The sequence below is a fragment of the Conger conger genome, chromosome 5, assembly GCF_963514075.1.
Source record: "Conger conger chromosome 5, fConCon1.1, whole genome shotgun sequence".
Taxonomy (NCBI): Eukaryota; Metazoa; Chordata; class Actinopteri; order Anguilliformes; family Congridae; genus Conger; species Conger conger.
Genome location: NC_083764.1, coordinates 45,375,354 through 45,497,249, shown reverse-complemented (window position 1 = coordinate 45,497,249; position 121,896 = coordinate 45,375,354). Strand labels below are relative to the sequence as shown.

General features: G+C 44.5%; 1 protein-coding gene across 12 annotated transcripts; it reads left to right on the top strand.

Annotated features, from left to right (window-relative positions):
• Positions 1-4,154: 4,154 nt before the first annotated feature.
• Positions 4,155-77,637, top strand: rasal2 (RAS protein activator like 2). 12 transcript variants are annotated; one of them, XM_061241206.1, is made up of 19 exons: positions 4,155-4,457; positions 5,396-5,587; positions 34,230-34,357; positions 34,606-34,732; positions 47,132-47,238; positions 53,517-53,629; positions 59,168-59,321; positions 60,014-60,112; positions 60,560-61,132; positions 62,316-62,460; positions 62,991-63,135; positions 64,333-64,569; positions 65,304-65,505; positions 66,885-67,084; positions 67,177-67,882; positions 68,980-69,105; positions 69,963-70,165; positions 70,944-71,031; positions 76,669-77,637. In XM_061241206.1, the coding sequence occupies exons 2-19, from the start codon at positions 5,398-5,400 to the stop codon at positions 76,834-76,836; spliced, it is 3,711 nt and encodes a 1,236-aa protein (XP_061097190.1). In that variant the 5' UTR covers positions 4,155-4,457; positions 5,396-5,397; the 3' UTR covers positions 76,837-77,637. The 12 variants fall into 12 exon arrangements, 11 of the variants coding, with proteins under 11 accessions (XP_061097190.1, XP_061097188.1, XP_061097184.1 ...); XR_009708698.1 differs by lacking the exons at positions 4,155-4,457; positions 5,396-5,587 and adding an exon at positions 21,756-22,991 and having other exon boundaries at positions 76,669-76,935; positions 76,973-77,637; XM_061241204.1 differs by lacking the exons at positions 4,155-4,457; positions 5,396-5,587 and adding exons at positions 21,756-22,991; positions 75,061-75,091.
• Positions 77,638-121,896: the final 44,259 nt, after the last annotated feature.

Sequence of the window (121,896 nt, the reverse complement as noted above, 5' to 3'; positions counted from 1 at the left end):
CTACATAAAATTTATTTTTGAGAAGCTCGGTAGTCCAGTCGGGAGGGAACCAGCGATTGGACCAAAAGCTGGGTGGAGTAGGTAGTGAGGAGGGAGTGGATCCTCTTGATGTTGTGAAGGAAGACTGCACTGCACCATCTCCCGTGGGTCTTGGCAGAGGAGGAAGAGGGTAGTATGGTATCGCCCGGGGTGAAATCAGGATGTGGCTGGATCTCAGTATTTGCTAGGTTGAGCTTTAGATGGTATTTTCCCATCTAGCTTTGGATATCATTCATGCAAAGATAGATAACTGATATGCATCTCCTAGATCACATGGTTTGGTAGTGTTTGTCTATCAAAAAAATACAAATCATCCATAAGCTGTCGATGTCAGAAATGTTTTAATTAGTTTTCCCATTTACACTGATTTGTTGGATGTTTTTTTTTTTTTTTTTTTTTTTTAAGTGAACACATTCATGAAAGCAAAATGTTCTCATTCACTGTTTATCAGATTTGCATTAAATTATCTGCCACACATGTGGACTGGATAATACTAGATTTGCTAATATAAAAATACTGGGCGAAAAAAGAAAATGTAAATCCAGACTAGAAGTACATGATAGAACAGGATGGACTCGTCCCAAATATATGGACTAGTCCCAAAGTAGTAGTAAATCTGTTTAAATATGTAGATTAAGTGCTACATTAGGCATTTATATAGTTCTGTGATTTACTGATCTGGTCTATTGAGGTGACCAACTGTAATGAATTCCAATCACTGGCTTTTAGTAGTAAGGGATGAATTGTCTACACAGGAATGGGTTCTGTAGTGTACAAGTACTCATCTCAGTCCAGTTCCTTCAGTTGGCTCTATGTTGGCTACTGATTGGCTGAATGTTGAATTAAATGCACTTATTCTTGTTTAATCTAAAATATACAAAATACTTTTTTCAGGCGACTTACATTTTCAGACATCCTTCAGAAGGCAATTGCTGTCATTTTAGCTACTGCCATCTAGTGGCACAATACTGCACCTTACATTTGCTTAGACGTTAGACAGTACTGTTAACAGCTGTTAACTCATAGCACATATGGAGATGGTACTTTGCACTGCATACATCACTAGCTATTAATCTATACACAAGGTCTAGTTGCTTGTGCACACTCAATAACACAAGAGTTGTCTGTTTTTAGTGCACATGAGCAGCCAGTGTTCTTTCTTGTCTCCCTGTAAAGAGCCTCTGTGATTCAGCTGGCAGGAGCTCTGGTGGAAATGACACTCTGAAAGCTTGCGGGTTCATGCCAGCCAGTGCAATAGCAAGAAACATTCTTTGTACATAACCTTCTGTCACACGGGGACTGGCCGAAAACAAAGAGAGGCGTTTCTCAGAGGAAGGTGCTAGAAAATACCCCATTGTCTCAAGTCGATAGTTGGCACTATCTAGTTGGGAAGTGGTTTGGACATCAGCATTCTCTATTATGCCATAGCAATCTTTAAAGGGGCAGTTCACCCGAAAATGAAATTAAAGCATGTTTCCACTTACCCAGAGTACCATCTATCCACCACATTGTTTTGCAGAGATGTGACAAATTTCTCATTTAAAATGTGCATTTTTTGAGCTGTTGATGTTCGCAAATAACTGTGGCATTATATTTGGAATGAGTTGAGTTTTTTTAATGTAAATGTTTGGTAGTCATTACCAGAAACAAAAATGTCCGTAGAGGTCCATTTTATCACTGCAAACTGCGTCTAAAAAAGTCCTCATAACTTTTATGGCTTTTAAGTTTCCCATGGCAACACAATTCATGTTTCTTTACCACCAAAACGCCAAGGCTGGAAGGCTGGCTCTGTTCAAATGGAATATAAATAGTTGATTATGAAATTAAATGTATATACACCTACTTGAATAAGAGTTGCTCTATTATGTTGTTGCTGTAGCATTTACAGAAAATGTTGTAATGTATGCTACTGTTCTGATATTGTTTTGGTTCCCTGTGAACCACAGTTTAAATATCAAACTTGAACTGAAGTTTGAACCTTCATTTTAATAATCCTATTGCACAATGTGTACAAGTCGATGATGGTGAACATGGTAGGTAGGCTATTTCTAAGAAGTACTACTTCTAGGTGCTATATAAATGCAGACCATTTACAATTTACCATTTAGGAAAGCACAAAAAGACTCTGTGTTCTGTTACTAATATTTGTGATAGGATGATAGTATAATAATGAAAATATTTAAAATCTATTTTGAAATGTCCAGCCATCTAATTTCCATTCAGTGCAGTAATGTAGTTGTAACATAGGCAACATATTCTCTTAACAGTAAAGGGGCTGTTTTACTATGTAATTGTTTGTCATTATCATGACTATTGTTGTTTTTTGCTGTCAGTAAAAATCTTCAGATGAAATAATTCTGGGTCTGGGTCTTTCTTGATGTCTGTGTGCTCCTCGGTGTGACACAAATTCAGTTACGCGAGTGATGGGTGACTATTGCATATTTAATTATGCAATAGACTATATCACTGTTTGTTTGTCTGCAGTCCCTTGCTTTGTTGTATGTTGTAAGATGTTGTAAGTACATATTGTGGATTTCATTTTGAATTGCTATTTTTCCTGTTGTTCCCCACAAGAGGGAAGTCATCACCCACAGCATTTCAAGAAAGAGCTCATCACCCACAACATTTCTGTAAACCGCTGTGGTTGCAAATCTTGGGTGAAAGGCAATGAAGATATATGACCTTTTTTTGCCCCACCCTAGACATGTATTTTAGTGATTTCAATATGTACTTCTAAACTGTTTGTTCCTCAGCTACACGACTGAATGCAGTCTACACCAGAGCTGCCAAACTCTGTTCCTGGTGATCAACAGTACTGTAGGATTTAATTTCAACCCTAATTTGACAGATCAGATTTGACTAATTACTGTAGCAGCTCAAGCAATTTCTGGCTGTTGAATGAGGTGTGTTTTGTTCGAGTTGGAGCGAAAACCTACAGCATAGTAGATCAACAGGCTTTGTAACACAATAAACACAAGGGGGCAGCAGAAAACACATTTTGAACATTTGTGCAGTGAGTCTCAAACTTGATCCTGGGGTACCACTGTACATGCTGGTTTTCTTTCCAATGGCAACTGCAATCTTAGAATTTTAATAACATGTTAATTTTTCTTGATTAGGTTTTGTTGTTAGGGATTTACCTATATATATATACCTCTATGCAATTGTTTCCAATATAGCAAAGTGTAGATATGGGACTTTTTTTTTCTTCATGGCATGCGTAACTATTTCTGATAGAATGTGGCTTAAGAAGGTAAATAATCCCTCTAAAAGTGAATAATTAAAACTTTGTAAAAATTCTGGGATGGCAGCTGTTGTTGGAACAGAAACTAGCACACAGTGCTACTTCAGGAGTTTAAGAGACATTACATCAGTGGAATGTGAAATATTTTAACATGATCTGTCAGCAAACAACTGAGTGTGTCAGTATACTCCTTTTATCGTATTTCTTATTTACTCCCACCCGGGAGTTTTCTCACCACCGTTTCATATATTATTTGTTTTTTAGTCTCACTGGTTTTTAGCTGGTTCCTACTTTCTTGTAAAATGCCTTTGTCAAAGTGGCTGGAATTCAACCAACACTTTTCTTTAACTTTGACTTACAATTAAGTGGTGACTTCTGTGGTGCTTTGAACAATATGCAGCGGTAAAGAAAAAAAAAAAAACAAGTGTAACTGTCCAGAGGGTGAAAAATGGTCTTGGAAAAAAAGGCCAAAATAGGCTTGTAGAATGGGCTTTGGATGTTCAACTGCTCTGGGCCATTCTATACTGAGCCTGACTTAACTCTTCATTCAATGAAGGCAATTGTTCAACATGGAACCCAACAGTAAAATTGAGAATAAAAACAGCCTTAATTTTATTTTGTGTGCAAGTTCAAATAAAAAGATGTGTGCACTGATAATTGAATGTGAATAGTACAATAATAATATGATATGATGCTTTCCCGTAGATATAAACAAAACAAGCTATACCGTCCTGTAGCTTACCTAACGTTACAGTAAACCGAGATCGATCACAGCTCTAGGAGCTTGATTGCTCTGCCTGCATAGACCGGACTTTTCCGTTTATTGGCTCACACGACTCTGTGCTCGGCATGTCTTGCCTGTGTCCGTGGATCCTACTGTTGGGAGACGAGATTGAAGAGGAAAGCTGCTCTAGATTTCCAGACGTGCACACGGCTTTTTGTCTCCTTTTAGCAGCAGAGCAAAGGCAGGGACACACTTTTGGGATGAGCAGGCACTGCACTGAAACTGGCCATGGATAGTGTTAATGTAGTCGGAAAATACACCACTGGACACGTTGATATTTAAACTTTGTTTGTGGATTGGAGTAACGGAGGACCGCCAATCCCACAGCACGGTCCATTGTGCTGCTGTATTCGACTGCTGGCTGCTACTGGTTAGCTCGCTAACTTTGCTGTATCTTTTGTGTGGACGTGGGAGCTGTAGACTGCTAATGTAGCTAGCGCAAATAGAGGGAAAAACACAACTTCGGTCATGGTACATGTCAAGCTGGCTAAATATTTAAAGAGATATAAAGCTTGTTAGTTTGTAGCTACTAAATTAAAATACATTTTCTGTATTGGACCATCATGTGAAGCGACTTGACTTAGTTTACATTCGCTAGCTAACAGTTCTAGCTAACAGAAATAATGTTTAAGATCTAAAAAAAAAAAGTATAATTTATCAAACTAGTTTATAATTAATGAACTGTACAGCATCACCAAAGTGTTTGGTTCAATTAAGAGAGAGAGAGAGAGATTAATAGGACTGCCGAGTAGCTCGCTTGCTAACGTTAACGGTAATTGATTTTGATGTCATTCCTTTTGGAATACCCCTAGCTTGCTGGCTACCGGTCGCGTGTGGACAGCACATTACTGCTGTTAGCGTGCTTCCAGTTGAGCATACTTCGCTAGTGACAGTAGCTTGCCACTTTCCACACTGACACCGCGCAAAATGTTAATCCAATAAGCTCATTTGGACTAGTAATCATGAGCAAGAATCTGGAATGGCTGAATTATAGATGGGTAGCTTGATGTAACGTTAACTTAACATTAATAGCAATAAACGATATAAGGAAGCAAGCTTGATATAACAGTGCGAAGTTAACTAGCTGTTAGGTCAATTATCACAGTTAGCTACTAATGTTAACTAAAACTGTATAGGTATTAGCTAAGTTAATTGGCTAGCAAACAAGCGTTAACATAAAAGAACAAGGTCAGCCACTTGGCTACGTTAGGTATCTAGCTAAATTAGCTGGCTCGCTTGTTCTAGCCAGCGATCTCAGTGACAGCCCAGGGTGTGTTCAAACCCACACAATATCTGGTGCACGTTTTCATTTAACTTCCATTTCAAAGCCATGGACTTGAGTGGAGTGGATTCATTACCGGTATCTGGGATGTATCACGGAGGTGTGTCCGGAATGGAAACTGACTCTATTGCCGACGATGTGGACTCTTTTCACGGGGGACTAATGTCCTTGGATCCGCTGGTGGATAGGATCCTTGCGGACTCCGTATGCCAACAGCAAGGATGGGTACGCGTGTATGGTAAGAAACGCTATTCTGCTTTCCGTGCTTCCTTTTGGTTGCCTTAAGGCAAACTTTGGTCGTTTATTCTGAGCACAGAAACACAACGCGTCAACAGCCTTTTACAGTGGGCAAAAACAGACAATATACACCTAAAAAATATCTTTTTTTATATCTGATAAATAGCTACTAATCAAATCGCTCAAATTAATGTTACAATCGTCGCGGGACTGAGCCATTTCACATAGAGAGCTTTCTTACTAATAATGTCATTGCTAAATGTATATGTTCATGTAAATGTTGTTTACGTATATCAGCAAGCTTTTTTTAACGAACAAAATCAAAACCATACCGCCACGAATTATCTGGCGAACGTGTCATGTGACTGCAGAAATGAGTGACAACACCCCCTTCGTTTGGTTATCCAAGCGAAAGCAGCTCCTATACAAAGCAAGCGTTTTATTGCTTCAGTCTATTGCATGATCCGAGTTATTTTCCTTAGTTAGAATCTCGCGGTTACTATTGATTCAGGTTCATGTTGTACGGTACGTTGGTACATTGGTTGGTTTCTCTGATTATATGGCAGACTTTGGCCCGTAAGTTGTGCAAGCACTCTTTCATGCGTTAACACATGCAGGTGTGGATCTTTTCTTTCGGTCAACATGTGAACATGTGATATTTGTCTTGCATACGTGGTTCCTTATCCTGTATTAATCCCACATCACATCCCACATTTAATTGTCTGATGCCGTCAACCGTCAATCATGTCAACCACCTTGGTCGCACAGACCTGGTTCGGCGGTGGGTCCTACGTGTTGTTGTAACAGAGATCAGATGCCTGTGTAAATACAAACAAGTGCTGTCTAATGAATGAATGGAATGCCTATTTTACTGTAGTTTGTGTGCAAAGCCCAAGACAGGTGGCACTATCAGCTGTTCTGTCTATGGCAGGGATCTTGGAAGGCCAAGAGAAAGAAGTGCATTTCTAAGGCATTCATTTTCTTCTGTATTCTTCTTCTAGTGAACCTGTAACCTTATAGTATTAGTATGAACTTGATATCTCAAGGCCTTTTCATTTAACATTTGAAAGGGGCTAGCCACCAGTCATTTTGGTCATCGGGCAGGGTCATACACCCTTTGAAGCCCTCTTCTAAATCCCTGTGAAAGTTTCCATCCAGTTGTCATGCTCTTGTTTTATCCCCCTTACAGTGTGGGTAGAGGATATTTGGTCTGTGTGTTGTCGGTATGGTTAGAGGATGTTTGGTTGTGTTGTCAATGTGTGGTCAGAGGATTTTGCTGTGTGTTGTCACAGTGTGCTTATTAGTGTGCATTTTTGGTGTTGATCGTGGATGTATTAGTGTCGTCTTGTCAGCGTTGTTAGGATGCCTCGGTGTCTTGTACGGCTTTTTTTCTTCTTTTTCTCATATCTAGCAAAAACAGTCGAAGAGTTGGAGAGCTTCACTTCCCTCAGATGGACTGTCGAATGCGAAGTATCCCTCCCCCGCATAGCCAGCTAATTTTAAATCAGCGGCCTCACAGTTGATGGGACAGTCCCCCAGGGGAGGGGTGGGGGGCGTCAGCCCCCATTTTAGAACGTGGGAAAACAAAAAGTGGGGCCATAGTACTGGTTCACTCTGTTCTGAGCGTCGAGGGCTTTCATAATGGCTCCAGTTTCCGAGCTCTCTGCTGAACAGCCATTCGGCTCATGGAAACTGCTCCTCACAGCATGCCACAGTCCTGGGCAGCAGTCCTATCTGTAGTTGCATGGTTAAGCTCCATGTAACTGGGATCAGCTGATTGTGCTTGGACAGAGCGCTGCTGATGGGAAGAATGCCCTTATGAAGCGACTGTGAGGTCATCCAGTTTCCACGGTTACACATTCTTGGTTCCTTTCAAAGAAATTATTAGACTATAAATTAACAGATCTGGAGATGACTAGAATTCTGCTACTGTAATTTTCACGGGAAGCAGTTGTCAAGGAAAGCCCTTCCAAACTTTTTAGCAATTCATGATGAACATTACAGATCTTTTAATATCATGTCCATTCAAGCTTGGCAGGTCTTCCTGTCGACTTACTTTTGAATGAATTGAAATTTTAAAATAAAAAGAGCAATGTTCCAGTAACATTGCTGTGGTATGTGACTGCCCTTGACTGCTGGTTGAATGTGAGCTTAGCGGTTGTGTTCCTGACTTTATGCTCTGATGCTGTTAAGCACCGCAGCACTGGATTTATGTGCTGGGTGTCAGTAAAAGTGTGTGAATGAATAGGTGGGCTAAGTGCCTTGTTATGAATGCACAGGGTCTTGTGTTGTGAAGGACAGGGCCAGGGCCTGCAGGGTGCTATGAAAGGTGGGATTGTGCCTTATGCAGCAATGATGCACACAGACACAGACCAACAGACACACACACACACACACACACACCACAGACGCATACAGGCATTCACACACACACACACACACACACAACGCAGACGCATACAGGCATTCACACACAAACACACACCACAGACACACACACACACACACACACACACCGCCGACCCATACAGGCATTCACACACACATTCACACACACACACACACACACACACACACACACACACACACACACACACACACCGCCGACCCATACAGGCATTCACACACACACACACACACACACACACACACACACACACACACCCACACCGCAGACCCATACAGGCATTCACACACAAACACACACATGCGCACACACACACACACACACAGCAGATGCATACAGGCATTCACACACACACACACACACACACACACACACACACACACCGCAAACGTATACAGGCATTCACACACACACACACACACACACACACACACACACACACACACACACACACACACACACACACACACATGCACACAGTGGAATACAGAGCTCATTGTTGCATCAGGTATTAATGAGCTGTATGTTCCCACACTGAAGTATATAGCTATTCTCGCATGATTTCCCTGATATGGTTGCACAGCGATCACTGCCCTATTCTTGCAGTTAATGTCCTCTAATCCATCCAGTAATTACCTCCGTACCAGCACAGAAATCCATCATGCGGGCTGTGGAGTGATAACTGCCGTATTTCTACACGCATTGAAATTCCTGTAATCTACCCTGCAATTGTCACCGTGTTCCTGCACTTCCTGAAATTCCTCTTTTTGGAAAACCGTTTTCACGCTCGGCCACCTTCGGCTCCCAGGCCTCGGAGTACGAGCACCCAGGCACAAGGCCTATTTCACATCTCCGCTGCAACCTCCCGGCATCCCTCCAGCGCCTCTTCGGTTTCTTTTCGGTGCGGAATGAATTTCAAGGTGAAATCGGACTGGCTCGGTCATACGGTATTTTAATGCCTATTGGAGTCTTGTGTTTGTCATGTTCCCAGACGGTGAAGGGAATGTGGTGACTCACAGAGCGGTCTTTCTTTCTCGCTGCTTAAGAGCCGCGCGCCACGGGGAGAGACCCGCTGAGATCAACGTGGTCCCAGTCTCAGCGTGAAGGTCTGAAAGCCCGGAGCCCTAACCAACCCTCAGGTCTTCTGTAAGGGGTCACTGGACACTTTGAGGAGTGTTTAGTGTCCGGCTTCAGTGTGTAGTTACTGAAAGCCAAGAGACGTGTACAGTCCCCGTCTTCAGTGTGGGGTTACCGAGCGCTACTTGTAGCCTACAGTGTCGGGAGAATCGGAGAACGAGGGGTCGTTGGGTTTCTGCTTCGGCTGGTTGGAGGCCGTGTGGGAGAAGGCCGGCGGTTTTCTGCGCCGTGGAGAGGGAGAGGTCAGGGCGATAGGCTGGGGGTCATCCGAGACGCTCATTAAAATTTGATGGAGATTGCGCGCCGTTGTCATGGACACTCTCCGGCCGGGGCTGAACGCGCGTCGCTCCCCCCCGCCGCCTGTTTGAAATCATTAGCGGCAGGGGGATTAGCAATAGGCTGCTTAAAGTGGGGCTTTCGGTGTCCTCTTTTTAAAAAAAAAATACTGTGAGAATATGTGACTGTCTGGATTAACATCCCTCCCTTGGTACAGTCCTGGTGACTCATCTTGGTTGGGGGTTGGGGGGCTGCTGGCCTTCAGTTGGCGGTGGGGGTGGGTGGGTCCATGTTTTATACCCAATGAAAGGGGATTGGGGCTAAGCTCATTAACAGATGACTGGGATGTGGGAAACATGAAGTGTTTAAGTGGCTTATCTAGGCGTGCCCCCCTGCTGTGAGTGATCGAAGTAGAGGAAGAGGCTGGAGGGAGGGGCTTTATGGGGGAGTATCTCTTCAGAACTCACTGTGGCTCTCTGGAGTACTGTATCTCTTGTAGTTTTATTACACGGAGCAATAAAACTGTCTCTGCTTTACAGCTGCGGTTTTCAGCCCTTTCTGATCCACGGACCCCCACCCAGGTATGCAGGGGACCCCGTCATAAGTTATGTTTTTAAAAAGACTATATTTTGAAATATTTTTCCCAAATCCCAGCCTACTTACGGTCATTGAATATTAAAGGCCCACACATCTCGGCGTTCTCTTCCTGGTTTTAGTACCGCAAAATGCTCACAGTGAGCAGTGATGTAGGTTTTCGGTAAAATCCCTAACCCCTCCTCCCCCGCCTCTTGTGGCCAGCTCTCTGTGTTATATATGTGTTAAATAACGAACAAATTTAGAATATCAACAGGGTTCTCCAAAGGTGGCCTTTTGGCTCGGTCTCAAAGAGGCAGTTAACATGGGCTCAGAGGTTTATATTTAGCACTGTCATCCAATAATTATGTGAAAACATACGTCATGTTGCGTGGAAAATTGTTTTACAAACAGTGGTGTTAAGCCTGGTCTGTGCCCGGCTACGTGCATCCGGACCACGTTCTCTCCCTTTCAGAAATCACAGCCACTATTGACTTGGTGAGCCATAAGCATGCTCTCGCATGCAGGAATTATCGGGAGAATATGGGCAGGGCCAAATGTACTCTGCAGCAGGCCAGTACCTGAAGCTTCAGCTGCACCCTTCCTCTGTGACCTCAGTTTTGGTTGACTGTGGTCAGGTCTGGTCCTGCTGGGCGGCCTGTAGCATAGTGGTTAAGACTGGGACACGTGAGGGCAGTGGTTCAATCCCCGGTTTAGCCACAATAAGATCCGCACAGCCATTGGACCCTTAAGCAAGGCCCTTAACCCTGCATTGCTCCAGTGGAGGATTGTCTCCTGCTTAGTCTAATCAACTGTACATCGCTCTGGATAAGAGCGTGTGCCAAATGCCATCAATGTAATGTAATGTAATGAAACTGGGGAGGCCTGCATGAAGCTCACAAGTGTCTGTCCCTCGTAGGGACTCCGTGGTTTGTTATTGAACCAGCACTGTGCCAGTGCCTGCAGTCGTCCAGCATACACTGCCCTTGAAGTCTCCTCCTCTGACACAGTGTCCCCGTAGATACTGCAGCTGAAACCAAGCAGGAGACCGCACGCTCTGCACTCTCCATAACTGCGAGAGGTCGCTATGACAGGCCTGGCTCATAATTCCTAGGGCCTAAAACGCTGCTCCCCTTGTCCCGTTCACCGTTAGCGAAGTGACGCGCTGGTTAGATTCGCCGTACAAACTTTCGGGACACCGTTGCTTCGATGGCGGTTCCGTGTCCTGGACTGCGAGAGAGAGGCCAGGTGTGGGCTTGCGGCAGGCTGCTAATGTAAAGAAGCAGTGTGCCGTGTTGAAGATGTTGAAGACCAGGGCCGCTGTTGCTTAGGAAAGTGTGAAATGTGCCTTAGATTCCCGTCTCTATGGGCTCCCTGTTATAAATAGCCCGCCTGGCTGAAGTGGACAGATTGGTTTTCACCAGCACTGTTCCAATTAAACTAACTGTTAGTTGTTTATAATCAAATTATTTGCTCATAGTAGAAATGACATTTCAGACGGCTGCTATTAACTGTTAGACTGCTATTTCCTTTCAATAATGAAGCTGGGTTCTTGCACATGGGAGTAATGCAGCATTTAGTCTGGAAAAGCCACTGGTATGCACACAGTGCCAGTGCATCAGTCTGTGTTGGCTGTGATTTCTGTGGAGTTTGTGTCAATGTGCCCCACAGCCATTTCTGACACATTTAGTTCCACTGAGTACGCAGTGGTCACACAAGCTTCCCTGCAGGGAATGCTACCTCTTTGGAAGGTAGGGCCTTTTAAAATATGGGTTTTACATTAGTTCACTTGCGTTCTGATAAAAGTAACTATTCTGGCCGTAGTATGCCAGCTCACAATAATGGCACAATTCATGCGAGCCCTTCATAATTTTGTTATGACACATGGAAGGGGACGTGGAAGGAAGAAGCTAATGTTTTGGCATTCTGATCAAAACAAATGTTTGCTGAACAGGCCAAAAAAAAACTAACCCTGGGAGCGATTTATGTTTTATTTACTCATGTTGCGCAAGCTACAGTGGCGTAGGCAGAAATGCATTTTTTGGCAGGCCTGCGAAGAAATGGGTAAGCCAACTCCCTGTAATGTTTTTTTGGAATTCTTTACACAAACTATGCCCACTGCAGCGCTCCTTGGAGCTAATCCTATGACACTGCTTCCTAACAGCAATGCGATCATCATCATAACTATTCCAACTCAACAAGCAAAACTATAAGTACACAACAAGGCTTCACATAAACCCAAAACGACAATGCAACACCCCTCCCCATCAAATGTGTGTCTGCTCATCCCGGGCGCTACTTATTAGTCTCGAGGAAATTAGGACCTCACTCTTTGAACATTAGTGTTCACTACAGCAAAGTGACCCCTCACTCTATGAACATTAGTGTTCACTACAGCAAAGTGACCCCTCACTCTATGAACATTAGTGTTCACTACAGCAAAGTGACCCCTCACTCTATGAACATTAGTGTTCACTACAGCAAAGTGACCCCTCACTCTATGAACATTAGTGTTTACTACAGCAAAGTGACCCCTCACTCTATGAACATTAGTGTTCACTACAGCAAAGTGACCCCTCACTCTGAACATTAGTGTTCACGTCAGAAAATTGACTCCTCACTCTATGAACATTAGTGTTCACTACAGCAAATTGACCCCTCACTCTGACCTACGAATCTGAGAGTTCTCTTCAGATGAGTCCCCCCTCACTCTGTCCTTTAGTGGAGCGAGCAGTCACTTGCCTGGACATTAGCGTTCAGTACAGCTTATCGACTCCTCGGTCTGTCTGGTGTGTCAGGTGCTTTCATGCTTACTCGCTGCGGTATATTGGCTTGTTTGAAAAGACCTGGGTTCTGGTGTTGCCGCAACATGTTTAAATAGAAATGAAAGCCCTGAAATAAGCCATTTTGATAAGTGTTTGGGGTTGCTGAGGTCCCTTGGAGAGATACTATCTTGGGTGTGGATTCTTTGGGAGTGCAGGTGTTTTGGAGAGCAGTCATCAAAGGCTGCTTTTCAGCAGTGGAGGTAACTTTTGTGGAACATCAGCGTGTAACCTCTTTGACCTTCAATAGGACACATTCCCACCACCAGCTTTCATTAAAACAAAGTGTGTTTAAAAACAAACAAACCAAGCTGAACGTACAGGGTCCATTTTGCTGTAGTCTGCATCTTTCACTTGCTGACTAAAGAAAGATCCTGACAAGGCCTGCATGTGACTTGCAGATTTAATTAGTGTGAATCTGACTGGAGACATGTAGGCCATCTTGGAGTATCTATTTATCTGTCTGTCTATCTATCTATCTCTCTCTCTTCCCTCCAACTCCCCGTCCTCCCTTCCTCTCTCTCCCACCCTTTCTCTTCCTCTCTCTCCCTCCCTCTCCCTCCCTTCTTCCTTCTTCTCGCTCCTGTCTCTCTCTCTCTCTCTCTGTCTCTCTCTCTCTGTCTCTCTCTCTCTGTCTCTCTCTCTCTGTCTCTCTCTCTCTGTCTCTCTCACTCTCTCTCTCTCTGTCTCTCTCTCTCTCTGTCTCTGTGTCTCTCTCTGTCTATTCCTCACTTGCGTACTGTTTTTCTTTGCTCCTTTTACAATTTCTTTCCATTTCATGTAATTCCCCTCCTGCAGACCACTGCCGTCTCTGCCCCCCATCTCTATGTTCCAGCAAGTGAATCACCCACTGCCCCCCCCCTCCCACATGCAGTCATGCGACCCAGGGCTGTTGGTCATGGAGCCCAGGCATGTGGGGTGGGTGCTGTACTCCGTTAGCCTCTCAGACACGAGGTTAATCTATCTGCACAAACCCAGTAGTACACCCTCAGGATCCAGAACACCCATCTGTTTTCTCTCTGTTTTATAGTTCTCATAAAAGTCACATTCATTTTTGTTTGCTGCGTTCATTTTATTAATTCATTGGCACTGAGCTTCTATTTTGAAATTTCCCACACCACCCAGTATGCTGACACATCCTTAATAGGGCACTGGCTGCAGCTGACTGTATTGGAGAGAACAGTGACTCCTCTGGCCTGTAGCTCTGTGTGAGGATATGCTGGCCCGCAGCCTGGAGATAAGGGCAGGTAGCTGTGCTGGTAGTGGGAGGGCGGTATCTCTGTGAACCGCCGGCTCCTCATAAGGGCAGGTAGCCTCTCACTCCTCCCTTTCCTCCCGCCTGCAGACTAATTGGCTGGAGGACAACAAGTCCACATTCCAGGCGTTACCTGAAAACACAGGAAGTCTCCATCCTGTTTTGGACCACGTCCCTGATCTTCTGTAAAATAAATATTTTTTTCCTGGTCGTGGGCTTGTCAGACCCTTGTCTCCGGCGGCGAGACGTCGGTTCAGCCTCTCGCTCCGCGGCCTTGTCCGTTACCCGCTGGAAAAGCTGCGCTGACGGATCCGGCCTTCATCGGAGGGAGAGAACACCTCTCGTCTCAGAGGGGAGAGAGGTGGATTGTGGGAAGGGAGAGAGGGACCGCGAGGGACGGGGAGCCCCGCGGGGTCGGCCGGCGGTCAGCGGTGTCGCCTCCTCTCCCCGGCGGACATTATTTTCCTCACGGCGGCCAGCTGGGCTTAAACCCGACGCCGGCTGCTCCGAGCGCGTTGCCTGTGCTGCTCTTATCAACAGTCAGCGGCCGGTGGAACGGTTACGGTTACGGTCGGGTTACAGTCGGGTGACGGTCGGGTGACGGTCGGGTGGCGGTCGGGTGGCGGTCGGACACGGCGTTGGAAGGCGGTTCTGAGCCACCGCCGCCCGCACTCCTTCGTGCGGATTTATCGCTGCCACGCTGGCCCCTGGCCCCCTTTTACCCATTTTCATAAGGAAATGCGAACAAGCGAAAAGGGACTGGAAAAGAGGCCGAGATAAGACGGCGAGTGAATTCAATGCCTCTTGACAGAATAGCGTCCCCCCTACAGAGAGGTCTTGTATTGGGCCCACCCAAACATCATAACATAGCAGGGCTCGACAAGTGCTCCCATTTTATAAATTTGTGCTAATTGGGAAAGACACTCAAATGTAAATATGAGTACGTCTACTAATTGTGCTCCTAATTTTTTTCGGCTCAGGAGCGCACAAGCTCCGCACAGAGATGTCTTGCTCTAATGAGCTGTGTGTGGGCCTAATTCCTCGCGACTGGAACAAACCCTGATTGAAACTCAGTGAGAGGCCTTGTGTTTCTTGCTTCTCCTGCTGGTGGTGAGACCTAACAGACTGGTAGTGTGGTGCCTGGCATAGGTGGTGTTGATCGCTAGTGTTGGCTATCATACTGACTTGGCCTCTGCGGTTTGGGAGATTATGTGTTAGCCCTGTCCCGTTGCTAGGGACGACAACCCATTAACACCCTGTAACACTACGTAGCACGGTCTGTAGAGTTAGCTGGGTATCACCTGAACCTGAACTGGCCAATAGGAATTGTTGGGATCCACGATAATGCCTGGCGTGTATCTGCATTGGCAGATGATAGCTTATAAATACCTTATTATTGCATGAATAACTCATGCTCTATGCTTAATCATAAAAGAATAAAGTTTTTTGTTATTTTGCTATACAAATAAAATGAGTACAATTTTTCCTTTATTTACTTATTCATGAGTTTATTTGTCGGGGACAATGCAGAGAACATTGTAACAGGTGCTAGGGAAAAATGCCCTTTTTAACATTTCACAGGTGAGCATCGTCTGATGAAACTGATCCCTTACACAGGTTACAATAACATGAAACTGATGTGTTGCATATAGGATTTCTAGCCAAGTCTAATTTGCCATCCCTGTCCCTGGGATTGACCCAGGTTCTCATTGTGGAAAGTTGGTTCCAGTTGGCATTTGTGTTTACGTTATAATGAACAGGGAGGTGTTGGTATCAGTATTGGCCAATCAGGCCGGTGGTATACTGCTTGTTGACCGTGGGCCCCAGCGTTTCCACATGCTTGGAATGCTTTTCGAAGGCAAACGCTCTGGATTCAGCGAACCCCTCCTGCTCTACAAGGAGCTTCTACTACCCGTCTCCTGTCTCACGTCTTTTTAGTCTTAACCCTGCATCCTTTCATTCTAATCCTTTCATTCTACACCGAGCGTTCTTGCGGGCGAAAACAACACCACACTCGTCACAGCTCGGTCTGTTTCAGTATGAGCGTATGCCCTTTGGCTGTGGCTGGCATATGGCTATTTGTGAGCAGAGGAAGTTTTGATTGCTTGACTGAAGGTCGGAGGCTTTGCCTGCGCCCACTGCAGTGTATAGACAGACTGATACAAGAACAGACAGTTTTTTTTTTAGTGAAGTGAGAGTGCCAAGATCAACCGAAGTTTAATAGTTTTAGTTTTGTTTCTGATCTTGTTTTTACATTTACAGGAAATTGCTTGTCATTTACTACCGAACAGCCGATCCATATCTCTATGAATGGGGTAGATCAGGCAGAAATGTCAGAGTAAAATGCCAAATTTATCAGTGGAACTTCCTGTGTTTTTAGGTCAAGAGCACAGACACAACACACACACACACACACACACACACACACACACACCCTCACACTCGCAGCTTATTTGTAATGTCTGTGGCGGTCTGTGTGATGTCTTGGGGGAGGTGTCATGGTGCAGCAGAGATGTGTTATTACAGGGTGTACTCTGAAGGGGGCTAAATGTTGGCCACACGAAAGAGCGACTTCACTTTTTATCAGCGCGATGGAGAAATTCAGAAAGGCAGCACTCGCAATAAGCCTTCTGGCCTAGATACGCATGATCAGATGATGAATCGGTCTGGCAAACCTGTGCCAATGATAAATGGCAAATCAAGTTTTAGAGTTAAATACATTCACCCAAACGTGAATGCACGGTTGAGCCGGCTTAACCTGTTGAGGCAGAAAGAAAATCACTGACAGCACAATATATATATATATATATATATATATATATATATATATATATATATATATATTTTGTTTTACTTTCTTTGGTAATGATGATAATGATGCTGTGTTCCTCTTAATTATCTCACAGCAGTTGTGATATATAGTACGAGTGTTTCAGAAAAGAGGAAATGCCGGGATCAGCAGATTCGGTGCGTAACAGGCTCGTGTTCGCTTTATGAGACGCTGCTGCCTGTTGGCCGTGTTAGCATGGGGGCTGGGCGGAAGCACAGCTGCGTGTCAGGGATTGTGTTCATGTGTATAGGGGCTGTGTGTGTTTATGCGCAGGGGTAGAGGCTGTGTCAGGGTCTGTGGTTGCGTGTGTAGGGGGTTTTGGGGGCGTATTGGGGAGGGGGAGGCAGGAGGAAGTGGAAAGTTAGCCCCGCTCCTCCGTGTTCTGGGCCTGGCTGTCGTCAGGGGGAGGAGAGGATTTCCCCTCTGACCTGCAGTCTAAGAATAAGCCATTATCTATTTCAGGGCTCTGTCCAGCGCAGTGGAAAAACACAATACAGGATGCAGAGCGTATGTATGCTGGGGGGGAGTTAAAATGCACGTATCCGTCCTGTGGCCTGCCCTCCAAAACCACTGCTTTAACTTCCGCCCAGTTCCAAACCCTCTCTTCTTGTAAACACTCATAAGCTCCGTTCCCCTCCCTTTAGAAACACCCATTCCCCACTCGTGTGCTTACAAACACCCAACTCCATTCCCCTACGTCTGTGAGGTCCTCCGAAAAGCACCAAGTTCAGTTCTTCTCCTTTTGAAAACACCCAACTCCATTCCCCTACGTCTGTAAACTCCAACGAAAAGCACCACGTTGCTCCGAAAAGCACCAAGTTCAGTTCTTCTCCTTTTGAAAACTCCAACCTCCTCCTGTTTATAAACTTCCAGCTAAATTCCCCTCCTTTTCAAAATACCCAGTCCCACACATGCTACTTTCTTTTTTCTTTTTTATAAACACCCACTTGCTTTCCCCTCCTTTGGTAAACACCGACTCCGTTCCCCTCCTGAAAACACCTGGCTCCATTCCTCTCCTCTTGAAAGAACCCTGTTCAAAACCTTCTCCTTTTATTAATATCCATCTCCGAGCTCCTTTATTTTCATGGTGATTCATTGTATGAAGCTTTTTATAGTGAGGCTATTATTAGGAATGGGTGTGTGTGTGTGTGTGGGGACAGTGATGAACGGAAGCCATTAGAAAGGGCTTTATAACAAGTCATTCCCCCGTGTGGAGCGGTGACCGTGTGCTAACGGTGACAGGCAGACTGGCTGTCTCCCTGAGGTCCTGCAGGTATTTGCGACGGTTCCCAGTAGCCGCTCAGCAGGAAAACAAGGCCCCTCCTGCGACCGGCCGCCGCTCTCTGTCCTTCATGAGTCAGAACCGGTGTTCCGCTAATGAGCTTCATTTAGCACTCTGTCTGCACACTTATAAGTCAGTGCTGCTGTTCTGCTAATGAGCTGTTATTAGCGCATTAGCGTTATTAGCCTGTCGCGCGTCGAGCGACCGGGAGCCCGGCACTCGCTCGGCACCGTGGTCGCTGCCTTCGCTTTGGCTGCCTCTTTGTGCTTTTCTCACGTCAAGCCGAACGCCAGTTGGGGAAGTGGGGAGGAGGGCTATTTTATTTTATGCTGCGCTAACAATGTTAATTTGTGGTGTCGTTTAGACCTGCTGTGTGACTCCTCGTCTTAGGCTGCCGGGAGTTTTAATTGGCTCTAATGAGGTGGTTATTAAACGCTCTGCTTGGTTTTTCAAGGACAGCAGCAGGCTGGGTCTTATGTGTTCCTGTAGACCAGCTGTGGTTCTGAACTCCTGAGTACGACTAAACTTCTCAATATTCATGCAGACCAGCTGGGTTGGTATCTAAACTCCCTGGTACAGCTTGACCCCCTGTTTAAAGTCCGTGAGGAAGTGGCTGTCATTTGAGGAAGGTGCAGTTGTGGAACTGTGAAACTCATTACCCCTTAAAAAGACAGTGTGAACAGGAAGCACTGTTGGGGATGTGGTGCTGGTTTACCCTAAACGAGCAGTGTAAACAGGAAGCAGCGCTGATCCCAATTTATTTCCCCATAAAAACAAAGCAAAGCTGAAGCAGAGCTGCAACCGGAGCTCATTTCCTCGGTGTGAATGTGAAGCAGTGGCAATGCGGGGGACTCGTTTTCTGTTAGAAACGGTGCAAATGGGAAACAGTACTGAGACGTCCCCCTGGGATGAGCTCACAAGTTGCTACTGCATCATAAATCTTCACGCCTCATCCGGAAATACAAATGGATAAAAAAAACATAATAAAAATATGGCGTAAGACGGTGCTGGTGTTAATCGCTGTTATAGCGGCTCTCCCCTGGAGGGGCGGCGCAGAGGGACGAGAGTCTGAGAGTCGGCATTAAAGTTTCGGATGAAAGCGCTGGCAGACGGCCTTCGTTCCGTGAGTCATGTGCCGTTCCGTATCTTCTGGCTTGCGCGTCCAAGCTCATCTCACGTCTTATGTTTATGAATTTACAGGATGTTGGTCCAACACGTTAGTCCCTGAACAGAGGGAAAGCAGAAGGTGCTAATCCACAACATGCAGTCGTCATGGGAACCACAGCTCCGAGCTCTCCCGACGGCCTGCCGCATTGTCCGTGCCGTCTTCGCCGTTGTTCGGGCGAGGCTTCGGCGCTGAGACATAAGGGGTTCAGCGTGACACGGTCGAAGTCGGGCCGCGAGGCCGACTCCGGCGGGCAGACCTTCCGGGCACGAGCAGCAGCCGAACGCCAAGAGCTTCCTGCGTCATTTAGAAATGTCTGTGACGCACACAGCCAAGAATGACAAACACACGCCCTGCCACGCAGTATGAGCGGGAATGGACCAAAAATGGACAAACGGGAGGATTTCTCCATTTTGGGCTGGATAAATAGGCCCACGTACCTTTGCTCTACTAGAGGAACATTTCAGAACAGGGTCATGCAAATGTTGGTTTTGCTCTGAATGGGCCCCCGGTACTTGCCCGAAGCAGGTTCTCGCTAATCACGAAGATTGAAATGGGAGTGCTGGGACTATACGATGGCAGACGGGTGGCGGAGGAGAAACTGGAGTCGGCTTGAGGCTGTTTCCTGCTTTCAGGAGACTGTGCTGACGAGAAATCCCACCATTTCCTCTGGGCTGGTTGGCCGGGGGGGGGGGGGCTCGGTCACTCCGTCACTCTGTGGGACACGGCCCTCTGGTCTCCTCTGGTCTGTGTCCCTCGTTGTCACGGAGACCGCTTCACGGGGGTGCGCTCATAACTACTGGCAGTCTGTAGCATAGTGGTTAAGGTAAATGACTGGGACCCGCAAGGTCGGCGGTTCGATCCCCGTTGTAGCCACAATAAGATCCGCACAGCCGTTGGGCCCTTGAGCAAAACCCTTAACCCTGCGTTGGTCCAGGGGAGGATTGTCTCCTGTTGTACTTCACGTCGTTCTGGATAAGAGCTTCTGCCAAATGCCATTAATGTACTGTAAGCCGCAGGAAGCTGCAGGTTTTCCTTTTTGAGCTGAATATTCAGCCTGTAAGCTGTAAAGGCTGATTCGGTGAGCTCCGACACTGTGCGTGTGATGATGGGATAATGAATCAGCACTTAACGCGCTGAAAGAGTGGGTGTGGGAAGCTCTCCAGACCCTGACCCGCCCCGCCATTGTAATGCCTGTCCTCTTGTGTGTCATTCAGTCAACCATTGCCATTGAGAGGCTTATTAAACCATAATGAGATCACCTTTGAACGGGTGTTTTATTGTGCGTAATATAAGGGGGTGTAGATGTCGGTTTGTTTAGACGGTCCTCGCCGTGGTGAGGGTGGGTTGGTAACGGAGCTGATGTGTGGAATATTTTCAGCGTACAGATCCAGCGTCTCCTGCTTCTCCCGGATGGAGGGTATAGCAGAATGGGGGACGCACCTCCTCCTACCAACACATTGACACGACTGCAGAAAGTCCCAATTCTATTCCCATGCCTTCATCCACAGACGGGAAGGTCAACGTCCTTGCTTCTAAGAAGTGTAACCAATTACTGAATTTGCAAGTTGGGGGGGGGGGGGGGGGGGTTATGCTTTGGAGGGATAATATCTTTCCTCCTTTGATTTTCGAGCTACGTTCCTTCGTTTCAGTGCCAAAATGGTGGAAAAAATGAAGCTATGCTCTGTTTTTTCTCTCCTGTCTGCAATACTAAAGCCTAAGGCCAGCTTGTTTCCAGATGATTCCACAGTTGAGGGCAGTGGAATTTCTTTCCTGTGTGAATGAACCTCTCAGTCCTCTGGCTCCGGGTGGCTTCATAGCCTCAGTCACATGGACCAAAAATATTTGGTTCTGTCAAGTGTTGAATGGATACAATGTGCAATGTGATATTTAAGAAGTCTTCTCTGCCCTCTGCAGTAGAGCGAAATTAGCTGTACACATCTCTGGACGTTTTCCATTTGGTTAGGCCCTTTTAATTATTATCCTTCAACTTATGGAAAGAATAAAGTCTGCTTTGGCATCTAAATGTCATAAATAATGCACCGGTTTAACTTTAACTAAGTTATTTTGTTTATATGAGAAGCAAAGGACCTTAGCTGAGGGAACATTATGACTACTATTATTATTATGCCACTGCTGCGGTGTTTCAAAGTTTCAAAATCAACTGGAAAATCAGCGTTTTTATCTCTGTCGCACTTGCCCTTGTAAGCCAACTGCTCTTTTGGAGTGAAATCTTTTCTGACTAAGCTTGGTTAAGCTTGGTTTTTCTTTTTAGAACAGAAAGCGGTAGTGCGCACAGAAAACCACAACCTGAGGCCTCGCTGCAGAGCCTCGTTCTGATTGGCTGCCTGTAGCCGTCTGGGGTGATGAGCATCGACCGCCCACTTCCTTCCAGGAACGTGTACCTCAGCCTGAAAGCAGGAAGTACAGGCTGAAGCTCAGGGGACGCATAGCACCGGAGAACCTCCGTGCTTCACAGACGGCTGTCTTTGGATGTCTTCGGATGTTGAGGTAGATTTGCTGAAGTCCCACGGTGCGGGCCTCTCTTACGACACGCTTCGCAGACCGGCGAAGCCCAGGAAGTCGTCAGTCTTCCTATGAGCGCTGGTGGAGTTGAAACTGAAGACATCAGACATGGCCGACTCTGGGGCTCCCCCTGACAGCGACTGTTTAGACTCTTACCACTGGCGGCGGCACAGCCGGCCGTGGGTGCAACATCGATCGCTCTCCGTCCAAAATTGCCCGCTGGACGGTTACAAGTGGAGGAGCCCCACCAAGCTAGCTCTGAAGATGCCCAAGCTGACGGAGGGGGGGGCGACTCACGGCGGCAGGGGCTGGGGCCTCCGTCGAAGGGATGGTGGCACCAATGCTCTGATGGACAGTCCATCCCCGCTCCGCACCCTCGTCCCCTTCCACAGATCTGTCTCGGAGCCTGGGGGCACCCCCGTCGTCCAGAAGCTGAAGCTCAGATATGTGTGCTCTGACTCGCAGCAGGGCATTGTGGGACAGCAGAGCTTGGACTCTGAGCAGGGAATTGTGGGACAGCAAGGCTTGGACTCTGAGCAGGGTATTGTGGGACAGCGGAGCTTGGACACTGAGCAGTGCATTGTGGGACAGCAGAGCTTGGACATTGAACAGTGCATTGTGAGACAGCAGAGCTTAGACCCTGAGCAGTGCATTGTGGGACAGCAGATCTTGGACACTGCGCAGGGCATTGTGGGACAGCACAGCTTGGACATTAAGCAGGGCATTGTGGTACAGGTGGGCTTGGTCACTGAGTGGTGCATTTTGAGACAGCAGAGCTTGGACACTGAGCAGGGCATTGTGAGACAGCACAGCTTGGACACTGAGCAGGGCATTGTGAGACAGCACAGCTTGGACACTGAGCAGGGCATTGTGAGACAGCACAGCTTGGACACTGAGCAGGGCATTGTGGGACAGCACAGTTTGGACGCCGATCGGGGCAGTATGGGACAGGTGGGCTTGGATGCTGAGCGGGGCATTGTGGGACACGAATCTCTGCATGGTATTGTGGGCCAGGTGTGTACAGACTCTGAGCAGAGACGCTCCTTTCAGGACTTATTGTCTTCAATGTCCAAGAGGATGAGCTGGATTCTGAGGCCCAAGGAAAACTGCGGGGCTGAAGCCAGAGCAGACGGTAGGATTCAGGAGGGGGCGTGGTCCAGCTGTGGACACAACTCCTGCATTTATTCATACTTTTGAACAGACATTTTCATAAAGTGTCTGACTTAAAAAAATATATAATAGTAAACATCTTGTAGCCTAGCTTCTTGCGAGGAATGACAGCATTAACATTTTAAATTGGTTTAAAATGAAAAGAGCTGCTTTTGTTCTTTAAAAAAATGTTTGGGTGTTTAAGTATGTTTCTGAAACGGCTTTAACAAATAGTTTTTCCCCCTGAAATTCATTAGTTGACAGATGATGTCACGGTGTCACGAGACAAACTGTACTGTACATTTCTAATAAGCTGTGTGGAAAAACATATTCTGCGAACTTGGAATTTGTGATAGCGTTCATTTGACTTGTTTGTTCATTTTGGTTTAACCTACCAAAACATTAACAGTTTTATAATAACCAAGTCCGTAGGCCGTAGGTGCGAAGATTCAGCATAATCATAAGACCCTATTCTCAGTTTGTGGCTTTTATCATATGTGCTAAACTGTTCGTGTGATTTTGTTAGACGGAAGCTGTCTCCTCATTTGACCGCATTCTCACCACAGAGTTCACTGCAGAGAACGATAGCACTGCGTTGAATTAATAACCATTATGTTAATACGTGACTTTGGGGGGGGGGAAAAACTTTTTGCATTTCGGTCTATTTTCTAAAACTCTTCCAGATGGTGAAGAGGGCGGTTGTATAAAATAATTGGATGCGTGGAGAAAACAAACCTGAGGAAAAAGTTGGTAATAAAAGGACAGAATTCTATTCATAGCATCATTTTCAGTCCAGCCCTGCATTTGTGGGTTCCTACTGTTATTTCAACAGTGCATCAAGCAGTATCGGGTCAGGAGCATGTACCTGATTGTGCCTGCTAATATCTGCAGAACAAGGTTTACAGCAGAACTGGAATCTGTTGACACAGTCAACAAACAAAGGCTATGACTTCCTCTAGATTAACTCAATTTTACTTCTGGAATCTGATCCAAACTATTTGCCAGCTGATGGCTCTGTGTGCATGGGAGATTTTGGGTCCGTTCGGTAATTATATGCGTTTGAAATCCTGTGTGTTGAATTTTGAAGAAATGTCTCCGGAATATGAAGAAAACACTAAATAATGCATGTAGGACAGCATTAGGCCAATTAGCATGCTGTGTCCATGGTTTCCCAGCCTCCTTCTGTCATCCATAAGCCGCACAGGAAGAGCCGCTGTCTGTGACACGTGCAATTTGGAATTTAATTGGAATGTGGGTCTCTAAGCAACACACGCTTATTACTGAGTTCTCTAAAACTAGCATACCTGTTGTATCTTCAGTGCAGCCTGCAGTCTGGATAGAGCAGTTTACTGAATTTTGACCAGCATGTCAAGTGTTTTTGTGAAGAGGTTTTTGATTTTAAGGAAGTGTGTCCAGCTGTTTCAGCAAAAAAAAAAAATCTATAAAAAAAAACAATGAATCACAGATCCTTTTTTCTCCTAACAGTGTTTTCAGCCGACAGTAAACCACACTGTGCTTCATTCGATTGTTCCACCTCTCTGTATCACGTTGAACTTCTGCACTTCCTCGCCAATTCTGTGAGAGGCTTCGTCACAACCGTTTTATATTCAGTGGCAACGACTTTCTGTCGTTAGTTAGTGCCTTCTGCTCAATCTAAACTTTCCGGAAAAAGCCTAGGGCAGAATGTGAATCGTCAGTGCGTTTCTGCTGTGTGTTGTGGCATACAGGGAGCAGTCCTCAAATGCATAGTGTTCAAATGCATTGTGGGACTCGAGCATGTTATCCAAATTGTGAGGATCACATAAGAGCAGTGCATTATGCATCATGTTATCCAACCAGTGAGGCGAGTATTTGTCACGGAAACATTGGCTAAAGTCACAGAGCTGTCACGGCAAAGTTGTTGGAAATCACAGAAATCCAGAAAAAAAGTGAAAGAAATCACAGTTAAAGTTTATTTATTAAATTAATTAATAGATCTCATGCGCGGCAGTGGGAAATGATTGGAACATGTGCAGCTACTAACAGCAATAACAAGTGCTTGAAGTTTCAAAAGATTGATAGCCAGTGACCAGCAGCTAGGAACAAATAGCCTACAGGTAAAATACATAGCTAAGTATGCTTCATTTGGTCTATTACAAAAGGTCTTTTTCCTTTCCTTTAACAGAACGTTGTTAGAAATCGAGCATGCACAAATCGAAAAAGTTGTGCACTGATAAAAATAAATAAAAAACAGTTTTTATTTGTTTCTAAATGTGTTGACCAACACATTTGATTGCAACAAATGACAAAGACAGGAATCTTGATCCCTGTGCATTCCAGAATCTGTATACATTGTTGAATTTTTCTGTCCCAGCAATACTCTTAGAAATGTGTATTCCTGTATGTATAACAATGTAGGCTATGTTAAGGTTGAGCTACAGTAATGTGAAAGTAATGACCCCCCCTGAAATTGATCAGATTTGCCTGAATTGTAAATAATATCTACACATATCTTTCCTGTCAGTATTTTTATTGCAAACTTGTATTCTATAACAGTACATTTTCAAAGACAAAATCAATTATTTATCAGCATTGGTTTTTAAAATAAGAATAAACGAACAAAATCTGATCCATTTCTGTTGCAAACCGCTGTATCATCTAAAAGTGCTGAGAAATCATGGAAAGCACTAGAAACGGAGGAAACTGCCTCAATGGCAAACAATGGGGAATGCCAAAAAATGGCCTGTGACTAACACCCAGCCTTAATTATAGGTCATTCTATCCACAGAGTGAGGATCATTGATCATGTTATCCATAGAATCAGGATCCCATAAGAGCAGCACATTATGGATCATGTTATCCATGGAATGAGGATCAGATGAGAGCAGCACATTATGGATCATGTTATCCATGGAATGAGGATCCCATAAGAGCAGTGTATTATGTTATCCACAGAGTGAGGATCACACTAGAGCAGTGTGTTGTGTTATCCACCGAGTGAGGATCACACTAGAGCAGTGTGTTGTGTTATCCACAGAGTGAGGATCACACTAGAGCAGTGTGTTGTGTTATCCACAGAGTGAGGATCACATAAGAGCAGAGTGTTATGTTATCCACAGAGTGAGGATGGCAGGGGAGCAGTGTGTTATGTTATCCACAGCGTGAGGATCACTTAAGAGCAGAGTGTTATGTTATCCACAGAGTGTGGAAGGCAGGAGAGCAGAGTGTTATGTTATCCACAGTGCGGATGGCAGGAGAGCAGCGTGTTATGTTATCCACAGAGTGAGGATCACGTTAGAGCAGCGTGTTATGTTATCCACAGAGTGCAGATGGCAAGAGAGCAGCGTGTTATGTTATCCACAGAATGCAGATGGCAGGAGAGCTGAGGCAGTGTGGGAACATGTTGTAAACAGTGGAGTGTTGTGTGAATGTGTACCCTGGAGGATAATAATGAGCTCATTGTTTGTCTGGCGGAGCTGAAACCAGTCCTACGCGCTCGTCCTGCCTCACTGTGTCGCAACCCAGGAACGCCCCGAGACCGCGTCCCTGCGCACACTGTAGAGAGGCGACACTGCCCTGCCAGCTCCTCCCCGCAGTGACACTCGGGTGAGATTACATCATCCTCTCACCTGGGGCTCAGATTTCCCCTTTGTTTCCACGGAAACCTATGATGTGCGGACAGAAGCGGCGTGAAATATTTAAAGTTCGCCACTGCGCCGAAAGCGCTTAAGCTCCGGCTCGGCTTTCCGCTCTCTGTCACCATAACGCAGCCCTAGATTACGACCCATTAAATCTACAGGACCGTAGAGCCTTAACTCAGCTCATGAGTGTGACCCGTTGCATTTTTATGACTTCATTTTATGACTTGAAAATGTGAAATGTAGCCCACAGCTTTGATCTTTGCAATCTTTACCAAAAAAAAAAAAAGATTGTTGCCAAGAAAAGATTTGCGACGTTAAGTCAGCCAATGAATATGCCTCTGAAATATTCAACTTTGAACGTTAACTCCGGTCTTGAATATGACGCATTAAATCTTTAAGAATAGGCTGTAAAGGGTAATGTGACAGTGGTGTGTAAGAGCGAACATGTCAGTGGGTACAAAGGCTAGTACGCAGAATGATAAATAAAACTGGCTTTTTATAATCTCATATTTCTCAGGCTTTGCTGTAGTTTCTGAGTCTCGTATGTGCCTGATATATTGTTCTGGGTGGGACATTAAGGAATGATAAAGCAGATCCCTGTGTGTGCTCTACAGGTCTGCTGGTTTCACCACCACACGCAGGAAGATTGATGCGCCCTGTTTTATCAGTCTTATTCAAGCGTACGGGAAGGTTATTCAGTTGGAAATATCTCTGTGATGTTACACGCCCTTGACTGATGATTCTCCGGTCTGGAGTGTACGGTAAAAGACGGTGTTTGCCTGGGCTAATGGAAAGTGCACTCCCAGAGAGGGAACGGTCCCGAGAGGAGGAAACCCGAGACAGGAAACGGACCCAGATCACACAATGAGAGGAGTGGCCAAGTTTTTATTTTTAATGGCTGGTTCTGAAGGCCACGTTGAGCAGAGATGTTCTAAACTGCAGAACCACGGGCGGCATGTGAGCTCCAGTTCCAAACAGTGAGCAGTTTGGCTGCGTGCTAATTCTAAAAGACGAAGCTGTTCTGAACAGCAGCACATCAGACCGCATGCAAATACTAACAAAGGAGCTGTTCCAGAAGGAATAACTTCAAACAACAGCAGGGCCGTTCCAGCCTACCTCAGGCAAAATTCTAATGCTAACGACTTAGCCGTTCCAAACTACAAAGAGCTCCGGTGGCATGCTAATGCTAACAGCAGAGCCGGTTCAAACTGCAATGCATCAGGCAGAATGCAGAATGCAGATGCTAATAACAGCCGAGTCATCCCTTAAGATAGAATATGAGGCAGCACGATGATGCAGACAGCCGAGCTGTTCCAGGCTACGGGACCTGAGGCACCATGCTAATGCTAAACACAGAGCTGTTTCAGGGAACAGCTGTCACCCTGGTCTCGGTATAATCATATTCATCGGCATGCCTGCTCGCCACATGCAATTTGATAAAGACAGGGCTGCAATTACAATTAGGGCCCGAATTGCACGTTACGCTAATTTGACGGCGTCTCGATCCTCCTCTGCCCCGCTCCCCGCATACACTCTCGTACAACGCCGTTAATTATCCTTCGCTCTGGGGAGTCTTAACACTAAGTGTAATTTAGAGGAAGCATTCTTAATCTTAATCAACAGCGTGTCTACATCGGACCTTTCTCCACAAGGTTATTGATTATGTAAAATGTTATTTTGGGCCCTTTGGCCAGTGCGTGTCGGCCTCGCCTACGCACTGCAGTTTCTCTTAATGGACAGCATCCAGCCCATTTGCGCAGGTTGTCATATTAGACTCTATCGGCCCCACCTCTCCAGATTCCTATTGTATCTGAGGCTGTATCTTCCCCATCTGTGGTTTTCCCATTAGACCTTGCCTGCACAGGTTCTCTCAGTTGCGTCAGTGCTTGGCGCCTCTGCTTTTTTTTGGTTGTTTTTTTTGTTGGGGATGGGATCAGATTAGCAGCGACGCGGTGCTTTTTTCCTTTGGCTCAGGCGAGAGACAGTCGACAGAGTGGTATCAGCCATCCCCCTCCCAGTACCCCACCCTCACCCCCACCTCTTGGCCGGTAAACGGGATGATGTCAGGGTATTGTCACGCCCGGGGGCTGATTGTGTTTGCGGGTTGCCATGGGGACGGCGGCCCTGTTTACGTGCGTGTGCCTACCGCCGCACAAAGCACCTCCTGTGCACCACAGGGCTGCCCGGCGGGTGTGGCCGTAGCTCGCTGTTAATTCCCCTTTATAAACACACTAACATAACACCTTTCATTCAGGGACTGTTCGATTTGTTTTCACACGCAATCAGGCTGTCATTTGCTGAAAGCCCGTGTTGTTTAATCACAGGATGTGATGGACAGGCACAGGGAACTGAAGTGGTGGAGTACCGCTGTCTGATTGGCACAGCTCCCCTGTGTGGATGAGTCCCTTTGTGTGAAAACATCCCCTTTTTCTTTTTTTTTTTTTAAAACTTCCTCACAGACCAGCGTTTCCCCATTCCTGACACCACGCACCGCAAAACTCCCTTTATTTCACAGCAGGAACTGCTCTGTTTGTTTTAAAGTTTGTGGTTTCGGTAGTGAGAGCTTTAGTCGGCCGGCTGTGTTAGTAAAATAAGCAGGTTTGTGTCGTGAAAGATTCAGTAGATAAATCGTGTTCATACAAGGAGCTGGTTTGAGCAGTGAGAGTTTTGGTGGAGATACCGTTTTTGTTTAAGGAGCTGATTTGAGTAGTGAATTTCAGTGGAATAGCCCTGTTTCTTAAAAGAGCTGATTTGAGTAGTGAATTTCAGTGGAATAACCATGTTGGTAAAAGGAGCTAGTTTGAGTGGTGAGAGAGACTGTGTTTGTAATAGCAGGTGGTTTGAGTATTGAGAGAGTTTCAGTAGAGAGACTGTAATAGCAACTTTGAGTGGTGAATTTCAGTGGAATAGCTCTGTTTGTTAAAGGAGCTGGTTTGAGTAGTGTGAGAGGCTGCTGTTCCACACTGTATACACAGAGAGGGCGAGGTCCTGGTGGCTGACCCCACTCTGTGGGGTTTCGTGTGTCCTGTAGCAGGTCCTGAAACCCCATGCCAGACAGGTGCTGGGACCTCGCCCCATTCCGTCCCCCTCTACAGCAGATCACCGATCACGTGCACATAGGTGCAGAAACGCATGGAGACGCGCATACATGCACCACACATGTGTACACATGCACACACACGCACCATACATGTGCACACATGCATACAAGCACACACACGCACACACACACACACATGCACACGTACACACACACACACACACACACATACACTCTTGCTTGCACTCATGCACGTGCACATGTAACATGTATGCAAAAGCATTGCATACCTGATTTTAGAGCAGAAAAGGGCTGGAACAGGAATATTCACCAGCAGTAATACTGGTACTGCTACCAGGCATTGAAAAGCAGGAGTTTGCCTGGCCAAGCTGCCTGGACCTTCGGTATGCAGAGCAGGAAGGGGCGATAGTGAATCTCACATGATGATCTATCTCTTAACACCCTCATAACAACAAGCAAATAATGTGTGAAACTCATTTATATTAGCTTAGGGCGAGCTGGTTTGTAGTCTTTTGAAGTAGTGCTTTGTAGTTTCTAACACTACTAGGCTGAGCATAAATTCATGCATTTGCTAGGGGGTTAAATTCCATGGGCTCTGTTTACCAAGCTCGGGTCACATGACCTGTGGGTGGCAGACAGTTTCTCACACAGAGGCCTGGTCTTTTACAGCCTGTTTTTACAGTCCTACACTGCCTGTAACATTGCACCACCCACAGGAACATACTGCCCCATTTACAGACACAACCTGCACCAACATACTGCCCCATTTACAGACACAACCTGCACCACCCACAGCAACATACTGCCCCATTTACAGACACAACCTGCACCAAGATACTGCCCCATTTACAGACACAACCAGCACCACCAGCAGCAACATACTGCCCCATTTACAGACGCAACCTGCACCACCTGCAGCAACATACTGCCCCATTTACAGATGCAACCTTCACCACCCGTAGCAACATACTGCCCCATCTACAGAAATGTACTGTCGTTGTATTTACCTACCAGTGGCAGAACATTGCAGTGTTCGGGCTCATGGTAATTGGGCTCTAAACTCAGCAATAATTAAAGTGGTTTTGTTAAAGAGACTCAGTGTGCGTGCAAAGGTTTCCTCCATGGTGCCTTTGTGCTTTTGGGCTGAATTGAGTTTGAAATGCGGAATGGTGCCTGTGGCAGGGCGTATCACCTGTATGTGGGGTGCTGCTGGGTGCCTATTGTTGTATTAAATGTGTATTGTTCGATTACCTGTTGTCGCCGCCAGCAACTTCGCAGAGTGCGTGCATCGTGAGAACGGCATCCTGGCCCCAGCTGAAGGACGCTTTGCATCTGTGAGCGTGCTCAGTGCGGAGTGGAGCGTAGGGTCTCTGAGCGCGCTCACTGTGGAGTGGAGCGTAGGGTCTCTGAGCGCGCTCACTGTGGAGTGGAGCGTAGGGTCTCTGAGCGCGCTCACTGTGGAGTGGAGCGTAGGGTCTCTGAGCGCGCTCACTGTGGAGTGGAGCGTAGGGTCTCTGAGCGCGCTCAGTGCGGAGTGGAGCGTAGGGTCTCTGAGCGTGCTCACTGTGGAGTGGAGTGTTGGGTCTCTGAGCGCGCTCACTGTGGAGTGGAGTGTTGGGTCTCTGAGCGCGCTCACTGTGGAGTGGAGTGTTGGGTCTCTGAGTGCGCTCACTGTGGAGTGGAGTGTTGGGTCTCTGAGCGCGCTCACTGTGGAGTGGAGCGTAGGATCTGAGCGTGCTCACTGTGGAGCAGAGGGTTTCTGAGCGCGCTCAGAACAGCATAGCTGCCATCCTCAGCTGCCTTGGGATAGTATTGGCCATGACCGGCATTCTCAGCTGTTTTGAGGGAATATTGGCAGTAACTGAGATGCTCAGCTGTTTTGGCGAATGCTTTGCACTGTAGGGTCCTGACGGGGGATTGGGGTGGTATTTTCCGTGAGCTGTCGTGATGTAAACTCAGTAATGACACAATGTAGTCCTTCTTCAGTGGAACATAGAGCTGCTCCTCCTACACCAGCAGAGAGCTCCTCTGTTGCACAGGTGAAAGTCTAGCCGACATGGCTGCTTATCAGGCCTGAGTGTTCATGGCTTTTCTTTCCTTGTTTGTGCGTATGGAAATAAAGACCGAGCGCTCCACAGCTGTCTCTCTCTCTCGCTCGCTCTCTCTCTCTCTCTCTCTCTCTCGCTCTCTCGCTCTCTTGCTTTCTCGCTCTCTCGCTCACTCTCACTCGCTCTCGCTCTCTCGTTCTCTCGCTCTCTCGCTCGCTCTCTCTCTCTGTCTCTCTCTCGCTCTCTCTCTCTCTCTCTCTCTGTGTGCTGCGCTCCAGGCTTTGCATATCAGTGGGTGTGGCATGCTCTCTGGCATGCACTGAGGATTGGAATACCCTCCTGTTTTCCTCAGACTGACTGAATGCCAGCTGCTACCTTGACCTGCAGCCAAGACGTCCAGGAAGCTGAGCCTACTTCTTTCAACTAAGCCTACAGTAGTTACAGATATCAAGCTAATCTGGGTCTGCATCCAGATACTCTCTCAGCTAAGCCTGCCTACCAATACCTACTGAGCTAACCTGGGTCTACATCTAGAAACTCTCAACAAAGCCTAGCTACCAAAACCTACTGAGCTTACTTGGGTCTACTTCCAGATACTCTCTCGACTAAGCCTAGCTGCAGATACCTGCTGAGCAAAGCTATGCTCACCAAACTCAGCTGAGCCTACCAACAGATACTTACACAGGGCCTGCATGCTTAAAAATACTTAATCGGCTGTGCCGGGCCCCCGAGATGCTGTCACTGCACTACTGTCTGTCTGGCTGTCCCCAAGCGGCTGTGTCTGTCCTGCTGTCTCTGTCCTGTCCCTGTACCTCCACCTCCCTCCACCGGGGACGTATTAATCTCTCCCACGTGCGGCGGTGGAGGCTGGTGTTGTGCAAACCGGTAAATTCCCGTTTGAAACGCACCAGACGTTGCGTAAGGGGGTTGGCTGGGCAGGGCTGGGCTGGGTACTGGCCTAAGTCAGCGTGCAGTCCGGGGTCTCGTCATGCTTCATTACGTCATGCTGTAAGGCGACGGAATGTGATTAGAGGGTGGAGGGTGTCTGCGGGTTAGCAGGACAGACGGAGTGCTGGAATCACTTTGGGCCTGTGGCTCAGTCATCCACGGATCACTCATTTCTCTCCCTTGTAAATGATTTAAACGAGGGCGACATGGCTCAGGCAGTAAGAGCAGTCGTCTGGCGGTCGGAGGGTTGCCGGTTCGATCTCCCGCCCGGGCTGTGTCGAAGTGTCCTTGAGCAAGACACCTAACCCCCAAATGCTCCTGACGAGCTGGTCGGCGCCTTGCATGGCAAGTGTGTGTGAATGGGTGAATGAGAAGCATCAATTGTACAGCGCTTTGGATAAAGGCGCTATATAAATTCCAACCATTTACCATTTAATACGGGCTACTTTAAACCTTAAGTTAGTAGAATTTATGGGAAGTTCTGTAAGGTATTAAGTGTGTAAGCTGGAAAATGCGTCACTTGGACACACATTTCCAGCTGCCGTTATTTGCCTTATTACTCACTGAGAGGAGTAGTTCCTATTCCTGTTTGTTATTTTAAGAAGGTCCCATGTCGTTCTTTGGTGGAGGCTGCATTCCAAGTCCATACAACCGACAGTCTTACTGTGGGATGGGATAGACTGACACTGCCCTCTAGTGGCACACGACGTTCCGTGCTCTTTCACACAATGTCTTCACTGTCCCAGCTGTGATAGATGTTAGATATAATAATGTTTCCCACAGAGAGCTGTACCTCTCGGTCACATTAGCGACACAGTGCATCTGTGTCTTCCCGCATCTATTTTGAGACGAACTGCTGATGTTTATGAAAGCACATGGAGAAAAGGGGCATTATCCAGACCAGAGAGATATTGGAGAAATCAGGAGGAATGAGATTTCACATTGAACATCTCTCACACAAACTATATTGGGAGCAGTGTGCTGTGGTGAATTGTGTTAGTGTCTGGGGTCCTGTGCTTTGGTAAACATTTCACGCCTGCAGGCTATACTGTGGTGAACCGCTGGTGCTGGTGATTCTGTGTTGTGGGGGGGCGACATGGCTCAGGCAGTAAGAGCAGTCGTCTGGCAGTCGGAGGGTTGCCGGTTCGATCCCCCGCCCGGGCTGTGTCGAAGCGTCCCTGAGCAAGACACCTAACCCCCAAATGCTCCTGACGAGCTGGTCGGGGCCTTGCATGGCAGCCAATCACCGTCGGTGTGTGAGTGTGTGTATGAATGGGTGAATGGAGAAGCATCAATTGTACAGCGCTTTGGATAAAGGCGCTATATAAATGCCTGCCATTTACCATTTGGCAAGCTGTGTTCCTGCCTGCGCTGTTGTGCTTTGGTGAACTGTGTTTGTACCCCTGCTGACGGTATCTGTGTTTGTGTCCCTGCTGACGGTATCTGTGTTTGTACCCCTGCTGACGGTATCTGTGTTTGTGTCCCTGCTGACGGTATCTGTGTTTGTACCCCTGCTGACGGTATCTGTGTTTGTGTCCCTGCAGATGTGAAGGGGCCATCCACCCACTGCCTCTCCTGCGGACAGTCTCCGTACGTAGACCACAGCATGTGGAGCAGGAAGTACTGCATTCTGACTGACAGCCAGCTCATCCTGCTGAACAAAGAGGAGGAGGTGAGTGCCACCTGATACCTTTAAGTGTGTGTGTGTGTCTGTGTGTGTCCGCGGGCGGGGTGCTGCAGTGTAAGCAGGTTTCGATCAGTGTATAGCTGTGAGTGGTATGCAAGGCAGGTTTGTGTTAAGGTTGAGAAATATACAGGTTTTCACACCATTACTGACCTTGGACATAAGTGTAGAGTGTTGTAAGTAATGTGTGCTACACAGTGTGTGCCCTTTGACCCCTGACCTCTCCCCTCTCACAGGTGCCAGTGGAGGTCACGCACGAGAGCCCCTCGGAGTCTTCCAAGGGCAGGAGCCTCCGCAGGACTGTCAGCGTGCCGTCCGAGGGGCAGTTCCCTGACTTCCAGACAGATGCCGCCACCAAGCTGGGTAAGCCAAGCCACCGTGCCCTGCTTATCTGAACCCAGTGAGCCATATGCACTGGTTTAAGAGTCCAGAGCGCAAGGTGGCTACAGTAACTCTGAAGCCAGCAGCCATACTATCATGCACCCAGCTCCTGCCAAATGGCTAAAGCTAAGCAGGTGTGGTCTTGTTTAGTACTCAGATGGGAGACTTCCTGGGAAAATTAAGTTGCTTCTGGAAGTGGTGTTGGTGGGCCAGTAGGGGGCAATCTCCCCTCTGGTCCAATTATCCCCAATGCCCCAGTGCACTGTGCTGTAAAGACAGCATCTTTCGAATGAGACATTAGTCCAAGGTCCTGACTCACTGTGGAAAACATTGTTCTCTCCCTCTCCACCTCAGCTGGTGTGGTGAGTGTTCTGGCGTAAAATGGCAGCTGCCCGGTTGGTGGTTGATGCATGTTTCCTCCTCGTCACTGGAAGCGTTTTGAGTGTCTAGAAAAACACTATATAAATGTAATCCTCTATCTATCTGAAGTTTTGGCACCTGGCTTCATCCAGCCATGCTGAAATGGAGGTGCTGGCAGAGAGGTTTGGTTAAAGGGGGAGGCGCATGGAGAGAGGGGTTGCGGGGTAACAGGAAGGAGGTCAGTGAGGAGGTGCAGTCAGGAATGTTGTGTCTCAGTCCAGGGGATTTTACAGAGGGGGCCTGGCAGGACTGTGAGCAGGTCACATTTGGAGGCTGAAAGCGTTGTCTGTCTGCTTTTCAGAGAGGGCAGAGAGTGAGGGCGTAGGGGCAGGGGGAGAGGGCGTGAGGGTGTGGGCTTTCAGCTGCTCTATTGTCTGCAGACATACAGAGATGGACAGGGCCCGTGACTGGGGGGTGTGACCTTGTTAATCTGGTCAGCATTCAGCCTCCTCATTCGCATGATAATGTCTGCTTTCTATAGCCGATGCTGCCGTTAGTCTCCTGCAAGCTGACTTGTGATGGACGTGTAGAAGTATGGAACTATCTCAGACTAACAGATGCAGTGATTGTGTTTGGAAAATATGAGCATGCCTGGACAAGCTAAATAAAAGATACGCTATTAGAAATAAAACAGGAAGACAAATTAGAAATGCCTCTAGAAAAAAAATACCAATGTAGGTCATTGGAGGACACATGTTCAGCATGTTCTGTGGTTTTGTTAGGAAAAAGCCAGTATGGGTAGATGCTGGTGGTAGTCCACCATGGAAAAAAGAATAAGCAAAAAGACAAAAACATTATTGGTGATAACAGATTTCCGGTCATTTGGAGGTCTTATGATTGCAGTGCTTGCTGGTGGAACACAACAGGTTAACGCCATCTGTGTGCCTGTATGTACAAAATAGGAGTGAATGAGCCGAGATTAATATCGTACATTGTGTGCTGCCGGAAACAGGATTAAATAGTTAGTGTGGGCAATGAGAGAGTGCAAGCATAAAATTAAACTCTGCATTGCCAAACTTCATTATGTTTTTATTTTTCTTTATCATAATTTTGATATGTCTTCTAGAGCAATGTTTTTTTTTCTTTCTAGTGTTTTCACCTTTTGTTTGATAATTGGCGCTTTGCATGTGTTATCTTGGCGCAGCGTCCACCAACTGCCTATGCAGGGTGGGCGGTCCTGTTTACATGCTTCCATTAACGTCCAATTATTGTCGGAATATGCTGCCTTGGTTTGTTACAAAACAGCACACACGTGCGGGCGCTTATTTGAAGTTGAAAAATTAGATAGGACTTATGAATTATCACCACTCTCTAGTTAGGCTACGGTTACGTTTTGTCACCGAATTCGACCCTAGTTGATTTTTAAGTTGTTGTTGCCTTCTTACAAATCACTAAGAAGAAGAAAAAACATGTCGTCGTGCATAAATATGTTGACGTTCGAAATAAACTGATGGGGTTTCAACTCTTTGACGATGATGTATGCTGCCTGCCGGATACACATCGCACATTTGTGTGTCTAAGCATACAGTTTCTGCGCATCTTTCAAAAACGGACGACACAAAAACAGCATTTGGCCAAAGTAACAGTGGGAGGGCGACCTCCTGTAGATCGGTGCTCGCCTCATTTTGAATAGCTCGGCGACTGTTACAGGGCTGCGTGTGCGCGGGCGCGCGGGCGTGGGGATGCACTCAGATAGAAGGACTGCTATTGTTGTGTTCTTTTCAATGGAGCAATAGAGAGAAAAGCCGAGTGGGTTTGACTGGCTTGGGCTCCGGCTTTTCTGCATTCCTAAGAGTCCAGACTGAAGAGAGCGAGATCAGTGCGAGCATGTAAGGGACACACTGCGAGTTCAATTGCGTGCTGTATTTGTGGAAGTAATGTGGATGTCTGATTTACGATCATGGAATTTATAGGTAAAATTTTTGTTTTTTATTTATCCAAGCAATTACAATGTATTTCGTACCAAATAATAACTACTTTTTCTACATTTGTCGTCGTATCCCGCCTTACTCCAGATTAAGACGTTTGTTCCCATTATTAGGCTCATGCATGGAGCGACTGCCCAGGGCTTTAATATTTGGCCCTGGGCAGTTAACGAACTTATATTTGAATGATGAAAGTCGTGTTGAAGCGCAGGTTAATGACCGAGTGACACTTAGTTCTGACATTTAATATTTTATCCAGCACTTTTCTTGACATATTCGACTGACATCGCTAGGAATCAAAACTCGCACCGGGCGTTCGATTGCTCGTATCATACAGTGCGACTTGCGTTTGGGGATGTGGTGCGATAATTTTTAAAATTCCCAAAGACTCATTCATCAACTGGGCAAGCAAATAGAGTTCGAAAACATGTAGCGAACACAGCTGGGCACGGCTGCCGTTGTACTGTTATCCCGCATTGTGAATGCTTCCGACGAGTATTGGCAGCAATCTGTTCAATATGTCTCTTAACAATAACAATAACTTACGCGTGGCTTGTATTTCTGTTGGCCCCTACCAGCTGTCATTTTAAACTGTCAGTTTAATCACATAAATAATTAGAAGGAAACATACAGTAATTCATTGTCTTTTTGGTCTTCCACAGTTCGTTTCATTCGAAGTGAAAACTTCTTATTCGAGTTTTATATGAAATGATATTTGGTCTACGTATAGTTTGTGATGAATGTTGTCAGGATACATGTTTGCTGTAAAGATTAATTATTCACCTGCAGACTTTAACCTGGCCACGTGAACTGGATAAGAGCGTCTGCCAAATGCCAATAATGTAATTTCACACTGATTTTCAAATGTTGATCGTTATCTTGAATTAATCTCGTGTTGAATTAAGCCTGATTGAAATTTATTTTTGTTTTATGTCAGAAATGTATGTGAGGGCTGAGGCTAAATTAAATTACAAGACTTCTAGCACAGTTTTTCTTTTCTTTTTGGTGCCAAAGTAGGTGTGTGTCCTTGAGTAGTATCCTGAGGTGATGACAAGGGGAGGTGGTGTCAGACCAGCAGGGCGCGTTTAGTGAGTTCAACATCCAAACAAAACCGGTTCTCTCACGTGACTCCCAATTCCAGAAATAGGTTTTATTCTGGGCTTATCTGCTGGTAAATGGAAGTGTCTGAATTCCTTTATGTCTGCAAATAGAAGCCAGTTTTTAGGTGTCCTAGTGTGGATCTGAATGGATTGTATTGGAAGGGGAAGGGGGGGGGCTTACAGTGTTCATTAACAGGAACTGAGGATGTGAAGAGGTTTAACTTCCCACAAGAGGGCTCATTGAGCAATTACATCTGTCCTCATTTTCTCAGAAACTCAGATTGAAACAAAGCTGGCCTTCCTCTGCATTTTCATTGAATTACGTACACTACACGTTTTCTCATGAATTTTCACTGGAGTGCCGTGGAAGGGGATTATTTATTTAGAAAACGTCTCCACTGGCCACTCATTAAAGTGCGTTACAACACATTTCTTTTTATTTAAATGTTTTACCTTGGAGATTTGGGGCTGTTAAAATATGGGTTCTAGTTGGCTGTCTCTGCCTTGTTTTGGAATGTTTGCTCAATTGGAGGCATCATTGCTCAGGGAATTAATAGTCCAAAGCCCTCTTTTCTGTCAACATTTCATACTGGCTCCAGCATTAGCCTGCTGCTTCATATTTCTGAAATGTCATTATATGAATAGTTCAATTGTAGATTATTTTGTCGTTAGTTTCACCTTGGAAGTAACACCCTCATCATACTTCACAAGCAGAAAGTTGGTAGAATTGGCTACATTTAGCTTTCAGTGCAGAAACGCTGCTATCATGCCTGGACAAGCAGAGATTGTTTTGGTAACTTCACGTCAAGGACAGAGCCCGGTCATTCAAATCTTTTCATTTTCTCAAAATATGATTCAGGAAGAATAGGCCTACTCATCAGTTACTCATTCTACCTTCTCTTTTTGGCACGTCTCAGATTCAGTTGTTATGGAAAGGCTTCACTTAAAGACAGAATAACAAAGGACATGTTCAGCACTGATTTGAAGAGATAGACTTGAATATAATGATGTTTTTTATGCTGTGTGAATACTCAGAAATTAAACGACGACAGATAAGAAATTGGAGTAAAGCCAAGATTTCTCAAAATGGCAGTGGAAGCTAATAAAACAAAACTAATTGGGGAAAACCCTTGAGTGGTGAAGAAATAAATGCATTGGGCTTAAACTAAAGTGAATAAGTAGCCCTTGGAGCAAAATAGTTTAATGACGCCTCAACGCTTTTCGAGACTCAACACTTCATATTCTCTTCCTCAGGCACTTTGTGCTGTTTCAGCCTAATACATTTATTCTCAATGGTTTTCCAGTTTTTTTTTTTTGTATTCATGCAAAAACTCCAGCCATGAGTTGGTCTCAAATTTGGTAAACTGGCATTACAAAGGAGTGGCCATAATTCAGAGACGTGGTCTCGTGCCATACGGAGCGACGGGCTTATTCTTTTGTACGCAATCTCTGATCTGGGTTCAAAACCTGCACACAACACTGTCGGAGCTTATATCAGGCTTAGTCATCGTGCAGATGTAGAAACACAGCGTTGCTGTTGGTAACCCATTAAACATCCCGATTCTTTAATGCTTGAAAGCACTGGAGTGGGCATTTTTCCTTTCTGTTGGCTTCCAGTCTCAGAGGATATTTTTTTTCCCCCCACCTTAACTGACCCTCCACTGGTAATGGAGATATGTGAGATGAAGTTTGGAGGGTGTGGATTAATTATTCATGTGCAGCAGGATGCTATTAACGGAGCCGAGCTGGACCCGGACTGCTAAGAGACGCGACATCCCAGTTATTACTGAATGAATGCGTGGCTACATCACAGGGTGGGGGTGAAAGCCGTCTATTCAAAGAAGCAGCTAAAGCGGCGTGATGGTGCAATAATAAGTTGTCAAACTTAACTATAAGGCTTCATGGATTGGCATTAACTAAATTAGTTGTTTACATTAATTAATTGATGTACAAATATATGAATTATGCATGAATTCAAGTTTCATTTTTAAAATAAGTTATTAGTTCACGTATTAGTTACAGGAATACTTATGAACATAATTACTTGGCCATTAACAAATGTATTAACAGTTTTTTTTTTTTTCATTCAAATATGAATTGCCATTAACTAATGTAGTTAATATTAATTAAGGATGTACAAATTAACCAAAACTCTCCAGATGAACTACTCAGTAGTTAAACAACTACATTCATTAAAGCCAATTAATATAAACTTATTTTAAAGTGTTACCGGAACTTGTATCAGCTTAGTGAAGAAAATTGCAGTTGTACTTGGTTCAGAATTCATACTTCCCAAATTGCTCCACTTCTTATTTTTTACCCTGTCAGGTATGGACAATATTATACTTCCCGTGTGACATGCAGAGTACTGCACTTCCTGTGAGATGTGCAGATTTCATCCTGATTGATGTGTGCCGTCAGTGTACTTCCTAAGTGACATGCAGAGTACTGAACAGAGATGTGCACGTTACTTCCTGATAGATGTGTGCCGTCAGTGTACTTCCTATGTAACATGCAGAGTACTGAACAGAGATGTGCACGTTACTTCCTGATAGATGTGTGCCGTCAGTGTACTTCCTATGTAACATGCAGAGTACTGAACAGAGATGTGCACGTTACTTCCTGATAGATGTGTGCCGTCAGTGTACTTCCTATGTAACATGCACGGTGCATTCCTCCAATTTCCGTTTCCCTTGTACTGTCCTGTACGGCCCTGCGACCCTGTTCAGGATAAGCAGGTTAGGATAATGAATGACTGAATGAATGAATGTCCTGTACGGTCAGGTTTTCCCCTGGACACACTGAAAGGCTGCATACTGCCCTCTGCTGTTTCATTAGCTCGAACGGAGGAACGGCTGGCTTGTTGCCCTGCTAGAATCTCTGAAGAAATACCAAAGCAACCACAGCAAGAATGACCAACGAATAGCACGCAGATGAGCTGTTGAATTTGGCGTGGGCTGCGTGAACATGACCAAATAAATGTGCAGTTCTCTTTAAATAGGGTTTCCTGGCATCCTGTCAGCCTGTGTGCTTAGCATTGTGGGCTTGTGAGCTCAGGTGGAGCTGGAGCACAGGCCCTTATTGGTAATCTGAGCAGAGCTGTGGTATAGGCGCTACATACGTTTCTATGCCTTCTGAAGAGAGCTGCAGGACGGCGTCTTATTCTGACGCCCGCTGTGGAGAACTGTAGCGTGCTGTAGTGCGCCCCTCGTACGTGCGGCGCTTATTTAACAGACTCCGGGATGACATAGAGCCGTCATTTATACACGCTGAGAAATACTGCAGCCCAGGGGTTATATATGGGTGCACTGAGCAGTGCAGCTTAGGAGATATTGCCCTGTCACGTCCAGTGTTGTGACGTAGCGGATAACCGCGTGGCGTGCCTGCGTTTGTACTGCGAGCGTTAGCATCGTGCCCAGTTGTGTGTGCACACTAGTGTGTAATCTGTCTGTGTGTCTGTCAGTGTGTGAGTATGGTGTATATTGGGTATTGTGGGTGCGCATATGTGTGAGTATGGTGTGTGTGTGTGTGTGTGTGTGTGTGGGGGGGGAGTATAGTGTGTGTGAGAGTGTGTATGTCTGTGTGTGTGTGTGTGTGGAGTATAGTGTATGTCTGTGTGTGTGTGTGTGTGTGAGTATCGTGTGTGTGTGTGTGTGTGTGTGTGTGTGAGTATCGTGTGTGTGAGAGAGTATCGTGTGTGTGTGAGTGTAGTGTGTGTGTGTGTGTGTGTGTGAGAGAGTATCGTGTGTGTGTGTGTGTGTGTGTGTGTGTGTGTGTGTGTGTGTGTGTGAGAGAGAGTATCGTGTGTGTGTGTGTGTGTGAGAGAGTATCGTGTGTGTGTGAGTGTAGTGAGTGCGTGTTGCTGCTGAGTGGGCTCTGGGCTCTGCAGTAGACTCTGGGCAGTGTGGGATCATGTTACAAAGCTTTTAACAAGGTAAGCTAGCCAGGCTGGAGGGCACTGCAGATAAAGCCAACCTAGTCTTTCTTTCTGTCTTTCTTTTCGCATTCCTTCTTGGGCACACGTGCATTTTGTTTGTAGCGCTGCCTGCCGTTTGCGTGCAGCCATTTCCCTGCAGTTTACTCCGGGTTTTGACCCGCTATCCTGCTCGTGTTACTCTCGCATATATGCTTGGCACCGTCATCACAGACGAGGTCCTTAACAAGTCTACTTCCACCCACTTTAGATATGATTGTGTCGGAGCTGCTCTGCGAGTGTACAGAGCTCACGGGAGAAGGGTGACTCAGATGTAATTGAATGCCGGTCCTGGGGAAGGTGGGTCGATGCGGATCGATGGTGGAGTGGCGGACTGCTAATTTTGGAAAGACCTGATCCCTGGATCCCGATGGTAGTGCGATGCGGATGACTGTGATGTCTGGATTCAGTAGCCCCCGACTGACTTGAAACCTCCTGGAGCTTTGGTGAACCGTGTTCTTATCAGCAGCTGAACAGCTTTAAGCACTGTTGTTGGATTTTATTTTGTTTCACCATACACTAGAAAGTTACACTGATGCTTTGAAAGATGTTTCAAGCTACCCGACTCATTCTTTTATGTAAAGTTGTGAAGTGTGTCTTGTAATATACAGAGCATGAACGTGACAATTAAATGTACAAAGTAAAGAGTGAAGTCATGTCTGAAGTTGGTTAATGAGGTATTTGTTCTGGTAAAGATATGCAGATGGATATGTATTATCTCTCGTGCTTCTGAAGATATAAAGCTTGGCTACATTTAGTTTTTTGAACGATGCTCACACATGAACAAACGTGCACACATACACTCTCACACACACACACACACACACTCACACACACACTTCCACACGCACACCCACACTCTCTCACACACACACACACACACACACACACACACCTACACTCTCACACAACTCCAAACTCTCTCTCACACACACACTCTCACACACCCCACACTCTCACACACACTCTCACACAACCCCACACTCTCACTCACATACATACATACATACACACACACTTCCACACACACACACACACACGCACTCACACACTCTCACTCTCTCTCTCTCACACACACACACGCACTCACACACACACAGCCCTCCCAGGTGGGAGGAGATCTCCGTCAGTCAGGACTGACCTGCGCTAGCTTCAGACAGCTCTCTGGCTCAGGACTCAGCTGTAAATTTCCCGCCCGTTCCGTAGCTGCTGCAGCAAACTGCACCTCTCAGCTGCAGGCAGACAGACGCAGACGCACGCAGCCACATCCACGTCAGAGAGAGAGGGAGGGAGGGAGGGAGAGAGAGAGGAGGAGAGAGAGACGGAGACGGGCAGAGAGAGAGAGAGGAGGAAAGAGAGCGGACAGAGAGAGAGGCAGAGGAGCAGAGAGGGAGAGAGGAGAGAGGGAGAGGAAGCGTTCGTCATCAGGCTGAGAGTAATGGAGGAGTGCTGTTACAGCCATTGATTGAATAACTGCGGTAAAATCTCTTCCGCCGGCCAGCCAGAAAGCTCAGATTCTGATGAAGTGAAGGTTAGGACTGCTGAAGAGAGAGAGAGAGAGAGAGAGGGGGGAGGAGAGAGAGACCCGGGTAGGGGGATGGAGAGTTGGATTGCCTGCCAGGAGGAGCGGAGGAAATGAAACCAGTTGCAGTTTAACTCATCAGCGGGATAACGGCTTGTGAGACTTATGAGAGCCGCCGGAGAGAGACCATCGCTGATTGGCTGAGGATGGTGGTCTGCGTTCGGCCAATCCCGCGGTGACCCTGTGCGACCGTCCTCAGATGATGGGGAACACCTGTGACCGAGGTACTCCCCAAACCCCAGCCTTTCACCCCCGCCTGCTGATATCGCATAGCCGTAGATCGCAACCCAACCTGCTGCTGGCTACGTAGCCTGTTTTTTTTTTGGTTGTGACTTTTTGAACATATTGTGCAAGGTAAGGTCCCTGAGGGAGTTTACCCAGTTTGTCCGCGAGTTGAGGGTGACTGAGAGCAGTACGGGAGGTGAACGTGGCGAACGCGTCCGAATTCGCGATGCGTTCGGCGTGCAGCACGAGGGCGGCAATGGCAGCGGTACGTTAGCGGTAAGCGGCGATGCAGAGCAGCCGTTAGATACTGCTGACGGACGCCAGGCGTCTCTCCGGAGCTGCCGTTATTCGCTCCGAGAGGTCCTCCTTCCGGAAAGTGCCGAGCCGACAGAAAGTTGGGCGTGCGTTTCAGCCCGCGCCCCCGTCCCGGGCCCCGGAGTCGGTTAAACTGGAGCGCCGGGGCGCCTCTTTCCTGCTGTAATGAAAATGGTGCAGCGACGTTGCCGAGGGTATCGCTCTCCCGCTTTAAAATAGACGGAGGAGCGGCTCGGCGAAGCGGCTAAATTTAGCGCGGAATCGATGTTGCTCTGGGTTTGAGGCGGAGTCGGGGGCTGACGAGCGGTTTGGGATTTCCGCTCTGACGGCAGGTGGCACGGCGGCGCCTGGTTAGCATGCAGCGGAGGCGCGGGCGTGGAGGTCAGGGGAGAGGAGAAATGAAAGGTGTTTGTGGGTGAAGGGGGGTTCCCGCTGCGGCTCCTGACCCGCTCTGGGCTCTCCTCCAGGGCTGAAAGTTGTCACTCTGCTGCCCAGGCCTGCCAGGCCTCTCCCCTGAGCCCTGCACTCAGATAAATACTCTGTTGTCTTGACTGAGTGCTCTGAGATCAGTATTGTCTCAATGCTTTGGTATCTGTACTGACTCAGTGTGCTGATATCTCAGGACTGTGATATTACTACTGACTTAGGGTTGGGATATAGGTACTGACTCAGGGCTGTGATATTAGTACTGACTACTGGCTGTGATCTTAGTACTCACTCAGGGCTGTGATATAGGTACTGACTCAGGGCTGTGATTTCAGTACTGACATCTGTACTGACTCAGGGCTGGAATATCAGTACTGACTCAGGGTTGTGATATCGGTACTGACTCAGGGCTGGGATATCAGCACTGACTTCAGTACTGACTCAGGGCTGTGATTTCAGTACTGACATCTGTACTGACTCAGGGCTGGAATATCAGTACTGACTCAGGGTTGTGATATCGGTACTGACTCAGGGCTGGGATATTAATACTGACTCAGTGACCTGATATCAATACTGGCTCAGTGTTTAGATATCAGCACTGACTTGAAATCAGCAATTTCCTTATATTAGCAGTGACTTTGTCAGCCATGACCCAGTAACCAGACATTAGTAATGAGCACTTTTTTTCCTCTGATATCCGCAATTGCTTGTTGAACTGTTATCAGTAATGAGTCATTGTCATAAAAGCAGTGCCCACGCTGCAGACTGATCGGTAATGATCGGTTGTGCTAATATCAGTAATGGTCTCAGTTAACTGATGGTGGAAATATTTATGCAGCTTCCATCGCTCTGCTGGGCAAACCGCTTTAATCCTCGGAGTGAGATGGGCTGTTTGGATCAGGACCAAGGGTAAACCTGAAAGGAGCTCTTAAAGAAAATGAAATCTTTATTGTACTTTAAAACTTCTACAGCAGCGAGTGATTAAGTGGCGGTTGTAGTGCAAACCTAATGCTGTAGAATTCACATTGAAATATTACACATTTGGTAGGGAATATTTTGGAGTATTTCAGAAAAGTTTTGGATAAGACTGAGATTTTCCCTTTTATCAGTGCAATACGCAGTGCAGTATGAATGATATATAAATCCTTTGCATATTTAAATGTGAATATGTGCTTGTGTGTGAGGATTTCCAGAAGCATCCTTATGGTTTTGACGCTCATAATGGTTAAACCACCTTAAAGCTGCACAAAACAGAGACAAGTCTGTTGTGACATTGGGGCCTTGTGGGATCTGACAGCCTCTCCTGCTCTTTGGGCCTGATCTGTTATACCTGACTCTTACCATGACTCTCGCCTGAATACAGGTCATCTTACTTCAACACTCGCCTGAATACAGGTCATCTTACCTCAACACTCACCTGAATACAGGGCATCTTACTTCAACACTCACCTGAATACAGGGCATCTTACTTCAACACTCACCTGAATACAGGGCCTCTTACCTCAACACTCACCTGAATACAGGGCATCTTACCTCAACACTCACCTGAATACAGGGCATCTTACTTCAACACTCACCTGAATACAGGGCCTCTTACCTCAACACTCACCTGAATACAGGGCATCTTACTTCAACACTCGCCTGAATACAGGTCATCTTACCTCAACACTCACCTGAATACCGGGCCTCTTACCTCAACACTCGCCTGAATACAGGTCATCTTACCTCAACACTTGCATAGACACAGGGCATTTAGCCTCAACACTCACTTGAATACAGGTCATCTTACCTCAACACTTGCATAGACACAGGACATTTTACCTCTCCTGTATCCGAGGCATCTTACTTATCTCTTTCAAGTGATTGAGATGATACACTTATTTGTATTGGTTTGATTTTTCTACTCCAATGGAGATTGAGTCGGTACATTTTCCAAACGCATTTAGTTTGATATTTATCAGAAAACAATGGCCTTTTGCCATTTCATACGGCATTTCATACCAAAGGTCAGAATGTCCCAAAAGGACATAAAGAATGGTGCAACATGTGCTTCCTCTCGGTGAAGTCTGCATCCCATTGGCTGCTTGCGGCCATCTCTGGCATTAGCACAATAGAGCAATATCAATGTCCGTGTGTATTTCTGTTATGACAGTGACTGTGAACAGCTATAGCTCTGTTGTTGTCGTTGAAGGAAGGAGTTATACAATGTCCTTCAAATTCAATCACAGAGTTAGAACTGCATACTGTGTATAAGAGCTGGTCCCATTTCTCTCTCTCTCTCTCTCTCTCTCTCTCTCTCTCTCTCTCTCTCTCTCTCTCTCTCTCTCTCTCTCTCTCTCTCTCTCTCTCTCTCTCTCTCTCTCTCTCTCTCTCTCTCTCTCTCTCTCTCCCTCTCTCTCTCTCCACTTTATACAGAAGTGTCGTCCGAGAGGTCTCCGAGGAGGCGGAGCATATCAGGACTGGGGAGTGCAGAGAAGAACATGTCTGTCGATGGACCAAACTCCTCCCCCTTCAAAGTGCCGGTGAGTCCCGCCCTGTCCTCTGTAACCCCTCCCTCTTTGTCAAGTCCTTGCCCTTTAACTCCTCCCCCTATAAGCTGTGTGGACCAAAACTCCTCCCCCTGCAATTCCTCTGCCTGCGGCTAGTGGTTCGAGCGGTGCTACACTGAACCTGGAGCTACACAAAGCAGCACATAAGTAGCACGTCAGAAGCAATTCAGTTCAATTCAGTCTTATTGTACAGGCTTTTTACAGAGGACTGTCACAAAGACGATTTACAGAGTAACAGAAGGGCAAAAAAGAAAAGGGCAAGCCCCGAAATAGCAAGTACACGAGGTAAAAAATAAAATCTCCCCTGTGGGGAGAAAAACCCTCAAACTGTGACGAGAAAAAACTCCCCAATGGGAAGTAATCTTGGGAGGAACCCGGCTACAGAGAGGGAGCCCATCCATCGCTGGCTGGCCAGAAATCTAGTACAGCGATTCAAATGGGTTGAACCAGTTACAATTAAGGCTGAAAACTAGCTAGAAAAGTGTGCAGGGAGTCCAAATGAGGGACATAGTATAGTGAGCAGAATATAACCGGCACAGGAAGCTGCTCGTGTGCCGGATAAAGGCTCTACATAAATGCATTCGTATTCGGTTGCATTCTGTTTCAGTCTACAGTGGGCCATAACTTGTGTACATAACTTCTGAAACAATGACTAACTGCATTGTGGATATCGATTATTATATTTATAGTTTAACGCACATAATTACAAGATGCTTCGGGAACTATCGATCCGCTGCACGCGGAAGCGGCGTTACTGCCGCGTATTTAAAAACGGCCCCGGGCCCAAACACCATTATCAGTTCAGCAAACAGATTGCTGCCCTTTAACTGCTTCTCAGAATTCGATGAAAAATGAATGCCCGGTTGGCCTTTCATAAAAGTATGCGCAATTCAGTGAAATGTGCACACGTAGTTTGGAAAAGGTAAACAAGATCTGGATCGGTTTCCCCACTTTGTGATTGGACATTGTGGAGCTATTGGCTGGGCTCACACAGGGTGCATTGGCAGCAGAAGCTCATGAATTTGAATTGGCTGTGGATGTAATCATGGGCCCATGTTGCCCCCAGCCCATTTGTTTTGTTTGCTTGATAAGCAAATGTGCCAGATTGCTGAATAATCTGCGGCTTTGTTTATAACGATCCTTTGTCAAGTGCGTGAATGGGTTTTAGCCGTTGAAAATTCCCTTTTTGTCCCACCTGGTTATGTGTTCTCTCAGTCACAACAAATAATTTGAAATGATTAGTTTGATTTGCAGAAATCGGTTTAATATCGCAAACACTGTTTTAACTTGAAGGTTTTAATTACCCCGTTTACATCGCAAGCTTTGAGCTACAGGTAGAGGAGAGCCTAGAGCGAAATTGAATTCAAATAATACAGTATGTATTTTAATCATAAATCAAATATAGCTGTTTTCATGCTGTTCAGTTTATCCTGAAATTGCAAACGAGTCCAATTGCAATGCTGTGTTGTCTTCTATATTTCCAGCACACAAACTTTGGATTAATTCTCTTCTGCCTCATTTCTTCAGCGTTACTGTTGTTTTTATTCATGTTTTTTTTCCCCTCCTCCTCTTTTCCTCATATAGAATGCACAGTCTTGCTTACCCTGCAAAGCTCATTGCAGCCTCCCCTGTCAGCCGGCACTTGTCATCAGGCTGCAGTTAGCCAGTCGTAGACTTGAGTCATAGAGCTCTTTCCAGTCCCTTATTTGTACCTCCTCGCGTTCTTTCCTCACCCCAAGCCCCACCCATCGGAGGAGGCAAGGAAAGGAGGTGAGGAAAGGGCCCGAGGTCGTAGGAATCGAGGAAAAGTGCGTCAGGCGAATGGAATACCCATGCTCTTTCGAGCGTCAGTTTTAAGCCGCGTCAGTTACAGACGTGGCAGATGGGGAGAGGTAGATCCACAGGCTAATAAGTTATACGTCACCCAGCAGAGGTACACCCCTAGTGCGCGTTCCGAAAAAATACTCCTATTGGGGAATCGCTTGTGTTTCCTTGCTCAAAAATCTTTTGGGAGCCTTCTATCTCCTCGTCCTAGCTCGTTCCAGGAGAATTTAACGGGTTGAAATGTCCTTAAAAATGGTGCACCTTGATCGATTTCCGCATCAGTTGAGGAACAAGGAGGCAAGGCAGGATGAAAGATGTGTTTTCAAATGAGCCCATTGAAAATCGCGTCATGTGCAACTCAGTCGATGAACCTTGGGGTACCCAAGCGACCTCAGGGGGGTCGCTGGTGCGTGATGCGCCCCCGTTGCACACGTCAGCCGCAACCCTCCCGTCAGTCAGCAACACTAGAACCCCCAAATCACAGGGAACCTTTTTGAGGGTTTACCTTTCTGCCGGAACAATATTAAATTGCCAAAGCTTCTTCCTCAGTATTATTAGATGCTTATTAAAATATCTGCTGGGCTAGTGCAGGGGGGACTTGGGACACATGCAGAAGCGTAATTAAACCGTATAAATCAGACCCTGTATACCCGGTTTTTTACAGCAGTATTGAGTGTACAGTCAGGGTTGCTAAAGCCAGAAAATAAAAGGGTAGAGAACAACTGTGTTTCAATTTCCTTGCACTGCCGCATTTGGTCCATGCTGCGTTCACGTCTGGTGTCTGCAAACTCGCCCACCGCCACCTCAATAACAGTACTTTTAGCTCCACTTCACTGACGGATATGATAAGCTGGCTGTTTGGGCCTGTGATGTGTGTTGCATAGACCCAGCTCCACTCTGCTGGCATTGATAAGTAAGCAGCATCCCTGTGGTTAAGCGTGACATCACATTATATGACTGGCCTGGGAAATATTACTCATTAAATCCAAATGTGTTTTCTTTAAAAAGTCCATGAAAGTGTTTGTACTTTCATATTTTCATGCTACCTAAATCATGTTTCTGTTTTCACTGGGTGGTCTTTCAAGCAAATAGTGTCACAAAGAATCTTATCAGCACCATACCCAGTCCTTCATAGTGTCAAGTTTTTTTTTTTTTTTAATATATATATATAAATGAAGCGGGGGGGGGGGGGGGGGGGGGGGGGTGATTTTGGAAGAAAGAGCAAACTTAACTTCAAATAGGCGGTTATAATGCTTGGTCGGCATGACTTGTTGCCGTTTAGATACATCTGCAAATTAATTTAAGTGGTGCTTTTAATTACCTGATGGATTCTGAGATGCAGATTCTTGTTTTGAAAGATTTGTGTTGGGGCGTTGTTTATAATTCTCCTTGGCATTTTTGTCTTGGCTGGACTCAAAGTGTATTTATGTGGTTGGGTGTAGGTGGTGGTACATTTTTTTAAGACCAATCGTTTTTCAGTTTTTGGCCATTATACTCAGACCATTTAGTGTTGTATTTGGGAATCGAATGTTCATTGCAGTGTGGAACTGGCTAACATTGTAAAGGGTGAAGCTTGTGTGGCTGAATGGACCACAAGAATGCACCAAATTAGCTACCGTTCTCAAATCTCAAATCCAGCAGGCATAGCAAGGTGGCTATGCATCTGTGTAGAATTTCAGTGGCTACGCATTTCAGTGTGAAATTATTATTTTGTGCCAACAAATGATTTGTGGAACGCTGAAGTTAGATGATGCGTGAATAATAGCACACTGTCCTTTGTGTGCGAACATTTGGTCATGAATATTTTAACACAGGATTTAAATGTCTTGTGTTCCTTTTTTGCCAGTGTCTTTGTAAAGTTGGTTCATTTCATCTCATTTGCAGGTGTCTGTGTGAGTATGAGAGAAATTGAGAACCGGTGGCTGTGTTTGAGAGCAGTTAGCAAGCTGTGCTACTTTTAGCTTTGATGACATTAGCTGGCAATAAACTTTTTTTATTTTTTTTATCTGCTTTCAGAGTACTGCAAATGAAAAGCGCTAAAAGCTAAAAGTGCCCTGAAAGAGCACGAGGGCTCGGGTGCGGGTTTGTTGGAGGATGTGCTGAAATGGGAGCAGCTGAAAAGAGGTCTCTGTAGTGCTGTGGATATTTCACTGCATCATCATCATCTTCATCACAGACCGCATGTCCAGCTGCTGCGTTCTGTCCCTCCGAGGGATTTAAGGTCACGTCACGGCTCAAGCCCAGCTAGCACGAAACGTTCTCGAAAGCGCCAAAGGCAATGTTAGAACACCGACAGAACATTTCGGTCACGTTGCGAGAACATTTTGCGTTCGCCGGAAAGGTTAACGAATGAACGTATTGGCGAGCGTTTCCGTATTTCCGGGTCTCAGCCGAGCATGGCGCTCACTGCTGGCTTTATGCGCGAGCTCAGCAGACTTCAGTGGCTTGTATGGAGCTGATTGATTTTATTGCGTCTCCCAGGAGAGAGCACAGTGTGCTCGAAGCCAGCGGGTCGTGTTCTGAGGTGGCAGCCGTCGGCTCGCCTGTTCATTTTTTTTTTTTTCTATAGCGTCAACCCTTGTCCTGCCGTCTCTGAGCTGGAGGGAAGCCACAGGCTTGTAGCCATAAATACAGTGGATCCTGTTTACCGCTAGCCTGCGCTATGCTGATTCATTACGTCCCGTCCCATAAACCGTGTGCTGTAGCATAGGAGCCGGGCGCTAGGCTAGCACGTCCACCAATGTAGGACTTTCACAGTGGTCTCGTCTCACTCGCTTGATCTCCTAATGTTTTGTTTTACGGCTTTTTGCTGCTTCCTTTACTGGTTTCATTCGGGCGGTTTCGTTAACGGCGAAGCTTTAGCCCTGGTGTATGGGTGACAGAACACTGTCGCCGTCTGTAAATCAGTTTCAACCACCCTGTTACGACCACCCTGGTTCTCTTTCTGGAATGTGTCCATATTGCTATACCCGGTTTGACTCTCCATGACTCATACGTTGTAACAAGGCGCCGCAACCTCATGGACATGTGAACATCAGAGTCACGGACCTGCCAAACAGGTCATCTGAACTGGTATGGAACCGGACGAGGCACAAGCAAGTCCTCTTTACGGCATTTCATAAGAAAAGCCTGATAAATGGAAAAATAGATGCAGTTTGATAAAATAATGCTTTCAAAATTAGACAAAGGGTCATGTTTTCCTGGAGGGTTGGGAAAGCACCTGACAAGATAAATTTAAGGTACAGAACAAAATGAAGGTTTGCTGAATAGGCCAGAGGTGGTGAGTCACTAAAAAGAGGTTCCTTCCAGAAAGCTGTCACAGAAGAAAATTAAGCCGTTCTTACAAGATCTTGGTGATTAATTATTGTTGGTTTATTAACTTAAACCATGTTTTGCACTAATGAGAGTACCCTGTTGAGAAAGCAAGGATGCAGTGATTTATGTTATAATCCTTAGCTATGAAGGATTACAGATTCAGATTCCTATGTGGGATGTATTACTGATTTCAGAACGTTGTTGGATTCTGATTGTCCTCCATTTTGTGCTCATCTCAGAGGTTTTTCTCAGAAGACGGCTCCGTTAGCATTGTGAGCTATGTGAACAGTCATAACTTAACTACATGCTGTAGCGTAGCCATGATATGAATATGCAAATAGCAGTTTAGCTCCTAGGAGCATCCTGCCATCCACGTGCGGCTGCAAGTAATATTAATGATAAAGCATTATTTAAAGTCAGCTGACAGGTCTGGCTGTGAGCATTTAACACAGGGATTGCCCCATGCATGTGAAGGTGGGCCTGTCTAATTGGGTTCATTTCCTGAGTGCCCTAAGGTTTGCCATGAAGAACAAAAGCATCTGCGTTAAATACTAATAATGTTAATATTATTAATATCACGGGTGTCACCAGGGACGCGACAAGTCAAATGTGCCTGATGGTTCGTCGCCCCGGGCACTTCCTACATAATCAAGCCAGACAGATCGCTTTCTCATTAATCAGCACGTTGGCTTGGTGTAGTGTAGAAGGGCTTACTACAACACTCTAGTGCATCTCATTCCTCAGAGCTCAGTGGCGTCTTTTCACGTGCACGTGGGCATGCATCAGTTTATGTTCTCACTACGTTACCGGAATGTTGTGCCGATATTATAACGTTGCCGCTACGCGTCCTCAACATTGTGTGTCAACGGGGGTAGGGCCTGTCTGTGTTGGCAAGGCTGCCAAGTGGTGCTTTTGCATGGTCACTATGGTGACCGTGTGAGCTAGCAGCGCCTCTGTACAGTCAGTCTGTGGGCCAGGCGAGCGAGCGCCGTTCTGTCTGCTCTCTGTAATGGCCTGGCAAACGAGCCGTGCTTCTCGATAGCATCTCTGATAGCCACGTGAGTGAACGATGCTTTGAGCGGTGGTGACAGTCTCCTTCTGCTGTTTCACAGGGCTTTTTCAGCAAGCGGCTGAAAGGGTCTATCAAGAGGACGAAGAGCCAGACCAAACTGGATCGCAACACCAGCTTCCGACTCCCTTCCCTACGGCCCGCTGATGCTGACAGGTAGGCCTTCCCTAAATCTCAGTGACAGTCAGAGGTGGGTCTCCTCTTAATCTCAGTGACAGAGGTGGGTCTCCTCTTAATCTCAGTGACAGAGGTGGGTCTCCTCTTAATCTCTGTGACAGTCAGAGGTGGGTCTTCTCTTAATCTCAGTGACAGAGGTGGGTCTCCTCTTAATCTCTGTGACAGTCAGTGGTGGGTCTCCTCTTAATCTCAGTGACAGAGGTGGGTCTCCTCTTAATCTCTGTGACAGTCAGAGGTGGGTCTCCTCTTAATCTCAGTGACAGTCAGAGGTGGGTCTCCTCTTAATCTCAGTGACAGTCAGAGGTGGGTCTTCTCTTAATCTCTGTGACAGAGGTTCAGAGGTGGGTCTCCTCTTAATCTCAGTGACAGTCAGAGGTGGGTCTCCTCTTAATCTCTGTGACAGTCAGAGGTTGGTCTCCTCTTAATCTCTGTAATAGTCACAGGGTGTCTCCCCATAATCTCAGTAATGGTCTTAGAACAGTTTTTGTTTCATCTCAGTGAAATTCACAGTCACAGGCGAGTCTTTGTTTAATCTCACTAATAGTCTCAGTGACGTTTCCCAATAATCTCAGCAATAGTCACTGCTAGGTATCACCTTAATATCAGAAATAGTCTCAGGGAGGTCTCCCCTTAATCTCAGTAATAGTGTCAGGGTTATCTCCTCTTAATCTCAGTAGTAGGCACACGGAGGTCCCCTGAATCTCAGTAATAGTAATCTGTGACATGTACAGGCAAGTCTTTTCTCAATCTTAGTGACAGTCACAGATGGGTCTTTTTCCCCACTGCCAGTTACTGGTAGGCCTTCCCTTAATTTTCCTGCCAGATAAAAATATATCTCTTAATTTCCCTTGAAACATCTTTATCTTTATACTCGCTTTACTGCCACCTTGTGGTTATGTTTGCAGAAATGTTACAGATTTTTAGAGAAATAGAAATGGGGTGCTGATATGAACTTGGGCACATTTTTAATGCAGGTGTTTTGTTCAGAATGACATTGCTGAAAGAGCGAGACTTGTATGTTGTGAACAGTGAGAAAATGAAACCGTATATCGCCAATTGCAAAATCGCTATATTAACCAATAAGATTTATCGGCTTCATTTTAAACCACCAGCAAGAATGAGACCGTGCTTAACCAGTGACCAGTTTGAGAGTGAAGTTTTACCCAATCAGCAGATAGTGAGACTGCTGTTGAACCAGTCCCCGGCAAGAGAGTGCAGCTCTCAGTCCTTTGTGCAGAGATTCCCTCTGCCATGTGTCATATTTAAAAATCCATTAGCAAACGGCGGTGGTGGTGAAGAGCTTTCTAAGTGTGGCCACCGCAGAAAGCAGGCTGCCTCTGAGTGCGGGCTGGCATCTCCTCTGCCAGCGTGGTGCGTGAACGCGCTGCGTTTGGAAGATGCCCACATCGGTGCCCCATCTCACCCCGCTTCCCAGAAAGCCTGTTGTGATTCCTGGACTCGGCGCAGGTGTGGCGGATAATAGCTTTACCGTAAGCTGGGCAGCTGCCGGGCCTGCCGGGAGCATTAGCAGCACGTCTCTGCGCCCCCGCGCTAAAAGCTCCTGCGCATCTGCTCCTTAACTGCCCGTGTGGCCCGGGGCTTGGGCGACTGCGCAGATGGCTGGTCGAGACTGCGCAGGGACTGCGTGCGTGCGTGCGTGTGAGTGTGCGCGCTCACGTGTGTGTGTGTGTGTGTGTGTGTGTGTGTGTGAGCGCTGAGGCTTTAGAGGCTTTGGAGATAATGCCCTGCTGTAGCCAGACTGTGCGCCCTACAGCATGGCCTCCACGTTCAAGAGGACCTGCCTCACCCAGCTCCAGTCTCTGCACCTCAGGTAGGGGATGAACCCGGCCTGGTTCTGCTCAAGATTCAGATTAGGAGAGACTCTTTCCTGTGATTCAGGTAATAAGTGACTCCTGCTTGTAATTCAGGTAAGGAGAGACTCCTACCTCTAATTCAGGTAAGAGAGACTCCTACTTATAATTCAGGTAAGGAGAGACTCCTCCCTGTGATTCAGGTAAAGAGAGACTCCTCCCTGTGATTCAGGTAGACCGACTCCCCCTGTGATTCAGGTAAGGAGAGACTCCTCCCTGTGATTCAGGTAGACCGACTCCCCCTGTGATTCAGGTAAGGAGAGACTCCTCCCTGTGATTCAGGTAGACCGACTCCCCCTGTGATTCAGGTAGACCGACTCCGCCTGTGATTCAGGTGTGTGTCCCGATGCCAGGGACACAGCTCCCCACTGACCCAGTTCCTCTCCGAGCGTGCTCTATGAGTTTCCTCAGTTCATGCTGAGCACACACTTATGAAAGTGAAGTAATGCTGAATGTGATTGCACGATGGCAGACTCTGTATTAAAGATACGGAAAAGCATAAGATGTGGCTGTGACCCGGTCATGTCGTGTCAGGTAGGTGGTGTAAGGGGTTGTTTTCTCACTGGGCAGTGACCTGACTTCATCTCGCAGGGATAATGCCCCACTGCACAGATGTAAATAACAGGATGGTGTGAGGGGCTTGATTAAAGTGATATTATGTGTATCACTGGCACTGTTGATGTAAGACAAGAGGTCCCGTCTGTCAACACTGCGGTCTGACAACATCTGAGATTATGCAGTTAATCTGAGCAGGTCACTCATCTCAGTTTATATAATTCAGCAGGCACAGAGCAGGGGTGTCTTAGAGTATGGTGCCAGGGAATTAGCACCGCAAACATGCCAAGCAAGCTGTTCAGCAGGCAAAGAGACAGCTGGGTACATTATGGCTGCACAGCCTGCAATTTGTGACGTTCAGTCAGCTGCGAGTTTATCAATAGCGTGGAGGGCCTGGAGGATGTGGGGTTGAGTGATGGTTTGGGTTTCTATGGGCTCAGTGAGACGCACTTTATATCAGCCCAGGAGCCAGCAGTGGCAGAAACTTGGTAACTGTGTGGTCAGGGCGAAGAAGAAAGCCCGGTTTGAGTTACCAGAGAAGGATACTGTAGTCAGCGCATTGCAGAACATTGGGCACCATGTTTCTTAGACCAAGTAATAAAGACATAATGCAAAAACAAAGAGATAAAACGTGCATTTAGCAGTATGGGCTAATATGGAAAATACAACTGTAGCTGCCTCTGGAACTTCCTGGGACCGACTGTTTATCACATTATTGAACGGACGGGTTCATTTGAACTGAGAGTCTAGAGTGTAACTATTAATCTGCCACATTGGCATCCTCCTCCCCGATAGCTCTGGATTAAGCACTGCAGAGATGAGGCAGATATCCTGGTCCTTAAATCTACGAGAGGAGGAAGACTAATGGGGTTTGCTCCTGAAAATGCACTTAGCTGTGTGTAAACGCCCACGCGAATGTGCCCAAACGGCAGGGAGAATGTCTGTAATCGGTCTGGACGGGTTCATGCATAGGCTAATGGCTAATCTAGATGCTAATGCTATGGTTGCAGTTCAATATACAATGACCAGCCTGGTTGTGAAACCTAAAATGGATCATCTTTGGTGGTAGTTTGCGTTCAATGCGTAGGGCTGTGTGTGTGTGTGTAGGGCTGCTCATCCTATTCCTGGCAGGCTGATGCTGTCCTGTTGGGCAGGCTCTTGAGTCTGTTTTGACCTGTAGTTACAGTCTCCGCAGGAGACGTTGTGTCTCCGGGCAGTTTGCTAATCTGTTACGGTGGGATTACTTACCCGTGCTGAGCGGCCGCCTAATCCCCGCGGCAGATGGAGAGAGAGAGTTATCGTGTGTCCATTCTCCCGTTGGGTGTGTACGTCACCCTTCCTGTTGGACGCAGAGCTTTAGCAGGGAAAGGATGGGTTAGCAGGAGGAGTGCTACTGCAGCTGCACCCTCACTGTCATTCTGCCGTTGTCTCATTCCACTGTGGCTTACGCCATGTTTAAAAGCTGCCTCGCCTCAACAGCGGTGCAGGTGGAGGGTATTAGGAGAACTGAGGGTTCATTGTGAAATGTCCAGGGATTTACACTGTTTTTATGAATCAGGCACCGAAAGCTGTTCTCCCCATGGCTTATCACTCCAACTGCAGTCCCAGGAGTTGGCCAGTTTTCATAACACAGGCTTAATGTAGTCCGGACTGTTCTATAACTGTGATGTTTTGTTAATGATTTACTGGAATTTTTTTTGGTGTTTGTCCATTGTTTGCTAGTTAGCGACTGCCTGCGGTATCTCTATTTATAATAATGTATGTGCATAAATTAGTTTCATTGTTTAGTGTTATTCGGGTTAAACAGGCTCAGCAGGTCAGGTCATATGCTAAATTGCTTCATCTTAAAGATACAAAGATTTATTTTTATTTTATTTATGTCTGATAAAAAATGAAAAAAAACAGTTATTTTTCATAGTTCAAGTGGTATGTTTAGTTAGACCACTTTACATGTGTACTATTACACTATTTAGTTTCTGTAATAGTACACATGTAAAGTGGTATGTTTGGTTTGTGCAGAAGTTGTAAAGTGGTATGTGTGGTTTGTGCAGTAGTAAATGTGTAAAGTGGTATGTTTGGTTAGTGCAGAAGTTGTGAAGTGGTATGTTTGGTTAGTGCAGAAGTTGTAAAGTGGTATGTTTGGTTAGTGCAGAAGTTGTAAAGTGGTATGTTTGGTTAGTGCAGAAGTTGTAAAGTGGTATGTTTGGTTTGTGCAGTTGTAAATGTGTAAAGTGGTATGTTTGGTTGGTGCAGAAGTTGTAAAGTGGTATGTGCAGTTGGAGTGTAGGTGGCGTGTACACGGTGTGGCGCAGTGCGTTTAAGTATCTCTGGCGGGGCTCTCTACCCTTTGGAAGCTGTTTGTGAGCACACCGCCACTCCCCCATCCCCCTGCGCACGGTCCCTGTGTCGGCCGTTCCCCTGGAAACGGGCTCAGGGGGAGCCGGCGGCCGGCGCGGGCCCTTGTTTGTCGCCCGCGGAGACGAGGAGGTGGAGGAGGAGGAGGAGGAGGAGGAGAGGGGAGAGAACGGGCTCTGCCGTCTCACTCTATTCGGGAGCGAAAGATGTGAGGGAGAGGAGAGGAAGGGAAAGCGGGTGGACAGAAGGAGGTCCGCCGTATCGCCATGCTCTGGGGATACTCCGTCAAGTGGCTCTTCAGCTGCTTCTCGTAGGTATTGCATTTTAGAAGAAGTCTCTCTGGGCGAGGAGCTGTTGCATTTCGAAGGTGACTGGAGGGGGGGGGGTGCAGTTCTCGTCAATGACCGGGTTGCTGTCGTGTTATAATGCGTGTGGTGAACCTGACTACTGTGTTGTAATGGAAAAATTATTAGTAGACAAGAATATGTTGGTCTCCACTGTGTCTCTTAGAAATGGGGAAAACAGCTGATCATGGAGAAAGTGCTCAGTCATATTGTGAGAAGGTGTCTCCCTGGTTGATTATGCAACAGGCGCTGAGCTTCATTGGTCGGTTATGGCGTAAGCGCCCGGTCTGATTGGCTGTTGAGAGTGGCGTGTGGGTGGGCACGTGCAACGTGGCTTGTGTGTTGTGTAATTGTGTGTGTGTGATTGTGGGATTTCGTGTACGTCTCTCCAGGGCTCGAGGCCTCCCCAAGCTGAAGGAGTCACGTTCCCATGAGTCTCTGCTCAGTCCTGGCAGTGCGGTTGAGGCTCTTGACCTGGGTATGGAGGAAGACATCTTCGTCAAACCCCTGCACAGCAGCATTCTGGGACAGGAGTTCTGCTTCGAGGTACTTAACCAGCCCCGTCATTTCCTCTCATCCCTTTATCGTTCCATCTGTCGCTCTCCACTCAGTCTCTCCCCTCTTATCACTTCCTCTCTTCGTCTCTTCCTCTCTCACTCTATAAGCCCATCTCCCTCTCCCCTGTCACAGCCTCTCATTAGCAGAAGCAGTAGTGCCCTTTATGGCTGGGGAGTTGCTGGCCGCAGTCGCACTGCTGTAGAGCTGCCACGCTGTGCTTTTGTCAGGTTTCTATGCTGGTGCTTTGCCACATCCAGGAGAATTGAATTATGGGACAGATGAGGCAGATTTGGAGGCTAGCTCCTGGAATCTGTCAGTGTTGGGTGTATGTGTTTGGTTCGTACCTGAACACTCATGTAACCTGTGTTTGTATTCTTTGTGTGTGGGTTTGATCTGATATCCGTGTTGGGTGATTGTGTGTGTGTTTGATAAGTACATTGCTGTTCCTGTGTGTGGGATCTTGTTGGTCTTCCTGTTTGTGGAAACTGATATCTGTGTGTGGGTTTGATATTATATGTGTTGGTGTTCTTGTTTGTGGGTTTGGTCTGATTACCTGTGTTGTTGTTCCTGTGTGTGGGTTTGATACCCACGTTGGTCTTCCTGTGTGTGGGTTTGATACCCGCGTTGTTGTTCCAATGTGTGGGTTGGGTCCGTTCCTCATATTGCTTGGGCCTCTACAGGTGACGTACTCTGGTGGCAGCAAATGCTTCAGCTGTTCATCAGCAGCCGAGAGAGACAAGTGGATGGAGAATCTGAAGAGGACCGTGCAGCCCAACAAGGTAGTACCCCTGCCTTTAATACACATGTATCCATTTTATACACTTTATAAACCCCTTCCAATTGAATAGACCTGTAATACCACCTCTCAGTGTAATGCATCGAATTGTATTAAACAGTTGAGTTCCAGCTATGTTTCAGTGAAGGGTACTATATTGGTATTAAGGTGTATTAAGGTATAAACTCTTTAGCTGAGATGTAATGCATACTCATGCGTATAGCAGTTCCTTTGTGTTTAAACTTCAAACGGGGGAAAATATTAATTCCGGTTTACTCCAGTTCTTTTCGCTACTGAACTCTCATGCCCCTGCTTTCTGTGCTGAAAGACATCGGTTTCCCATGCTATGAATGTGAGTCTCCCAGCACAGGCTTATAATAAGTGCTCTTTTGTGTGTGTCTTTATTGGTGATTTTGTTTTTTTACTGCTTGGAAACACTGGGACAATAAAGGGCCCATTCTTCTTCCAGGACAACTGTCGGCGGGCGGAGAACGTGCTGAGGCTGTGGATCATCGAGGCCAAGGACCTGCCGCCCAAAAAGCGCTACTTCTGTGAGCTTTGCCTGGACGACGTGCTGTACGCCCGCACCACCAGCAAGACCAAGCTGGACGGCCTGTTCTGGGGGGAGCACTTCGAGTTCGGGGGCCTCCCGCCCGTGCGGAGCGTCACCGTCCACATCTACAAGGACGTGGACAAGAAGAAGAAGAAAGACAAGAACAACTATGTGGGCCTGGTCAATATCCCCATGGCCTCCGTCACGGGCCGGCAGTTTGTGGAGAAGTGGTACCCCGTCAGCACCCCCACCACCAGCAAGGGCAAGGCCGGGGGGCCCTCCATCCGCATCAAGTGCCGCTTCCAGACCATCTCCATCCTGCCCATGGAGCAGTACAAGGAGTTCGCCGAGTTCATCACCAACAACTACACCATGCTGTGCTCTGTGCTGGAGCCCGTCATCAGCGTCAAGAACAAGGAGGAGATGGCCTGCGCCCTGGTGCACATACTGCAGAGCACGGGCAGAGCCAAGGTACGCACTCACACACTAACGACACACACAACCTCACTCACTCATACATACACACTCACTCCCTCATATACACGCACTCACACACTAACGAAGCACTCACACTCACTCATACACACACACTCACTCATATACACACACACACACACACACACACACTCACTCATATACACACACTCACACACTAACAATACACACACTCACACTCACTCATACACACACACACACACACACGCACTCACTCACTCATACACACACACACTCACTCACTCATATACACACTCACACACTAACAATACACGCACGCACTCACTCACTCACGCACTCACTCACTCACTCACACACACACTCACTCACTCACTCACTCACTCACTCACACTCACTCATACACACACACACACTCACTCACTCACTCACTCACTCACACACACACTCACATGCACTCACTCACACACACACTCACATGCACTCACTCATACACTAACAAAACACACACTCACACAGTAACAATACACACACTGACACTCATACATATACGCACTCATACACACACTTACACATTAACAAAACACACACACACTCACACACACACACACTAAGAAAACACTCACTCATACACACACACTCATACACTAACAAAACACTCACACACATACACACACAATCTCTCACACACCTTCACAAGCACACACATGAACAGACGCACACAAAGAAAACACTTGTACACACTCTCACACATACACTCACACACACTCACTCTCTAACACACATTCCCGTAATCACACACACACACAGACACACTCACAAGCATGCACTCTCTCTCACACACACATGAACAAGCACACACTCACATTCTTAAGCGCACACACATGAACACGCACACACACACACTGCAGCAGGCAAACACACATACTCTTTCATCTCCTTTCTGAAATGAGCTGTCAGTTAAAAATACCTGAGAGTGCGTGGTTAGGGGAATGTTTCTCCTCTGTTATTAGCTATGGGACTTCCCTTGTACCTACTCTGCTGTTGGCTGTATATAGGACTTCCTCTCGTGGTTAGCCGTAGGTCTTGCTGTGTAAAGGGCTTCCTGTGTGTCAGCTCTGCCGTTAGCTGTAGTTATCCCTTTATGTATCACTTCCCGTGTGATCAATTTACCCTTAGCTGTGGTTCCTCCCGCCCTTAGGACTTTTTAACGGACCTGGTGATGTCAGAGGTGGACAGATGCGCAGACCACGATGTCCTGATCTTCAGAGAGAACACGCTGGCCACCAAAGCCATCGAGGAGTACCTGAAGCTGGTGGGGCAGAAGTACCTCCACGATGCACTGGGTACGAGCAGATATGACTCACATAGGAGCTCTCCACAAGAGCCGTGAGGCTGGTACATGCTCTACGCAAGGAACGCAGACACCAAGTCAGATTAGGGACATACGCAAGCTCTTTACCTACATACACACTTTTACTGGCTTTTTAAAAAACTGCCTGAGGTTATATACCTCTAAGCCATAAGGTGGCAGCCTTGGCTATTCAGATTTTTCAAAGCAGCTTATACTCAAAATGATTACTTTGTTGTTGCTAAACAGTATTATTTTAGCACCTTGGTATTGCAGCGCATGTTTGCATTGCCTTACAAAATTTGGACTGCACATTTTGCAAGAATGCGGCAAATGCGTCTTGCCTTGCTCGTTGTGTGTGTTCCTCGTATAGAATATGTAACAGGATTCGGTTGGGTGGCGGTTATAGCAGGACTATAGACTGGAGGATTGATGGTTTTGCCGGTATGTGGGTGATGCAGTGGCGGGGTTAGAGGGCTGTAGATGGGTTCACGGTGAAGGTGATGTATCCGTGCTCCACTGCAGGAGAGTTTATCAGAGCTCTGTACGAGTCGGATGAGAACTGTGAGGTAGACCCCGGCAAGTGCTCCAGCAGTGAGCTGACTGAGCATCAGAGCAACCTGAAGATGTGCTGCGAGCTGGCCTTCTGCAAGATCATCAACTCATACTGGTGAGAATCCCATACACTCCCATACACAGCAATATCCTGCAAGATCATCAACTCATACTGGTGAGAATCCCATACACTCCCATACACAGCAATATCCTGCAAGATCATCAACTCATACTGGTGAGAATCCCATACACTCCCATACACAGCAATATCCTGCAAGATCATCAACTCATACTGGTGAGAATCCCATACACTCCCATACACAGCAATATCCTGCAAGATCATCAACTCATACTGGTGAGAATCCCATACACTCCCATACACAGCAATATCTTGCAAGATCATCAACTCATACTGGTGAGAATCCCATACACAGCAATATCTTGCAAGATCATCAACTCATACTGGTGAGAATCCCATACATTCACACATACACCACAATATCCTGCAAGATCATCAACTCATACTGGTGTGAATCCCATACACTCACACGTACACCACAATATCCTGCAAGATCATCAACTCATACTGGTGTGAATCCCATACACTCACATACACCACAATATCCTGCAAGATCATTGACTCCTCGTGGTGGGAATCACTTACACATGCACATGTACTGCAATGTCATTACATTACAGGCATTTGGTTTATCCAGAGCGACGTACAATAAAATGCAAAACGATACCCAGTTACAAGTGTGCTGAAGATCCTAGATGGAAGTACAGTTCCAAGTGACCATATTGGTAAAAACTTGAACTCTTGTAGATTAATCAGATAATCGGTGTCCTGCAAGATCATCAACTCGTGCCGGTGAAAATTACCTTCACTGCAATGTCCTACAAGATCATCTACTCCTGCTGGTGAAAATTACATTCACCTTCACTGTAATATCCTACAAGATCATCTACTCCTGCTGGTGAAAATTACATTCACCTTCACTGTAATATCCTACAAGATCATCTACTCCTGCTGGTGAAAATGACATTCATCTTCACTGTAATATCCTACAAGTTAATCAACTTGTGCCAGGGAAAATTACATTCACCTTCACTGCAATATCCTTCAAGATCATCAACTCCTGCTGTTGAGAAACACAGACGCACATGCATACACATGTCCTGCAAGAACATCGTCTCATATTGGCAAGAACGCACAGTATGTGGCATATGCATTAATGTACTTGCATATGTGCGTGTGTTTGTTTGCGTGTGTGTGTGTGCGTGAGAGTAACTCATTGCCGTGCCTCTGCAGTGTGTTCCCGCGGGAGCTGAAGGAGGTGTTCTCTGCCTGGAAGCAGCAGTGTCTGTCTCGGGGGAAGCAAGACATCAGCGCGCGTCTGATCAGCGCCTCGCTCTTCCTGCGCTTCCTGTGTCCTGCCATCATGTCCCCCTCGCTCTTCAGCCTCATGCAGGAGTACCCCGACGACCGCACCTCCCGCACCCTCACGCTCATCGCCAAGGTCATCCAGAACCTGGCCAACTTCGCCAAGTACGCACAAGAAAATACCCCCACGTATTTCCATCATGTTTAATGAGAGAACTTGAGTAATGTGTTGCATTTCAGTTACTGAAATTGAAAAGTACCTTGGCCTAGAATAAGTGTGTCTGTACAGATATGTGGGTGTGTATCTGCAGATAGTGATGTGGGTGTGTTTGTACAAACAGATGTGAGTGTGTTTCTGCAGATGTAGATGTGGATGTGTTTCTGCAGATATAGATGAGTGTGAATGTGCAGATAGATGTGAGTGTGGATGTGCAGATAGATGTGTGTGGATGTGCAGATAGATGTCAGTGTGTTTGTGCAGATGGATGTCAGTGTGTTTGTGCAGATGGATGTCAGTGTATTTGTGCAGATAGATGTGAGTGAATGTGCAGATAGATGTGAGTGTGAATGCAGATAGATGTCAGTGTCTTTGTGCAGATGGATGTGCAGATGGATGTCAGTGTGTTTGTGCAGATGGATGTCAGTGTGGATGTGCAGATGGATGTCAGTGTGGATGTGCAGATAGATGTCAGTGTGGATGTGCAGATGGATGTCAGTGTGTTTGTGCAGATAGATGTCAGTGTGGATGTGCAGATGGATGTCAGTGTGTTTCTGCAGATGGATGTCCGTGTGTTTGTGCAGATATAGATGTGTGTGAATGTGCAGATGTGAGTGTGGATGTGCAGATGGATGTGAGTATGTCTATGCAGATCAAGATGTGAGTGTGGACGCTTCCTCAGGTTTGGTAATAAGGAGGAGTACATGGCATTTATGAACGACTTCCTGGAGCACGAGTGGGCGGGCATGAAGCGCTTCCTGATGGAGATCTCCAACCCAGACACCATCTCCAACACGCCCGGCTTCGAGGGCTACATCGACCTGGGCCGCGAGCTGTCCGTCCTGCACGCACTCCTGTGGGATGTGGTGTCCCAGATGGATAAGGTACCTTAGACAGGACGTCCCACTAACCAACTGTGCCACCTGCACCTGAGAGTTTTACCCCTCCCTTACAGAGAGAGAACCTTCATGCTGGAGTTTTAATATCTGTGTGGGTTGTGTGCCAATGGCCTGTTTCCCTACTAAACTGAAGAAGGCTTTGGGAAGCTGGGGATTAGAGTGCTCCTCTCACACTGGAGGGTGGGGAGGGGAGGTGCCTGTGATCTCGTCAGATGGTAAGTGGTATCGCTGGTCTTTGTATCAGTCTAAATGTTTGGCACCGCGCTCAACATATGTTCTCTGGTGTCTGCAAAAGTTGGATTGATTTCTGTGACGGTGAATTGAAGTGCTGTGTTTTCTAACTTGCTTGCAGTCCAGGTTACAGAGGTTCTCCACCATTGCTGTTTTTCTGTACATGACAAAATGTTTGCATATTCCTTACAGCTGTCCTTTGCAACTTAATGAAATGACAGTCTGGCTTAAACTGATTAAATCTTGATTAAGGCTCGCGGGTGTGTGTGGCCCAGATTTTCAATTCACTAAGCGCCCAGCACGCTAGAAACATACTGCCTTTCGCTGGGAGTTCTACAGGGATGCGCGTATCAGATCTCAGTGTTCAGCTGGAAGGGAGGGATTGAGGGCCAAAGGGGACTCTGCACTTAATTGTGCAATAGCACCTCCTCTAGACAGTTTGGTAGCTGCAGCCTATCTGCACTCATGGGTAATGTAGTCTTCTCACACAGTCAAGTCACTGCATTGTTGGACTACAGTGAGAAGTGGCAGAACAGTCCTCAGAGAACATGGATGCCAGTCTGCTCTCTTCCAGTTTGTTGCAGTGAAGGGCTGTGGTCATTTGTTTATCTGCTGGAGGCGGACTCCTGTTGATGAAATGAGTTTTGTGTTTTGTTTTTTGCTGGTGAATCCCATGTTAACGAATTGGAAGTTATGTATTTGCTGTGTCGACCCCACTGCCCTCCTGAGTCCCGTAACCCTCTCCCTCGCACAGCTCCTGTCCTGAAGCATGTCCTCCCGTCCCATAACACCCCCCGCCCCCCAATTATTTTGGCTCCCTCCCCATCCACACTCACCACCTGCTGCGCTAGTTTGCTTTTGGTGCATGTCATGCATTTGGTTTTTTGGAATGGCTGGAGTAGAAGCATGTGTTGTTGTTTTTTATTCCTAATTTTCGTTTCCTTTTGTTTTTCCTTCTCCATTCCTCCTCCTCCTCTTTCTGCCAATGTATCCCCCTTACCCCACCACCACCGTTTCCATGGTTACGCTGCCCTGCCCCAATGCATTATGGCACCTCTCGCCCTCCACTGCCATCCCCTTCCATTCGCGGGGGGATGTGGCTGCTGCTGCTGCCATGGTAACCTACATCCCAGGGTGAAAATTCCTTCCTGCAGGCGACGGCGGCCAAGCTGGGCCCTCTGCCCCGTATCCTGGGCGACATCGCCCGCGCGCTGTCCAGCCCCACCCCCCTCCAGCAGCAGCTCCGCCTCTTTCAGGACCACAGCTCCGCCCCCAACATCAGCGGCAGCGTCTCCTCTGGGCTGCAGAGGATATTCGAGGACCCGGCCGATAGGTATGAGCGTGTAACATCGCACAGCCCTGTGTCTGTGTGTCTGTGCACAGCGACTGTTTCATGTGCGTGTGTGTGTGTTTCTGTCCCTGCAGTGAAGTGCGCAGTATCAAGACTCCAGTGCAGGAGAGGGACGGATATTTCCGGAAGCCTCCTCTCCTGGGCCAGCAGCCGTCCACGCAGAGCATGAGCTTCTCCGACAAGGAGGAGCGCGACTCCGTCCTGCCCAACGGCCGCAGCGTGTCGCTCATGGACCTGCAGGAGTCTCACGTGGCCCCCCCTCCCGAACGCGCGCCCCTCAGCCAGCCCCCGCCCAGGCTGGGCCGCACCGGCTCCCAGGTCTCCATCGGGGGCCCCGCCCCGCACCACCTCCACCCGGCCCCCAGGCCCTCCCCCAGGGACGTTCTGCCCCAGAGCGCCCCCCAGACGCGCCGGCCGCTGCCCCCGGCCCTGCAGCCTCTGTCCTTCCAGAACCCCGTGTACCACCTGAGTAACCCGGGCAACCCGGGGGTGGAGTCCAGCTCGGAGAACCTGAGCACGGAGAGCTCTCACTGTAGCACGCATAGCGAGGACTGTGCCACGCCCCGCCGACACCCCGCCACGCCCCGGCAGGGTGCCGCCCACATCGTCAGCGCGCCTCGCTCGCTCCCCGTCGCCGCTGACTCCTCCCACCACATCAGCGTCCGCCCTCATGCTGACCCCGCCCACCATGTCAACGCCCGGCAACATCCGCAGAACTTGTCCGCCAGAGAGAGCCCCGTACCCAGAGCCAGAGTACACAAGCAACAGGCACCTCAACAGGTAAAATACACTATACACCAAACACTACACACAGCTATCCACTGTACTTGTACACACTATACACACAACACTACACACAACTATCCACTGTACTGTACACACTATACACCAAACACTATACACAACTATCCACTGTACTGTACACACTATACACCAAACACTGCACACAGCTATCCACTGTACAAAACACACTATACACCAACATTACACACACAACTATCCACTGCACTGTACACACTATACCCCAAACACTGCACACAGCTATCCACTGTACAAAACACACTATACACCAAACACTACACACAACTATCCACTGTACTGTACACACTACACCAAACACTATACACACAACTATCCACTGTACTGTACACACTATACACCAAACACTATACACACAACTATCCACTGTACTGTACACACTATACACCAAACACTGCACAGCTATCCACTGTACGAAACACATTATACACACAACTATCCACTGTACGAAACACACTATACACCAAGCACTATCCACACAACTATCCACTGTACGAAACACACTATACACCAAACACTGCACACAGCTATCCACTGTACTGTACACACTACACACCAAACACTGCACACAGCTATCCACTGTACGAAACACACTATACACCAAACACTATACACACAACTATCCACTGTACTGTACACACTATACACCAAACACTACACACAACTATCCACTGTACTATACACCAAACACTATACACATAACTATCCACTGTACTATATGCACTATACACACAACTATCCACTTTACTATATACGCTATTCACCAAACACTTTACACACAACTATCTACTTTACTATACACACTATACACCAAACACTATACAAATAGATTTCATGGATGTTCGCTTAATTTGTGAAATGCACTAAATAGTTGTTTACAGGTTCTGTATAGTCTAAATCATACAGTCTACACAAGCAGATGCCATGTGCACCTCCGCTCTGCATGTCTGTAACCACTGACAGAAGGTCTGTATGTGTGTTTGTGCATGCATGCGTGTGTGTTTGTGGCGTGGGTGTTTGTTATGTGTGTGTGCGCGCGCTGGCTTGTCCTCCTGTAGGTGCACTCGCCTGTGGAGTCTGTCTCTATGTCTCCTGTGGAGAGGACTGCTGCCTGGGTGCTCAACAATGGGCAGTATGACGAGGAGGAGGCTGAGGCCCGAGGGGAGGGCAAGCATGCAGAGAAGGTAGCATTACAGGCTAACACTGTTACTGTAGTACTGCAGGCTAACATACTGTTACTGTACTGCTGCAGGCTAACACTGTTACTGCAGTGCTGCAGGCTAACACACTGTTACTGCACTGCTACAGGCTAACACACTGTTACTGCACTGCTACAGGCTAACACACTGTTACTGCACTGCTACAGGCTAACATTGCTACTGCTCTGCTACAGGCTAACATACTGTTACTGTAGTGCTACAGGCTAACACACTGTTTCTGCACTGCTACAAACTAACACACTGTTACTGTAGTGCACAGGTGTCAAACCAGCAGTGTCTGCTGGTTTTCGGGTTGTTCCCAACACCTGTGGTTCAAGTCTTTAATTGGCTAAAGAATCCACACACCTTGTTCTCAAGGCCTTAATTGACAGCTTGACAGATTGAAAGGCAACCACAAAAACCTGCCCCCTGGGAATTCAGTTTGATACCCCTGCTGTAGTGCTACAGGCTAACACTATTTCTGTACTGCTACAAACTAACACACTGTTACTGTAGTGCTACAGGCTAACACTATTTCTGCACTGCTACAAACTAACACACTGTTACTGCACTGCTACAGGCTAACACACTGTTTCTGCACTGCTACAAACTAACACACTGTTACTGTAGTGCTACAGGCTAACGCTGTTTCTGCACTGCTGCAAACACACTGTTACTGCAGTGCTACAGGCTAACGCACAGTTACTGCACTGCTGCTGGCTAACACTGTTACTGATGTACAGCAGGCTATCACACTGTTACTGCAGTGCATATATACTATATGATATGTGCATAGCTGTGAGTTGGCTGTTGAGAGACTGACTGGCTGCTCCCCGGCGCAGTATGAGCAGGAGATCGCGCAGCTGAAAGACCGGCTCCACGTTTCGGGGAGGAGGCTGGAGGAGTGCGAGCAGCGGCTGCTGGCCCAGGAGCAGCAGATGCAGAAGCTGCTCCTGGAGTACAAGGTCCGGCTGGAGGACAGCGAGGACCGACTGCGCCGGCAGCAGGACGAGAAGGACAGCCAGATGAAGAGCATCATCTGCAGGTGGACACCCCTCCCCCCATGTTCACCCAGACACCCCCACACCCGCATATTCACCCAGACACCCCCACACCTCACTGGCTCACCCAGACACTTCCACACCTCACACCCTAGCCCTCCTGTTCACCCAGACACCCTTATACCTCACACCCCACACCCCAGCCCTCCTGTTCACCCAGACACCCATATACCTCACACCCCACACCCCAGCCCTCCTGTTCACCCAGACACCCTTATACCTCACACCCCACACCCCAGCCCTCCTGTTCACCCAGACACCCTTATACCTCACACCCCACACCCCAGCCCTCCTGTTCACCCAGACACCTCCAATCTTCATATTGACAAACATCACATTTTCTCAGAAACTAACAACCCTTTCTGGGTTGAGGCTTCATTTCTTGTCCACTAGATGGTGCTATGAGCCAATGTTATGTCTCCTGTTTCCACTGTGCAGAACACATGCTTGCAATATAGCTCATTCATTAAGATACAGTGCTCCCAATTTAGGAGCATTTGTTCCTGAAATTTGATATGTGCTAATTGGAAAAAGTAATTTACGAGCGCATCTGCTAATTGAGACACTTGCAAACAAAAGTTAGTGTAGAGCCCTAGATGCCAGGTGCCGTGCTAGATAGATTCTGGGCAATGGGCCTGTTTATTTCATATCATCAAAACCCAAGCAGATGCCCCCAAATTTAAGCTTCACCCCCGAGGCTCGCATTAATCCCACAATGCGGCTGGGATGGCCCATAGCTCACCCTGCTGCTCTGTCTCTCAGGCTGATGGCGGTCGAGGAGGAACTGAAGAGGGACCATGCGGAGATGCAGGCCGTTATCGATGCCAAGCAGAAGATTATCGACGCGCAGGTAATGGAGCAGGTCATGAGCTCAAAAGAACCGCCAGCTTTTTGTTACCTTAAAGACCCTGTGCAAGCGTTTTCATCCTCATATTATAAATAAAGACCCAAAGAAATATTTCGATTGTATTCAGCATTCGCCGTTCTTTTTAGATTTGGGTTTTATTTTTTTATTATCGTGAAAGCAAAAAAGGTCTTAAACAACCCATTGCTGGAAGATTTGGTATTGGTCCAAATTCCTGGAGTTTAAGGCCTTGATTCGGATGTTATCAACAAGGAGATTTACATGAAAAGATCCCCCTCCTGAGGCAGAGGTGGGGATGATTCTATCAGTGAGATTGACCAGTATTGGCTCGTACGTGTAGGACTGAATCACTCTGATCCTATCGCTGATTCAGCTGCTTTTGGTGTCATTGATTTAAGAGTCTTTCTCCTTTTCCATATAGTTCTACACCTTCTGCTAGCTAGTCAGCTAAATGCTGTTGACTATTTCCCATTTAGTGGACTGTCTATCAAAAGTGAATGTGAGATTTCATTGCAAAAGGAACAGGCCTTCTGTCCTGCAGTTCTCCTGTACAGAAATACTTTATTCAGGAAATTTGAGCATCTTCCTGTTTATGAATATAAATATCCTTTTTTTCTGTTGGCGTCATTAAGGGATGCTCTTTTACAAAGGAAAACAACAGATTGCACAGGTTCTTTAAGCAAATAAAGAGGTAATTAGAGCTTTGAAGGAACAGGATGCAAGAATGTGCCTGAATATGATTCTCTGCTGTGTTTAGATGATCTTGTGTTGTGATTACTGAGCACTGATGTATGAAGCATAGTCATTTCTCAGGGAATTGAATGAAACATATGAATCACTTCATGTTAAAAGACTGAGTACTAATGAATGAATGAATCATACTGAGTTTGCTCCTGAAACACTGAGTACTAATAAATGAATCGCATAGTGAGTTTGCTCCTAAATCAGCAAGTACTAATGCGTGAATCACATAGTATGTTTGCCCTTAAAAAAGTACTGGTGTATGAACTGTGCATTCTTTGCTCCGAAATCACTGAGTACTAATGTATGAATCACATATTCTTTTTTGCTCCTAAAAGAAGGTATGTTAATGAATGAATCACATACTCATGTTGTGCGATAGCTCCCGAAAACAATACTAACCTATGAATCAAAGGATTTCTCTCTTGAACTGTTGTCAGTGATGACAGTTCGATGTTACTGTGGGTCTCTGGACTAGCTCAGCTATGTGCATTCCTCGATCTGTGTTCGTTTGATACGTGCATGGTGGGACAGTTGACACATGTCGACTAGGTAATGTGACTTTTTTCATAGGTTTTAATATGTCCATTAGGTTGTTACTAGCGCTGTCAGTTTGCTTGGTTTAGTGTCATTCAGTTTCAGGCAAATTCAAACTGTGTTTGACAGTAACATGTATGTCCGCTATGTGGAGTCTTACACGTGTGGCAGTTCTCATGTGTGTCAGAGAGTTGAATTCTATAATGCACACCAGATTGTTTATAATGTTCTGTAATGTGTTATGTGACTACATGCGTGGCAAAGTTCGAGACTGGCATGAGTTAACTAGTTGCATTCTTGCATGTGTGTCAGGTGGATTCAAACATGTCAACTAATTTGATTCTTTTGACAAGCATTTTATTGTCTGTGAGGTGGATTCAAAGATTTCTGTGAGCTATGTGTAAGTCCGGCTAAATTTAACACACATTTTGACCACATTGTCATGGTTTATAATGAGATTTGGCATGCTAATTTGGTCTTGTAAGAAACCCCTGGAACCAAAATTACACTTTATCTGGGAGGTAATGGGCTAATGGATTAGCATGACTCCATGATTTTGACTTGCCATATCTCAATTACCTCTTATATAAAGGTTTTTTTATAAAGGTATTTTCCAGCTTTCTTTTACATATTGCTATTGCTATTTGCTATTTGAAATTAAAAGTAAAAAAATAGAGTTATTAGTGATTAGAATGGGTCAAACTGGGTTAAATTTGAATCAAAGTTAGGTTATACTATCCTCAACCCCTCCATAAAATTTGGTCTTGGGTTTTTGAGTCCTCGATGAGGTGGCCTCACATCACTAATTCCTTATTCTACCTGTTGTTGAACAGTAGTTAATGATCAATGCTAACAGGCATAGTCAGACATGCAAAATCATCATGCACTACCTTCTTGATGGGCCCTTCTTGATGCCCATCAAGAGGTTAAAAAGCAGTGTCTATTGTTGTGTTCAGCAATAAAGCCAAAACAAAATGAGAAAAGCAAAAACGTCTTCTGAAAGGTACCCTGGAGGATGCCCACTAGGTATTGCCACACAACTAAAGCGAATACGGAAAACCGAAATAGGCTTGAGGGAGATGGCCAAAACGTGGAAAATGTGATGTGAGAAATTAGATGTGTCAGCCTCAAGGCACATTTTTTTTTGGCTTTCTGACTCATAGGTAAGATCGAAACCAATTTCATCCCTGTGCTTCCAGTACAAAAACATTAGACAATATGTGTGGGCAGACTGTGCTGCCTCCCACTATTGATGGCTGCGGGTGGCGGAGTCTATCCCTTTAAATGCAGACTGAGCCGATTCAAACCAAACAAAGACGCATGGGAAAGCAGGGATCATCATCCAGTCTGAGAGAGGGCAAGCAAACAGCCAAACTGAATCTGCTCTCAAAAATTGAGATGAAATAGAATAACTTCCACAGATAAGAAATGCCCTGGCCCCTCCTTCAGAGCCTTTGATGCAGGGATTATGTGTCTGCCGTGTCAGTTCAGGCCACTGCTCTCCATCACATGCATCAGGGTGGTATAGGAACATGTATGATGGCGATGGGTCACGGGAATGCAGAAAGGTCAATCTCAATTCTCTTGTGCTGAGCACCCTCTCTTCAACACAACTCAGCCACCAATTATCAACATAGGAAATCGCAGTGTAACCTTTGCTGCTTGCAAAGTCGAGTGATTACTGAAGTGAGCACAACCTTTCAATAATTATTCCTGAGTATGCTGAAAAGGCTCCAGGTTAGAGAGCCCCATTTTGAAAGATCAACTTTCAAGATTATTAGAACTGTTCAATATACCTTTTTAAAGACTTTTATGACTTTGTAATGGAGATGGAAAATCAAAGTAATGGAGTCCTGCTGATTAGCCTAAACCTCATTAGCCCATATCTCCCTGATTAACAATCAGTTAAATTCCGGAGGTTTCTTATACAAAATCAGCATGCCAAATCACATGAAAATCTGGTCTGAAATTGTTTTGACACAGACATACCCCAATGTAGATTTGTGATTCTTAGCAACACACAAGTGAACTCTCTATCCAACAGCTTTGCCAAATGGGCAGATTCTGACATGTAACCACTGGATTCTATAATATTGGTTCTAACATGCATGTCAGAAAAGTGGTTTCTAACCCATGTATTAGCTGGGTTCTAATATGCAGATGTTTATTTATACTATGTGTCAGGCGAACACATCTGTCAGTTAAGAGGATTCTATCGCATATTGAGCTTCAAGGTGCCCCAGAGGTGAGAAATATGGGTAACATGGCCTCTGAAGTATGTCAATATTTTTATAGATATATTATGATATTGGATTATGTATTTGAATTAAACATAGCTGTCCTGTTTCCTTAGCTGAGCTGGCCTGCAGCTGTTTGTTTACGAGGCAAGGCAGTACTTCTTTTTAGCACGTACTCAAAGCACTCCACATCTGCTGCTGAAACGATGCCCTCTGACCGTACTCCCATTGGGGCTCAGTGATTTGCCAGGGTCTGTATGTGAGCGTGACCTGTATTTGACAGAACTCACTTCTGCAGAGCGATGTTACGCTCCGAATGCCAACACCCACAGAGCCGTTATCGGGAACGTTTGAGCGACGGGCGGAAGTCAGTCGGCGTGGTTATGCGTCACCGAAAAGGCCACGGCTTCAGGACGAGCAGTCCTGTCTGGCTCCCCCTGCAGGTGTCTAACAGTAGTGCTTGTGCTCACCGGCTTGTTGTCACTGTGTTGAATTCCAGGTCACTAATGGTGCTGAGGTAGCCGACGCAGGCAAGTAACTCCGGTTCTCCGGTTCAGCGAAACGGCGCTACGTGCAAGGCCTGCTTTAAGTTCGCCACTCTCCGCACCCACTCCAACCTTCCCCCCCGACGAGCAGCCTCCGCGTTAAGAGCCCCCGTCCTGCCCGAGTGCGCTGCTCAAACGGACGGCCCCTGTCCTCCAGCGTCACACAGACGCGTCCTCTCTCCTCTCCTGATAATGACAGGGCCGCCGTGGGCACCGCTCGAGGGCTGAGGTTGGCCGCGTTTGATAAGCGCAGTCGGGTGGTGGGGAGGGGGGGGCGCTGTGGAAGGCTGAGTTTAGAGCGGGCTCTTCCAGGGCTGGACTGGGTGTGGATGAGGTGCAGATTCTGTATGTTAGCTTCAGCCTTGGCTGCTTACCTCCTGCCCGCCTTATCTGCACCTGTCTGTGCACCTCCCAATCTCCCCCCCCACCGCCTCCCCCCCCACCGCCATACCGCTATCCTCTGTCCCACTCTCTGTCTTCACACCCCTATCCTCCTCTCTATACCTCTATCCCACCATGCCCATATTACACCGCATTAATACCCCAACCCTGTATCCATACCCATGTCAGACTCTCTATTACACCCATAATACATTCCCTTACTCCAAACCCATATTCCCCCCCATACCTAAAATATCACGCCAAACCCACACTCCCCATTATGCCCATGTTACATTCCCTGTGTTACAATCCCCAAAGTTTAAATTACAGACTCCCCACCACACCCATTTCCCACCCCCAAATCACACTTCCACCCCCCCAACCAACCCACATCTCCCGCTTCCCAGCATCCCTGAGCCCATCCCATAATCCCCTGCACCCTGCCTCTGTATCCCCACCCCGTTATCATGCAGGGTAAAAGACTTGGCCTGGCTCTGTTTGGTTCATGACCAGCGGCACTGACACTCCGTTCATTGTGTAAATGAAGGGAGGGAATTAAAGGAAACATTGTTTTTTTTTTTTTCCTTGCTTGGGTTACCAGCATTTGAAGTACGTTCTCACCTCCTCTCTGGCACTTTACTGTACCGTTCTTACGGTTTATCTCTGTCCCAATATCAACTGAAATGGGAGCACCATGCAGAAATATCCCGTCACAGAACAATGCAAACCGCCCTGCCAGAGGAACAAAGTTGGGTAACCGATATCCCGTGGTGAAAAGAACGGCCCAGACTAGACTGTAACTTATCCGTCGTCATGACGTGGCCCCTGAATAACCGCCATTGAGAAAAGAGAGAGGAACCGTGTGAAGGAGTAGCAATGATTCCTTTATTTACAACATGACATGCATTGACCTCCACCGCCGGAGTCGGTGTGCCAGTTTGTGCGCGTGCGTTGTTTTTGTTGGTCTCTCATTTGTTGGTATAGCGGCCCCGGGGCCCCCACGGAGGGCTTCCCCTGGTGGCAGGTACGGCCCCGTGAGCGTTAGCGGTCAGGCTTCGACACGCTCCATTCACACCTCCCCCCTCCCATTACAGTTCAGCCATCTGCCAGCGCCTCTGCTGTGAAGGATTATGGGAAGGCTGGCTCGCGCGCTGACGTCTTTTTCCCCCCCTCCCCTACAGGAGAAGAGGATCAGCTCCCTGGATGCTGCAAACGCGCGACTCATGAGCGCCCTCACGCAGGTGAAGGAGCGATATAGCATGCAGAACCTGCGCAATGGCCTCTCGCCCACCAACCCCACCAAACTGTCCATCACCGAGAATGGGGAGTTCAAGAACAGCAGCTGCTGATCCGGCCCGCGCTCCCACAAACGTCCCATGCTCTGGCTATACATGTATATATCAATGTCGACCTGCGCCCTGGCTATACATGTATATATCAATGTCGACCTACGCCCTGGCTATACATGTATATATCAATGTCGACCTACGCCCTGGCTATACATGTATATATCAATATCTTTTACCGCTCTTGTACAGAGATGTCAGATACTGCCATGGAGGGGTGTGGGGAGAAGGGGCGGAGCTTGTTAGATATTGTAATGAGTTAGTGAGTTTGTGTTTTATAAATAATATTGTTCTCCCGACCAGATCTAGCAAAGCAGAGTTTTAAGAGATTTTTAAGTATTGTGTAATTTAGAGATGATTTAGCAGGATGTACATATGAAGAGGAATTTGTTTGACAAAAAAAGAATAAGCACATAGGAAATGGATTGGGCTGTTCAGCTGTGGGGAAAGACTGTCATTGATAGAAAAGGAAGGACATTATGAATCAAACACTTTTATGCACTCCGTTTGGCTAACCCGACCTTTTTTTATCTTTTATTTTCTGTTTTTTTTCCCTTGACAATGTGTTGTATTCCTTTTGATAAGACTGAGATGCTTTTATTAAACCTGGATAACTGGTCCACTCACTGTGTGGGCTTACCGACTCCCACAATCCCCTGCTGTTCAGGGTCACATGACCTGGATCAGCTGGCTCCAGCATGTGTGCGTTTATTTATTCTGTTAGTCAGGACTGTGGGGTCCCTGTCTGATAACCCCACTGACTGCGGTTTCCAGTTTCTTATAAATGACTACTGTTACACTGTTCACTGTTTCCTGAGTCTGTTCACTCAAAACTTCAATGTCAATCCTTGGAAATGGAAATTAATCTATGCCTACTCTATATATCAGAAGTCCATGGTTTAGTGGGCAAGTAATGGGATTCAGACACTCCTCACACTGGTACAGAATCCAGACCCGGCCAATGGCAGCTCTAACTGTCGGGCTTACATGGCTGTGTTTGTCTCCATCTTGTCCTGTACCAGTGACCAGTGAGTCACTTGTGCATATGCCCATCTGTGCTCTTCCAAACCACCTTTTCACAATGTTACAATAATGATATGAAATTCCAAATGGATAATAAACTGAAAAGATGGGATTAAAATTTAGATGTTCTTGACTCTCGGGTGCTGCATCGCGCTAAAGCACTAGCCCTGGGTGCTTTACTGCACCCTGCAGGCCACATTCAGATACAGAGCTGGACAGATACACCCGCACCTGTATCCGCAGCTCACCTGGTGCATTGCAGGGTGAGACGCTGGTTGCACAAGCCTGCATTTGGCAATGACACTCAGTTCCTAGCACTAGTGCAGGGGTAATCAAAACTGACCCTTGAATCCAAATGCAACCCTGGTTTTCTTTTCTCCCTGGTAATTAACTGAACAATTAGTGGTACCCTTTGGCCGGACGGTCTTCCCACCCGAATCTCAGGTAAAGGGAGGCTGGAAAACCAGCGGATCTCGGCCCTCCAGGACCACGACTTCACGATCCCTGCATCAGCGTTTCAGCTGCGTGTGTTACCCGGGCGGCAGAGAACAGCATTTTTGTAGACCGCTATAATAAAGCACTACGGTGTTTTTGTGAAATTAATTGAAGATCTGAAGTTTGTTCTTCTGCATTTATGAGTGCATCACATCCTGCTTGCCAACAGCCTGATTAGTCCGGCTTACTGTTCATATCCTGCGATTCCTACAGTTCAGATTGTGCTAGATGGTGTATTTCAACTAGAGCTCTTATGCATGAAAATGAGCTGATAATACAATAATTTGACTAGTTTAGAAATGCAGAGGGCCTCCCAGAGCAGACTTTGTTACAAAACCCTTCATATTAATTGAGGAGAATGTCTCCGTTGCACAACTCATTACTATCCCGCGGAGTCCCGATGAAACGCATGAATTCCTGTCTGCTTCCTTTAATCAAATGTGATGCTGTCATTCAGAGCAAAAACAGGCAGAGGGAAGCAGGGAAGCAGTTTCTCTAATAATGAAGGCTGCCTGCCTACACATTGAAGATGTACTGTGCTGCCCTTGCACACGTTTGCTAATGAAGCAGCCTGTTACACTGTGATTGACTGTTAGGGCTTGCACGTGGAGAATTAAAAAGACACAACCGCCTCCTGTTTAACTGGATACTTGACTCCCTGCACGTTCATACCCGAAAAAACAAGTCTCTCGCAACTTACCATGCTTCCAGTCAACATTGTGCTAATTTAATGGCGAAAAAGACCTCATTAAGATTTTCATCAAACCGATAACGATGCTGCTCCACTGATCGTACTGCTGCATCGCTGTACAGGGCGATCATTAGTGAAATTTCAACCTACACACTATCGTACGGCCAACTGACTTCCACAACCTACACTCTATCGTTATCTTGGTCCCGAGCTCTCTGTATTCTGATTTTGCTCCACCCGAAGATAATTGGGTGAGATGTGAATATACAGGATGGCTCTCCAGTTCCACACTCGCCCCCTCTGGAATAGACCAGTGGCTTAAGTGCTTCTATAAAAAGGAAAGGAGGTAAGCACCGTTTCTGGGTCCCCACAAGATGAATTAAGTAAGCCTGGAGGATTCTCATGTCAATGCAAACTGCAGTGTAAATATTGGTATCTGCATTCGTAATGTTGATGTAAGTGTATCATTACCGTGGCCGATATTTCAGTGATGCTGATGGCTGCATATAAATATTATTATATAATATATAATATGTGCATTGTACTGGTTTCCAGAATTCGGTGTAATTCATAACAACTCTCATGTACAAGACCAGCTTTATTGTACTGATCTCAAATGAAAAATCACAAAATCGTGTTCATTAGGACGACCCTTCAGTCAGACCCATCCAAGTTGAACATCAGTCTGCACGCACTTCTGTAAAGCTTTGCACGCGCACTGGCTTCGTGATCGCGGGTGTGCTCTTTTCACTCATTATTTCAAATGACGATTTCTCCAAAAGCATACATGATATCTGATATCGCTATGCACTCCAAAATAAGATTTGGCTTCTTTGACTTTCGTTGATGGTGAAGATCCAATGCACTTCATGTTTAATTCACTAAAGATCCTTTTTTGAAGTCCCTTCGTGTCAATATGTGAGCGCTTGGAGACAAATGAATTCTAATGTAAAATTACGGCAGACTGCATTTTCTACTCAGAACTACAGGATGCTCTTCCTCTGACAGCCATGTGGGGGCACTGTGTGACAAGGAGCCCCGTATGAAATTGAGACGCTAGGTTTTATTGTTACCCTGTTCTCTCAACACTGACTACTGGACACATATTGGACATTTAATTAAAGTCATGTTTGCTAATTATTCTCCACTGTTAATAAAACTAACACTGTTAACAAGACTGCTACTGCAGCATTTACAATGCTGATCATGTTTGTAAGACCCTACCATTATCAAAACTGAGAACAGGCAAGAAGACTGGTGAGTTTTCAATCTTACTAAATCTTACTGATTAAAGAATGCACCATCCACATCAGAACAGTGGTTAACCAATTAAAAGACTCTTGCCATAACAACCATGATTTGGTTGAGTGGAGCTGCCTCATCTTTAACTCTGGACTGGAGAGTTGACACTGAACATCAGAGACCACTGCAGCAGATCTTCTAAAACCGCTCCGTTCGCTGACAACGTTATGATCTAAACTTCCCGTGTAGCGGTGTTACTGGTATTGATACTATGTTTTTTACCTCTTTTTTTCCCTATTAATTTGTAAATACCTAATTGAATGCATGTCCCATTGCTCCATTCTCTCTGACATCCACCAGAATACCTCAACGTGTAGCCACCCTGCAGTCTGGCAGCTGAGCTTCACAGTCATTTCCCAGAAGGAAACGCAAGTGGCACAGGCAGGCTGCAGGAACCCCAACAAACAGGAGGGTTGGTCTTTCTGCAGTGAAACTGGGGATACCCTCCCTTACTGGCCAACTAGCCAACCACCCACGACCCTACTGTAATGCCCAGTCATTTGACATCAGAATGTCATTTGACATCCTGATACTATAGCCAGTCATGTTCGAATTTGAGGTGACTTACCCTGACACTGGCCAATCATTCAGTTCCTGGAAACTATGAAGAACAGAGGGGAAAAGGTGGAGCAGTTATTCATGGTTACGCACTATTTTTATGGTACACACTTTTCTCCCTAATTTAGAATTCCCAATTGCACACCAGCACTCATTGCTGCAACCTCTGCTGTCAGAAAGGCATGTGACAAGAAAATGCAATCCATTACTGACCCACAACTAGAGAGCTTACCCTCAGCCAACACAAGAAGTATAGGCCTGGAAATAACAGTCTCTGATTTGAGGTCAAACCTTTGGAGCTGCCTATTGAAACCAATGTAAAAATATAAAATAATTTCCAATTATGAGCAGATTGTGGAATTGTTTACTTTCTCACCAATTTTTTATGTAGATAATTTCCATTTCTTTTCCCCCAGTACACAATACATTGTGTCCCAAGGCATATAAATTGCATAGACTAGTTTGGGATCCCTGCTGTGTAGCAAACATCCCACTGGTCCAAATTAATCAGCAGAATTAGCCAAGGATGGCAAGTGAATCCAACACCACCATGCACAACATATTTCATTGTATTCGAAGCTTATGTGAGGTCAGGTTTGAATATCATTCTTCTTTGTGAAAATGCGTGGTATGTGTTATGAATTCCATATCATATTAAATGTTTCATGCACTTGCTCTATTTCCACAAGTGAGCACCTACAGGAAGTGTTTGCATCATGGTAAAATGGTGTTTTGAAATCACACTCAGGTTACTTCAGTTCATTCTTCCAGAAATGTATTCAGCAACAATACCAAAAATCCCTACTTCTTAATTTGCCCCCTCAGCTGACATGGTGTAGAGTCCCACAAACCAGCGCAATAACAATAGCTAGCCAACTAATCTGGCTTGTTATGATAAATTATGTAAATGCTAAGTTTTACACGGGTTTACAAATAAAAGGCTATATGAGTTGCCATACAATAAAACAAACACTACACTAGCGGCGTACATTGTTGCGCAAAAGCGGAACACTTGGGTTAATTCTGCAAAAGAATAGCCTACTTCAATAATAACACTGGTAGTGTCCACGTGCTAGCTAAATGGCTGGCTACTTAACCAATTCTGTCTTTCCTTAAAAATGCTTTTCAGCTTCATAGCAGTTGTTTGGTGCCGCGATTTTGAAAACGACAGGTTTACTGCTTTGGGAGAGTCGATGGTTGGAATTCAGATGCAGGGCAGGCAAGGCTAAATTTGAGTCTTTTGACTGAGCGGCTGTTCATTGGGACGTTGACGTCAAAGCAGTCTGCACCGGGGATCAAGATCTCAATCTCTATCCAGTAGGCTATACAACCTGACAGGTATTAAGGGAATTAAAGATTTACAAGTAGACCCCACACAATTTAGTGACTAATTATGCCATAGCCATATAAACTGGTTGGGAAACCGGGGCCGCCGGAATCGGAGATTCCAAATTAGGGGTGGGAATTGGATATAGGCCTATACAGCGTAAAATTATTGGGCTCCAAATTAAAAAAAAAAAAAACTAGCAAAAACGCTTTAATAATAGCTGACACCTACAGGACGTCAAATATGGCCAATTCATCCATGTCTTGAAATCACTTAAATTATGTTCTGTAGTAATTGCTCCTGTTATTTTTCCTTGAATTGTTTTAAACAACTATACAAAATCCTGACTTCTTAAATTGTTCTAGGCAATAATTAGCTAATCAATGCTCTTTTGCTATGAGACGGTAGGCTTCTTACATGGCTGCCTCGATCAGTTAATAATTACAGCACTGGAATTTATTTTCCGTCTTGTTCTTGATTTTAACATCACATCTCACATCAGATCCAATTGCCACCTAAATGTAGCCTTTCCCATTATCCTGAAAATATTGGAACCGCACAGCTAGCATCCTTAAACTTTGATATCAACTTGAATTACACTTAAAGACACTATAGTTCACTTCAACATACTTCATCATAGGGTGCTTGCTAGCTACAGTGCAGTCCGTAAGTATTTGGACAGTGGTACAATTTCTGTTCTTTTGGCTCTGTACTCCAACACATTGGATTTGAAATGAAACAATGAATATACGGTTAGTGTGCTGACTGTCACCTTTAGGCTATTTACATTCATATTGGGCGCACCATGTCGGAATTTCATCCATTTTTCGACAAAGTCCCTCAATTTAGGGGACCAAAATTAATTGGACAGTTGGCTTCTCAACTCTTTCTGATTAATCAATGCTTTTGGTGGCCCTTAGAATCTATTATTGCATTTGTCAACATGAGTTCTGGCAATGATAATGAAGGAAGCCATTATGAGACTTTCACATAATAACAGTCCAAATACTCGAACTGCACTGTATAGCATTTTAATGCAGTATATTTAACAATCATAATTGTACGGCTATGATGTATCTATACTACTGTTATGCGTAATGATGTCATTGTAAAGGTGTTATACAAAGTGTTGCTGAGGTACAATAATTCTGCGGGGTAATATAACAAATACGTAGTGTAGCCAATTACATAGAGATGGCGCTGTACCTCAATAATGATGATGTCTTTTGGAGGTATGATACTATAATGCATGACATTAAATCTTGAATTTTTTCGCAAATGTTTGTTATCCCTCTGCTACTCTTACTACTACTGCTACTACTTCCACTACTGCTGGTACCACCACTGTCACAACTAACACTACCACTGTATTCCTTGGAATTTCTGTGTTGAGTGTATAGAGGAGTGTTGGAATTATCTGTGTTGAGCGTATAGAGGAGTGTTGGAATTCTCTGTGTTGAGTGTATAGAGGAGTGTTGGAATTCTCTGTGTTGAGTGTATAGAGGAGTGTTGGAATTCTCTGTGTTGAGCATATAGGAGAATGCTTGTGTGTCAGCTCAGGCCAGTGAAGGATAGCTGTACGGGGCTCACATTGTAAGCCATCATATTACAGGCCAATTGTTTTATCCAGTTTGAGGGCAAGCGAAAGGCTCGATCAATATTGAGGGCAGGACAGAATTTGGCCAGTGGCTGCTGAGGTCATGCGGTTAAGATTGGATCTTGACAAATGTCCCGGAGGTCCCACAAATTTGCTGGTTCAGTTTCAGCTCAAACGTCAAACTCAATATCTGATTCTTTTAGCGTGAGGGTAGTAAGGGTATGTGCCAAGGGCAAAGAAATCAAATAAATGTTTGTTGTTATTCTGTTATTTTATTAATAATATGAATAAGTTGTTACATGTTATCTTATTGCCATCAATCAGTCTGTTTAGAGTGTGCCCATAACTATTCATGTTGTGTAAAAAATGACCAATATTCTTAGATGGATGTATTGAATAGGTCAAAGGACTCTTAGGAATCATTTGTAAAATGTCACAAATAAACAAACAAACAGGATATGTGTCAGTAATTTCATATTGGACGGGTGAGTTCTTTATTTTAGGATTGTGGAACCTGCACAATAATTGCTAGAGTCTTGTTCATAACTTATAAAATCTCTGAATATCTTTGTTAAAGTAGTAACTTAATTAGGACTCGGCTTTTATGTGTCGCGTGCCCTACTGGGCACAGTTGCCATGGACTATGTTGGTCACTGTATTCCTTTATGGTTTATGATCCAGGTTCCTCCACCCTTTTTCCCCACCTTGCCACATGTTGTCTGTCGTCTCCCCATTGTGTCACCTCGTTTGACCCCAACTTACCAATCCTCCTTCATCTTCCACGGTCTTCCTTCAGCAGGAAGCAAAGGTGAGGAGATTTTCTGTTCTTAGTTTCTATCATCCCCATGTGTAATGTTATCTCAGACAAACAGAGTAATCTTGCTTTCTGCAGAGGTGTCCAGAAAAACAGGGCATCTTTTTCCTTTTTTTTTTCCTTAAAGCGGCTTATTCGCAGTCCACCATAAATCAAGAGGAAACAAACAGCAAACATAGAGGCCTTGCCACTGCTCAGTGCTGGCTGCTTCCTAATCAGACAAAGCCGGAGTGTTTTACAATGAGGTGTTAGAATGCAGCCTCCTGTTTCTGATCATACTAACCTGTTCAGGCAACACCCTGACGTTGACTGGTCTATGGATATTCTGCTTCAGCAAGTGTGCAGCTCTACGCCTAGAGCCCTTGATAGCCACTTCTGCAACTGGACATTTGAGCTTTTTAAATTCTTCCAATGGCACTGAAAGTAATCTTTCTAATGTTCCAGCTATTGTTCTAGGTAATAATAATAAGCAGGCTCTGGTGGTTGTGCCACCGTCAATTAAGTAAAAATAAAAACAAAGTACATTTGTTCTAGACAGACTGATCCATCAATATAACGCTTCTAGTCAATTTCATCATCAAATTACAAAGTCATTGATGTGATATACGCTTGGTGAGCACTTTATTAGGTATTTATTAGATTTCGTTTTTTGACCTATTGATCTTCTGCTGCTCTAGCCTAGCTACTTAAAAGATTGGACACATTTTGTCTTCAGAGATGCTCTTCCCCATACCACTGTTGTAATGTGTGGTTATTTGTGTTACTGTCACCTTTCTGGCAACTTTGGCCAGCCTGGCCATTCTGCTCTGACCTCTCTCATTAACCAGGCATTTTTGCCCACAGAACTGCTGCTCACTGGATGTTTTTTGTTTTTCGCACCATTCTGTACAAACTCTAGAGAATGTTGTGTGTGATAATCCCAGGAGATCAGTAGTTCCTGAGAGATTCAAACCACCCTGTCTGGCACCAACAATCATTCCATGGTCTAAGTCACTTAGATCACATTTCTTCCCCATTCTGACATATGGTCTGAACAACAACTGAACCTCTTGACCAGATATGCATGCTTTTATGCATTTAGTTACTGCCATATGATTGGCTGATTAAATATTTGCATTAACAAGCTGGTGTACAGGACAGGTCTACCTAATAAATTGCTCACTGAATGTGTAAGTTATTATAAATATATCAGTAATAGAACAATGTTTAAATTTTACTGCTCTTGACAGAATACACTGGAGAAATTTTAACAACAGTCCAAATCACTAATATCAATAGCACATACTCATTGTTAGTCAAAAGCTAGTCATGGTGTAATGACAGCATTTTAATGAGTTTAAGGATTTCACTCTTGGATTGTAGCCATTTATGCTATTTGTGTGAACATTTGTTCAGCCAATGGTGGTAAGTAATCATTATGTAATCACCATTTAGGCATTGTGCATCTAGCTCAACATAAACTTGTATTGATTTAGTATTTGTGTGTTTAAAATGTTCCTTCCTGATTCCAACTGGGAGTTTTCCTTATTCCCAAATTAAATTTTAGAAGATAATAAGTTAGCTGACGTTCATCTCAAACATATAAATTGTTCTGAGATAGAAAACAACTGATTATAAAAAAGATGAAGATGATTTTTCTGTGCACTTGAAACACTGGAGACATTAAAGCAAAACATAAAAAGAATACATTTTGTGAGATTGAAAATTAGTGAAATGGACCATTCTCACAGACATCCTAAACACCCATAAAACACTGTCTTTAAATGATAAACTGGGGTTACACTGTGTATTTACAATTCATTAATAAAGTTAATCTGTGTACTAAACCGGGTTTTTGAAAAGTTGCACTATGTTTTAAAACATTTTAATAAGGTTAGCCTGTGTCCTAAATCTTATTTTATTAAAATGAGACTGGAGAGTGTTATGAGCTGGAGAGAAACAGCTGTTGCACCATTACAAGCTGCATAAACAGGAATACATTTCAATATTACAAGTCAATGTATTTCCAGCAGAATTAGATTGCGTGGCATTCCTCCATCCTGTACAAATCTTCAGGTGGCGCAGAACGCTGTAGCGGCTAAATTGCCTCCTTTTTCTGGGTGAGGTGAAGTGACAGAGATTGATGACTGAGACTCTCTGTTAGTGAGGGAGAAAATTGGCAAAGCCAGTTCTCTCTCCCCAGCGTGAGGCCTCTGTTATTTAAACTCATATGTGTCCCTGGGGTCTCTCACTTAAGTCCGGCACTATTTGGATAAAAGTCCTTTCAATCTTCATACTGATGGACACGCCTCTGATTACTGTCCCCGCGAGCGGCCTTGTCTTGTGTTTTATGTCCCTAGAGTTTAGCTGTGTTTGTGTCCCTGTGCTGCGCCTTTTAGTGCTATAAGTTTCCCTGGACTTTGCTGTTCGGCACTGCAACTTTTCCTGTGTGTGCGGCCCTGCACTGTGGTGTTAGCGCTGAGAGTTACCGTGTTTACAGTGCTATGCTGTTTAGCGGTGAGTTTGCCTGTGTTACTGTGCTATGCTGTGTAACTATGAATTTTAATGTGTTTACTCTGCTATGCTGTTTAGCGGTGAGTTACCTGTGTCATTGTGCTATGCTGTGTGACTATGAATTTTACTGTGTTTACTGTGCTATGCTGTTTAGCACTGAGAGTGTTACTGTTTACTGTGCTTTGCTATGTAGCAGCGAGTTTTACTGAGTTTACTGTGCTATGCTGTTTAGCACTGGAGGGTTTACTGTGTTACTGTGCTATGCTGTGTAGCTAAGAGTTTTGCTGTGTTACTGTGCGATGCTGTTTAGCATTGGGGGTTTTACTGTGTTACTGTGCGATGCTGTTTAGCACTGACAGTTTTACTGCATTTACTGTGCTATGCCGTTTATTCTGTTCACTGCTGTCTGTGTAGCAGTGAGCTTTACTGTGTTTACTGCGCTATGTTTTGTAGCTGTGAGTTTTACTGTGTTTACTGTGCTATGTTTTGTAGCTGTGAGTTTTACTGTGTTTACTGTGCTATGTTTTGTAGCTGTGAGTTTTACTGTGTTTACTGTGCTATGTTTTGTAGCTGTGAGTTTTACTGGGTTTACTGCGCTATGTTTTGTAGCAGTGAGTTTTACTGTGTTTACTGTGCTATGTTTTGTAGCAGTGAGTTTTACTGTGTTTACTGCACTATGTTTTGTAGCTGTGAGTTTAGTGTGTTTACTGTGCTATGTTTTGTAGCAGTGAGTTTTACTGTGTTTACTGTGCTATGTTTTGTAGCAGTGAGTTTTACTGTGTTTACTGTGCTATGTTTTGTAGCAGTGAGTTTTACTGTGTTTACTGTGCTATGTTTTGTAGCAGTGAGTTTTACTGTGTACAGGAGCCTCTTCCTCCTCCACATTCTCCCCCTTCTCTCTCCTCTCCTCCTTTTTGCCTCCCAGAAAATGTGTTTCATCCAAATGCGACACTATAAATTTCTACTTCAGTCTAGAGCTGAGAATCTACTTTACACTTCAAACAGAAACAGGTCATAAGACAATGTCAGCGACTGAAGAACATCAATATTTAAGCTACAGTACAACCTTAGAATTATGCACAATCACGCTGTCCTATTTTATTCATCCTTTTGTTGCACCTAAGCTCACCAAAAAAAAATCACGATTGAACTTGGTTGAGATATTACTTTTTCTGTCCTCCACTGAAAAAAAGTCCAGACACATTTGCCAGAACTCCCTAACCTCATGTACATTCTGTTGGGTGAGGCACACATACATGTACAATTGAGGGTGTGCCATTCTACTACCTGTAATCCTTTACATTGTAGAGCGCGCTCCACACTTTCAGTTCACTAACAGAAAATGGTGAAAAGGCTTGAAAATATGCCACGGTGACTAACTATGGTTGGTAGTACAGAGGGGTATGGAAATAGCATTTTAAAAACTCTGCCAACAAAAGTTCCAGAGTGATGCTCACAGCAGTTGGCAGCTATACGTAATCCGAAATAGGAAGTGAATATGCCTGCCGAGCGGGACAAAAAGGTTTGTGTACGCGGCTGACATTTCATCCCTAATGACTACAAAAGAGGCTTAAGACTCCTTTCATATTAACAATGAGCTTCAACTGAGTGGTCGAATTATAGCACATTGTAAGTACACAGTGACATTTACTTTTGTTGCTATAATTACAGCTATTAATCATTTATAGAGCTGTAATTGTGTGTCATATGGGCACAGTGTGTTATACCAGCAACATGTGGGCAAAGCCATTTCTTACACTTAATACAGTGTTAATATTCACTTGTATCCATTCCTGAATAAACAATAATCTACAACTTGTCAAATATGGCCATCTGCTAATGCCCTATGCGCACATGTATTCTGGACACAAAAAAAACGTGTGAAATAGAATGGTTTCTAAAATCCCATTAAAGCTTAAATTCATTTTCTGAAGAAAACATTTTGAATGTAGACTGAATTCCAAAGCTCTGGGCTCTCTCTGCTTGGCCTGTTAGGACATGACAGTATGACAAATAGTCTCCTCTTTTTGGCTCGAGAGCTCGAAGGTCCTCTATTTCAATTTCCATTCTAATTTCAGAATTAATTTCAGGTGTCACTTGCCATAAAAGCACTTAAAAGCCACAGTGACATCAGTAAGGCTGTGCCAGCTTGTCTCCGAGAGACAACAAGCTTCCAGTTGAGCCTGTGTGTGTGTGTGTGTGTGTGTCTGTGTGTTTGTGCCTGTTTGCATATGTGTGTGTGTATGCTCGTGTTTGCATGTGTGTGTGTGTGTGTGTGTGTATAGTCTGTGGGGGCTAGAGTGATGGCACTGGATACATATCAAGAATTTGGATGATTGATTCAACAATATAGAAAAAACTGACTTTTCATGATATAAGGGAGAGTTTGAACTAAGTTCTGTCTTCATCATTTGGCTAATTTGTCAATATGTAAAGATGTTTTAATTGGTGATGCTATCCTGTTCTTTAATATATTTGAAGTTTGTAATAAAGTTAATATGTTCGTACTTATATTTAGAAAATTTGGTTCTATGCATTAAAGGTCCAATATGTAATTCCAGACTCCTAACGGTCAAGAGAGAAATTGCAACAACAGACAACCTCAAACCACAACACTCTCTATGCTTCCCACAGTCTATGAATATAATACTTAATATGAATCCTTATTATACAATTCAGTGTTCTCGTGCACTGTTTTGGAAAGCTGACAGAGACAAACGCATCAGAGCCTGCCATCTTTTTGTAGTGTTCTAGTAAGAAAATGTTCGTCGAACAGGTGACTATGAGATCTTGACTTTAGTGTGCTACACAACACTATTTGTAGTTTTCACTGTAGCTAACCAACTATATTGTGAGCAAGAAAGTTATTTGGCTGCGTAACGAGCTGGCTGTATAACTAAGATATGATAGTCCACCACAAACGATGCAACTGCAACTAACAGTTTGAAAGAAATAAAGGTTTATGGATGATTGAACACGTAAAGAGACAAAGGGAATGTGTAGCTGCCCAAATTGTGCTCCAGACAAGCGATCACTGAAACTCTGTATACTACTGCTTATCTAGTTATAAAACAATACCAGTTCGCTATAACAAGCAAATTAGCGATTACTAGTTAGCTTCCCGAATGTACAAATATCCACCTGAAGCACAACTATGTTTGTATTGCCTATATTTTATCCTAAGTGGATATTTGTAAATTCTTCAAGCTAACTACAGTCAGGTCCATAAATATTGGGACATCGACACAATTCTCCTCTTTTTGGCTCTATACACCACCACAATGGATTTGAAATGAAGAGTGGAGAGTGTTCTTGATCTGGCCAACTGTTGTGGAGGGGTTTTTCTTCACCAGGGAAATCATTTTTCTGTCATCCACCACAGTTGTTTTCCGTGGTCTTCCGGGGCTTTTGGTGTTGCTAAGCTCACCGGTGCGTTCTTTCTTTTTAAGAATGTTCCAAACAGTTGATTTGGCCACACCTAATGTTTTTGCTATCTCTCTGATGGGTTTGTTTTGATTTTTCAGCCTAATGACTTGCTTCACTGATAGTGACAGCTCTTTGGATCTCATATTGAGAGTTGACAGCAACAGATTCCAAATGCAAATAGCACACTTGAAATGAACTCTAGACCTTTTATCTGCTCCTTGTAAATGGGATAATGAGGGGATAACACACACCTGGCCATGGAACAGCTGAGCAGCCAATTGTCCCATTACTTTTGGTCCCTTAAAAAGTGGGAGGCACATATAGAAACTGTTGTAATTCCTACACCCTTCACCTGATTTGGATGTAAATAATTAAATTAAAGCTGAAAGTCTGCAGTTAAAGCACATCTTCATCTTCGTTTCATTTCAAATCCATTGTGGTGGTGTATAGAGCCAAAAAGAGGAGAATTGTGTCGATGTCCCAATATTTATGGACCTGACTGTATAGCTCATTTACTTGTTGCTACCGATGACAAACTGGTATTGTTTTTTCACTAGATATGTAGTCTTTGTTTGGATAATAAGCAATAGTACACAGAGTTTCAGTGATTGTTTGTCTGGAGTGCAATTTGGGCAGCGACATAAACAGAATAAGCCCCCAGAATGCCATTGGCTGTGTTGGAACCATTTTTCAACCAATGAGCTTTAATTGCTGTACAGCTGTACAATGTTTTGGTACATTTGATGGCCCTACAAATGTACACTTTGAAACTCGAATTTAAGGACTATAAACACAGGCAGAGGGTGAGTCAACATGTCAGTGAGCCTTTTTCAATGATAGGAATGGAATTACAATGGTCTTGTAACAATGTTTTAACATAAGAATCTTACCTATTGTACCTTTAACATTCAAGTGTTGCCATTGTTTTAATATTTATTAATCAATCATTTTAAACTTTTTGTCTGACGAGACAAACTGAAGTAGGACTGCTAGAAGAGTGCACGACTTTTCATGATATTTAATCAAGTTTCAAAAGTAGTGTGGAAAAGCCAATCGAAAATATAAATTATAATGGTAACCTACTAACACCATGCATTAAAAGGCAATGTCCTTGTGTGATTTCACCTGCCAGTCTATCATTAAGTCAATTAAAAAATAAAACTACTTTCTAAAGGAATCATTTGCCATAGAATACATTACAGAAAATGAAAGCATTAGTTGTCTGGAAGCTGATCTGACTGATTAAAAGTCATGGAATGTGAATTACGAACATTCATTTTAATTGCATGCATATATATTTCTGACATAATGTGGTCATAATGTGGTAAGTCATCCCTCAGCAGACAATGAAAGTGTCTAATTAAGAACAATTAACCAGTCATTACGATTCAGGGGTTGTGATTATGGTTGGAACGAAAATCACATACACAGGCCTGGCTTAGCACCAAGTCCAGGAAGCCCTGCAATAAATATTTGCTCTCATACCCTGGCACTGAAAACCTCTGTATGTTTGTGTATCAGCCCGAGGGACAGAGTGTCATATTTCCAATATGACTGTAGCCTTGAAGCACACAACACTATAAATACAATACAGTGCAAAACATTTTTATATCATATCTTTGTACAAACATTCCAGGACACTTTACAGTACTACTGAGATTACAAAATAAATCAGAATAAGCTAAAAGTTCAATGTGAGTGGAATTAGAACAATAGAACAGTCATTTTTATGCGTTTACCACTGTTTTCACCACACTTTGAAGGGCCAAAGCCCCAGTCTTGTTGTCAAAGACCATTGCTGCAGCTTCTGCGATCAATTCTGGAGCGTGCTTTTATCACACCGCTGCTACTATGTCACGTTCGCACTGACATGAGTCAGAGGAAGACATTTAATGCGTGGCTTGATAGGCAGACTTGCAGGGGCCTGACTGACCAGCAGGGATCACTGTTGCACGATGGGCTTCCCAGTTGATTGAAAACCTCCCATCCCCCGGCAAATGCTAGAGCAAATTGTGCAGTTAACAGGCTGAGTTACCCAAAATATCATGTCCTTAGCCACTCTTTGGTGTACAGTGCTGTCTGTAAGTATTTGAACAGTGACACATTTTTTGATGTTTTCGCTCTGTACTCCAGCAAACAGTTGAAATAACACAATCATTATGTGGTTAAAGTGCAGTGCATCCATATCCATATTCAGTGAACCATATAGGAATTACAACGCTTTTTGTGATTAAGAAGGAACCTTATTAATGTTTTTATACATTGGACTTGGTGTTTCAAATTGGCGGCAGTTCTTCAAGCTTCTGAAAAGTCTTATTTTATGAGAGTAAGGCAACATGGTGATTTTTCATGTTGCATGTTGAGTTTTGGTTTGAATGGCAGACCCAAACCCCCACTTGTGCCCTCCTCTGCCACAGTGGTAATGGCAGGCGTGTAATTGCAGATCCAGGTGTGCCCGTCACCATACGCCTCAGCTTGGCTTCAGTGCCCAGTGCAGGAGTGGGCACGGAGAGTCGATGCAGAATCCAAGACTGTGACCAGGCACAATGTAGCAGATATTTGGACAGCAGAAAATTGGCAGACCTAAAATGCAAAGGACATGCATGCTTGCCTGTCACCTCTTGAATTGATGGAGGATGTGGCAGTGATGAGGGAGGCTTCTAGAAATGATTAGGTGCTCCAAATTTGTCTGAAAGATGAAATGGGGCACATAGCTACCTCAAAATTACACCGTTCATACTGGAATTTTATGTGATTACAGGGAGAGAGTTCAGGCTCAGAAATGAAGGGTCATTTCTTGAAATCATCTGGAATTGTGCCTCGGAAGTTGAAAGCAAAGGAAAACTTCTGGGAAAACAACCTCCAAAGTTCAGGGTAGGATTTTCACCTGTTATCTATAAAAGCTCATTAGCACTCATTACCAGCGGCACAATAGTGGATAATGTCTTACAACACACTTGCATCTATTTTACTGAAGATATAAACAAACCAATATACATAGACACATAGGCAAAGAATGTACTTCATATAATTTTGCAAAACGTTTTATTTTAGAATTCATTATGTGCATTTTCACATCACCATTGGCTGTCCTCATATATTTGAATAATTAATATGCATTAAAGAATGGGCTGTGACCCATATTATTTTGTCATTTATTATGTGAGCAGATGCACTTAAACTGCAAGCCTTAATTAAGGGAAATGTCTCCATTCCATTTGGGACTTTGTCAAGTGGTTTCTGGGACCTCGAGTCAAGCTCCATAGGCGAGGAAATGGAAAACGGTTAGGACGGACAATGTCTGTTCACCAACACTCAGAGCAACCTGAAGGCCGTTGACAAGAGCCGTGCCCCACGCCAGTTCACATTCACCTTTAGAGGGCTCTTTAAACTAAACCTCCACATCCATCAGAGTCTTCCACCAATCATCTCCCTCTCACAAATCTATGCCTATCCCTCCCAGGCTGTTCTGACCTTCCCATAACAGTTCTGACGATCTTACTCCGATAAAACTGGCACCAACATTCATCTGTTTCTATAACGTGGCAGTAAACAAAGATAGAATGAGTTGCCAAGCTCAGAGGAGAAGGCCATAGAGACTCTTATGTGTACATGCATGATAAATCACTGTGCGTGCATGCGTGTCTGTATGTGTGTGTGTGTGTGTCTACAGGTGCGTGTCTGTATGTGTGTGTGTGTCTACAGGTGTAATTGTATGTATTGATATATGACTGATATATGAATAATGAGAGTATGTATTCAACTATGTGAAAGTAATTACAAGATATGCTTTAAAAAGGAACTAGACAGAAGACCTTGTGATACAGTGCATCCAGAAAGTATTCACAGTGCTTCACTTTTCCCACATTTTGTTATGTTGCAGCCTTATTCCAAAATGGAATAAATTCATTTTTTTCCTCAAAATTCTACACCCCATAATGATAACATGAAAGAAGTTTTTTTTTTAATTTTTGCAAATTTATTAAAAATAAAAAACTAAGAAATCACATGTACATAAGTATTCACAGCCTTTGCCATGAAGCTCAAAATTGAGCTCAGGTGCATCCTGTTTCCACTGATCAACCTTGAGATGTTTCTACAGCTTAATTGGAGTCCACCTGTGGTAAATTCAGTTGATTGGACATGATTTGAAAAGGCACGCACCTGTCTATATAAGGTCCCACAGTTGACAGTGCATGTCAGAGCACAAACCAAGCATGAAGTCAAAGGAATTGTCTGTAGACCTCCGAGACAGGATTGTGTCGAGGCACAGATCTGGGGAAGGGTACAGAAAGATTTCTGCTGCTTTGAAGGTCCCAACGAGCACAGTGGCCTCCATCATCCGTAAATAGAAGAAGTTTGGAACCACCAGGACTCTTCCTAGAGCTGGCCGCCCATCTAAACTGAGCAATCAGGGAGGTGACCAAGAACCCGATGGTCACTCTGTCAGAGCTCCAGCGTTCCTCTGTGGAGAGAGGAGAACCTTCCAGAAGGACAACCATCTCTGCAGCAATCCACCAATCAGGCCTGTATGGTAGAGTGGCCAGACGGAAGCCACTCCTTAGTAAAAGGCACATGGCAGCCCGCCTGGAGTTTGCCAAAAGGCACCTGAAGGACTCTCAGACCATTAGAAACAAGATTCTCTGGTCTGATGAGACAAAGATTGAACTCTTTGGCGTGAATGCCAGGCGTCATGTTTGGAGGAAACCAGGCACCGCTCATCACCTGGCCAATACCATCCCTACAGTGAAGCATGGTGGTGGCAGCATTATGCTGTGGGGATGTTTTTCAGCGGCAGGAACTGGGAGACTAGTCAGGATTGAGGGAAAGATGAATGCAGCAATGTACAGAGACAACCTGGATGAAAACCTGCTCCAGAGCGCTCTTGACCTCAGACTGGGGCGACGGTTCATCTTTCAGCAGGACAACGACCCTAAGCACACAGCCAAGATATCAAAGGAGTGGCTTCAGGACAACTCTGTGAATGTCCTTGAGTGGCCCAGCCAGAGCCCAGACTTGAATCCAATTGAACTGTTACGTTTCAGGTCTGTTTTGCCATGTTTTATGTTTATTCATTTTGTCTTAGTCTCGTATTGTCTTATCATGTATTATGTTAGTCTAGGTTCATCATGTTGTTTAGTTTATTTCTTGTTACGATTTATTTTCTCGTTATGTTTCGTTACGATTATATTACCTTGTTATGTTGAGTGGTTATCATCTTAGTTTCGTTTTGTGTTATGTTTTGATTTATGTTTATTGTTACGCGGACTGGTCACGGTTTAAACATACACTTTTACATGTCTTTCCGCAAACCTTGCGTTCCGCCTTTCTCTCTCTCGCTTTCTTTCACACCCTAATTGTTTCTATTTGTCTATTTACTAAAACTACTAACGCTAGATCAGGATTGGGTAGAACTAACAACTAATCATGTGTTCATGTTACCTTACGTTTCTCGTGCATGTCATTTACTAATGCTAGGGAAGGATAGGTTTATTACTAACGATTACTAATTACCTTGTTTAACTTGTCATCCATCGCACCTGTTTTCTATTTCCTTGCTGCGCTCTAACTAATTGTCTACACCTGCATTTATATCCCAGTCGCGCTACTCTGTTCGTCGCGAAATTGTCTGCCTCTTGTTTACAAGGCAACTCTTGAGCATCATTTACTGTTTGATTCACGTTACGATCCAAGCCTGTTTTACCGACCATCGTTTATTGATTTCTGTTTCGTTGACCATCGTTTGTTTTTTGACCACGTCTTCGCCTACCGTTTTTGTACCTTTGCCTCGCTGATTGTTTCATGGTTTCGACTACTCGACTACGACCCTGCCTGCCGTCCGCCTGTACTTCTGCCCCGCTGACAGCTCTCCTGCTACCGGACCTTCCTGCACGTCTACCGACTACGAGTTTGCCTCTTCCCTCGGCACCGTGCTTTTTGTCTGTTTATTGTTTGTTTGGCTGGATCTACGTGTATGGACTTTGCTTGTTTTGACTACGCTCCTGGGATTCGTCCCGAATAAAGCCCTGACGGGACTTTATCTAACCATTGTTTCTGAGTCGTGTATTTTGGGTCCAACCCCCACGCACCCGTCTCATGAACATCTCTGGAGAGATGAAAATAGCTGTGCACCGACGCTCCCCATCCAACCTGATGGAGCTTGAGAGGTGCTGGAATGGGCGAAACTGCCCAAAGATAGATGTGCCAAGCTTGTGGCATCATATTCAAAAAGACTTGAGGCTGTAATTGCTGCCAAAGGTGCATCAACAAAGTATTGAGCAAAGGCTGTGAATACTTATGTACATGTGATTTCTTAGTTTCTTATTTTTAATAAATTAGCAAAAATTTCTAAAACTTCTTTCATGTTGTCATTATGGGGTGTTGTGTGTAGAATTTTGAGGAAAAAAATGAATTTATTTCATTTTGGAATAAGGCTGTAACATAACAAAATGTGGGAAAAGTGAAGGGCTGTGAATACTTTCCGGATGCACTGTATGTATTGCATACAATCACATTCTATGACTGAGCTTGTGTGAAGCCCAGCACGCCACTTTGTAAGTGGGATTAGTTTAGACATTTCATTGATACTCTTGTGCAGGGGGGATTAGAATGACTAAAGCATTATAGGTGACGGTATTGTGTTATATAAAGCGTATTGATGATCACTGATGACGTGGCAACACTGCAGCTATCGAGACTTTTTAATGCTCAGTCAAATGCATTCAATGTTAGATCAATTCACTGCAAGCAGGTCCTTTCGGCTGAGCGAAAACTTTTCAATGTTTTCACTCCTCTGAGACTGAGCTAAACATCTTTTTTTATTGCAGAACTGCTGACATCTCTCCAGTTAATGGGGTATACAGATCCACACTAATGTTTCCCACTAACGGCCATCTGCAGTCCAAATGGATTTTACTTCCCTACTTCACTGTCACAAAATGGTAAATACCAGGCATTTGTATTCGCAATTTACAGTTTGTAAGATGGTGTATCCTGATAATACCCCAGTGAGCCAAAGACAGAATCTTGACTATAGGTTGAGAATTGTTTTGCTGTAAACAGAGTAGGTTAACCCCAGTATAGCCAATATATGCCTTTATCTGGATATATCTGTCTACATCCTGGTCGGCTAGAAAACTTTCACTTTTCAGAACAATGTTTTCAACGGAATGCCTATAGAGTGCTTCACAGATTTTCTCCGACTGAATTCTGTTTGAGCACATGGATCAAAAGCTTAGTGGTACATTTAACGATCAAGCATTGCATTTGAACACATTATTTAATAGGGTCATCTTTGTGTGTGCATTTTATTTAAAAACATGAATTGTATTGGATCATTGTAAAAAGTAATTAAAATAACTGTCGTCCTTTTTTAAAAATCTTTTTTTTTTTTTTTTCATGGCAGATAGCTTGGTAACAGGCATCAAATGTAAAGCCTGACACTTAAAGCCACTTCATCTCTTCTGGCTTAACAAACAGCGACTAAAATGAGATTTCATTGGTTTTTACATTTTGAAAAAAGGTTAGCAAGGTTACCTAGAGAACATAGTTTGAAGGGTGCATTATAAATAAAGATACCTGAAAGATATTTGAGGGTACATACAGTGCTGGTAGTCAAACAAGGGGCCATGGGAATAAATTAGTTGAAGTTATTTCGCAGAGTTTTGAATACTTGGAACAGCGTGGCAGTTTTGTCGTAGAAACAGAGAGCCTGCACCTGGACCTGGCTTGACCCGGAGCTAAATATTATCAATATTGTAGGAAAAATTATTTTAATTGCCTGTCATTCTTTTATGACATTGTCAGTGCTTTTAAACATATTTGAAAAATTAGACATAAAAATATCTGTAAAATTGGCAGCATTTCTCGAGGCAATGAACGTGAAATCAAGGGTGGAGAGCATTGGTTGCTTCGGTTTACTGCCTTATAAATCACAAATTGGAACTGCCTGGGTTTACTGCAGCATATATCAGCCATGGAAATTCAAGGGTTTACTGCAGTATAAACCAGGAATGGGAACTGGTTGTGTATACTGCAGTATAAATAAGGAATAGGAATTCAAGGGTGTTCTGAGGAGCAAGAATCAGAATTCATTGCCTTACAGTATTATAACACAGGGATGGGAATTCAAGGGTTTTCTGCAGTATAAATCAGGAATGGGAACTATTTCAGTTACTGCAGTGTAATTCATTCATGGGAATTCAGGGGGTTTCTAAAGTATGAAGCAGGAATTGGAATTCTAGGGTTTTCTGCAGTATTGGGAATGGGAACTGCTTCTGTAATAATGCTGCATGACTCAGGGATGGGAGAGGTGCATGCCTGGATCAATTAACATTAAAGCCTGTTAAATAAAAAAGAAAAACTGTTTTAATTAAATCAACCTTTAATTGCTCTCAGATCCCAATTAAAAAGCCTGTTCTTTTTAAATGAATGTCACCGCATGTAATGGCTTTGTCTGTTGGACTTTTCTTGCGTATTCTGGTTTAGAACTCAATCCAAACTGAAAAGGTAGTGAGGTTTACTCCGATTTTTACTGTATATTTTATTTGTAGTGTCAGCATGTACAAGACTTTATTTGTAGTGTCAGCATGTACAAGACATGTCAGCATGTACAAGACAGCATGTACAATGCTTTGACCCAAAGCATTACACATCAGCATTCTAACACTTCCCTCTTGACAACATTTATTATATGAATCCAAATGGAGATTACTGTGGTCCTATGATCACTCCAGTGGTTGAAAAGACAGATAATGCCTTCCATAGTCCGAGGAGATCTATGTCCAAAGTGCATTAGATAGCCTGATGAACAATAGGTCAGACGGCTGAATTTGCTATTTTGCCACCGTTATAAATCCATATAGTTAGGCCCACTTAGCCAGAGGCTTATTGTATTAAGCCTATTGATTTGCACAACATAATGATGCTGGTTATGAAACCGCATGCAATTATATACTATATCATACACATATAATGATATACTATATAGTTGGCTTGTTTGCCATCATTACTGTGTTGAGATATTCAAAGGAGTTGACTTACAATAGTGGTCATTAGAAAATGACTGATAACGATTTTGGTTAATCAATCAACGTGACTTTGCTCTGCAGTTTATTTTCTCCCCTTTGGCAGAAGTCCTGAGGAAATCTGTACAAAGACCGCGCTTAGGCCAGTGACATTCCCCCCCTAGACTTTTATTGCACACAATCTCTCTTTCTCTTCTCGATCTTCGGTGTTGTGGGTGTAACCCCCGTTATTAAAGCCCAGAAGATACAATTATAAGATCTTCTGCTGCCAGATGCATCATCGGTAAGGTCAGAGGGTCCCGGGTGTCTGCTGGGTTATACCTACTTTTCATCATGGCAGAACATCACAAAACACGGAGCACAATTTGTCTTTGCTCATCTGAGGAACTATTGAGGATTCTCTCGATTTCTTTAGTTATTTCCAAATAAATGGATGGTAATCAATGCAGTACTCTTTTAATGTTGTTTGGTTGCTCATTGTTTGGGCACAGGATATTTCAGGTTGACAGAACAAGAACAAGACAGAAAGACAGAAGAAGAGAGAATGTTTGGAAGTTGGTTAAATGTGCATTTCACATGCATATCAGGGCTTTCAGTCAGAATTATCAGTGCATGGAAAAACTTGACACGTCGTGCAGTAGAAACATAATTATTGAGTGCTCGATACCAGACTTGGGCTGGATATTATATAGATAGTAGGGGCAATTACAAACCTAGATGGGCTAAATGGCCTTTCCTCATCAACAGCTTTCTCAAGTTTTTTTTTTTCTTTTGTTTAAGTTTAACACAAACAACCGAACCAAAGGAAATTGCTCTCTCCAGTTTCTTCATCGGCTGAACACACTAATTAGCATAGCAGTTTTCATTATCCACACCTACACAGTCTTGTAAATGTTTTGTTTCATTTTCCTCATTCACACTTTAATGTGTTACGCAAATAAACTGTCAAATAAATGTATTTTAAAGAATTGCAAGTCTGAAAGATGTGTAAGAGGTGTGAATCACCGCACGCACACACCCACACGGCAAATGCGTCTGCAATTTCGAACGCTGTTGACAGATCTCTTGCCTGTTTTGCCAGACTTTAATTCCAGAATCTGTTGTGCTTTGTCAGTCTTTGTATAATAACCTGCTCTCTTCATTAAAACTGACAGCACATTCTCAGCTAACTAACGTACCTAATTGGGTATCGCTTCTGACTTCTGAGGCGAGCTGACATTGGAATAAAAACAAATTCTTCTGGCAAAGCTCTGATTGATGCAACCGCTGCAGATTGTCTGTTTTTGCATCTTCCAAGGCCTTCAGTGTGTGACACATACTAACATTAACATGTCCAATTAAGCCCTTTCACTGAATCAGGCAAGCTGGCTTTGGTTTAATATGCAGCGTTTGTTTGGGTAAATGCGTGAATGCCGGGCTCTTTGGTATCAAAGCTCTGGCGGGCTTTGCACTGCTTTGTGCTTTTCAATGAGTGCTACTCATTACATAGCTAAATTCTCCGCAGAATGGTGAATGAATAAAATTCATTTCTGAGAGTAAGTAATGCTGATCCTGGGTGCAATGGTTCAGTTTTGTTTGGGATTACAGCTTTTGCAAACACGTTGAGTCATTTTTACATTTTTGAATCCCTTTTAATCTGTTGACTGTGACCAGAAACAGCCAAATGTTTCTGGTCACATTGAAATGTATGACAAATGTTCACACTATACTTCAGGCATACTTCATACCGACGCACTACTTGTACAGGCTATCTTTGTGATCAATCTGTATTCATTACAATGATGCTATCTGATTTCAAGTAACATTTTTTGAATTATTAAGGTATTAACCTTAATCCACCGAGTTGGACAAAAATCAGTGTTTTCATCTCCCTATGTTCAGAAAACTGGTTACCAGAAATTTACATCAATTGTTAGTTTTAACATTCAACATTATAACTCATGTATTGCATTGCATTATTTTATGATTTTTAATATTTTCATTTCTGAAATGCATTACTGTTAGTTTACTATTGTTAACTTTAATATTTGTTCTGATTTGAGATGCCATGAGTGGTATTGAACTAACAGTTCCAGGGTCATTTGGCACATTTGATTATAAACATTAAATATATATTGGCCAGTGTTATTGTAAATATACACAAACCTGCCGCGATATGCACTGACCTAGTGTTGTAATGAATAAAATACAGTAAGTGAACACATATCAACTTTCACAAATCAGTTTAAAAACCAATTTATGCCTGACCATGGCGCGCATCGGCACACTGAAACCCGGCGTTCTAGCTAGAGAGGTCAACCGGCACCGGCCAGATAGCGACTTTTTCCTAATCTCTGTAGCGAAAGATCCGGAACATCTCATGAGCCTGGCCTTGTTCCTCTTTCCTCCCCTGATCTCAGGGGGGAAAATCATTAAAATAAGGCCGGCTGAGAATCAGCAGGAAGCAGCTGTAGTTCTGAGGCTTTGGACTACAGTCTTATCTGAAGGAAAGGTGCCCTGTCCGTGACACAGCTCAGGAATGCAGAGCCTGCATTAGAGCCGTCTGACAGGCTGGATGTCAGATCTTGGCGTCCGCTTGTATTGAGTTTGTCACTGGCTGACAGGTCGATGACACATGATGGATCACTACTAATGTAAGGAGCATGCTACATTACATTTTTTAATCTAGTTCTCCTAACAGCCCTTCATCATTCTGCCAATTTGTAAAAGTGTAATCAATGTTTCATTACCGTAGATAAACAGTATATCGGCAATAGAATGAAGATACAGCCTTTCAACGCCGGAGCAAACGAAATAATAAATAGGAAATATTAAATTCTCCTCTCGTCTTTTCACATCCTAAGACTTTTTGTACAAACTTTGTTAAAATGATTTGAGAATCTGCCTCGTAAATACGATGGGAAATAAGGTGCTTCGTGTTGTTAAAAATAACTTATTTGAAATATCTTCATTTCATAACTACAAGCTAGAATGGGCTGAATGGCTTGTTCCCGACGAACATTGTGCTCTTCGTTTCCATCCGTGCAGTTTTCTCCAGCATTTGTCTCTCTCAGTGATTACAAATTGAAAAACTGTAAAGAAGCACAGCCCTGTCAAAAAGGAAAATATGGGCATGTTGCTGTGTAGCTTGTAAGTGAACACCACGCTGTCCTTTATTTTAAGCTCCTCGCTGTTCTCCTTTTTTATATAATATGGTTCTGATGTGGGAGTCTGTCTGTGGTTAATCTGCTGTAATCTAGCCCTCAGGTACAGATGTAATAACTAGTTTAATCCTGTTAAACAAACAATATAATGTTAATTTTAGCTTAATGTGCTACATGCTGAACATAACAATGAAAAGCTGCATTTTGCAGATTTCACGGTGGAACAGACCACATGAAACTCATCATGTATAATTGTTCCTTTTCAGCTCAATTATCAGTTTAGTTTTGCAGCTTCTTTCACATGTGGGGCCTATTCTAATGCAAATGTGCATACATTTACATACAAATGCAATGTGTCAAATGATTCAAATGAGCGGCTTTTGAAGAACATCCCTTTCTCACTGTAAAATAATATCAGGACATTTTGAAGTTTTTCATATTGTAATTACAGTGACACTTGGACGAGCTTCTCTCCTGAGATATGTCCCTTTTAAATAGCTCTGATTCCTGTCTAACGGGGTTTATTTCAGACCGGGACAGACGGTGCTAAAACATAAATCGGAAGCTTATATTATGGCCAGGAGTGCCGTGAGGTGACGAGGAGGGAGGGATGGAGGCTTTTGAGGAGGAGGGTGTCCCTATCTCCTCATGCAGTAGCAGCTCCTCTCATCACTGGGCCCCCGCTGTGCGGAGGGACGGACCAGATTAAGGGGTGTGAAGTCAAAAGAAGCAGGGACTATAGCAGCCTTCTGCTCGACCGTCAGGTGTCAGGGCATCGCAGCTCAACACCGATTTGACGTACTTAACTTCTTTGAAAAGTGAGTGCTTTATTAGGTGTTTATTAGACTAATTTTTTAGGTGTATTAAGTCTTCTGCTGCCATAGCCTATCCACTTTGAGTTATGATTGTGTGTTCTGAGATGCTCTTCTGCATACCACTGTTGTAACATGTGGTTATTTGCGTTACTGTCACCTTACTGTCAGCTTCAACCAGTCTGGCCCTTCTCCTCTTGGCCTTTCTCATTAACAACGCATTTCTGCCCACAGAACTGCTGCTTACTGGATGTCTTTTGTTTTTCGCACCATTCACTGCAAACTCTAGAGACTGTTGTGTGTGAAAATCCCAGGAGCTAAGCAGTTTGTAAGATAGTCAAACCACCATGTCTGGGACCAACAATCATTCCACGGTCAAAGTCACTTGGATCACATTTCTTCCACATTCTGAAATTGGTCTGAAAAACAGCTGAACCTGTTGATCACGTCTGCATGCCTTTATGCATTTAGTTGCTGCTACATTATTGGCTGCTTAAATATTTGCATTAACAAGTTGGTGTACAGGTCTACCTAATAAAGTCCTCAGTGTATAATACAAAGTTTATTTACAGTCCTCAGGCACTGCTGCTGGAAATGGGGGCCAGGGGGCCAATGGCCTCTATTTTTTCTCCCTTTTACCACACCAGTCTCTCTTAGAAAAAGAGCACACCTTCTCACTGCTGTCTTTGAAAGTCAATTGCTATAATTAATTTCTGATTAATTGATGAACTTTTTATGATAATAAAAAATTACAATATTCCAAGTCATGTAGGCTAATCTAACAATGTCAAATTGCCCTATGGTTCTAGCCACATCTCATTTTCTATTTGGCGATGTAATTTAGATAATGCATGTCATTTCCTTATTGTCTTGAGGCAATCAAACAATGTCCCTTAGGTTTATGTTATATAAGGACACCACACCAGTAATTAATAAGTAACTCTAAATAATGAATATGAATCAAAGCTATGTCTTTAATGTGGAAGTTGCTAGTTTAATATCTAGAGTTAGTATCGGTTGGCCTGGTTAGTTGTGCATTGTGATGGATGATCATTCTGCTTACATGAGTGGCATCAGACAGAGTGAAACTGAAATGAATACAGTTGGTAGGTTGTCATGTTTGGAGGGTAAGAGAAATATTGTCCTTTACTGTGTCCTGCAAGCCCACTGCTAGGTTAATTTAAAACTTAGCTAGGTTCCTCTGAGTATGGTATTTCACAACCCTGCTGTGCAAGCTAGACCTCATGGTATTCGTTGAGAGAGAGCGGGAGTAATAAAGATACTCTGTTGTTCTCCCTTGACATGTTTCCAGTACATTTATTATATTGTGGCATTGCATTACAGTCTGCATAAAAAAAAAATGTTTTTCTCCAGGTTTGGACCCCTAGCAGACTTGTCCTCAGCTGGCTGATGTTTTCAAAAGCCTGCCTGCTAGAATGGTCTGAGGTTTTCAAAGGTGTTTCGCTATGGCTGAATAGCTACTTCAGTGAACCAGTCCCGTGCAATATCACACTGAATACTAATATATGCAAATACATGTTAATACATGTTAATATATTTTATCTCTCTGGAAAGTGAACCAACATGGAGCATTTAAATATACAGGTCCATAAGTATTTGGACAGTGACACAATTTCTGTTATTTTGCTCTGTACTCCAGCACATTAAATTTCAAATGAATGAAACAATGAATATATGGTTAAAGTGCAGACTATCATCTTTTATTTGTAGATATTTACATCCAGATTGGGTGATCCCTTTCAGAATTTCATCCTTTTTATACATAGTCCCCCAATTTTGGAGGATGAAAAGTAATTGGACAGTTAGCTTCTCCGTTGTTTCAGGTAGAAGAAAGCGTTCAGTATCTAAGTCATGATTTTAGGCATTTGATTGGCATTGGAATCTGTTATTGGCATTTATAACTAGTATAACCTGTCGAAACCATCCTGTTTTTGAGGCTTAGTAGATTGCATCTTGCAGTGTAGCCTCTGTATTTCTTCTGTAGACAGTAGTCACTGACACATCCACACCTGCCTGCTGAAGAGTGTTTCTGATCTGTTGGACAGGTGTTTCTCATTGGCCTCCACTGGCTTCCTATTGCCGCACGCATCCGATTCAAGGCCCTAGTGTTGGCATTTCAGGCTGCTAAGGGGACTGCCCCACATTACATACAATCCCTGATCACTCCCTACTCCCCAGCTAGACCACTCCGGTCTGCCAGCTCTGGTCGCCTGACGGTTCCCTCTCTACGGGCACCTGGCGGTCGAGCTGCACGTTCACGCCTGTTTTCCGTTCTGGTCCCTCAGTGGTGGAATGACTTGCCTACCACTGTCAGGACAGCAGAATCCCTCCCCCTATTTCGACGCAGACTCAAAACACACCTCTTCAAACTCTACCTTAGTCCTCCCTCCTGACTTACCCCGCCCCCCCCTTCTGATACCCCATCCCTGTCTAACCCCCCCCCCCCCAAAAAATAAAAAAATAAATAAAAAATTGCACTTATGATGACGACTATATGTTTAGAACAGCAGTCCAGGTGTATTTTCCTAGTTCTGGTTGTGATGCTTTGACTTGTGGTAGAACCTATGCACTTGTAAGTCGCTTTGGATTAAAAGCGTCTGCCAAATGACTAAAATGTAAATGTAAAATGTGTTTGGGTTTTTTTCTTCATTATGGTTGGAATTAATCAGTCAAAAGATCTTCCTTTGCCTACCAGCCCCATTACAATTACTGAGCTCACCAATGCTCTCTTTCTTCTTTCTTTCTCGTGATGTTCCAAATAGGTTATTTTGGTAAGCCTATTGTTTGTTATCCATCCATCCATCCATTATCTGAACCCGCTTATCCTGATCAGGGTCGCAGGGGGGCTGGAGCCTATCCCAGCATACATTGGGCGAAAGGCAGGAATACACCCTGGACAGGTCGCCAGTCCATCACAGGGCACACGCACCATTCACTCACACACTCATGCCTACGGGCAATTTAGACTCTCCAATCGGCCTAACGTGCATGTCTTTGGACTGTGGGAGGAAACCGGAGTACCCGGAGGAAACCCACGCAGACACGGGGAGAACATGCAAACTCCGCACAGAGAGGCCCCGGCTGACGGGGATTCGAACCCAGGACCTCCTTGCTGTGAGGCGGCAGTGCTACCCACTGCACCATCCGTGCCGCCTCCTATTGTTTGTTATGATTTTCTTATTTCTGAGCCTTCCTTGACAGTCACTGGGACAACATCTGTCCTCATGTTGACAAATGGCAATGGCAATCAAAAGGCTAGAATCAAGACTTGATACTGAAAGCTTTCTTATACCTGCACTAAGGAAGTAATTTAATACACCTGTCTAATCAGAAACAGTTGATAAGCCAACTGTCCTATTACTTTTGGTCCTCTATAATGGGGGGCACTATGTATAAAAGGGGATGCAATTCCAAGACGGATCACCCAATATGAATGTACATCCCATCAAATTAAAGGTGACAGTCTTGTATTATAACCTCATATTTGTTTCATTCAAGTACAATGTGCTGGAGAACAGAAAGAGAACAGAAATTGTACCACTGTCCTGATACTTACGGACATCACTGTAAATACATTTGCAATAAGTCGATTTTAATGGACTGTTCAGGGTGGATTTCTCTTTCCCCACTTTTTCTCTTTCAGTGCAAAATCCCTAATAGAACAATGTCTATCGGACATTTTCAGATAGAGTGGTACCTGATAAAACATTGCATATTACATTAATGGCAGTTTGGCAGACGCTCTTATCCATCTCTTATCAACATACAGTTGATTAGCAGGAGACAATCCCCCCCTGGAGCAATGCAGGGTTAAGGGCCTTGCTCAGATCTTATTGTGGCAACATCGGGGATTGAACCACTGACCTTGCGGGTCCCAGCCATGTACTTTAACCACTACGCTACAGGCCGGCCAGAATGTTGGGCAAAAACTGACCAAAAAAAGACATTTTTGACTAATATTGAGAGCCCAACTGTTACTCTCAGCTGTTTTGACTTGTCCTCTTGGTGTGACATGCTGCCGGGATTGAGCACTGCTGGCAGCTGGAGCTTTTTCTGCCATCAAAGAGCTGTGCTGCAGTGACTGCACTGGAGGGATGCACAGCTCACACCGGAGAATACCTTGCTAAATGAGGCACTTCTTTCCTGACTGATATTTCAACCAATTTAATTGACATTCAGTATGCAAATGGGTTTTGAAAAGTTTCATTTAAAATCCCTCTCCAGTGGTTTTGTTTTCAATTAACCATGATCTCTAGTAGGGCTCAGCGATGAAGTGATCTTGATAATTATCATGATAAAATTTGCCATGATGACAATAATTTAATTGTGACAATTAATTTTTGGACTGAACAAGAAAATTGTTTCAAAGAAAAGTCACGTGACTCAGTAAAATAAATAAAACTGCGCACTTCTCCCTCTGTAAATGCATGCTCTGGTTACAAATAAAATGAGTGAGTTGAGAACATTGAGAGTTGAGCAGCATTATAAAACGTTCTTATGTACGGACTTGAAGTGTTGACTGATTCATTTATTCACTAACTTGGACTAAGACATGGACTAAGTTTAAGGTAGGCCAAAGCCACACCTGAGTCTGCAAACTCCTGGCCACTTTCGCTGTTCCCTCACTGATGGCATATCTTCTATGACACAATTTTTGAATGCACAGTTTTTCAGAATGCAGGACGAGTAACATGTTTTTGCCAGCAGTTGTCAACTTGACAGTCTTATCTCTGTCTCTTATTATCTCCTGTCTTTCAGAAAGCCCACAAGATAATGCTGTTTCACTGTCAACGGTTTTATGACCAGTATATTTAAGCCATTAATATAGCATAATTTTGTATATGTCATGACAATTATCATTATCAACTAAATAATAATAATAATAGGAATAATGTAAAAGCAATTATATATATCACCCAGCTCAAACGTCAACAACAATATCGTCATTTGATGTTTCATACATACGTAAATAGAGATTTTGCCTCACCCTTTGGGTACAGTCAATGATTCATGGCTTAGTGACTAATAACCCAAATATAAAACCATTTTAATCCATTACTAATCATATTTTTTCATCATAACTAATATTCAGAACGCCATTAAAGTAAAAGTTGTGTTATATCATGTAATCAAACAGAGTTTTTTCTCATATCTGATCATTTTCACAATGATCAGAAATTAGACACAATGATTTTTCTTCACTGCATTCTTTTGCTGTGAAACTAAATTCAATATTTTGTGACGTTTTGAATTACATTTGATGAGCAATGTTTTGTGCCATTATGAGTGATTGGGAACATCAGACACATTCTGCCGTACATGTTTGAACCTGAATCATCTTCTGATCCTGAAGGCACCTCAAAAAAGATGTTGGGCTAGATTTAGAAAGGTTTCGCAGATCCTCTAATTCCTGGTGCAACTACATTTTGTCAATTGGTAAATGGTCTGCATTTATATAGCACCTTTATCCAAAGCACTGTACAATTGATGCTTCTCACTCACCCATTCACACACACACACACACACACACACACACCAACGGCAATGAGCTGCCATGCAAGGCACCAACCAGCTCATCAGGAGCAATTAGAGGTTAGGCCGAGTGTAAACATTTTTTTAGAATTTCTGGCATTTTCACTCAGGTTTTGGATAGGAATTGTTGGATAGAAACCCTACTTCTGGCTGCTTAATCTCAGCAGTTGTGCCTGGCTGACTTTCAAATCAGGTTAAATAACCAGAAGAGAATATAGTGGTTACTGAGAAAGAAGTGTGGAATTGACTATTTCAACTTCATGTAATTTGCTTTTTTGTTATTGGAAGATCAGCAGCCTTTCACATTTTGTTTCCAAGTGTTGATGAAAATGATTGGGGTGGAGAAGAGATCATTTATCAGGACACTTCTGGCGCAGTATGTATTGATTCAATATGTTCACTTGATATAGTACCCTTCAGAAGGGGAAGGTACCTTGAGGTTTGTAAGTGTAACAATGGGAGGAGATTGAGGGCGGTTACATATTATTTACTTTAGCTTGTTTCTAGCCAACCCCCGAGATGCTTGTGCAGGACTTCAGTATGTAGTACAGGGCCTCTGTGTACATTATAGGGCTCCAGTGTGTATTAAATCACGTCAGTGTACACAGCCTCAGTGTGCATTACAGAGCCCCAGAGTACAATACAGAACCTCAATGTACAGGGCCTGAGTGCCCAGTACAGAGCCCTGAAGTACAGTACAGGGCCTCCATTTGCAGGACTTTAGTGTGTTTAATTATTCTGGCCTCAGTGTGCAGTCCAGGGCCCCAGAGTACAATACTGAATCTCAATGTACTGTGCCTCAGTGTGCAGGAAATTAGTGTGTTTAACTACATAGGGTGTCTGTGAGCCGGACATCAGTGTGCAGGACATTAGTGTGTTCAATTACGCAGGCCTCAGTGTACAGGGCCTCAGTGTGCAGGACAGGTCCCCAGTGTGCAGGACAGAGCCCCAGTGTGCAGTACAGGGCCTCAGTGTGCAGGACAGGTCCCCAGTGTGCAATACAGGGCCCCAGTGTGCAGGACAGGTCCCCAGTGTGCAATACAGGGCCTCAGTGTGCAGGACAGGTCCCCAGTGTGCAGTACAGGGCCTCAGTGTGCAGTACAGCACATCGGTGTATATGCTGTTGTGTGCTGAGCATCTGTATGGAGTATCGGGCCTCAGTTTTCTGTACAGCGGGAATGATTCAATCTGACCCTCAAATCCAAATCCAGGCTTGCTGTTCTTTTCTCCTGGGTAATTAACCGAACAATTAGTGCTACTGATTGGCCAGAATGTCTTCCCACCTGACTCCCAGGTAAGGGGAGGGTGGAAAGCTAGCTGTTCTTGGCTGTCCAGGATCTCTGTGCGAAGTACTCTATAAGCCCTCCAGGGGAGACTCTGTGGCCAGGGATTGAGAAAGATGAAATAGTGCTATTTATCTAACTTGGTAAGATTTCGTCAGTTTTCTGGACTGCCCGTTGCACCGGGAAGTAGGAAACTTCTCCACCACCTCCCCCCACCCCTGCTACATAGGCGCAACCCTTGGGGTTCATCTGAAGCTTTCAGGCTTTGAGAAGTGAATTTATGTCACCCATGACCAGAGTTACTATACCCCCTGTCTAATACAGAGACAGGAATCTCCCAGCTGGAGTGCTGACTCTACAAGTCCTTTATTAAAGCTCTGACCTCAGCCTCAAATCCACTGACCCCGCTCCACTCACTCTTTATCGATGTTGTAGCAGCTTCAGAATCCTGTTATCTGGCAACCCTAGGGTAGTGATGTGATGCAGACAGAGGCGACCCAAATAACAAACCAAATTCCATTCCACAGTTGCCCTGTGCCCCGCCAAATGATTACCATACCCCTCTCTCTCTCTCTCTCTCTCTCTCTCTCTCTCTCTCTCCCACCCCCATCCTTCTCTCAGTCTCATATGTCCTGCTACTCTCTTTAATGATTGCCCGCACATACCTCTCTCATCCCCCTTTTGTCCATGCCCTTATTTCCCTCTTCCTCTCATCGCTCGCTCCCTCCCTCGTTCTCTCTTATCTCCACTCTCGTTCACCCTTCCCTCATCTCCTTGTATCTTTCGGTTTCTTATCTATTTGTCTCACTGTTTCCTCTCCTTCTCCCTCTCATCTCCCTCTACTGTCTCTCTCTCTCTCATTTCTCTGGATGAATGTCAGGGAAGATGGCAGGTTGTAGGTGCAGATTCCGCTCTTGTTTCTAAGGTGGTGGAGGATGTAAGAGGAGCTCATTTCCACAGTAAAGAACTGTAAAGGAGCAGAGATAAATTAGAGGTGTCATATGATGGGCCAGCCTCTTCTTGGCTACTTGGCTGCCTGTTGGCTGATGAATGATCCAGCAGCTCTGCTGGGTCTGAGGGTATTCCATCTTATTTTGCTTTATTTGGTCTGCAGCAGCCACAGATGACCTTATTTATAGCACCGGCAAACAAATGCTCTGCAACAATGGGGGAATCAAGTGTTGGTCAAATGCTACTTACTGAACAGACAGTTTATATATGGAACACATATAGGGAAGGCACACACAAACACATGCACAGACGCGTGTTCATGCACGCACACACGGGTAAACACACATACACGCACACGCACACATACACATACACACATACACACTTATGCTTACACACACAAGCATGCACACACACACACACACACACACACACACATACACACACAGACCTCTGAGCTCTGCTCTGGGTTGTGCTATACTGAGCCTGACTTTACATGGCTATATATGACCCTCCCTGTTTTTTAAACGTGCATGAGACATTACCAGGGTAAAGTCAACTCTGTATTCACTTGAAATTTAGCCTCTTATTTAAATTCACAACAATTTAAAGAAGGAATGATTTGCACTTTCAGCGACACAACTCATGCAATCTATTTCATAAATTTATTCAAATATGACTCGGTTGGTTGCTCAGGTCAGCACTTCATTAGTCCGTACTTGATGTGTTAAGCTCTAGCCTGTGCCTTCATTCATCATGATTTATGCATTAATTCATGATGATTCATGCGCTTGTTCAAGTATTAGTAAATGCTTACTTGTGTACCAGTATTATAAAGTGTTACCAATTAACTTTCATTTCATAGTGAAGTTTGGAGTTGACCCACGGCATTGTTGTTTTAATACACTGGGGGCAGCATGTAGCCTAGTGGCTAATGTACATGACTGGGACCTGGAAGGTTGGTAGTTCAAGCATCCGCTGTAGCAACGAGAAGATCCGCACAGCTGTTGAGCCCTTGACCGAGGCCCTTAACCCCGCATTGCTCCAGGGCGGATTGTCGCCTGCTTAGTCTGATGAACAGTGAGTCGCTTTGGATAAAAGTGTCACCTAAATGACTGTCATGTCATAAAATGCAATGTACTCTATTTTAAACTCAAGATAATGTTTGAAACTTTGGTCTACATAGCCATAGTGTTCCTGCTAAAAGAAAGTAACATGACTTGGACAATGCACATTCCAGCATTGACCGTCTGTTCTTAACCCTTGTGTCTTAACATTCTGTGTAGTCCCCTAGTCCTAAGGGAACAAAAATGACCCACCTTCACTAAACCCCTAAAATAAAGCAGCTTAATTGAATTTTAAACCTCAAATCAATTTTGCAGGAAGAAACAACCTGTCACTCATCATAAATTTCAAGTAAAAAAAACATCATTTAGGGGGTTTTCTCTGCTGTTAAACATAGTGGAGGGTCATTTTTGACCCTTAAGACAACACAAGGGTTAAACATTAGTACTTTTTGGTTTTTTGATAATTATCCCACTTTTTACTTTCAGAAAGTAAAAGTAAAACTTGATATTTAAAGAACCAATATAATTATTCTGTTATAACCCCGTAAGACTCTGTTAGCCGTGCGGGTGCGGGCTGGGAGACCTGCGGTCGGCAGACTGAGGGGCCGGTGCGCTGTGTGCAGTGAGCTGCTGGTCATGCCCGTTGTCAGAGGATGTGACCTATTAGTGTACCCTCGGGAACCACGTGAGTTCCATCAAATTTTACAGAGTGAAAAAGCCCGAACCCCAGGGGTTATGAATATATAAATATTTTATACCATTTTAATGGATCCCTAAGTTCCCAGAGTTCCTTTACAACTGAGATAGATGAATGATTAATGGTACAGTAATAGAAACCTACGAGTACTTGTACTGGTTTATTTAATTTTATGAGCTTTGCTGAATCAGTACAGTACTGAATGCGTGGTTAAAGTAAACTGGAAATTATGAACACATGACAGAACGCGCGTATGCTTCTTATATAGTATGTTATCGATTCAGATTCATCTGAATACAGTATGCATAAGTAACGGTGCTCTGTGAACAATGATAATATTTATAAGACAATAACATTTCTTTGTGTGCAGTGTCATATCTCATAGAAGGATCTTACATGCTTACATGCTTATGTCTTTATCCAGCGTGGGTTGCAGTGTTCAGTTACGCAGCTGGCTTTTGTAATGGACCCTTTGAGCTTAATTACGGTGCTCAAAATGAGAAATGCAATTTACACCTGCAGTGTCTGAATAACTGATTCCGTTCACATAACTACACCGCGATAATGCTGACCACTGCACCACGCTGCAACAATAGAATACAGTTTGAGTCAATACAACTCAAAGAGCTCAACTGCCTCAATTAAACTGCTAACTGAATAAATAAAAGGTTGTTTCTTTTAAATATTTCTGAGTGACAGTGGCTTTCGGATCAGTGCCAGTGTCCCCTCAGCCTTTCATTCAACCACGTATCAAGCTTGTACATGCATTAGCCCAACATGCTAGGTATCACATTTTACACAGTTTCAGTGCTTTAGCCGAATCAAGCTTTAGCTTTATCAAGCTACCGCTTGATAGCCAATGACTGATGTTGCATGATTAATGCTAATGGAACCTTCTAGCAGGAGAGCGCAGTGTTTTTAATCTCCTGTTTCATGTAGCAGACACTGCTCCAGGGCTGTCAGGTGCAATCACCTGCCAAACATGCCAACATTATGCCCTGTAATCGCAGGGCACCAAGCAGGCATCACCGAGTCCTGCCTGCAATTTGCAACTCCCTTCTCAGCCAACTGCGGCCATCTTATCAGGACGGCATTTAGAATGCAGCATAATGGATTTATACTGGGGTGACACAGTGAAAGCCTGTTAGTAAGCCAGGGAAACAACTGTCAGCTCCAAGGAAGACCTCTCTCACACCTGCAGAGGGGGAGAGAGCGAGAAAGAGAGGGAGGCTGTTGATGTATTGGGGGCAGTCACTAACTTTATTCAGGAGAAACACTCTGCTTAACACAGCTGCCATTTGTGTGGCTGTGACAGCTATCTCAGGAGAAAACAAAATTAAATAGGCTACACCTGCAATGACAGGTTCTTCTAATGAAATATCTGCAGACCTTTTAAGAACTGCTCTTCGCAAAGTACAAAATGACACTTTAAAAGTGCTTGTGTGTATTATAGTTTGAAGTGTCCTCGTTTGCTTGGGAGTTGCCGTCTGGTGGCCGAAACAAAAACAAACAATACGGCTTTAATTTAATTGCAGTTTAGTCTGGCTTGAGAGTGAGGGAATTTTGCAAACTGACTGAATACAGGAAACGCTAGGTGTTTGGGGAGGGTAGCAGCCTTTGGCAGAAAGCAGCATGTTTTGCATTTCATTTTGAGCCAAATGTAAATTCATTGTTAATCGGGCGCTCTCTAAATTAGCCGTTCACTTTACCTCTTTTCTGCGGCAAGCAAAGCAAGGGAACACAGACATACACCCACCAAGAGTTGTACAATGGACAATGCATAGAAATACATCGGGCAGATGCTGAGTGTAGTTTGCTCAGCTTTCTAAGGGCAAAATTGTAATGCTGCTCTCTGTCCTCCCAGATAACAGAAACCTCACTCTGTCGTGCTCCAGGCAGAGTACAGGTGTCCAGTTATCCAGAGGAGCTCCAAGTGAGCACTGATGCAGAGATATCCTGCTGACCAAAGCCCTTACTGGACCAGGAGCTCATTCAGCCATATCTCCATAAGGCCAGCTGTTTCATTACCCGCATTAATCACAATGGCCTCTCTGAAAAGAACATTTATTTCTGCAGTTATTAAGTAGAATAAACAACATGGCCTGAGTGAGCACGAGTGAATGCTGAACACTGATCGTAATGCATAAGCATCAGACTTTCTTCAGAGCAGCTACTCTGGGAATGAGGCTACAACCTACATTATGGCTATTACATATCCAAGAAGAATGTTAGACAATAATGATTACGCTGAATAAATTTCATTTTACAGATGCCGGCGCTATTATTTACAGAGATCGAGAGGGCATTGAAAAAAAATTAGTATTCTGAGCTTTTGTTGGTTTTGCAGAGTTTTATTTAATCTGTTAACACGCTTCTTACACTTGAATAAAGTTCTCTCAGAAAACAAAGCCTCAAGGAATCACAATAACCATCTGGCAGAGCCAAGCATTGAAAAGACAAGCTTTGAGTCCCGACTCCAGACATTCACCGGCCCCTCTTCATGAAAAAGTTTATTCTGTTTGCTCTTGAAGCCTGGGAGGTCTACACCATGGGTGCATACTGTCTTTCAACCATAACCTAGGTGGATATCAATCCATGCTTGTTATGACCCTCCTCAAAGTTGTAAAATATTCATGTCAACTGTAGCTATGAGCTTGTAATGAGTTATGTTTTAATAGCAAGCACACCAACTAAAATACTTTACTATTGCTCACCAGTAACTGCAGTCCCTACAGTAACACATTTGTAGCGTGGAGAAGGTATATTAATACTTACTATCACATTCTGGCAGGAGAGAAGGTTCATCAGAGAGTAAAAGCAGTTTGGCAACTTTATGATTAGGATTAGACTACTATAATGGAGTGTTTGTGGACATTTAGAAGAAAATGATCAAAATGGACCTTGTTTTTAGTTATTACATTGTTAATGTATTTCCAAAGTTAATAAATCATTATATTATGTGCAAAGCATGCCAAACTAAATGCATTCTACAGTACCTATACATGTCAACGTTATTTTCTGTTCTCTACTTCCTCATTAATCATGCCTGTCCCTAATTATACCTTTTAAATATTCTGAACCGATAATCTCTTTTCTTGTGTAGTTTTACATTTTAGCTTTCACCTGTCTCATAGCATTTGGTCTTTGTATATTATAATGTATTTGTTGTGTTCTTGGCTTAGAGTAAGTGTGTGTGTGTGTGTGTGTCTCCCAAATTGAGCGGGTTTGTGGAAGCGCTTTTATGATTATCTTTGTGTCTGCACTGTGGTGATATTGCCTTTTAGCCCTCTGTGCTGATTCATTATAGTTTATCTAAACTTGCGCGTGTTGTCATGTTGTAAGAGAAAGGGGCTGCTGGAATGCACTTGCTTTTTATATTTGTTTCATTAAAATGGTTTGAATAATTATAGGCCTATCTGTCAGCTGGGGTATTGAGGGGCAATCTAATGACAATTTAGCTAATTGTTGTGAGTCATTCTGTGCTTTTGAATTGATGTGAAATGGGGTTACTGCTGCTTCGTTTTAAGGTAGAACTCCCGTAATTGTCGACTGCATTGCTTATTGAGGTGCAGTGATTTGGTCACATCATATTGTAGCAATATTTCATTTTTGCTACTTTATACTCCAGGAGCGGTCTACCTTTTAAAAAGTAATGATACATTTTACTAAATCATGAAACTGAGTTTCCTTACACTGCTCCCTGACTCCAGTGCGTTTTCTGTCCCAGGAGTCCTACTCCAAATCTTTTCTTTTGCATTATTACTGAATCTGGTACTTCAGTATATCTAGGACTGTTCAGGAATATCAGTTACCATGGTAATTGTCACTCATTTAACTGCCAGTTTGGAATGCTGAAGTTCGTATGTCAATGGAGAATAAAATATTTATGTTATACACACTCGGTGAGCACTTTATTAGATATTTAGCCGTATCTGACCTCTCTCATTAGCAGCCCATTTCTGCCTGCAGAACTGCTGCTCACTGGATGTTTTTTTTATTTTTTGCACCATTCTCTACAGACCATAGAGATGGTTATGTGTGAAAATCCCAGGAGATCAGCAGTTTCTGAGATAATCAAACCACCCTGCATTTGGTCACATTTCTGACATTTCACATTTTCAGACATTTTGGTCTGAAAAACAGCTGAACCTCTTGAACACGTCCGCATGCTTTTGTGCATTTAGTTGTTGCCACATGATTGGCTGATTAAATATTTGCATTAACAAGCTGGTGTACAGGTCTACCAAATAAAATGATATCTGAATGTATATTAATTTCATAGCTCAGCAAAATTCTATAGAAGGAACCAAATTGGTGAATGGGAAATTTATGAGTGAGCCCTTTGGTGTGGTAGTTTAAAAGTGTTGACAATGCATGTGGAATAAATGGAATGATTAGAAGCAAAGATTCTGTAGAACAGTAGTATGGGCCTTCGGGAAGAAAACTAATGACACATTTTTATTTCTTGTTCTTGTAGCTAATTGCATTGCGGTTCTAATGCTCCTCTACACTGAATATCACTGATGAGTCCATGACCCAATAGACTTGTGTTCTCACCCATAGTCTGAGCCCCACTGCTCTACACTGTTGAGGCAATCAGCTCAGATGTCGGCCATTGCCTTTGTTACGTCTCATAAAGGCCTTATAGAGACAGCTTGCTGTGGGCATGAGTTCGCTGTACCCTCATTTCGCACTGCTGCTGCTATAGCTAATTGCTTACCTTAATTGTGAATGTGTGTAAGTTTCCTGTCCTTGTTTTGATACTTTGCCGTCTGGTTCCCTAGCTTTGGTTTTTGCATCGATATAGAGGATTGAAATGGCCATTGGCCAGTCCTGTCACTTCATCTTCAGCTGGTCTTGCCACACCCATCCCCATTCAGGAATAAAGAACTGAAGCTAATTAACATTGTTAAGGCATAAGTTTGCAAAATCATGTCAAATATGTTTTATCCTAATCTCTCAATAGCATAGGTCTCTATAGCATTGTTCACACGCACTCTTTAATTAAAAAGGTGCTGAATTACATTGGTTTCAAAATCATTGTTAATAATTCCAATCTTTCAAATAAGTCCAGCATCAAAAGTCAAACATCATTAGTCAAGCTGATCCCTCAATATCATTGGTCTTTATAACAAGGTATATAGTGTGTGAATAATGTACTGTACAGTAAGCCTGATAATCCAAACATCCTCCTCCGGATCATACCGTGATGAATAGCACGGCCACTAAGGGAGCAGTTTCCTTCAATTAGTACACTTATCAACATTTATCATTAGTGAGCTGTGTCCCCAGTGCTCTGCTAGGTGAATTCCTTCATGGTGCAGGTTTTAATAAGACTTGTGTGCAGCAAAGCATTTCATCTTTTAAGGTGACATGTTTTACCCTTGAGCTCTCAGTTCATTTGTTTCATCCTTTTAAGAGATGAAAGGAGTTCTGCTGGACAGGCCAATGCAGCCATTTAAACAGAACACGGTTAACCCTTTACAATCACTGCTCCGCGTGAGTGCTTTCATTAATTTGCTGAAGAGTGTTTTCAGGTGTTTGATTCCAAACAATCAAAGAACCAGGGGTGTCACTAACATTGTGTTCAGTGTGAAGCACAGCACCATAAGAACACCTCTTCAACGTTCAAATTGCAGAGCCCTTTTGTATTTAGAGGAGGTGTTGGTACAGTATTTAAAGGAGATGTGGTACAGTATTTAAAGGAGATGTGGTACAGTATTTAAGGGAGATGTGGGACAGTGCTTATGGGAGATGTGGTACAGTATTTAAGGGAGATGTGGTACAGTATTTAAGAGAGATGTGGTACAGTGCTTAAGGGAGGTGTGGTACAGTATTTAAGGAGGTGTGGTACAGTATTTAAGGGAGGTGTGGTACAGTGCTTAAGGGAGATGTGGGACAGTGCTTAAAGGAGGTGTGGTACAGTATTTTAGGGAGATGTGGTACAGTGCTTAAGGGAGGTATGGTACAGTATTTAAAGGAGGTGTGGTATAGTATTTAAGGGAGATGTGGTACAGTGCTTAAAGGAGGTGTGGTACAGTGCTTAAAGGAGGTGTGGTACAGTGCATAAGGGAGGTGTGGTACTGTGGTTAAGGGAGGTGTGGTACAGTGCTTAAAGGAGGTGTGGTACAGTGCTTAAGGGAGATGTGGTACAGTGCTTAAGGGAGGTGTGGTACTGTGCTTAAGGGAGGTGTGGTACAGTGCTTAAGGGAGGTGTGGTACAGTGCTTAAGGGAGATGTGGTACAGTGCTTAAGGGAGATGTGGTACAGTGCTTAAGGGAGATGTGGTACAGTGCTTAAGGGAGGTGTACTTTGAATGTAAGGTGAAAATAATACAAAATAATATCTGCCTGGGTGGGAGCGTTTACTTCTACAATCCCCAGAATCCTGAAACACAGCCTGTGTTTTATGTATTACAAGCACAAATGCTTGAACATGTGCAGCTGCTTTAAAGCTGTGAACATAATGTCAAGGTAACTTCTGTCAAGGTAGATATGCACCCATGAGGCATGCTACTGCAGTATAACCTCAGTGCCAGCCCGAGATTTCTTTAACCTGAAGACGTCCAAAAGCTGAATAAGAACTTGCGCTTTTTTAGAAAGAAACAAGCCCGAGGTGTGCTGCAGCAAAGCTGTCAAAGGAAATGTGTTTTTATTCAAACATAAAACACATCTACGAATACCGTGTGATTCAACTCCCCCCTCTGTTCTGTTGTCTGATCAGGACATATAGCCACGGAACACAAAGCTGGCCTTGCAGTGAGGCTGGTTTTTCTGTGCCGGCGTGCGGTTCCCCAGGGTGTTGGCCACTGAGTAATACTCTGCTTGTACTCTCTTGAGTGGACCATCAATCTTACTGCATAATAATGTGCTACTCTCCACTCTATTAATCTGCCTGCTAATTTACACACAACCGGTCCAAATTGTTTTAATTCAGCAGTCACCGCTCAGGCTCTGTTTGGCGCTGTTCATTCTTCCCGCAAACACTTCTCTTCCGTTTTGTATTTTTAAGCATAAAGGCTGTCTTTATCTGTCAGGATTACTTATTGTTCTGCTTGTAATTGTTATCGCCCTGACCTCCCTGCGACCTTTCAGTGGGACGGCGGTGTGGCTGCTTGGAGATGGCGATGTTGTACCAGCGCAGATGAGGTAAGGCTGTAAGGCACTGTGTCACTTTTGTGTGTTATTGTTTTGGGCGTTCGGTAAACTAAAGTACAGTCCAGTTTGTAAAAGACTGCGTGAGCTACTGGTGCAAAAAACAAAAAGGTTTTTCAAGATATTATTGAAATTAAAAGCATGCCCAACGACACAAGTAGATTCATAATTTAAAGGTAATATGAAAATCAAATAATATAAAATAGACATACACTCAGTGAGCACTTTATTAGGTATTTATTCAACTTATTTTTAGGCTTCTACTGCTGTAGTCTGTCCACTTAGAGTTATGATGCGTTGTATGTTCAGAGATGCTCTTCTGCATACCACTATTGTAATGTGTGGTTATTTGCGTTACTGTCACCTTACTGTCAGCTTTGACCAGTCTGGCCATTCTCCTCGTCGTCTCTCATTAACATACATTAATTTCTGTTTGCAGAACTGCTGCTCACTGGATTTTTTATTTGTTTTTTGCACCATTCTTTGCAAACTAGAGACTAGTGTGTGTGAAAATCCCAGGAGATCAGCAGTTTCTGAGATACTCAAACCACCCTGTCTGCCACCAACAGTCATTCCACGGTCAAAGTCACTTAGATCACATTTTTTCCCCATTCTGATGGTTGATCATTAAACATTAACTGAAGCTCCTGACCTTTATCTACATGATTGTATGCATTGCACTGCTGCCACACAATTGACTGATTAGATAATCACTTTAATAAGTGTATAGTAAAGTATATTCCGAATAAAGTGCTTGATGAGTGTATATACTGTATACCGTGACTGAATATCCCTGCATAACAGCATCAGTGTTTCATGTTTTAAATTTCAATTAAAAAAACAAACTAAAGACTTGTATTCGGTAATTAGCAATTTAAAGGTCTTGAAAGGTGGCTTAAAAGGTCTTTTAACATGAGGGCGAAATGTATACTCATTCAGCGGGGTAGCAGCAGAAATCATGAAGTTTACCAACAATTCACAGTGAAATAAGGACACATGAGTCTGCAGCTTATTTGAAGGAAATATAAAAGGTGTCCAATGTCCTTACACAGCCAGTCACACCTTTAACACAATACAGAAGCATATCCCACCCTGCACCTGTGCGTTTCCTGTTAAAATTTCAAAATTTATTCAGCCCCACTTTTTTATAGCACCTGTGACTGCTAGCATTTGGTGTCTGTTTCTATCCATTGATGAACAGGCTATGATTGGACTAAGTTTGGTGGACTCATTTGAACATTTTAGCAGCAATAAACAGTTTGAGCGCTGAGTCTGGTGATTTGGGACCCCGTTCCCTGTGTGATTTCCTCTCGTCTCCTGAAACGGGCGAGGTTGGTAAGATCTATCGTACCATCTTACAACAGAACATAAACTCAAAGTAACTCTTGTTGGGGAAGCAAGCTTTCGCACAGCTTAATCCTTCAATTGGATAACTCCTCCATCTCCTCCAATGCCACACGGCGCAATATCTCGCTGTAATACAATGCAGAGCCTAGTTTTCATCTCTGAAGAGTCCACGAAAGTAGCGCTCTTTGCATGTCAGATGGAGGAAATGAAATCACAACAAGAAAATCTTTTCTTTGAGTAAACAGTCTGTGGCGGTGAGATAACTCCTTTATCCTCCAGAAGACTATACATTCAGTACCAGCTG

What these genes read in the sequence shown, in the direction of transcription:
- rasal2 (XM_061241199.1), top strand. Translation starts at nt 21,968, where the DNA reads ATGGCCGACTCTGGGGCTCCCCCTGACAGCGACTGTTTAGACTCTTAC. An exon ending in TTCGAGGACCCGGCCGATAG is followed by an intron (nt 67,085 to 67,176) that starts GTATGAGCGTGT and finishes CTGTCCCTGCAG; the next exon opens with TGAAGTGCGCAGTATCAAGA. An exon ending in AGGGCAAGCATGCAGAGAAG is followed by an intron (nt 69,106 to 69,962) that starts GTAGCATTACAG and finishes TCCCCGGCGCAG; the next exon opens with TATGAGCAGGAGATCGCGCA.